The following is a 144,179-nucleotide window of genomic DNA, read 5'->3' as shown; positions in this document are numbered from 1 at the left end:
AGCACGCTGAATACTTTCTTTTTTTAGTTATACATTACATAACATTTTTACAATTTTCTAAAATATTTTCTTTATCATCAAGTTTTTACATCTCTGCTCGTATTTTGAAAAGATTTTTGTATGGTTTGCCTATATTCTAATACGTGATTTTTATATAAAAATGTTAAATGAGAGGTAATGATGACATCATGCATGAGATACTATTTATCCAAGCCTTAAAAGGAAAACTGTCACAGGGTTATAGTGTGGGTGACCAGGAGTGCAAAGAGGGGATACTTACCAAATTCCATCCAGTGGCTCCTGTGATATTGAACAACAAAAGTCCCATTCTCAATTTGGTTACCTGCGTGCAGGATGCGGGGCCCCGAATGCTGTCCGCCCCCTGCTTCTATCTGCCTCCTGAAACAATCTACCTCTATTAGTATATTCAAATTCTGCACTGCCCTCTGAGGCACTGAGTGCACGCGCAGTTAGTTTACAAACAGCTCTCATGTCCTAGTGATGCCAGTCACATGTCACGTGAGCGCTGCGCTCTGACACCTGAGTGCATGCACTCTGGCACCAGTAGCAGGGCGCTCTGGCAAAAAGAGCTCTCACGTCACTAGGACGTGAGAGTTGTTTGTAAACTAACTGCATATAGTGTAGAGCAAATAGAAACAATGGCAACTCACCAATACCGGCAAATTCAGTCTTTATTTATCCAAGTTTCATGTGCCAACATTAACACTGAGGCGGGTAGCTGTAGTGATGTTAGCAGGAGCAAGGAGTCAGTGCGACGGCTGTTTACTACATCATCACGTACTTCATCAGGCGTCTGACATCAGAGAATCCAGGTAAGGTTAAATCCCCTTTGCCTCTCATTAATTAGGCTACACCTGTCTCTGTACATTTCCCATTCACAATAAAGCATAGCACTCAAAAAAGAACACAAAAAAGCAAAATTGCAATTACAAAAATGAATAGAGATGAACGAACTTCCAGTAATTCGATTCGTCACGAACTTCTCAGCTCGGCAGCTGCTGACTTTAGCCCTGCATAAATGAGTTCAGCTTTCAGGTGCTCCGGTGGGCTGGAAAAGGTGCATGAGTCCTAGGAGAGAGTCTCCAGCCCATCGGAGCACCTGAAAGCTGAACTAATTTATGCAGGCTAAAGTCAGCAAACGCCGAGCCGAGAAGTTTGTGACAAATCAAATTACTGGAAGTTCGCTCATCTCTAAAAATGAACTCAGATCATTTCTGTCATTAGAACATATTCACACAAGAAACAAAACCTGGACTTTTGGACCATTGATTCAGACACTAGAATGTCAGACGAAACTACAGGAATCAGTCAATTGAAAGTTTCTAATCCTCAGCCGATCCCTTTAGGAAATCAACAAGAAGGGGGAGAAAAAAGAAGAGAGCAATGGAACAAAAAACGCAAGAATGTGTCTTGGAGGAATTACAAAAGAACAGTGTCAACAATTTAACTGAGGTCCCCTTGTCTGAGGACTGCATCTCTCTGCTATCTAAAGGACTTAATTTCGGACTAAACGAAAAGTTCGACTCAGTACAAATTGAAATGGACCAATATAAAGCACTAAGAAAAATAAATCTGCATACATTTTTCTTGGTAAAGGAAGTAATTTTCTTGGTAAAGGAGGTAAAAGCCTTAGTATACCCAAGTTTTAATAGTAACCGGTCAGAAGGCAAAAAAAAGGGCACTTAACCTTTTCAGGACGTAGGGCGTATGCATACGCCCTGCATCCCGAGTCCTTAAGGACCTAGGGCATATGCATACGCCCGTGGGAATTCCGGTCCCCGCCGCTAGCCGGTTGGGGACCGGACCGGGATGCCTGCCCCCCATGTCGGCGATCGCAGAAAATCGCATGTCAATTCAGACATGTGATTTTCTGCTATTCCGGGCTGATCCGGTCTCTGGTGATCCGATCGCCCGGTAAACAGGAATGATCAGAGCTGTCAGTGACACCCCCGATCATCCTGAGGGATAGGAGCGAGATTGCTGTGGTGCGATATCCTCCTATCTACTGCCATTAATCAGAAATGAATTCTGACCAATGGCAGCACACGACAGGGGGTTGCCATGGAAACCCCCGCTCTGCCCACCCCTGGATGTTGGGCAGAACGGGGGGAGAAGATGGCGGCAGGTACCTGAAGAGAAGATGCCGTGGGGACCGCCGATCATCGGTGGAGACTGCGGAGATCAGTGGTGCAGGTAGGGAGGCGATGGTGGGTGGGGGGGTGAAGGAAGGGGGCAGTAAAGCGATCTTTACTGCTCCCCTTCTAGTGGTTGCCAAACTGCAACTCCCAGCATGCCCAGACAGCCAAAGGCTGTCTGGGCATGCTGGGAGTTGTAGTTTTGCAACATCTGGAGGGTCACAGTTTGGAGACCACTATTACAGTGGTGCCCAAATGGTGGCCCTCCAGATGTTGCCAAACTACAACTCTCAGCATGCCTAGAATGTCCAGGCATGCTGGGAGTTGTAGTTCTGTAACATCTGTCCCTTCAGATTTTTGCAATTTTCATGAAAATTTAGAAAATTGCTGCTATACTTTGAAGCCCTCAAATTTTTTCTAAAAGTAAAAATATGTCCATTTTATGATGCCAACATAAAGTAGACATATTGTATTTGTGAATCAATCTAAAAAAAATATTTTTGAATATCCATTTTCCTTACAGACAGAGAGCTTCAAAGTTAGAAAAATGCTAAATTTTCTACATTTTTCACCAGGAAAGGATGCAAGTAACGACGAAAATTTACCACCAAAATAAAGTAGAATATATCACGAAAAAACTCTCAGAATCAGAATAATCGGTAAAAGCATCTTAGAGTTATTAATGCTTAAAGTGACGGTGATCAGATTTACAAAAAAAGGCTGCGTCCTTAAGGTGAAAATGAGCTGCGTCCTTAAGGGGCTAAATGGCTAAAAAAATAGGCCAGACCTAATAGTCAGTAGGGCCGATGTCACGGATCGGCAGGCTGGAGGTGGATCCTCTGTGTCAGAGAGGGTATGGCGAGGACCGTGTCGGTGGACCGGTTCTAAGTAGCTACTGGTTTTCACCAGAGCCCGCCGCAAAGCGGGATGGTCTTGCAGCGGCGGTAGCAACCAGGTCGTATCCACCGGCAACGGCTCAACCTCTCTGACTGCTGAGGTAGGCATGGTACAAGGGATAAGGCAAAAGCAAGGTCGGACGTAGCAGAAGGTCAGGGCAGGCAGCAAGGATCGTAGTCAGGGGCAACGGCAGGAGGTCTGGAACACGGGCTAGGAACACACAAGGGAACGCTTTCACTAGGCACAAGGGCAACAAGATCCGGCCAGGGAGTGCAGGGGAAGTGAGGTATAAGTAGGGAGTGCACAGGTGGAAACTAATCAAGGTAATTGGGAAGATTGGGCCAGGCACCATCATTGGTGCACTGGCCCTTTAAATCTAGAGAGCTGGCGCGCGCGCCCTAGAGAGCGGAGCCGCGCGTGCCAGAGCATGACAGCCGGGGACCGGGACAGGTAAGTGACTTGGGACGCGATTCGCAAGCGGGCGCGTCCCGCTGTGCGAATCGCATCCCCGACGGCCATGACAGTGCAGCGCTCCTGGTCAGCGGGACCGACCGGGGCGCTGCAGGGAGAGAGACGCCGTGAGCGCTCCGGGGAGGAGCGGGGACCCGGAGCGCTCGGCGTAACAGTACCCCCCCCCCCCTTGGGTCTCCCCCTCTTCTTGGAGCCTGAGAACCTGAGGATAAGACTTTTGTCCAGGATGATGTCCTCAGGTTCCCAAGATCTCTCCTCTGAGCACTCAACTCCAAAGGGTCCAAGATAACGTGGTCCGAGATTAAAACTGGGGACACGGAAGCGGATATACTTGGTGGAGAGCCACACAAAAACAGGAGGGGTTCTTCTTTTTCCTTCGGCAAGCTTCTTCACCCGGGATGAGGCTAGTATGAGGGATTTAAGAGTCTTTTCCCAGATGGTGGCGAAGCCCCGGAAAACCTCATCAACAGCGGGCACACAAGAAGGCGTGGGGGTGGGGAGGGAGGGAAGAGGGTCAAGCCCGGCACGGGGCAGAGTGTCAACAGGACGGGAGCCGTGAGGAGGAGACACAGCATAGTCCAGACAGGCCTTGGGGAGGCCAGGTAAAGGGGGAGACACAGAGGCTTGACTGACGGGACTGGGAGCAGACGTGAGGCACTTCCTGTGGCAAGAAGCACCCCAGCTCCCGATCTCCCCGGTGGTCCAGACAAGGGCAGAAGATGGGGGTTGGAGCCATGGCAGACCGAGGAGGACTTCAGAGGAGCATTTGGGCAAAACAAAAAGTTCCATGCTGAAGAGCAGGGGTTCTGTGCGGTAACGCACAGTGCAGTGTAGAAGTAAATCTTCTTTCTTCCTGCGGCGAGTCCTCTCTTCAGGGGTCAGGCGGGACCGATCCACTTGCATAGCCTCCTCGGCGGGAGGCACAGGGGTGGATTGCAAAGGATACTGTAAGAGAGGTGCTCCGGGCGGTGTGGCACATGGCAGGGCCTTCCCAGGCAGGAGACCACGGCAGAGTCTAGAGTCCTCATCAAATTTGTCTGGCAGGGACAAGCAGGGGTTAGGAGCGGCCGGTTGCTGCGGAGGAGTTGCAGGAGCCGGCGGAGGAGATGGTTGTTGCAGCTGCTGTGTCTGTGACTGAAGTTGCTGTATCTGCGGCAACAGCTGCTGTATCTGTGACTGAAGTTGCTGTGTCACGGTGGTCAAGTATGCCAGCTGGTGATTTCGTTGGGTGATCTTTAGGGCTTGCTGGGCGATCACCGTGGAAATGTCGGCAAGACTTGACAGCGGCACCTCAGCGGAATCCATGGCCAGATCTACTGTCACGGATCGGCAGGCTGGAGGTGGATCCTCTGTGTCAGAGAGGGTATGGCGAGGACCGTGTCGGTGGACCGGTTCTGAGTAGCTACTGGTTTTCACCAGAGCCCGCCGCAAAGCGGGATGGTCTTGCAGCGGCGGTAGCAACCAGGTCGTATCCACCGGCAACGGCTCAACCTCTCTGACTGCTAAGGTAGGCATGGTACAAGGGATAAGGCAAAAGCAAGGTCGGACGTAGCAGAAGGTCAGGGCAGGCAGCAAGGATCGTAGTCAGGGGCAACGGCAGGAGGTCTGGAACACGGGCTAGGAACACACAAGGGAACGCTTTCACTAGGCACAAGGGCAACAAGATCCGGCCAGGGAGTGCAGGGGAAGTGAGGTATAAGTAGGGAGTGCACAGGTGGAAACTAATCAAGGTAATTGGGAAGATTGGGCCAGGCACCATCATTGGTGCACTGGCCCTTTAAATCTAGAGAGCTGGCGCGCGCGCGCCCTAGAGAGCGGAGCCGCGCGCGCCAGAGCATGACAGCCGGGGACCGGGACAGGTAAGTGACTTGGGACGCGATTCGCAAGCGGGCGCGTCCCGCTGTGCGAATCGCATCCCCGACGGCCATGACAGTGCAGCGCTCCTGGTCAGCGGGACCGACCGGGGCGCTGCAGGGAGAGAGACGCCGTGAGCGCTCCGGGGAGGAGCGGGGACCCGGAGCGCTCGGCGTAACAGCCGATAAAGCAGGTGGAACAGTACTAATGTCCGCTTAATATGTAACTTTTGAGAGTAATCGTCAACTTAATAATAAGGATTCATATGAAATCTTATATGCTAACCCCACTTCCCGCATGCTGAAAAACCTACACTCCTTATGGATACAGGAAGAGAAGGGATTAATCTCTCATAAAACAGCTGAACGTCTCGTACCAGTATTCCCAAGGTTCCCCAAGTGGTACTTCTTACCCAAGACACATAAGTCACAGAGCCAAACCTAGAAGATTATTTCAGAACACAGATAGAAGCAGGGGGCAGAAAGCCATCTTGGCCCCGCCTCCTGCACGCAGGTAACCGAACTGAGAACAGGACATCCGTTGGGCAATATCACAGGAGCCACGGGATGGAATTTGGTAAGTGACCCCTCTTAGCACTCCCTGTGTATTGGATCAGGGTGACAGTTTTCTTTTAATACAGGTTTGACCATGTTTAATCACTTTGCTACAAATACATCAGCTTGCTCTACAGCTTTATTGCTGGAATTTCTCGTTCGCATCATGAGAAACAAGAAATTTTTTTTTACATATTTTCCTTCTAAACCCCTTAGAGCCATAACTCTTTTATTTATTATTATTTTTTTTTATATCAACAGACCTTATGAGCGCTTGTTTTTTGTGGGAGCAATATTAATATTTAATAGCCCCTACATAAAATATAATGTGAAAGAAAGAAAAATAATGGCACCATTCTTGCTGCTCTAAAACCGATATGTTTACTTGTACTGATCAGCAGAATAAAGTTAAGTGATACCCAATTCATATACCGTATTTTTCACCCTATAGGACGCACCGGCGTATAAGACGCACCCAATTTATAGGTGCAAAATGTAAAAAAATAAAGATTTTGAACCCAATAGTGGTCTTCAACCTGCGGACCTCCAGATGTTGCAAAACTACGACTCCGAGCATGCCCGGACAGCCGATGGCTGTCCGGACATGCTGGGATTTGCAGTTTTGCAACATCTGGAGGTCCGCAGATTGAAGACCACTGCATAGGAGGTGATACTCACGTGTCCCCGCCGCTCCGGACCCGTCACCGCTGCCCTGGATGTCGCTCCATCGCTGTCGCCGTGTCCCCATCGCTCCGGACGTCTCTGCTGCCGGCCGGGTATCCTCGCTCTCCGTCGCCGCCATCACGTCGTTACGCACGCTGATGCACGTACGTGATGACGAGGAAAGAGAGCGCCGGCCATACAGGGGATCCCTGAACGGAGAAGACACCGAGGAGGCAGGTAAGGTCCCTCCCGGGGTCCTGTAGCACTAACCCGGCTATTCAGTCGGGCTGTTCGGGATCGCCGCGGTGAAATTTAACCCGCAGCGGTCCCGAACAGCCCGACTGAACAGTCGGGTTAGTGTCACTTTACCTTCAGATGCAGCTTTGATCGCCGTGTCTGAAGGGTTAATACAGGGCATCACCGCGATCGGTGATGTCCTGTATTAGCCATGGGTCCCAGCCGTTGAGTGCCACAGGGACCGCCGCGATAGGTGTGTATTCGCCATATAAGACGCACCGACTTTCCCCCCCCCCCCAGTTTTGGGGAAGAAAAAGTGCGTCTTATACGGCGAAAAATACGGTAGTTTTTGTAGGGGGTGATTTATCAGTGTATAAATTTATAATCATAACCACCTACCTGCACAATCATGAGAAAATAGTTTACTTGAAAAGTCACAAAAGAAGAAAACAAGAAAAGACAAGTTTAGAGAAAATTTGTCTTTTATAATCATTTATTTTCACCTTTATGTTTAGCTACTTCAAAAAAATTGAGAAAAATTTTTTTTTTTATAAAAAAATATTTTGACCATTTTTATTTATTTATGGTTACCTTTTTATTTTTCTGTCTCCAGAACTGTGTATATTTTTGGTGCAGTGGTCTGTAGTTTTGAAATGGTGGCATTTCTGAGTAGAACGTACAAACAATGTTGCCATAACATAGTTTGTACATTGGCCGCCACATGCTGGTATTGCAATATAGTACCGCCCCATCATCTCAGCCTGCTTCTTTCAAGTCAGGTAAGAATGTATTGACCTGAGCCAAGACTTAAAGGGGTATTCCAGGAAAAAACTTTTTTTTTTTATATATCAACTGGTTCCAGAAAGTTAAACAGATTTGTAAATTATATAAAAGAGTTGGAGAGGCTCTTGTCTGACTACCCACCAAATAAACCCGGGCTACCTAATTAGACACTTATACCCAAGGTGTCAGATTGTAGTTTGTCTGTAGAAATATATATATTAGGGCTCAATTTATTGATTGTATATAATGTGACAATTGAATATTAGATAAAATGTAAATAGCAGCAACTGCGTCTCACAGGGCCCTTGTGTAGGCGCAGCACCAACTATTAAGAACTATAGCATATGTATAGTACAGTATATAAAATATAAAAATATACTTGTAAAAAATTATAAAAGATATAAAAATAAGAATATAGAGACCACCATAAACATATATATAGAGAGGGATCTGGATGGGAGAGTCTTAGTCCATCCTCTATGGTAAATAATCTCCTCTCATAAAAAAGTCCTGCTCATATAGACCGATTCTGGTATTGTGGTAACCAATGGCAACCATAAGGTTAGTAACCCGTAGCAACCGTTCTGATGAGTCCGGCTATTTAAGCACTTCAATGTTTAAGTAGAAGATAAACTTGATATTTGTAGACAATATTCAACATGAACAGCTAGTGTGCAGTCACTGTTAATATGCATGCATATTTGTATGATACTTTGTATCTCACCGCTCCCGGACACTGATGCGCTGGACTTCACGGGGATGCTGCGATCTCCTCCTGATGAGCTGTGTAATCCTGCAGTGTATTAGCACTGAGTAGCTGTCTTGGTAAGCGGCAGCATCACCGGAGACTCGGCAGTCTCCCACAGTGGTGATGTTGGTAGATGGTGGGTTGCGGGTGGTGTTGTCGCAGCGGTTCTGCGGATGCGCACGTACATGTGCCGGAGGCGTCCTCGTGGCAGCGAGGCGCGGATGTCTCCTTCACCGGGTGTCGGGTGATTGACAGTTTATTGTCCGGTATCGGACTGCTATTGACTTAAGCAGGGCAAATATACTGGTGGTCTCAATAGGTATTGAGGGGACGCTGGACGCGTTTCAGAACTCTCTCAGTCCTTTCTTCAGCAGCAAAGAATAAGTGTAATGGGGGGTCACTGTGTCGTATTTTATACATATAACTCCTCCTCTATCAATTAGTGACATCAGATCCAGAGTAAACAAAGTCAACAAAACAAAATAGTGGTGTTAGATTTATGAATGAAAGTAGTAGAGCTCAGTACTAAATGAATAGGACTGTCTTGAATTACATATAGTCTGCTGTGTAATGCATTGAAAATAAAATAAAAAAGACCTGTATTAAATAATATACGTGAGTGAATTACAAAGTGATGTCTTTTTGTGTGAATGGAATGTTTGAGATATATAAAGTAAATTCATTGTGTGCCAATTGTTGACCATAAATATAAAATCATAGTATCTGTGTACAATTGTATAAAAGTATGAATACTATGTGAAAGTCTAAATATTGATGATAATGCAAATATTTAAAATATTGGTGTAGTGTGAAATGGGATATATATTTTGCTTGTGAGTATAATTGTGATGGTGAAACCTAATATGCAAATGTGGTGATTGTGGATTACTAGAGACCAGGTGTCTGAAGAAAAGTATCTATACTCTAAGTGTCCTACAGTCAGTATATCTGTTGCAGTATAGAAGAAGGGACTAGATAGTGTACATAAGACATACAAAAGTTATAGACAATGGAGATATAAAGGAGCCCTTGGGCCCTTGCCTTTATCCACTCAACTCGGGTATTTATATCTCCATTGTCTATAACTTTTGTATGTCTTATGTACACTATCTAGTCCCTTCTTCTATACTGCAACAGATATACTGACTGTAGGACACTTAGAGTATAGATACTTTTCTTCAGACACCTGGTCTCTAGTAATCCACAATCACCACATTTGCATATTAGGTTTCACCATCACAATTATACTCACAAGCAAAATATATATCCCATTTCACACTACACCAATATTTTAAATATTTGCATTATCATCAATATTTAGACTTTCACATAGTATTCATACTTTTATACAATTGTACACAGATACTATGATTTTATATTTATGGTCAACAATTGGCACACAATGAATTTACTTTATATATCTCAAACATTCCATTCACACAAAAAGACATCACTTTGTAATTCACTCACGTATATTATTTAATACAGGTCTTTTTTATTTTATTTTCAATGCATTACACAGCAGACTATATGTAATTCAAGACAGTCCTATTCATTTAGTACTGAGCTCTACTACTTTCATTCATAAATCTAACACCACTATTTTGTTTTGTTGACTTTGTTTACTCTGGATCTGATGTCACTAATTGATAGAGGAGGAGTTATATGTATAAAATACGACACAGTGACCCCCCATTACACTTATTCTTTGCTGCTGAAGAAAGGACTGAGAGAGTTCTGAAACACGTCCAGCGTCCCCTCAATACCTATTGAGACCACCAGTATATTTGCCCTGCTTAAGTCAATAGCAGTCCGATACCGGACAATAAACTGTCAATCACCCGACACCCGGTGAAGGAGACATCCGCGCCTCGCTGCCACGAGGACGCCTCCGGCACATGTACGTGCGCATCCGCAGAACCGCTGCGACAACACCACCCGCAACCCACCATCTACCAACATCACCACTGTGGGAGACTGCCGAGTCTCCGGTGATGCTGCCGCTTACCAAGACAGCTACTCAGTGCTAATACACTGCAGGATTACACAGCTCATCAGGAGGAGATCGCAGCATCCCCGTGAAGTCCAGCGCATCAGTGTCCGGGAGCGGTGAGATACAAAGTATCATACAAATATGCATGCATATTAACAGTGACTGCACACTAGCTGTTCATGTTGAATATTGTCTACAAATATCAAGTTTATCTTCTACTTAAACATTGAAGTGCTTAAATAGCCGGACTCATCAGAACGGTTGCTACGGATTACTAACCTTATGGTTGCCATTGGTTACCACAATACCAGAATCGGTCTATATGAGCAGGACTTTTTTATGAGAGGAGATTATTTACCATAGAGGATGGACTAAGACTCTCCCATCCAGATCCCTCTCTATATATATGTTTATGGTGGTCTCTATATTCTTATTTTTATATCTTTTATAATTTTTTACAAGTATATTTTTATATTTTATATACTGTACTATACATATGCTATAGTTCTTAATAGTTGGTGCTGCGCCTACACAAGGGCCCTGTGAGACGCAGTTGCTGCTATTTACATTTTATCTAATATTCAATTGTCACATTATATACAATCAATAAATTGAAATATTACTTTAAACACAACCTGTCCAGTTGTCTCAAACCCTGAGCCCTAATATATATATTTCTACAGACAAACTACAATCTGACACCTTGGGTATAAGTGTCTAATTAGGTAGCCCGGGTTTATTTGGTGGGTAGTCAGCCAAGAGCCTCTCCAACTCTTTTATATTATTACCTTGAATATACCCAGTAGGTTAGAGCTCTGCCTTCCTACTACCATGGACATCTGGACACATTTAGCTAAAAAACAATCTAATGTTGAAACTTTCCAATTCTCCGACTCTACAGACAATGTACAAAATTCTAGTGATGCTACACAACCACAGAAAATAGTATCAGACACATTCAGGGAACTAGAATATTATCTAATTAAAAATTTAAAACAAAAATGGGAAATAAAAACATTAACCCATATGATTAATACAGAAAATATTCCCAAAGGCCTAACAGTTTTTAAAACACCAGCGGGAGACCTACATAGTGACACATTTGATGTCAAATGGAATACATTTTTCAAACAGGTCTCCATAGAGACAACTAAATTAGTGGTGGAAAGACGGGAACAAATTCTCTCAGATATTGACACTAAAATTGCCACATTACGTACAACAATTGACTCATTTGAACAAACAACTGAATTCTTGAAATATCAAGAATGCTTAATTAAAAAATTAGATGCAATTGAAAACGAAATTATCACTAAAAAAACTAAAAAAAGATTATGGAATGCCAATAAACAAATATCAGATCAAACTAAATTATCAAATAATCCACAAACACAAACTTAAAGTGTACCCACATCCAACAAATATACAGCATTAGCTACAGATAATGCTTTTTTAGGGGTAACTCCCCAACAGCCAAATGCACCATTTTCCCCATATGCCACGAGACACAAACCAAAATATGGACACACAGCACATCAAACATATCACCGTCCCAATTCCCAGACATATCCTCAGAGCCCTCGGTCTCCGTATTTCCCACACCCCAATTGGAGACAACCCAGACCATATGCTTCACACAAACCACGTCACCCAAAATTCAATTACACACATCACTACCCAACACCCCAACACACCCCCTCACACCAATACCCAGCTCCCCAACAGTATTCCAACAGACAACTTCCAGAACTGATGTCAGTCCCAAACCCCGCACAAGTCCCGGAACCACGCAGGATTATCAAAACAGTGGAAACAGTAGCTCAAATTCACCCGACACCATCAAACAGCATGGGAGTACCAACCCCCAACAGAAAAAGAGAATACGCAGAGGACACCATAGAAGAAACCGAAATACCAAAATCCAAAATGAGCAAACCATAAGTGACACAGATAGTGCTATTTTTAATCTTAGTTCCAAATCTCTCAATCCAGATCAACTCAAATTACTTAATAAAGGTCTAAAATATGCGCCAAGCCAACCGTTTTTACAAATTTGGTACATACATTGGTCTAGAAAAATATATTCGCAAGTTATGTTTAAAAAAATATTTTATAAAAAACCCCATTCCGACTCCCACAAACACATCCATTTATAGCCATTCTATTTTAAAAAAGAAATCTTGTTTCTTCCCCTACCAAGAAGTTAGCACAGATATGTTATCATTCAAAAAAGCTATAGAGAATGAATTGAGAAAAATCAAAAAACCTAATAAAACATGGAACAATTTATCTCAGGGTGAAATAAAAGCCATCAAACTATTCCAAGAAGAGTTGTCCATCACTGTTAGGCCGGCCGACAAAGGAGGCGGTATAGTAGTGATGGACACTCCCACATACATGGCTGAATGTATATCACAATTGAATGACACAAACACCTATAGTAAACTCAAAGGGGACCCCACTATAGAATATTTTGAGGAATTGAATACTTTGTGCACTACAGCTAAAGAACAGGGAATCCTCACCAAACAAGAATATGAGTTTATTACTAACACTCCAAAAAGACTTCCAGTTTTTTACACAATCCCCAAGATCCATAAGAATCCCACCAAGCCCCCGGGCCGCCCGATAGTATCGGGTATAGGATCTATCACAGCAATTCTTTCTCAGTACATAGACCAATTCTTGCAACCCTATGTAAAAGAAACAAAATCCTATATACGGGATACCACACAAGTAGTACAAATAGTCGAGGCGATAAGGTGGGATCCAACACTAGACGTCAGTTCCCTATACACAGTAATTAATCACCAACAAGGAATTGCTGCCATCCAATCCACCCTCACAAAGAAATCCGACTTACATCCAGACCAAATACAGTTCATTATTGATGGTATTCAATTTATACTATCACATAACTATTTCTCATTTGCATCTGACTATTATTTACAGACCAACGGTACGGCCATGGGCACCAGATTCGCCCCCAGCTATGCCAATCTGTTCATGGCAGATTGGGAAGACACCACCATCTATCCACAGCTGGGGACGGATCTGGTGGCCTGGCACCGTTATATAGACGACATTTTTTTCATTTGGCGCGGCTCTACCACAAACTTAGACCTATTCATTAATTCACTCAACAACAATAATTTAAATCTTAAATTCACCCCCAATACCAGCTCTGTTTCAGTAGAATTCTTGGACCTATTAATCACCACTAGCACTGACAGACTCATCTGTAGCACTTTCCACAAACCAGTAGCCAAAAACGGATTTATTCTTCACACCAGTTGCCACTTACCACAGTGGTTGACCAATGTACCAACAAGTCAGTACCGTAGACTAAAACGCAACTGCACACAGAATGAACAATTCGAACTGGAAGCCGCAACTCTCACACAACAATTCCTAGACAAATTATATCCATCAGAAAATCTGACACAATCATTAGAAAAGGTTAGAAACCTAGACCGAACAACCTTCTTTCTCCAAAAAAGCCCAGAAGCTCAAAATACCACCAATATAGACAACTCCAAACTAATCATCCCATATAATACTCAACACCGCAAAATAGCAAACATTATTAAAAAATATTGGCCATTACTCCAACAAGATAAAACAATTGGGAGCCTCATCCCCGAGAAACCTCCCATTATATACACAAAGGCCCCCAATCTCGGCATCAAGATAGCCCCCACTATACGTCCCAATCAAAAACGTACCAAACCAGACTCTACTCTGGTTGACTTAAAAGGTTTTTTTAGATGTGGACAATGTCCGAATTGTAAATCCACGAGATTCGACAAGAGAACCGTGACGGTAAAATCTACAGTAAATGATTACACCTTTACTATTAAAGAATTTTTAAACTGTGCCAGTAAGGGGGTTATTTATCTAATTGAATGTCCATGTCACAAACAATACATAGGACACACGTCACGTGCACTTAAAACACGCATTCTAGAGCATCGATACAACATCAAAAAACAAAATGATAAACACCCCTTATCGGCACATTTTAAATCTGTCCACCAAGGTAACCCTAACCTTTTAAGATATACGGCACTACAACTGATACACAAAGATTGGAGGGGAGGGAATTTTATTGGGAAAATGTCTAGGGCAGAATCTCGCAAGATATTCGAATTTGGGTCACTAGCCCCCAAGGGCTTGAATAAAGACCTGGAACTGTTCGGCTTTTTGGAATAAAGATGGGTGAGGTCCCTTTGGACGGCCCGTCGGGGTCTGGCTGTACTATCAGCACCCTGACGGACCCTTTATTGGGCCCTTGCCTTTATCCACACAACTCGGGTATTTATATCTCCATTGTCTATAACTTTTGTATGTCTTATGTACACTATCTAGTCCCTTCTTCTATACTGCAACAGATATACTGACTGTAGGACACTTAGAGTATAGATACTTTTCTTCAGACACCTGGTCTCTAGTAATCCACAATCACCACATTTGCATATTAGGTTTCACCATCACAATTATACTCACAAGCAAAATATATATCCCATTTCACACTACACCAATATTTTAAATATTTGCATTATCATCAATATTTAGACTTTCACATAGTATTCATACTTTTATACAATTGTACACAGATACTATGATTTTATATTTATGGTCAACAATTGGCACACAATGTATTTACTTTATATATCTCAAACATTCCATTCACACAAAAAGACATCACTTTGTAATTCACTCACGTATATTATTTAATACAGGTCTTTTTTATTTTATTTTCAATGCATTACACAGCAGACTATATGTAATTCAAGACAGTCCTATTCATTTAGTACTGAGCTCTACTACTTTCATTCATAAATCTAACACCACTATTTTGTTTTGTTGACTTTGTTTACTCTGGATCTGATGTCACTAATTGATAGAGGAGGAGTTATATGTATAAAATACGACACAGTGACCCCCCATTACACTTATTCTTTGCTGCTGAAGAAAGGACTGAGAGAGTTCTGAAACGCGTCCAGCGTCCCCTCAATACCTATTGAGACCACCAGTATATTTGCCCTGCTTAAGTCAATAGCAGTCCGATACCGGACAATAAACTGTCAATCACCCGACACCCGGTGAAGGAGACATCCGCGCCTCGCTGCCACGAGGACGCCTCCGGCACATGTACGTGCGCATCCGCAGAACCGCTGCGACAACACCACCCGCAACCCACCATCTACCAACATCACCACTGTGGGAGACTGCCGAGTCTCCGGTGATGCTGCCGCTTACCAAGACAGCTACTCAGTGCTAATACACTGCAGGATTACACAGCTCATCAGGAGGAGATCGCAGCATCCCCGTGAAGTCCAGCGCATCAGTGTCCGGGAGCGGTGAGATACAAAGTATCATACAAATATGCATGCATATTAACAGTGACTGCACACTAGCTGTTCATGTTGAATATTGTCTACAAATATCAAGTTTATCTTCTACTTAAACATTGAAGTGCTTAAATAGCCGGACTCATCAGAACGGTTGCTACGGGTTACTAACCTTATGGTTGCCATTGGTTACCACAATACTAGAATCGGTCTATATGAGCAGGACTTTTTTATGAGAGGAGATTATTTACCATAGAGGATGGACTAAGACTCTCCCATCCAGATCCCTCTCTATATATATGTTTATGGTGGTCTCTATATTCTTATTTTTATATCTTTTATAATTTTTTACAAGTATATTTTTATATTTTATATACTGTACTATACATATGCTATAGTTCTTAATAGTTGGTGCTGCGCCTACACAAGGGCCCTGTGAGACGCAGTTGCTGCTATTTACATTTTATCTAATATTCAATTGTCACATTATATACAATCAATAAATTGAAATATTACTTTAAACACAACCTGTCCAGTTGTCTCAAACCCTGAGCCCTAATATATATATTTCTACAGATTTGTAAATTACTTCTATTAAAAAATCTTAATCCTTTCAGTACTTATGAGCTTCTGAAGTTAAGGTTGTTCTTTTCTGTCTAAGCAATCTCTGATGACACGTGTCTCGGGAAACGCCCAGTTTAGAAGCAAATTTCCATAGCAAACCTCTTCTAAACTGGGCGGTTACCGAGACACGTGTCATCAGAGACTACTTAGACAGAAAAGAACAACCTAAACTTCAGAAGCTCATAAGTACTGAAAGGATTAAGATTTTTTAATAGAAGTAATTTACAAATCTGTTTAACTTTCTGGAGCCAGCTGATATATATAAAAAAAAGTTTTTTCCTGGATAACCCCTTTAACCCACAGTGAACCACCAGGAAGCTCCCCGTATCGCCATTTTAGCTTTAAGACAATTTCATCTTCACCATTAGAAGTTGAAGAATACAGCATAAGTTCAAAAAACTGTGACAAAGAACTGGAATAAAATCCTGATTTGACTTGCTTTTCCTTTCCTGTAACTGCATTATTATTTTATATCCATCATATTGCCTAATTTAGAATTTCTCAGCCCTTTACGCCTCTACAACATATGTTGGATTTGTAGCAAGTCACACACAAAAATTTTTTTTCTGTTTTCTTTTCATCTTTTTATTAGAACAACATATGTTTATATAGTTTAACTTTGTATTGTATAATAGGTGAGAAAAAAAAAACAGAAACTTCAAGTTTGGAAATGTTGGAAAAAATACAATGGTATAAAAAGTTCCTTATTATTACAAAAATATAAAAAGGAATAGTTCTAAAGCTTTAACCTCTTTATAAGGGAAACTCCAGACTAAACTTCTGTAGGTTTTTGATAAATGCTGATCCTTTAGCAGCTGTTGTTGGCTGAGGGGCTACCTGGCATTTTCTTTGATTAACACCCCTAAAAAACAAGCCTTCTTAACCCCTTAAGGACCACTTTTTTTTTTTTTGCACTTTTGTATTTTCCACCTCGCCTTCTAAAAATCAGAACACTTTCAATTTTGCACCTAAAGACTCATATGAGGGCTAGTGTTTGCACCACCAATTGTACTTTGTAATGACTTCAATAATTTCACCCAAAAAATTATGGTGAAACCTGAAAAAAATTATTTGTGGGGCAAAATTGGGAAGAAAAAAACGCTATTATGTAATTTTGGGGGGCTTCTGATTCTACGCAGTGCACTCTTCGGTAACAAGGACACCATATATTTATTCTGTAGTTCCATAAGGTTACAAGGATACCCAATTTTCTATAGTTTTTTTGTTTTACTACTTTAAAAAATTATAACTAAATGCACCAAATTAAGTATGTTTAAAATTGTCATCTTCTGACCCTTATAGCTTTTTTTTATTTTTCTATATACGGAGTGGTATGAGGGCTTTTTATCGGTCCCATGATTGCTTTGATGGGACTTTTTGATCGCTTTGAACACATTTTTTGGGGTATACAAAGTGACCCAATATACGCAATTATGGACTTTGGAACTTTTTTACGTGCACACCATTGACCGTGTGGTTTAATTAACATAATATTTTTTATAATTTGGACATTTACCCACGCGGCAATACCACATATGTTTATTTACATATATTTATATATTTGTTTTTTAATGAGGAAAGGGGGGTGATTCCAACTTTTATTCAGGAAGGGGTTAAATTACATTTATTCTCTTTTTTATTATTTTTACACTTTTTTTTACCCCCCACAGGGGACTATTACATACAATATGAAGATTGCATACACTGTTCTAGGCTATAGCATAACATTGATCAGTGTTAGTGGTGGTGACGCTTCCTGGAGCATCAGAGCAGCGATCTAACGGCAAAAAGGCAGATAAAGGCCCTCCCGCCTGCTGATTGGGACTTCATATTTTCACTGCGGTGGTCCCAATTATTTCCGCTGAGCTTCCGGGATTCATATATTTTTTATTTTAGACGCCATGATCAACTTTGATCGCGGTGTCTAAGGGCTTATTGCCGTGGCCGGCTCCCATTATGTGAAGCGCGCTCAGGAGCTGAGCGCGCTTTATACCTGCTGGGTCTCGGTTCACTGATTGGGCTGATGTCCGGTATTAACCCTTTATTGCATTGCATACACTGAACAATGCTATGCCATAGCATATTATTGATCAGTGTAATCTGTTCTCGATTGCTCCAGCCTGGACAATCAGACAGTGAGGAGCAAGGTAAGGCACTTCCTGCTGTCCTCTCAGCTCCGCTGAGCTAACTGGCAGCGTTTTATCCCTGTTTAGTCACCGCTATCAACTTTGATCGCGGCTTTTAAAGGGGTACTACTTTTTTTTCATTTTAAATCAACTGGTGACAGAAAGTTAAGCAGATTTGTGAATTGCTTCTATTTAAAAAAAAAAATCTTAATCCTTCGTGTACTTATTAGCTGCTGAATACTACAGAGGAAATTATTTTATTTTTGGAACATCACGAGCACAGTGCTCTCTGCTGACATCTCTGTCCATTTTAAGAACTGTCCAGAGTAGGAGAAAATCCCCATATCAAACCTATGCTGCTCTAGACAGTTCCTAAAATGGACAGAGATGTCAGCACTGTGGTCATGATGTCAGCAGAGAGCACTGTGTTCCAAAAAGAAAAGAATTTCCTCTGTAGTATTCAGCAGCTAATAAGTACTGGAAGGATTAAGATTTTTTAATAGAAGTAATTAACAAATCTGTTTAACTTTCTGGCACCAGTTAATTTAAAAAAAAGTTTTCCACCAGAGTACCCCTTTAAAGGGTTACTACGGAACATCAGCCCAATCAGTGAATCAGGACCCAGCAGGTATGAAACGCGCTCAGCTCCTGAGCGCGCTTCACATAACGAGAGCCGGCCATGGCATTAAGCCCTTAGATGCCGCGATCAAAGTTGAATGTGGCGTCTAAAATAAAAATATATATCTCAGCAGCTTAGCGGAATTGATTGGGACCACTGCAGTGAAAATACGGTGTCCCAATCAGCTAAGGGGTTGGCGGGAGGGCCCTTACCTGCCTTCTTGCCATTCGATCGCTGCTCTGATGCTCCAGGAAGCCTCAGCAGCCTAGAGCAATCGAGCATCGATAACACTGATCAATGCTATGCTATAGCCTAGAACAGTGTATGCAATCTTCAGATTGTATGTAATAGCCCCTATGGGGATAAAAAAAAATAAAAAATAGTGTAAAAATTTGATTTAACCCCTTCCCTAATAAAAATTGAATCACCCCCCTTTTCCCATTTAAAAAAAAACCAAATATGTAAACAAAAATAAACAAACATATGTGATATTGCCGCGTGAACTATAAAATATAACGTTAATTAAACCGCACAGTCAATGGCGTATACGCAAGAAATTTTTTCAACATGCAAATTTTCGTACAAAAAGTTAAAAAATTTTAAAAGTGAAACAAAATAAAACCTATATAAGCTAGGTATCATTTTAAATTGTATAGACCTACAGAATAAAGATAAAGGTGTCCTTTTTACCGTAAAATTGGTAGCCCATATGTTGCAAAAGTTTTTAGGTTTTTTTTTCAATATTGCCCCACAAATATATATATATTTTTTTGTTTCGCCATCGAAATTATTGTAGTCATTACAAAGTAAAATTGTTGGTGCAAAAACAAGCCCTCATATAGGTCTGTAGGTGCACAATTGAAAGCATTATGATTTTTAGAAGGTGAGGTGGAAAAAACTAAAGTGCTCAAATGAAAAACCCTAAATCCTTAAGGGGTTAAAGCATTTATTTCTTGTTTCTAAGAGTAAGGGCAGAGTTGTAAACAAGAAATTGCAAGTGACATTAGGACGAAGGATCACAGCCTGATACTATCATGTATTCAGATAATTTATTGACTCAATTGAACTCAATTCTGATAAATATGTGTAGATACATATGTATTATGTATAAAATCTTCACATCATGAACTTATGATTATTGATATTAATTTATTTATTTCTTATGCTATTTTTTTGCATCATGCATAAGATTTTATAACGGCACCCATGAGTATAAAGTGCTGACAGACATCTTTATAGTCTGCCAGATGTCTACTTTGACAAAATATACGGGTATGTAAGCACAATGGGGGAGATTTATCAAAATCTGTGCAGAGGAAAACTTGCCCAGTTGCCCATAGCAACCAGTCAGATCGCTTCTTTCATTTTTAAGGCCTCTGCAAACTGAAAGAAGCGATCCGATTGGTTGCCATAGGCAACTGGGCATGTTTGCCTCTGCACAGGTTTTGATAAATCTCCCCCAATAGTATTTTATTATTTTGGTTTGTTAAAAGTGTGCACATTCTTCTGGCAACAAATTGGTAAGGGAACAGTGATTTTCTATTAAATCCACAGACAGACAGACAGCTATCAGATAGCTATCACGCCCCCTCCCGTCGGCTTGCATTGTGGGGCGGAGCGTGACGTCACACGGGGCGGAGGCGTGATGTCACACGCCGCCGGCCCTGCGGTCGCCAGTAATCAGTCCCGGAGCGAACACGCGCCGGGCACTGATTACAAACGGGGTGCCGCGTGCATGATCCCGGGGGTCCCCAGCTGCGGAACTCCCACAATTAGGCATCTTATCCCCTATCCTTTGGATAGAGGATAAGATGTTTAAGCACCGGAGTACCCCTTTAAGTTCGCCTAGCTGAACTTTAACATTATAATGTGCCCTCTGTGTCTCAGGGCAGTTGCCAGCTGGGGGTGAAGATCATAATCCCCATTGTAAAGGAGATGTGGGATCCAGTACATAAAGGCACTCTTGTCTCTTTCCAGGATGCAACCACAAAATAGTCACGCCCTTCTATAAAATACACAGGGGGAGATTCTCAAAAACGACTGTAATTGCGGCTTTGAAAATATGTGAAAATAAATTTTCGCTCTGCTTTTGTTATTTTTTTCGCGCCAAATTTTATTTGTTTGTTGTTGCAGCACAAAATATTCCATGATTACTAGTGCCCAGACGAGCGATAACTGTATAAATAAAAAATTTCTGAGCTTAAATGTGAGTGCAGGTGTAGTGACCAAGAGGGAAAAAAAATTATTTATAAACTTAATGGGGGGGGATTTATCAAAACCTGTCCAGAGGAAAGTTGCTGCGTTGCCCATAGCAACCAATCAGATCGCTTCTTTCATTTTGCAGAGGCCTTGTTAAAGATGAAAGAAGTGATCTGATTGGTTGCTATGGGCAAGTGTGTGTGTGTGTGTGTGTGTGTGTGTGTGTGTGTGTGTGTGTGTAAGTGTGTGTGTGTGTGTGTGTGTGTGTGTAAGTGTGTGTGTGTGTGTGTGTGTGTGTGTGTGTGTGTGTGTGTGTGTGTGTGTTCCAGCATCATGTCCAAACGGCTAAAGATATTAACATGAAACTTGGCACACATGTTACTTATATGTCAACAACAAAAATAAGATAGGTAATTTAACCCTTACTCATCCCCATTTGCAGGGGCTGGTTTTTGGTTTATAGTCCCATACAAGTCTATGGGAAATATATGTTACTGCATTACTTCCAAACAGCTGGAGATATTTCAATAATACCTGGCACACATATTCCTTATATATCAAATAAAAAGATATGATCGTTAAATTGACCATTACCTACACCCTTATATAAAAGATGGGTTTTTGTTTCAAGTCCCATGCAAGTTTATGGGACTTCCCATACCTTACTCCACAAACTCCGCTCTGCATCTCCTGGTGAATGTGCCAGTCCGGCTTGCAAGCCCCACCCCATCTCACAAAGACATGCCCACATTTTAAGCCCCACCCCTTTTATTATCTACCCTTTTTGTGTATCGGTCTGTCTTGCAAATCACGCCCAGTCCCACAAAGCCACGCCCGCTTCTATTTTCAGCTTACAATAGCTTCATCACAAATCATTCCCACCTGAGGACATGATATGAGGTCGGGATGTGAGGACGGGAAATGAGGTCGAAATAGGAGGATGGGATATGAAGTCGTGATAGGAGGTCAGGATGGAAGGACAGGATAGGAGGATGGGATAGGAGGTTGAGATATGAGGTCGGGATATGAGGTTAATATATGGGGTTGGGATATGACAACCATAGATGAGGACGGGATATGAAGTCAAAAGCCTCCTCCTTTGTTAATTTTCCTCCGCAACAAGGATGAGGAAGGAAAAACTGGGCACTCGGCTTGTGTGTGTGTGTGTGTGTGTGTGTGTGTGTATATGTGTGTGTGTGTATATATATATATATATATATATATATATATATATATTTATAAAATTTTTCAATAATTATTAATTTTTTTTAATAATTACTTACATAACACCATTTCCAAATAAAAAAAACTAAAGAAAAAAACAAAAACAATAAAACTACAACCATTTCTGTGATTTCTACACTATCAAAAAGCTGGTGTGAAATGTTTGACGTAAACTGGACTCTCACCCCTTTGAAAATATCATGTAAAGCAGAAAATAATATACGTGGACACGCCCACTTTTAGAAAACTGCCCTAAACAGTGTAAACCGCGGCACAAAGCTCTGTGAAAATATGGTCGATACTTTTTGCGCCAAAATTTTGGCACAAAATTTATTTTTTGGGGTGCCAAATTCTTTGAGAATCTCCCCCACAGTGTTTGCTTCTCCTGTATATCTTTTTCCATGGTTACTTTTACATATACATTCATATATTCATACTTTTGCTGCCAATGTATCAGGAAATTGGATTCGTGGAAAATATGAATACATGTAAACTAGTCACATAACTTGTATATAAAAAGTATAATTTGGTAAAGTAAACAAAATTAAGGCTAATAACTAGGGATGAGATAACATACCAGATTTTCAAAGAGTTTTCTTTTTGTAGTTGTGTACATTACTTGACGTTCTTTGTACCATAACCACCAAGCATGAAGTGTCCATCTCTCACACCTGTGTATACATATCATTTTATGAAGTGGCCACACATACTGTAAATCCCTATGATGTTGTGAGTTTGGGTCAACTGAATTGAAAGGCGCAAGCAGCTTAAGTAAAGAAAAAAAATTCGAACTTTTGGCTGATTTTCTAACATGTGGACAATATTACATCTTCTATGAATATTCTCTTTAAAAAAAGGAAATAATCAAAATATAGCTAAAGTACCAATGCCAATGTAGATGTAGCCCCACTGATGTCTGGTGGGACTTTATTGCATGCTCAATTAATTTTTGGAAAAAGACATGTTTTTTATTCCATGAAACTTGATATTTTGAATGTGTCACAATGTGTACACTTTGTAGTATGGATTATAATAAATGCTATAAGCTGTTCACTCATATACATATGTTTCTTCTGCTTCTCATTTACGGCGGATGCCGGACTTACAAAGGCGTTTTTAAGAATGCACTCATCCATAGTGGACATCTGCACTTCACAGATGTCTGTATACTGTATAAACCAGTTGACAATGTAGATACAAGTAATGCAAATATATACTTTGTAACGCAAGGCAAAACATTTGTGTTCACTGACTGGTTATCTTTTACAAACTACAGTATATATAAGTATAAATAAAGTATAATACTGCATATAAATACAAGCATTGAGCATGATCAATTTTCCTGCAGTCTTAACTGCACATACAATGCATTTGGTAAAGAGTGATAACCAAGACCCCAATGGCTGAGCTCCAAGTATCCATATGAGAAACTTCCAGGTCAACCATCATTGTAGCACTCCACACATCTGGAGCTTTAAGCCTTTGATCTGTAAAAGACACATTAAAGCCCGACTGGAGTTTGTGAAAATGCACCTAAAGGGCTTTTAGACTATGAATAACAGGTATCTCTGGGCCAATAAAACCAAGATTCAACTTTTTGGAGAAAACAGGCACTGCTACCCTCCTGCCCAATACTATCCCTTCAGTGAACCACTGTGGTGGTGGCATCATGTTGTGAAGGTGTTTTTTGATCAACTGGTCATGGGTTGATCTAAAGCAGGATTTTCTAACAGGTTGGGGTTTAGAAACAAAATAGTACCTCCACATCAATAAAACCTTACTACTGCAATAACTAATACCATCATACTGTTATTAACCCCTTAAGGACATATAGCGTACAGGTACGCCCTGACGTCCTGGTAGTTATGGACACAGAGCTTACCTGTACGCCCCTAGGAATTCCAGTCCCCTCCGCGTGGTGACAGGACTGGAATGCCTGCTGAAATCATTAAGCAGGCACCCCATGCAAACCCCTGGAGGGGTCATGACACCCCCATGTCGGCAATTGCCGCAAATTGCCGATCAATTCTGATCGTCGATTTGCGGCAATTCCCAGTCATCCGAGACGGCACCTATCACTCTTTAGAAGCAGGAGTGAGGGTGATTATCGGCCAACGAATCAGGACTCCTGCTGTGGGGGTGTCCTTAACGGCACCGGTTTCGGCCCTATTCCGGGGGCGAGAGCCGTTAGTCCTCACCTGATGCAAGGGCCCCCGATCCCCGGCGGGTTTGGGGCCCCCGAAGCGGCAGCAGGCGGATCTCCAGAGTGCAGCAGCAGGAGATAAGGCTGGCCTCCTGCTGTTGCTTAGCAACAACTCCCAGCATGCACAAAAGGATATGCTGGGAGGAGTTGTTATGCAACATCAGAAGGCACAACTACAACTCCCAGCATGCCCTTTGGTAGTTTGTGCATGCTGGGGGTTGTAGTTATGCAACACCTGGAGTCACATTTTTTCTATGAAAAAGTGTGCCTCCAGCAATTGCATAACTACAACCCCCAGCATGCACAAACTACCAAAGGGCATGCTGGGAGTTGTAGTTTTACCTTCTGCTGTTGCATAACAACAACTCCCAGCATGCCCTTCAACTGTAAGTGCATGCTGAGGGTTGTAGTTTTGCAACAGCTTAAGGCACACTGGTTGCAAAACACAGAGTTTGTTACCTAACTCAGTGTTTTGCAACCACTGTGCCTCCAGCTGTTGCAAATCAACTCCCAACATGTACTGATACACCGTACATGCTGGGAGTTGTAGTTTTGCAACAGCTGGAGGCACACTGGTTGCAAAACACTGAGTTAAGTAACAAACTCCGTGTTTTGCAACCAGTGTACCTCCAGCTGTTCCATAACTACAACCCCCAGCATGAATGGGCAGCCAAAGGGCATGCTGGGAGTGTTAGTAGTATGCCTCCAGCTGTAGTATAACTACAAGTCCAAGCATGCCCTTCAGCTGTCTCTTCATGATAAGAGTTGTAGCTTTTGCAACAGCTGAAGGCACACCTAACTGTTTTGCAACCAGTGTGCCTCCAGCTGTTGCAAAGTACAACTCCCAGCATGCACTGAAAGACCGTACATGCTGGGAGTTGTAGATTTGAAACATCTGGGCGAGGGCTCACAGTGAGTTTCTCGCTGCAAGTTTGAGATGTAGGAAATTTTCTGCTTCAGCTCAAACTCACAGTGGGAAACTCGCTGTAAACCCCTGCCTGTGTGAATGTACCTTAAAGGGGTACTCCGGTGAAAACCTTTTTTCTTTTAAATCAACTGGTGGTAGAAAGTTAAACATATTTGTAAATTACTTCTATAAAAAATCTTCATTCTTCCAGTACTTATTAGCTTCTGAATGCTACAGAGGAAATTCCTTTCTTTTTGGAACACTGATGACATCACGAACACAGTGCTCTCTGCTGACATCTCTGTCCATTTTAGCAACCATTCATTGCAGATGCATAGCAGATGTATGCTAAGGGCAGCATGATGGCTCAGTGGTTAGCACTGCTGCCTTGCAGTGTTGGGGACTTGGGTTCAAATCCCACTAAGGACAACAATAAATAAAGCGTTATTATTATTACAATAACGTCAGCAGAGAGAACTGTGCTCGTGATGTCATCAGAGAGCATTCCAAAAAGAAAAGAATTTCCTCTGTAGTATTCAGCAGTTAATAAGTACAGGAAGGATTAAGATTTTTTTAATAGAAGTAATTTACAAATATGTTTGTACGGCACAGTTACAACCCCCCCCCCCCCCCCCCCCAATAAAAATGTTAAAAAGGTCTTGTACGGCATTGTTTCCAAAACGGAGCCTCCAGCTGGTTGCAAAACAACAACGCCCAGTATTGCCAGACGGCCATTGACTGTCCAGGCATGCTGGGAGTTTTGCAACAGCTGGAGGCATCCTGTTTGGGAAACACTGCCGTAAGGTAATTTTGGTATCGGAGGCAAGTGTAATTCTTACACGTCCCTATGTAAGTCCCTAATTTAGGCCTCAAATGCACGTGGCACTCCCTCACTTCGGAGCCAACAGTTTAGTGCTACATATGGGGTATTTTCGTACTCTGGAGAAGTTGCCTAACAAATTTTGGGGGGCTTTTTCTCCTTTTACCCCTTATGAAAAGGTAAAGTTGGGGTCTACTCCAGCATATTATTGTAAAAAATTTAAGTTTTTACACTAACATGCTGTTGTTGCTCCATACTTTTCATTTTCACAAGTGGTAAAAGGAAAAAAAGACCCCCAAAATTTGTAATGTCGCCTGAGTATGGAAATACCCAAACTACACCCCTCACATAATGTAATAAGGGGTGCAGTGAGCATTTACACCCCACAGGTGTCTGACAGATTTTTTGAACAGTGGTCCATGAAAATAAAAAATTGTATTTTTCATTTGCACAGCCCACTGTTCCAAAAGTCTGTCAAACACCTGTGAGGTGTTAAAAGAGAACTCCAGAATATAAAAATGTTCCCCCCATACTGCCGGCAGTAAAAAAATAAAGATGTACATACCTTCCTTGGCTCCCCCAGGGCCTCCGGTAACCAGCTCTGCTCTCCACCGCGATCCTCTTCCTGGTTGCTGGTGGTCGGCGAGTGTGACGTTTTTGGCCCCAGCTGCAGGTGGCGGTGTAGGGAAAAATTTTGTGTCTTGAAGCGTTCTCACACTGCCGCTCAACCTATTGCCGGCCGAATCGGGACTTCACTGCAGCCGGTGATTGGCTGAGCGCAGTATGACTCGCCGACCACCGGCAACCAGGAAGAGGATCGTGGCGGAGACCGGAGACGGTTAGCGGAGGCCCCGGGGGAGCGAAGGAAGGTATGTACATCTTTATTTTATTTTCTGCCGGCAGTATAGAGGACAATTTTTATATTCTGGAGTTCTCCTTTAAGGCTCACTGTACCCCTTGTTATGTGCCTTAAGGGGTGTGGTTTCAAAAATAGTATGCCAAGTGTTTTTTTTTTTTTTGCTGTTCTGGCACCATAGGGGCTTCTTAACTGTGACATGCCCCCCAAAAACCATTTCAGCAAAATTTGCTTTCAAAAAGCCAAATGTGACTACTCCTCTTCTGAGCATTGTAGTGCGCCAGCAGAGCACTTTACGTCCACACATGGGGTATTTCCCTGCTCAGAAGAAATGGGGTTACGCATTTTTGGGGGCATTTTCTCCTATTACCTCTTGTAAAAATGGTAAATTTGGTGGGAAAAAACTGCATTTTAGTGAAAAAAATAATAATTTACACATCAGACTTTAAAGAAAAGTCGTCAAACACCTGTGGGGTGTTAAGATTCACTTTACCCCTTGTTACGTGCCTTAAGGGGTGTTGTTTCCAAAATAGTATGCCATGTGTGTTTTTTTTTTTTTTTTTTTTTGCTGTTATGGAACCATAGGGGCTTCTTAAATGCAACATGCACCTCAAAACCTATTTGAGCAAAATTCACTCTCCAAAATCCCATTGTCGCTCCTTCGCTTCCCACAGTCGCTTCCCATTGTCGCTCCTTCGCTTTCACATATGAGGCATTTCCTTTCTCGAGAGAAATTGGGTTACACATTTTGGGGGGCATTTTCTCCTTTTACCCCTTGTAAAAAAGCAAAAACTGGGTCTACAAAAACATGTTAGTGTAAAAAATGTAGATTAAAAATTTTCTCCTTCATTTTGCTGCTATTCCTGTGAAACACCTAAAGAGTTAAACTTTTTGAATGTCATTTGAATACTTTGAGGGGTGCAGTTTTTATAATGGGGTCATTTATGGGGTATTTTTAATATGAATGCCCTTCAAATCCACTTCAAAACTTAACTGGTCCCTGAAAAATTCCGAATTTGAAAGCTTTATGAAAAATTGGAACTTTGCTGCTTTACTTTTAAGCCCTCTGATGTCTTCAAAAAGTAAAAACATGTCAACTTTATGATGCAAATATAAAGTAGACATATTGTATATGTGAATCAGTATATAATTTATTTGGGATGTCCATTTTTTCTTATATACAGAGAGTTTCAAAGTTACAAAAATGCTAAATGTTCAAATGTTTCATAAAATTTTGGAATTTTTCACTAAGAAATTGTGCAAGTATCAACAAAAATTTACCATTAACAAAGTAGAATATGTCACGAAAAAACAACATCAGAATCAGAAAGAAAAGTTAAAGCATCCCAGTGTTATTAATGCTTAAAGTGACAGTGGTCAGATTTTCAAAAAAAGCCTGCGTCCTTAAGGTGAAAATGGGCTTTATAGGAGGTAGTACTCACGTGTCCGCGCCGCTCCGGACCAGTCACCGCTGCCGTGGATGTCGCTCCATTGCTGTTGCCTCGTCCTCGGGGTGTTCCCGACGCTCCGGACGTCTTCTTCCCTGGGATCCACACTCTCCGTCGCAGTCATCACGTCGCTACGCATGCCGCTCCTATTGGATGACGGGACGGCGTGCGTGACGACGTGATGACGTCAAAGGAGAGCGCCGCCATGCAGGGGATCCTGGCACGGAGCAGACACCGAGGAGCAGGTAAGGTCCCTCCCGGTGTCCTGTAAGCTGTTTGGGACGCTGCGATTTCAACAAAGTATCAACAAAAATTTACCATTAACATAAAGTAGAATATGTCACGAAAAAACAACATCAGAATCAGAAAGAAATGTTAAAGCATCCCAGTGTTATTAATGCTTAAAGTGACAGTGGTCAGATTTTCAAAAAAAAGCCTGCGTCCTTAAGGTGAAAATGGGCTTGGTCCTTAAATAAAATAAATAAAATTCACTATACATAGACCAATAACACCACTATACGAATAATTATACCATGCCATGACCTCTACCATTACCACCATATAGCAATGAGTAATGCTACCATACTGATACTGAATAAAACTAGTATACATAAACTTATAATCACCAATAACATCACTATACAAGGGATAAATAATTGCACCCCATACATAGACTATATAGTGATGACCTAAGCTCTACACAGGCTCTGCAGACAGTATAACAGATTACAGTGCAGTTAGGTATTAGGTATAGTCCATCTTTTTTTTTTCTTTTCTTCTGTGTTGCTCAGACCGCAATGAAGACATCTTCCAACCATGACTTTTCACTGCAGAATCTGCCAGAAAAACATGTTAGGCTTTGCAAATTTCCAGCACATTTCCCACCTTTTTCCGTCCTCCAGTAGATAGAAAGGTAATAGCCCCCGTTAGGTAGGTAGGTAGACAGTGCAGGTAGATAATGCAGATAGGGAGATAGATAATGTCGGTAGGTAGATCATGCAGACAGGTAGATAGTGTAGGCATGTAAGTAGGGAGATAGCGAAATTAGGTATACAGTTAAGGAAAGTGTGTAGTCCGTGTGTAGGCAAGTAGGTAGGTAGGGGCGCAGGTAGGTAGATGGGTGTGCTGGCAGGCAGGCAGGTAGATTGGCTTTGTAGGCAGATAGGTGTGCAGGTAGGTAGCTAAGTAGGTAGACCGTGTAGGCAGTGTGAGAAAGTAGGTAGACATTGTAGGCAGGTAGGCATTTAGGTAATCCACCCATGGTAGCGCCAGTCCTGTTTGGACTACAACGTTGTTGTAGTGGCAGGGTGCACTTTTACAACTCCCGACAGCCATTTTAGCTTAAGCGAGCAGTCTGCCGAATTGCAGGGAGTCTTATAGACTTGCATGGGACTTCCGTCGATTCTATATACAGCATGCTTTAGCAGTTGGCTACAGAGATTCCGTGAGTTTTAAAGCGGCCTCCTGCCACAGCAAAAATTTGTAGTTCCACTTTAATTAAATAGCACCAAATTCTCTCTATGGAAATAGAAATTCCACATTAATTGAAGGTTACAATGGAAGAAAAATAGACAGTGTGTCAGCGTTCTGTTTTCTCAATGCAACCTACATAAAATCCATAGGCTTCTTACAAATCCTCCCACGCCTCCTTTTCTGAGCCATTTCATTTACCTGCTTGTTATTTTTAGACACTTCCCAATTATGCTAACAGCTGCTTCACTGAAGATTGTGGGTTTCAGTGCTTATTGACGTGGGAATGTTGGATGCCTATGAAAGTTACATGGGAGATGATTTTATTTTGATTTCTTTAAACCGCAGCAGAAAATAAAATAAAAAAAATTGTTTCATGACTTTCATAAAAAGCTCTATACTGACTCCTATACATACAAGTACACTAATCTGTATGTGGAAAGAAAATACACTAGTACCACAAATACCAAATCCCTTACATGGGCATTCATGAGACATGGAACTGTCAGCCTGGATTAGATTTGACCATACGCCTCCAAAAGAGCAGGGGCTCAAGCCCATATGTAGAAAAAATAATACAAAGACATAAATACCGTATTTTTTGCCCTATAGGACGCACCGGCATATAAGACGCACCCAATTTTAAGGGTACGTTCCCACACGGCGTATTTTGCTGCGTATTTGCTGCTGCGTATTTTCCTACCCATTGACTTCAACAGAGAAAATAAAATACGCAGCAGCAAATACGCAGCAAATACGCAGCAAATACGCCGTGTGGGAATGTACCCTAAAGGTGCAAAATCTAGAAAAAAAAAAAAGATTCTGAACCCAACAATGATCTTCAACCTGCGGACCTCCAGATGTTGCAAAACTACAATTCCCAGCATGCCCGGACAGCCATTGGCTGTCCGGGCATGCTGGGAGTTGTAGTTTTGCAACATCTGGAGGTCCGCAGGTTGAAGACCACTGGATAGGAGGTAGTACTCACGTGTCCTCGCCGCTCCGGACCCGTCACCGCTGCCCTGGATGTCGCTCCATTGCTGTCGCCGCGTCCCTGGGGTGTCCCCGACGCTCCGGACGTCTTCTTCCCCGGGATCCATGCTCTCCGTCGCAGTCATCAGGTCGCTACGCATGCCGCTCCTATTGGATGATGGGACGGCGTGCGTGACGACATGATGACGTCGAAGGAGAGTGCCGCCATGCAGGGGATCCCGGCACGGAGCAGACACAGAGGAGGCAGGTAAGGTCCCTCCCGGTGTCCTGTAAGCTGTTTGGGACGCCGCGATTTCACCGCGGTGGTCCCGAACAGCCCGACTGAGCCGGGTTAGTGTCACTCTCGCTTCACGGCGGTCAGCTTTGATTACGCGGCGGTCAGCTTTGATTGCCGCATCTGAAGGGTTAATACAGGGCATTACCGCGATCGGTGATGTCCTGTATTAGCCGCAGGTCCCGGCCGTTGATGGCCGCAGGGACCGCCGCGATAGGTGTGTATTTGCCGTGTAAGACGTATAAGTGCGTCTTATGCAGGAAAAATACGGTAAGTAGTTCTATGATGAACACCTGTACATCCCTGGATGTACAGGTGTTCATCATAGGAGAACTACTTATTTATGTCTTTGTATTATTATTTTTTCTACATATATTTCTATTGATAGTTATTGGGATTTTAAAGGAATTAATAAAGGATTAATTTTAGCTCTATGGATTAGTTATTTCTTGGTTAATAATTAGCTAAAGGATACTTGGGTGTCCGGTTGTCAGTGATAGTGTGCTCGAGCCCATATCCCAAGTCATGGTCCCTAACCACACGCTCAGTCACGCCCAATCACACACAGCCGCCTCCTTCAATTTATTCACCACTATCAGCAAGCAACTTTGCAGTGTGGTTTTTGCAATCACACTCCTATAACTTTCAGGCATGCTGAGGTGTGAGGGTGATAGGAATGTTGTTGCTCCAGCCACACTCCTATCACCTTGTACATACTGAGGTAGCCTGTACATGCTGAGATCTCACAAATAGAAAGTAAAAATTTTTATTTGAAACTGAGTAAAACAAAAAAGAACAGAAAATATCTGTAATGTTAGCATAGTACTCCTAAAAGTCATAGTGTTACAAAACAACAAGAGTATACAACGAGCAAATATCCCCAAACATACTGTGACTGACAAAATCCTGTACAATGACCAATTTTACCAAAAATGCCAGTATACAAGAAGGAATATTATCACCATACATATTACCATCATACTGTTACTGATCAAATCCTGTATACTGACCACTATCAATAATACCAGTATACAAGGAGGAATATTATCACGATTATACTATTACTGACCAAATTCTGTATACTGACAAATATTATCAATAATACCAGTATAAAAGGAGGAATTTTATCACCTTATATATTACCATGTTACTGTTACTGACCAAAAAAGAACAGAAAATATCTGTAATGTTAGCATAGTTCTCCTAAAAGTCATAGTGTTACAAAACAACAAGAGTATACAACGAGCAAATATCCTCAAACATACTGTGACTGACAAAATCCTGTACAATGACCAATTTTACCAAAAATGCCAGTATACAAGAAGGAATATTATCACCATACATATTACCATCATACTGTTACTGATCAAATCCTGTATACTGACCACTATCAATAATACCAGTATACAAGGAGGAATATTATCACGATTATACTATTACTGACCAAATTCTGTATACTGACAATTATTATCAATAATACCAGTATAAAAGGAGGAATTTTATCACCTTATATATTACCATGTTACTGTTACTGACCAAATCATGTATACTGTGACAAATATAACCAATAATACCAGTATACAAGGAGCAAATATCACCATTCATATTACCACCATACTGTTACAGATCAAATCCAGCATTCTGAGACCAATATTACTGGTATACAAGAAGCAATTATATCACCATACATATCACCATCATACTGTTACAGACCAAATCCAGCATACTGAGACCAATATTATCAATAATACCCGTATACAAGTAGGAATATTATCACTATACATATCACCATCATACTGTTATGATCAAATTCTGTATTCTGACCATTGTTACCAATAATACCAGTATACAAGGCGGAATATCACCATACATTACGAGCATACTGTTACTGTTCAAAGTATAGACTAATAATACTAATAATACCAGTACAAAAGCCAGATATGGCAACCATCTTCAAACATAATTAAATACCATATCTATCGGCGTATAACACTTTTAAAACTAAAATATAAGGCAAAAACTTACCTGCGCGTTAAAGGCTGACAAATGTGCTGGTCACGGATTTAAAGTTTAGAACAGTGCAGTGGACAGTGGCGGCAGCTGTGGGCCCGGATGCGAGTCCTAAACTGAGGACTCAGTTCAAGTGTCGCGTCTGAGCCCACAGCAGCCACTGCTGGTCACTGTTCTAAACTGCCCTATTCTGATCCTAATAACTTTCACATTTTTCTGTATACAGTACTGTATGAGGGCTCATTTGTTGCGCCATGATCTGTAGTTTTCATCAGGAATATATATATCTTTGTGATCAGCTTGTATTTTTTCTTGGATCTGATGTGACTAAAAGAAGCAATTTTACTTTTTTTTTTGTTTACATGGTTCACCGTATAGGACCATTAACATTTAACTTTAAGTTCAGACATTTACACTACCAAATATCTTTTTATTTTTATTTTTTAGTACTTTTTTGTAAAATGAGAAAAGAGGGAAATTTTTATTGGGGAAGGGCTTATTCACATTTTAAACATATACATATATCAAAATAGTGAACTGATCAGTATTATCTGCGATTTACTTCTTGGTCTGCTAAGAGCGCAGCAGTCGGCTGGAGCCACCTTAACACATTGGACCCCCCACAATTGCACTGTGGGTGGTGCTAAGTTATGGCCCATCCAAAGACTCCCAGCTGACTGAGCTCACCCAGTGCCGGCATCATGCTGTGTGCACTGCGCACATGCAGCCTCTGGCCCTCCTGTGTCCACTCTCCTTTATCTAGCACTAGTGTGTGGCACTGAGCAGGACAGGTGGTGTTATGTGGCATACAATGATCAATTACTGGACTTCCGTTCCTGCTTTGATCTTAGGACCCATCAGTCAACTCACCAGCAAGTACATAATTAAATATTATAGATTTATATATACACACACGGGGGCCAATCATAGCCCCGCCCCCTTGTGGCGTCACGCCCCCTCAATGCAAGTCTATGGGGTGGGGCTATGACATCACGAGCTCCCAGCACCAGCTCCAGCATTTGGAACAGTTTGTTCTAAACGCTGAGCAGCGGAGTACCCCTTTAAAGCTGTGTGTGACAGTTAGACCCTGTAATGAAGAGAGTCAAAAGTGGTTACAGGGTCTGACTTAACTCCTTAAGGACGTAGGGCATACCTGTACGCCCTACGCCCGGTGTTTAAAACGGGTCACGCCGTGACCCTGCATCACACCGGGTCGGTCCCGGCTGCTATTCATAGCCGGGACCCTGGGCTAACAGTGCGCGGCATCGATCGTTGTGCCGCGCGCTGTTAACCCTTCAGTAAGTGAAAGTAAATGCTTCCCAGCAGCTCAGTCAGGCTGATCGGGACATCGCGATAAAATCGCGATGTTCCGATCAGCTGGGGCGCAGGCGGAGGTCTCCTTACCTGTCTCCATGGCGTCCGTGGTGCCTGAGCTACAGGCTTGAGCAATCAAGCCCCTATCTCACTGATCCGTGCAAAGTTATGGCTTTGCAGGGATCAGCATAGGAGATCAGTGTGTGCAGTGTTATAGGTCCCTATAACACTGCAAAAAAAAAAGTTAACAAAAAGTCATTTGACCCCTTCCCTAATAAAAGTTCAAATCACTCCCCTTTTCCCATAAAAAAAAACCTGTAAATAAAAATAATAAACATGTGATATCGCTGCGTGCGGAAATGTCCGAACTATAAAAAAATATAATTAATAAAATCTCACGGTGAATGGCGTGCGCGCAAAAAAAATCCAAAGTCCAAAATAGTGTATTTTTGGTCCCTTTTTATATCATGAAAAAATGAATAAAAAGTGATCAAAAAGGCCAATCAATACAAAAATGGTACTGATAAAACACGGCGCAAAAAATGAGCCCTCATACCGGCCCGTACGCAGAAAAATAAAAAAAGTTATAGTGGTTAGAAGATCAGAATTTTTTACATATAAAATTTTCCTGCACGTAGTTAGGATTTTTTTCCGAAGTACGACAATATCCAACCTATATAAGTAGGATATCCTTTTATAAACATGGACCCACAGAATAAAGATAAGGTGTTATTTTTACCGAAAAATGTACTACGTAGAAACGGAAGCCCCTAAAATTTATAAAAATGACATTTTTTCTTCAATTTTGTCGCACAATGAATTTTTGTTCCGCTTCGCCGTGGATTTTTGGGCGAAATGACTAATGTCACTGCAAAGTAGAATTGGTGGCGCAAGAAATAAGCCATAATATGGAATTTTATGTGCAAAATTGAAAGAGTTATAATTTTTAGAAGGTGATGAGGAAAAAATTAAAATGCAAAAACGGAAAAAAAAACCTGCGTCCTCAAGGGGTTAATGTTAGTGGGAATGGGTCGGATTGGAAACACATGGAGCAGAAGCGAGCGGGAGTGGAACAAACAATGTGTAAGTGGAAGAAACAATGCAGGAACAGGAGGTAATGCTCAGTATTGTTTAAAAAAAAAAGTCCCACACAGGGCTCTAATCCAAACTTCTTTACATTTGATAGTCCATCACAGTGGGCCCCAACCCAGTCCTAAAGGCCCATCAACATTTCAGTTTTTTTCTGTTACTCCATTTGAATAGAAGAGCCAAAAATGTCTAATCCTGGACTATTTGTGGGCCTTGAGGACCCTTTTTTCTTCCAACCTCCATATAATGTCTGTGTAATAACTACCTTTCATTGGCCAGGTGTTTTTTCTCCAAACTGGAAAGCATCTCTCAGTCACCTTTTTACTGTTGGAGATGAGAATGGTATTTTACAGACACTATCAGACAAAGGGGGGAGCTTTATAAAAACCAATGCAGAGGAAGCGTTGACCAGTTGCCCATAGCAACCAATTAGATGGCTTTTATTTTTAAAATGGTTTCTGAAAAATGAAATAAGAGATCCGATTGGTTGCTATGGGCAACTTGTCAACTTTTCACCTGACAGATTTTGATAAATTTCCCCCAAAGTTGTTAGTTGAGGACATGTGAAGTGTCTCAAATGAGAGCGTCTACCTTCTATTTCTGGTTAGAGACTGTCTTCATTGTGTACACTGGTGAATTGTGACCAAGAAGCGTTTTCCTCTATAGATCACTAATGCTAAAGAATATAGATATAGATGAATAAATGGGAACTGTGGAAAATGGTCTTGTGGAATAGCGGAAAAAGTTTGAGAATGATTTTCAGCCTTAGCGATATTAGATCTTGATCAAAACCGTAGAAAATTTAGAGTGCTGGTTCATCATATTATTATGGCAACTGGGTTTAGTATTGCAGAACATTGATAGTATTTGAAATTCCATGCCCTCCAAGAAAATATTCAAAGTTGAAGAGACAATCCGTTTTTTTTTGTCTATATCATGCACGCACGCTCACCATCACTACTCATAAAGCACTATTTGTTTTATTCCAGCACCCTTGCATGCTTTTCATTACGATAACTTGGTCATGTGATCACCATTCTTAAGTCAGTCCTGAGTCAAATGATTTCCTTTAGAACTACAAAATAACATTGCATAGCAGGTAATATTCCTAGCAGCTTAGACTCCTTTCACACTGAGTATTCATCCGTCATTAAACATCCATTTTCTGTGTAATAACGGATTAAATAACAGGTGCTAACGGATGAATAATGTCCACCAAAATAACGAGCATATTCATCCGTTATAACATCCCTCATGTGCGGCCGTTTTAACACCTCTGCCTACAGGCTCCCACAACCTGGACTACTACTACTCCCATCATGGAACAGACTTGTTTCCATGATGGGAGTAGTAATTCCCTGGCTGTAGTACTCTGCCGGTGGCTGGGGAGGCTACATTAGTGTTTGTACTACTACCCCCATCATGAAACAGATTCTGTTCCATGATGGGGGTTATAGTACAGGGCCTGAGGGATTGATCGCATGGGGTCTCACTTCTGAGACCCAATGCAATCAGAAGTTATTAAGCAGGGGAGTGGGCGGCATGGTCCGCAACCTTGCCATGTATGGTGTGTTTTTACTTTCATTTTTAAATCCCCCGAGGGGAGCCCTGAATGGCCGGTACCGAGGAGCCATTCAGGGCTCTCTGCAGGGTTTTTAAAATGAACATTGTGAGTAGCAGGGTGGGCCCATATGTATATTAAAAGCGCTGTGGAGGGCAACATATATAGCCTATATATCTAGCCCCCCAGCGCATTTATAATGTGCCCCCCGCAGTACATTTGTCATATTATGCCACCGCAGCGCTATATGTGAAAAGTATTTCTATCAGCAGCCGGCCAGCCTGATGATGCTGATACAATACTTTTCATTCATAGCGTTGCGGTGGCATATGAATATAGAAGTGCTGTGGGGGGCAGATAACGCTAAAAGTCTGTAACACCCCCCCACCCCCGCGCTTCTATATACATATGCCCCAGTAGCGTTATGTATGAAAAGTATTGTATCAGCATCATCATGCCGGCCGGCTGCTCATACAAATACTTTTCACATATAGCGCTGCGGTCGGCATAATATGACAAATGCGCAGTGGGGGGCACATTATAAATGTGCCGGCGGGGGGTATATATTTATAAATTCGCCGGCGGGGGGTATATATTTATAAATGCGCTGGTGGGGGAGTCATATCTTTATTTATGTGGGGGGGGGTGCATATTATAAATGCGCTGGGGGGCTAGATATATAGGCTATATTTCTTGCCCCCACCCCACAGCGCTTTTAATATACATATTCACTCACAATCCCCACAAGGGATTTAAAAATTAAAGTAAAAACACAAGATACATCGCAGGGTTGCGGACCATGCCGCCCGCTCCCCTGCTTAATAACTTCTGATCGCATGGGGTCTCAGAAGAGACCCAGTGCGATCAATCCCTCAGCCCCTGTACTACAGAGTCTGTTCCATGATGGGGGTAGTAGTACAAACACTAATGTAGCCTCCCCAGCCACAGTCAGACTCCTGCAGCCAGGGAATTACTACTCCCATCATGGAAACAAGTCTTTTCCATGATGGGAGTAGTAGTAGTCCTTCAGCACTGCAGGAATCTGCTGATGTCACTTCTGAGCATTGATATTATACTGATATTATAAACCAGGTGCAAACGGATGACTTAAAGGCTCATCCGTTTGCCATAGACTTCAATGTTAAAAATAACAGCTATTAATTTACCCGTTTTTTCTTCCGTCACAAATAACGTCCGTTATTCATGATGGGCTATAACGGGTCATAACGGAATGGGATTTTGTAACGGACATTTAACATCTGTTTTTAAGGCTTTTCTAATGGATGTTTATAACGGATCTTTTAACGGAACAACTTTATAGTGTGAAAGGGCCCTTACAGACCCCCTGCCCTCCCAGATCTGTATACTCTTGCTACTCTCTCTATTGGATCAGAATATATAGTAGATATACACCTCTCCTAAGGCTGTGTTTACACATTCCATTTCTTGCTGCGGTTTTTGTGTTTTTGTCATGCTTTTTCAAAATTGCAGCAAAAAATTTGCTATTTTACTGCAATTGTACAAATCACAGTAAAAAGAAAAAATAAATAAAACATTTGGAAAAATCATAGGAGAAAGCCAAAATGCAGTAAAAAGTCAACTTGCGAACATAGCCTGATATATATATCTATATATGCACAAAGTTTATTAAAAAAAAATGTATTCACCTTCCGTTGCGCCGATATCGGTCTTCGGTCCCCCGGTCCCAGTCTCCTTCCTGCTTCCGTGTGCACAGAGGAGGCGGGGCCCAGGCTCCTTTACACTTGATAATCAACCTACACATACAGAGACCTAAAATGATTTACAATAATGTGTGTGGAAACTACCCGCAGGAGTGAACACACCTATAAAGTAGATTCAACAAATTGTAAACAACCACGATTTCTATAGTGCTATAAAAATATTTCTTTATTGAATCATATTAAAAACAACATGTGAACAAAAGTTAGTGACCCCAATTACTCCCATAAAAATACATATACACACACAAGACATTTAAAAACATTGTCCGGCACAAAGCCAGTATGAAGAGTGGATGCTTTATTGGATAAAAAACGGTGCAAGATAGCATGTAGGGGGCCGAAACGCACCACCCTGTGATATCTTGCACCGTTTTTTATCCAATAAAGCATCCACTCTTCAAACGGGCTTTGTGCCGGACAATCATCTTTTTCATATTTGGCGCCATTCCGTGAACTTCGGCATTCAGGTGGTGAGCTGGCTAACTGAGGTTATACAATTTAAAATTTATTATTTACATCCATTTAGGAGAGGGAACGAGTGACAGACAAAATGCTATCTATAGGGACACTCCTCAAAATCTTATCCCACAAATTGCACAAAAAGAAAGTCCGAATACATCAAAGTCCGAGTATATATCTAATGGGAAACTGCATTAGGTACTATAGATAAATTGCATTTATGCCCACATAAATATTGGGTAGTTAATATCATAAACATAACTATAGTATTGCACAGATACCATGCCATATTAGTAATAATTAGCACCATGGACAAAACTGTAGTATTGCACAGATCCCGTACAATGCATTGTGGACCTACATGAATAATAACAGAGCCTGGGATAGTCACTCGTGTTCCCCTGCCTAACCCGCCAATGCGTTTTGCTATCCTGCTTCCTCCAGGAGCGGTGAGGTGGGGGGGCAGGAGCGACTATTTATGCACAACATTCAATACAAGGTGACCAATCACACGCCATGACCCCCTGAAAACATCCACCAGAGGCGACCGCCAACGGAAGTGCGCCACCACCAAGCCAGGGGGGCCGCAGTAATGCAGCGTCACCAGACAGGCCGCGACACTCGCCCCCCCCCCCCCCCCCAGTATGTCATCCCCCCAGGAATCTATCTGAAAAAGCCACTTGACACTGCGCTCAGGGTATCACTGGTGGGACATCACTGCGGCCGGCGATACACTAATCATAGTGTGACGATCCATGCACACGGAAGCAGGAAGGAGACAGGGACCGGAGGACTGAAGACAGATATCAGCACAACAGCAACGGAAGGAGAGTTAAAGGGGCACTCCGCCCCTAGACATCTTATCCCCTATCCAAAGGATAGGGGATAAGATGTCAGATCGCTGGGGACTCTTCCGGAAGCGCTGGAGGCTCTCAGGCTAATTCCTCCCGACCACGGGGACGGAAGATCGTGACGTCACGACTCCGCCCCCGTGTGATGTCACGCCCCGCCCACTCAATGTAAGTCTATGGGAAGGGGCGTGAAAGCTCCCATAGACTTGCATTGAGGGGGCAGGGCGTAACATCACACGGGGCGAAGTCGTGACTTCACGATCTTCCGTCCCCGTGGTCGGGAGGAATTAGCCTGAGAGCCACCAGCACTTCTGGAAGCAGTTACAGGTGGGTGCTGCTTGCTATATTGCGGGGGTCCCGATAAGATGTCTAGGGACAGAGTACCCCTTTAAGGTTTGTTTTCTCACTTTTTGCAGCACGGGCACAATGAAATCATAATTCCTGCTACACTACCCCTTTAATGAACAATGTAAATGAAAATCTCTCAATCTAGTGCTTTGTTATGAAATAATGGACATTATGTTTTGTTTTGTTTTTTTACCTATTCTGTAGGATAGTGTGACCCTGCCATTTTTCTCTTTCCTTTTGTTGATTGCTGGTGATTTGTACTTTTCATCTAACCTGGAAAGCTTAACAAAAAAAATAATATGTATGGAAATTATTTTTTTTTAGGACTCCCCACCCTTTAGGGTAGGGTCACACAAAGCATATACATATCATGTTTAAAGGGGTACTCCACTGAAAAACTTTTTTTTTTAATCAACTGATCAAAGTTAAAAACAGATTTGTAAATGACTTATATTAAGAAATTGTAATCCTTCTAGTACTTCTGTATGCTCCACAGGAAGTTATTTTCTTTTTGAATTTCCCTTCTCTCAGACACCTCAGTCCATGTCAGGAACTGTCTGGAGCAGGATAGGTTTTCTGTGGGGATTTGCTCCTACTCTGGACAGTGTGCAAGAACTTCTCGTGGAGTATACAGAAGCTTATAAGTACTGGAAGGACTAAGATTTTTTTAATAGAAGTAATTTACAAATTTACCGTGCATGTTGACTGTCCTTCATCTTGTTCCTGTTGGTTTTAAGCTGCAATAATTCTGGAGTTTTAAAGTGTACCGGCCGTTCCATTTCCTCCTCCTAATTTACAAATTTGCCTTATACTCGCACATCGCGGGAGCTCTCTGCCTAGCTCAGAGCAGGGAGATTGGCAGTGATGTGCGAGTACGCTGCGCACATCGCTGCAATGTGTATTGCCGGCACATGTAAAGACAGCATAGAGCGGGGCCTTCACCAGCGGATCCGCAGCGTAAAATCCGCTTTAAATCCGCCTTTCAATGACTTTTCTACAGTAAGAATAAAGATCAATGCAGGCAGTGCCTCACGTAACCGCAAAACGAACACGTTAAGTGACCGTGAAGAAGCATGCTTTTCATGTGCTTCACTATATGGCACGCAACGCACAATTAGGAGCGGCAATACTTATACTTTCTATAGTGTTGTGTTCTGCTGTTACATGGGTAACCTAGCCTCTCACTGATAAGGGATTAAGGAAATATGTTTTTTTTGCAGGACTAGAGACACTTGTATAAGTGAAGGGAATGGAAGGTCAATAGTTCAAGACTGAAGCAGTAAACCATTGGAAAAAGGCTATAAAAAGTTGTAAACTCGATTGTTAGCTTAAAGGGGTACTCCGCCCCTAGACATCTTATCCCCTATCCAAAGGATAGGGGATGTCAGATCGCCGGGGTCCCGCTGCTGGGGACCCCCGGGATCGCCGCTGCGGCACCACGCTCTCATTACTGCACAGAGCGAGTTCGCCCTGTTCGTAATGATGGGCCATACAGGGGCCGGTGCATCGTTACGTCACAGCCCGCCCCCTCAATACAAGTCTATGGGATGGGGCGTGGCGGTCGTCACGCCCCCTGCCATAGACTTGCATTAAGGGGGCGGGCCGTGATCTCACGAGGGGCAGAGCCATGACGTCACACTGCTCCGTCCCCTTTATCGCCTGAACTCGCTCTGTGCAGTAATGATAGTGGCGTGCTGCAGTGGCGATCCTGGGGGTCCCCAACAGCGGGACCCCGGCGATCTGACAGCTTATGCCCCATCCTTTGGCTAGGGGATAAGATGTCTAGGGGCAGAGTACCCCTTTAAACAGGACTATGGGATTCTACTAGGGAAATCATGTCCTCCCACTGCCCTATCTTCAGCAGCAGATCAGCACACAAACTGTTCAATACAGTAGACTGTTGGCTTCCCAGCCAGTAGTCCTGTGGTAATGACATGTATGTTGCCTTTCTTTCCTTCAAGGAATGTATAAAATACATTTGCATATTAATACAGAGTAGTCAGAGTTACAAAAAACTCCACAGCCCTGATAGATATAAAATATTTTTCCATAATACTATCGCAACATACAAAATTGTATACTTTCTATAGGCCATTAGTTGATCTTGTCCTTTGTGGCCAGAGACTAGTAGTATTATTCCAGGATTTTTTTTCTTCAGCCTTTTAGTACATGATGCAAAGTTACAATACTGTTACCTCCGTCAGACTTTATTTTCGGGTTCACTCGGACCTTTCCCAGCATTCCATGTGGCTAGAGATAATAGGTCATACGTCACATGGTCTCTAGGGGAACATGGCTATGCTGCACTGAGTGGATGGACAGAGTGGAAGGTAGTTACTAAAGTAATGCTATCAGCCCAGTCAACTGCAGCATAGCCGTGCTCTCCTGGAAACAAGACAGAAGGCTAAAATATTCCACTTTATTTTTTTTTTATGCTGTGCAAAAATAGAATTAAAAGTTTTTTCCCCTACATCTTATCTTACGAGAATGGAAACTTCCAAACCCATTAAAAGTTCCAGATCTCAATTGTATTTAATTAAAAAAATTAAATGGACACAGATGACACTTCCCTTTTGCTCACATTGTCACACAGCTTTCAAACAGATGGGGGAAAAAGAAAAAAAAACACATGGGAGCCCCTACAATGAATTCCCAGAGTACTGCTGGTCTTACTTGCACATCTGGGTGCGCATATTTATTTTTCCGAAATGTATTTATTTCGGACTGACCCATTTTTATTTTTTTAAGCTTAGCTTATTCATCAGCAAGTGTGTCTGCTGCCCTCTCCTGAGCGATTGTTTAAGCTCAATTATGATCAGTCTATCAGCTTCCATTATACCAGATCTCAGATAATGGCTGAAAAGACTGAAGTGTCTGACAATCTTAACAGAATTCTGCAGTTTGCTACGTGCAGCAACACAAACTGCAGAAGTAAACTGTGGGGAAAAATAAATAAAAAATGCATGTATAATGTAGGGCTGGGCGGTATACTGGTTCATACCGAATAGCGAAATTTTTTTGCTGCACGATATGAATTTTAACCCTTACCGCAATACCGGTTTGGCCCCTCTCCCTCAGGAATGAATGAATCAGCCCAGCACTGCGCTGCGCTGTCCCCACATCAGGGAACTAATCCTATGTGACCTGCGAGCGCTGTTCTGCCCCCCCCCCCCCAAATTAATTATCAACCCAACGCTGTCCCCATTAGGGTACTACTCACGTCACCCGCATGCGCTGCCCTCCTTGTCCTGTTTGTTGCAGCCGCCGGCGCTGACACTCTATACCAGTGGTCTCAAACCTGCGGACCTCCAGATGTTGCAAAACTACAACTCCCAGCATGCCCGGACAGCCATTGGCTGTCCGGGCATGGTGGGAGTTGTAGTTATGCAACATCTGGAGGTCCGCAGGTTGGAGACCACTGCTCTATACTGTGCGGTATCCCTATGCCCAGGCTGCAAAAAAATTAACAAAATAAACTTTAATTCACCTCCCGTTGGTCCGGTACCGGCCTCACTTGTTTCCTGGGGACGGGAACGTCGGACAGCCGTCAGCCTGTCACCGGCCGCAGCGATGTTCTGCTTCGGCCGGTGATAGGCTGAGCCCACTGTCATGTAAAAAGCCGGCCAGAGCGCCTTACATGACAGTGGGCTCAGCCTATCACCAGCCGAGGAGGACCATCGCTGCAGCCTGTGATAGGGTGACCGCTCTCCAACGTTCCAGTCCCCAGCGTAAGGACTGACGTAGGTGCGTTAAAGTTTATTTTGTTTACCTTCTGCAGACCGGTAATAGGGATACAGCACAGTATATAGAGTGCCAGCACCGGTGGCCGCCAATAAACAGGACGAGGGCAGCGCTTCTCCGATGGGGTCGTGGGCTGATAATATGGGGGGGGGTTAGCAAATACCGTTATATACCGTGGAACCTCCAAAAAATACTGATACACACATTTGGTCATACCGATGGGGTCGTGGGTTGATAATATGGGGGGGGGGGGGGGTTAGCAAATACTGTTATATACCGTGGAACCTCCAAAAAATACTGATACACACATTTGGTCATACCGCCCAGCCCTAGTATAATGTATGTATTTTAGGGTAAAGGAAAAAACATTTCCTCAAATGAGTCTATAGCCTTCAAAGCCTAACACTACATTTTGATTCCTGTATGCTTGAGTCCCTAAGCCACGCCCCCAATTTCCCTTTTCTTAAAAGGCAAAGGGAACGCTGACATTTTCTGGAGCAGTAACTGCATCAACAGTAAGTACACTGTCCAGCTAATGTTTTCCCAGCGAGTAAGTAAAACCTTTTTGCTTACCAGAAAATCTGAAGAGGTTAAGACAATGTAAACAGTGTTTCCTGTACATGTTTCGCTTGCAGTTTTGTGAATTCTGGGATTACAGTTTGGAGTTCACTTAACTCTCCAGTTAGGAGGAGGAAATTGATGTTAATCAGTTGCAGCTCCAGCACAAGCCCTGGGCCATTAAAGGAAGAATCACATTAATAGCTAAAGCAGATGTTATTGCAAAAGATAGCCAGACGTTTATAGCCAAAAGGTTTAATAGGTGATAATGTCCTGAAGAAAAGAGGCGTTGGGGGCAGGGAGAGGCTTCCATATGTACTCTGAATGGGGGATGGGAAGCCTGTATGTACTTAAATGCATGTTACTAGGCTCTGCTCTACAGTCAAGTATTTAGGATTGTATTACCTACTGCCTAAAGTGGTCAATAGCATCATTTAGAATCAATGGAGAAGAGCATCGGAAACATGGGGGGAGGGGGGGGGGGGGGCAGAGCAATGTTCACATTACATCATCCACCACTACTGACCTTATGGAATTGCCGAACTTTCTTCGCTGTCCCTCAATGAATATCAGCACCTGTAAAGAAGGAATTGTAACCAAAAGCCTGCAATACCTAAATTAACCAATTATGGGCTAACAGACCAAAATAGGAGAAAGAAATTCTAGAATATTGGTACATTTCTAAAATAAACTTTACTTCTAAGGCTACATTTAAATCATAATTGTGCCATCTGCGGCACCTTTACGTAGGTAACTTCTCAAAATAAGTTTCACGTGGTGAGCCAGGCACAGGCCTGTTGACTTTAAAGGGGTATTCTGGGCAAAAATATTTTATCCCCTATCCAAAAGATAGGGGATAAGATGTCTGATCGCGGGGGGCCCGCTGCTGAGACCCCCCGCGATCTCCCTGCAGCACCCGCATTCAATGCGGGGACTGTGTCTGCAGTTTCGGAAACTGCTGTGTTTCCGTGACTGGGGATGTGACGTCACGTCACGCCCCCTCCATTCAGGTCTATGGGAGGGGGCGTGACGGCAGTGAATGGAGGGGGCATGGCATCTTGCCGATAATGCCCCGCCCCATTGCCTCCCCATCCCCGGTTTTATTATTACCTGTTCCCGGGGCCCACGCTACTTCTGGTTCCTGCTGCGCCCTGCGTTACGCTGTGCGCAATGACGAGTGACGTGACGTGCGCGACGTGACAGCTCAGGACGACGCCACCGGAGCCAGATGTGGAGTGGACCCCGGGAACAGATAATTATAAAACCGGGGATGGGGGAGGCAATGGAGCCAGGGCGGTGCGGTGGGGGGGTGCGACGTGGTAGGGGGAGCGGTGCGGGGGTGGCAGTGATAGGACTCAGGACCCCCGGACAGGCAGGGGGAGAGAAGCTGGTGGCGGCGGTCTATGGCACCGCAAAAGCCACTGGAGTGCATTGATTTAAAGCGCCCGCTTTAAATCAATGATCTGTCGCGGGGGAATTATCGGTATCGGCCCCAAAAAAACTATAGCGGTCGATCCCTAATCTTATCCCCTATCCATTGGATAGGGCATAAAATATTTTTGCCCGGAATACCCCTTTAATGGTCCAGACAGTCATCTAGGGGGAGCTTTAATCAAAACCTGTGCAAAGATAAAGATGTGCAGCTGCCCATAGCAACCAGATTGCTTGCTTTTTTCGCATGCCTCTTTAAAAATGAAAGAAGCAATCTGATTGGTTGCTATGGGCAACTACACCTCTTTCTGCACAGGTTTTAAGAAATCTTCCCCCTAGGGGCTAAATTCAGGTCATTTATGGAACGTATTTTTCAACACAATAGCATCATCTACTGTGCTTTTTAGTTTGAAGCTGAACACATACATTTTAGAAAATGACTCAAATGTGGTCACTAGCCATGCTTGAGCCATTGGGGCTCATGCCTATGCATGTATACATCAGCATTTCATTTTAACAGGTCACTGATGCCCATGTGCCAGAGCACAATCATAATGTGATCCCCACCTTTTAGTACTCTAAGGACCCAGGCGCACTTCAAAATATCCCCCTGGAGAAATTACTGACAAACATTCCACGTGCAGCAGGTGCTGACACTATGATCATGCGCCATCCCCAATGACCGCAATTCAGTTCCGTAAGGTACTCCACCAAAAGAACAACATATTCATTCTTTCAGTACAGTCCAGAAAACCAAATTTCGGTGACGGAAGTGTGCTCAGTGTGGCAGAATCCCATTGAAAAGAATAGAAGGCTGCTGCATGCGGCCTCCTGGTATGTTCATACCTAGTCATGCCTTGCATATTGCACAAAAGGTATAATAAAGTTAATGTATTAGTGAGTTTCTCAAATCAAATTTACCCTTTTTTTTATCATAATTAGAGATGAGCAAACTTTCAGTAAATTCGATTTATCACAAACTTCTCGGCTCTGCAGTTGATATCTTATCCTGTATAAATTAGTTCAGCTTTCAGGTGCTCCGGTGGGCTGGAAAAGGTGGATGTAGTCCTAGGAAAGATTCTCCTAGGACTGTATCCACCTTTTCCAGCCCACGGGAGCACCTGAAAGCTGAACTAATTTATGCAGGATAAGTCATCAACTGCCGAGCCGAGAAGTTCGCTCATCTCTAATCATAACCTGCCAGTTTAGTCTGCTATGTTGCTCGGGAGACTGTTCTTCAGAAAGATCTAATGGATGATTTATCAGCTACATTCTAGCCAACCAAAGCCTTTTATGTATGACCACCCAGTCCAGCTGCTTGAGCAGAGTTAGAACACATTTCATTGCACAGTATCATGTAGTAATGTCCGCCCCTTCTTTCTAGGCATTTCTAAGGGTGACTTATCAGACTTTGATGGTAAGTTCATAGGATGGTAAAGTCAGGCTCCTATTTTGGTTTCTGCTGCCTGCTTGGGGATTCCGTGTAACAATCGTTCCCTCTTCCATTTGCTAATCCTGTGCAAGTCGAGAATACACTCTTCAAACATGAAATGTACAAACTATTGTGTAAAGCCCAAGATGGGCAAGAATTTGTATTCGCTCTTTCATTGTGTGACCATAAAGGAAAAACAATGCGAGAAACCTTTAAATATAGTAAGATGCAAAAGCATTAATTTAAAACAAAGACACAATGACAGTCAAAAAAGAACATTTGTTGTATGGACCGGCTGTTTTTAAATATACATTTTATTTTGTATATATTTTATTATACATTTTTCATTTTTCTGCTAAGACCACAACAAAAAACACTTGAAACTGGAGTAAGAACTTGGGACACTGTGCCCTGTAAACAGATTTAGCACTAATACACTGGTAATTTTTGTAGTTTGGGTATACATCTTTCCAATAAAACACCCACACAGTGACAAGAATGAGACTTTAATTGGTTTTTAAGTGGAGTTTATAACACTAAGATAAAAGGGATGTTAACACACATACAATAACAAATGGACATGTGATTTGAATGAGGCATTATCCTGTACATGTAATTTGTTGTATATTCTCAGTGCATAGCATTACACACAGAGCCACTGCTGCACAGCACAATAGTATTTAAAGAGGCTGAACCGGAGAAAAGACTGAAGGGAAGGGGGTAAAAAAAAAAAAATGATCAAAGAATTCCTCAAATTTGGGAGCAGAAGCATAGGGCAGAATATGCCCTCCTCCAATTGAAGCCTCTTAATAGTGCACAGTTTCACCCATTCCATTTGCATGCATGACAAGTTTAACAGTATAAAAAAAAAGGGGGGGCAGGGGATAAGTAAAGTAAACGAGGCACTTTGTGGCAACCACAGGCATCGTTCGACATATTGCACAAATTTAGCTAGATTTCAACTTCTGCTTGTATACACACTGTATGCAAACTCCACAAATCTGTGGCCCATTCCACATAGGAGTTATGTACACAAACTAACTTTCTGCATCGAAAGTTTTCACTGCGAGCATAGATCTGCCTGCAGGCCCTTACTGTGGGGGCTTTATGTTGGTCCTATTCTCTTCGTGAAGGTCTTGATGGGACGATCTTTCAATTTGGACATAATACATATAAGCCAATTTTGACAAAATCCACTCTTTAAGCCCCTCACCTGTTCCACTTGTTGAAATATTACTGCACTGTCTTAACTACCTCTTATTTTTAATGGATAAGCATTAAGCATGTTGGTCACTGTGAAACCCTACATGGCTAAAGGCAAAAGCCAAAACCGATATGCAAATTTTCATGGTGTTGCTTGAGCTATACAAATACCCAACATGTTGCCTTCATGCATAGTTCCCAAGCATCAATGCCTACAAGTCATACTATCCCAGTACCGTGAGTGGCAAATAGCAAAAAAACGCAGTCGTTTTCGGGTGGGCCAACAAAATACTGCAATAAATAAACTGGGGAGTAGGACGTATCATACAGTCACAGATTTTCTTGTCAAATCTATAGGTTTGTAGATAAAGAAAAAGTGATAGAAGAGTACATTGTATATATTTTATATTTATACATATATAATGCCATGTTTTCCACTTCAGATGACTATACCATAAAATAGTGAGGTTTCAAGAATAGTAAAATCCTAAATCAATTTACTTAGGGGGCAGAGAAGGGATGGGGGGGGGGGGGGGACAGTGCAAAATCCCATTATTTAGGTTGTCAGTAATGATCTCCCCAAAAATAAAAGCATACATGACAGTTTTCAACAAAAAGCCATCAGGAATAGGGAGACTAAGCTTGGTAGAGTATCTACAAGTATCCCTGCTTTCATTTCCACAAAAAAAGGTCGCAACAGAATTGGGATTTTTTTTCTGAGGTTGCATCACTAAAGCACCAACTCTACAATTTTTATTTTTATTTTTTTTTTACGTTGTCACAACTATAACAAGATAGCAGCAGGTACAGTCATGGCCGTAAATGTTGGCACCCCGGAAATTTTTCAAGAAAATGAAGTATTTCTCACAGGAAAGGATTGCAGTAACATGTTTTGCTATATACTTTGGTCCCCTTTGTGTGTATTGGAACTAAACAAAAAAAAAAAATATATAAAAAAAAAAAGGGAGGAAAGAAAGCAATTGGATACTCACATCAAACTTCAAAAATGGGCTGGCAAAAATGGTCACCCTTTCAAAATTGTTGAAAAAAAATAAAAAATAAAAATAAGATTGTTTCAAGCATGTGATGCTCCTTTAAAAACTCACCTTGGGCAAGTAACAGGTATGGGCAATATAAAAAAAAAAAAATCACACCTGAAAGCAGATAAAAAGGAGAGAAGGTCACTTTAGTCTTTGCCACACTAAGCATGGACCTCAGAAAGAGGAGAAGAGAACTGTGAAGACTTGAACCAAAATAGTGGAAAAATATCAACAATCTAAAAGGTTACAAGTACCTCTCCAGAGATCTAGATTTGCCTTTGTCCACACTGTGCAACATTATCAAGAAGTCTGCAACCCATGGCGTTGTAGCTAATCTCCCTGGGCGTGGACGGAAGAGAACAATTGATGAATAGGTGTCAAAGCAGGATAGTTTGAATGGTTGATAAGCAGCCCCAAACAAGTTTCAAAGATATTCAAGCTGTCCTGCAGGATCAGAAAACATCAGTGCCAGTGCAAACTATCCGTCGATATTTAAATGAAACGCTATGACAGTTTGCCAAAATGAACTTGAGTAAGCCAAAATGCTTCTGGGAAAACTTCTTGTGGACAGATGAGACCAAGATAGAGCTTTTTGGTAAAGCACATTCTACTGTTAACCGAAAACGGAATGAGACCTATGAAAGAAAAGAACAGTACCTACAGTGAAATATGGAGATGGTTCAATGATGTTTTGGGTTGTTTTGCTGCCTCTGACACTGGATGCCTTGAATGTGTGCAAGGCATCATGAAATCTCAGGATAGCCAACTTATTTTGGGTCGCACTGTACACCCCCGTGTCAGAAAGCTGTGTTTGTGGCCAAGATCTTGGGTCTTCCAGCAGGACAATGACCCCAAACAAAAAAGCACCCAGAAATGGATGGCACCAAAGCGCTGGAGAGTTCTGAAGTGGCCACCAATGAGTCCAGATCTAAATCTCATTGAACACCTGTGGAGAGATCATTAAAATTGCTGTTGGGAAAAGGCACCCTTCCAATAAGAGAGACCTGGAGCAGTTTGCAAAGGAAGTGGTCCAACATTCCGGTTGAGAGGTGTAAGAAGCTTATTGATGGTTACAGGAAGCGACTGATTTCAGTTATTTTTTCCCAAAAGTTGCGCAACCAAATATTAAGTTAAGGGTGCATATAATTTTGTCCAGCCCATTTTTGGAGTTTGGTGTGACATTATGTCCAATTAGCTTTTTTTCCTCTTTTTTTTGGTTTAGTTCCAATACACACAAAAGGGAATAAACATGTGTTACTGCAATCCTTTTCTGTGAGAAATACTTCATTTTCTTGAAAAATTTCAGGGGTGCCAACATTTACAGCCATGACTGTATTACATAGAAAGGAGGAGGAATCCATGCCTGCATAATTGGTGACTCCCCATCTTAGTGCAATCTGTTTAGCCATGCCAAGTCTTCACCCCTGGCTATGTCAGTAAGGCAACAAATGAGCAACAATAAAATCAATCAATAATGGTGGATACAAAAAGATGCCCAGCTTTAAGCATTTGGTGCCATCTAAACGTGGGTGCTACAGGTTGTGGTAATGGCACATAACCAAAGTAGGATCAAGTCTAAGAATGCATACATTACAATGCTGCAAAAAGACAGGCCTAGCAATAAAGGTCTTTAGAGCTGTTTCCAAAGTGCATTTAATATACATAGGCAGCCAGGGTTGCAAACAATCCTTATGGCATAGAACATATAGATTGTATATACAGAGTGCCAAACAACATTTTCAAGACAGGCTTGCTTAGGCTGTGTGCGATCTTCTACAATTTTAGTAGCCTTCAGTGAAATGGACTAACCACACAGATCTGACCGGTCATTCCGCAGCTAAAAAGCTTTTCCTCTACATGTTACCCATGTGCTGCCCAAAGGCTGGAACGCTAAACAGGCTTCATGTACATAAAAATTTGTGCTATTCACATTAGTGTCATGGCTTCTACTTATAATGAAGCCATATCTGACAATTTATTTCTACTGCACTCAACATGTAAAGATTGATGCCACAGATTTTAATTGGGTCTGTCAAGTTTATGAAAGGCTTATTTTTGACAGCAATATCAAAATCCCTAACACGAATCTGTATAGAGCCTAATGTGTCAAGTGTTCTACATTTGGTTATACCAACGTTCCTGATCAATGTTGGGGTGATGCACTGAAAGTCAAAATAAAACAAAATATTTTAATACTGCAGATAAGCGAGTGCTGCTGCCAAGTTGTGGGACACAAACAAGTACAAATCTCTTTACAAAAAGTTGGCATTACTAGCCAATTTAAAAACTTAAGTTTATGAATATCCTACCAACTATCTAACCCTCCATAATGTGAGTGGAACAGGTGAGGGGTGTATTTAAAAAGTTATTCCACCAATAGGGGATAAGTGACTGAACGAGTGAAGTCTGGCCTCTGGGAACATCCACAATTACGAGAACAGGGGCCATACTGTCTGCAGGTGGGTGGGCAAGCACATCAAACCACTTGACTCATTTGTAACGAAGCCACCAAAGAAAGTAAAGAGCTCTTCTTTCTCCAGAGGCTCTAACAGAGAACGAATGGAGCAGCTGGATGCGCATGCTAGGTTGGACCCCTCATGATCAGTCACTTATCTCTTATGCTGTGGATTGGGAATACCTTTCTATCACTGGAATACCCTTTTAATCTCACGGGATTGCATTATCCATGGTTACAACACACCAACTTTAGTGATGTGAAAGTGTGCCTGCTGGCTTGGAAACTTTACCTGTGCTGATTGATATAGCTGACCTCTTGATCCTATTGGCCTTTTACTGAAATAAATGTCTCATCGTAATCTCAGTAAGAAGTTTGTTTTGCTCTTACTGTGCAGTATAAAAAAATAAAAACAGCTTCTTATTGAAATTACATAGGAAGACGTTTACTTAGATTAAGGTAACCACAATCTCTGGAGGGGCAAATATCGCAGCTGGTTCTAGTCATGAGCAGACAGACTTCCATACATAAGAATGGTATGTCTGAATCTTTAAAAAGGCAGTATTTGTTTTGGGCTAGTTTCAGATTAGCATAAAACAGCAGCATTTTTGCCTCTATGTTACAGATGCCAGTCCTAGCCAGGTCTAAGGACCTGAATGACAGCCTCATAAGTATTCATGGTCCTTTCTGGTTAAGCACTTAGTACTTTTAGCCATAATCCAAATGTTCAACTGCAGCCATATTATGGTCAGCTAAACCCAGCCTTCAACTGTTTGCACTCCGTAAATGCCCAATATGAAAAATAAAACAAACCATGTCAAGGTACAAAACCTACGTCTAAATGCCAATTTGGCCAGGAAATTACATCTACCACTGACATTCCAAGTACTTAAATCTGAGTGATGGCTTCCATTATTAACTAGGACAAAGTACATTTAATGAAACTGAATAAAAAAGGGATTTTACACTTCCGTAAAATTTACTTATTTTTGTAAAATATAAATATTTCATTTTGAATGGTTGATTTTAAAGCTTGAAAAAAAAAAAAAAAAAAAAAAAAAAAAAAAAAAAACCAGCAGCTGTGGCAAGCTTAAATATTCTGTAGCCTGGCATGCCAAAAAAATACAAAATTTGCCACATTATTTCATGGGAGTACCAGGCTAGATTTGCCATGTATAAATTCTTGAACACTGCTATTAAAAAGTAGATTCCTTAACTGTCAAACGACAAAGGATATTTGGGACAAGTTATACTTTATACATTTTTATATCTGTGCCGTGCTAAAAACTTTTAAAGCAACACTGACTTAACCATGTGAAGTAAATTTAACAAAAGTTATGTAATTACACTTACCAGTTTTGTTACCTCATTACCATGACAACACCATGGGGAGGGTGATAGAAAAACCCAGAGGACAAAAATATATAGTCACCTCCTTCCAACTCCGTGGATTACTGAGATCTAAATAAGAGCCTACTTGACAAAGATTGGTTACTTAACACCCAACACAACCAAGAGAGGAGACCAACAATTTTTAAAGCGTATGCAATATCCAGTGCAATGACACCTTGGGGAAACTAGAGGGTGCTGTCATGGGTCAAGGAAACAATTAACGGTAGTTGGAATTACAGATTTCCCCCTTACGATGACTGCACCATGGAGAGAAGTACCAGAGAAAAGAAATCAGGGAGGAACCAGGCTAAGAGTTAACAACGGGGGAAAAAAAAAAAAAAAAAGGGAACGGTTGTTTCACATTTTATCGGTAGTGCCAGAAAAGGTGTGGGGAGACAGCCAAGTAGCAGCTTTGCAGTTCAGACGCAAGGAAGTCTCTACACTCTGCCCAGGATATGGCTACAACTCTAGTGAAATGAGCTTTAAAGACCAGGAGGGACTGGAACCCCCAAAGTGGAGTAGGCTAAAAGATATGGCCTGCTTAATCCATCAGGCTACAGGCTAGCAAATTTCATTAGTCTTGTCTAGGTATTCTACCAGACTCCTTTTACATCAAGTGTATGAAACTTACTAGATGGATTATTGCACTTTGTGAAAAGAGGGTTCTACCTTGGGATGTTCAGTTAGAAAGGGCAGATATTTCCAATAGTCTCCTTGTCAAAGTAATGTCTATCAATAAGCTTAAGAGAATCAAGACAAGGGCTCAAAAGGAATAATTGTGAGGACCCCAAGGACAAATCTGAGGGGCACACACACTGCAAATTAGATGATTTTTGGTCAATAATAATTCTCACTAAGCAAGAAAACTGAACATTTAGAGTGGTTGGCTTTAACACTGTTGAGGCACTGCTGTAGAAAATACAATACTGGGATTATCTAAATCTATTTGGTCTACAAATAACTACAATTGAGAGTCATGTTGTCAACCTCTGCAGATGTGCACAGTGAATTGGCCTAAAAAAAGGTCCTCACTCTCCAGCAGAACCCATGTATCTTTCACTAACATGGTTCTTAACCAAAACCAAAAGGGAGCAACCAATATCACCCTTTGCTCTGTTTACCCTCAACTTTTACAGAACTTTAGGCAGCCATAAGCCAGGTCCTAGTGCCTGAGAAAGTGCAACCACTCACTGGATTCTCTGCTGGAAACAGTGGCAGAAAAAAAGTCTCTCTCCCCCTCCCCTTAAACTCTGGTAATCAGTTGGAAAATCTAAGGGTTTAAGGAGCATTCCCCTTCCTGAAGCCTGTGCCTGCTTAGAAAGTCTGCTCTGTAATTCAAGGAACCCTTTAGGTGTACTGATGAAGGGAAAATTTATCTCTGTAAAGACAGAGGCAGGCATCAAAAGACATACTTCTCATGATGCTCCATCTGTTTACATGAGAAACAACTGTGGAATTACCCGATGAAAATTTCATATCCCCCCCCCCCCCCCCAAATATCAACTGTGGACCTGCTGCTAGAAGAGCTTGAAGAATAGCCATTTGTTCCCTGAAGTTTAAAGGATCACTGATTCGCTGTCTGCCTCCAGATGCCTTGGAAGATTTAATTTTGGAAGTGGGCCCCATTCCCAGGGGCTGGCATCTGTAGTCAGGATTATGAGATGCTCAATCTTCCATTCAAGATCCTTCTTAAGATTTGACATCTCTACCAAGCCAAATAACTCAATACTTTCTAGTATAGCCTGAATTTCTTGTCCAACCCGCTTGATGAATTGTCCTATACTTTTAGAATATGGAGTTGGAGGGGACGATTGACTTGTGACTCATGACTTAAAGCCAGGGACGTATGGTAATGATGGATGTAAACAATAAAAAGACATGGCTGATGAAGAACTTCTGACAAAAGAAGATTATCTTGATCACCCTTTCTTCTGGAAGAAATCCTCTGGAGAGAAGAATCTAGAAGGATACTTACAAACACCTTTTGCTGTGCTGGTCTGATGGAAGACAATTTCCCCATTAACTAACCAGTCTAATCGGTGCAAAATCCCAAGGGTTCTTTTGAGTCAAATGAATTTACCAGAATAAAGTAATCTAAATGGGAAATAAAATTTCTGTCCCTTCCTTATACAAGCTCATATTTCTGCTACAGTTTTGGTTAATACTTTTGGCAAAAACGAATGGAAGGGCACAAAACTGTAGATGCAGATGCTGGGAGCGGACCTCAACTGCCACTCAATTTTGTCCTGATAGATTTGGGCATGCAAATAGGCATCCCTGAGGTCTGCCAATTTGCTACTTCACAACTTCTCTCGCAAATCTGCTTCCATGCTGGGGGGAAAAGGCATAATCTGTTGAGAGTCATTGAAAGCTGGACTTTCTGGAAGAATTAAGGGGTTGATTAAACCTGAATCCCTTAGACCTCTTCGCAATCTTCTACCCAGCAGAATCCTCCCTCCCCTTCTTACCCCTAAGATGTCTTGAGGAGGGAAAAAAGGGTCAACCCTGTATAGAGGGCAAAGGAAGTAGAAAATGCTCTTGACACAAGTCTAATCTAGCAGGTTGTGACAGAACCAAAGAAATAATCCCTATTGCAAGGGATACCAGAGCTTGAACTTTTGAACTGACATCTGCCCAGTTTTTCAGCCACATAACCCTGCAAGCAGGTAAAACAAGGTCCTCTCAGGCAACCTTTTTCTGCATTTTACTGAAGTACAAGCTTCCCAGTTTTTTGTAAAAAATTTTTTTAAAGGGAAAGAAGCCCTTTCTAGAAACCTTTATGATAGGAGCATCTAACCTAAGTGGTCTATTGCAGGTAGAAGCTACGGCAAAGGGATACTTTCTCTTAACCTCCCATGGGGGGGGGGGGGGGGGGGACATTTTTATCTCATTTCTTTCATTCCTCATCCATTAGGGAAACATTCTTTAGCACTGACAACACTATTGGCCCCTCTCTAGTCCATCAAACATGTCATGCGCAGAGTAAGGCTCTACTGATTCCTCCACATTCATAGTATATAATGGCCTGTTAAATGGCCTTTTACATCACACCCAGCCACAACAGGAACTCCGAAGATGGCCAGATGCCCCAATTCCGGTTCTCGGAGGCAGAGACTGGAAGTAACATCAAACATTTGTGGGAACACACAGCATCTGCATGCAAAGCTGCCAGCTGTCTCCCTGCAACCATCAAGCAACTATGGCTATCTACTAGAACACCTTCCATGACTGTTAGAGCCAGAAGGGAGCCTCAGAACACAGCTTGCCGCTTACATTTTACAGGCAAGAGGACAGGACTTGACTGCTCAGCAGTAGGATTAAAACTTTCTGGGGACATCCTCTCCTGTGATTCTCTAGCCCATCAGGAAGCCTCAACAATGCAACAAGTCCAAAAAAGAAAAATGCAGGACCAAATCTGTCTTGGTCTGGGCTCCCCTTGGGACAGGAAATCAATGAAGGGGAGTGTAATCTTTGGGTTTCCTGTTCCCTGGAATGGGATCTCTCTTCCCCATGATGCTGTTGTGGTGAGGAGGAAAAAAAAAAAAAAAAAACATGTGTGTGTGTGTGTTTGTTTAAAAAAAAAAAAAAAAAAAAAAAAAAAAAAAAAACTATGACATTGAAGCTACTAGACATTCTTCAAGTAAAATTCCCTAACAGTTAACGACATTAAAAGTGTGCAAAACTGCAAAACTCATTGTAATAGAATGTGTAAGGTCCAGAAGGTCTATCAGCTGACATTTAGGCAACATATAATTTATGGATCATTTTTCTTTTGCTTTTCAGAACAATTGTTAGAATCAAAACACTAACTTCTTGTACTGTTAAAATAGTTTATATCTGCCAAGGGCATAAGGGGATGGAAAACAGACTTCCAGTAAGCGCAAACTACTATACTGAGATTTTTCTGGCACCCAGATGCCAAATTAGCCTTGATAAGACACAAGTGATGGAAACCGTCAATGGGGCAGTCTGTCGTGAAGGACACTCTAGGAGTGGGATTTCTTGTCCTCAAATAATCAAAATACATTTCTCTATGGACGACTAGTCTGTATACCTGTACGGATTAAACGGATGACCCTGTTGGCTTTAGAACTCTGTGTGGGCCTGCATGTGAAGATTTGGATGGTTCAATCCTGTACCTCTTAAAGAACCGCTTCCTATAGCTGCCTTTTCTAGCACCATTATGCTTAAAGAAGAAGAAAGAAAAAAAAAAACAGCACAAACAATGAGCAGCCAGCGAAAGTGGACAATTCCTTATATGTTCAGGATTTACTGCGGCACGCTAAACAAAGGAGCATGTAATAGTTTTGAGATGGTATATGAATCAAGCTGGAAGTAGATTCAGGTTTAAATATTCACTATCCACCGCTTTTAATACATACGCACAACAAAATAACCCTCAAACATCTGTTAGCTGAATAAAATTTTTATCTGTTGCCACAATGGCTGTGAAGAGGCAGGAGGTGAACCTTGTATTTCACAAAGCACACAGTTAACTTCAGTTGGAGAGGGAAATAAAATAAAATTGGGAATAAAACTACGTATACACAGCTCCACTTAAAGAGGGGGAGGGGGTAACAAAGAAAAAAACAAAAAAAAGCTGGAATAAAATGGGAAAGTGCCATCTTTATTTATCCTAATTTTAAGATTTAAATGTCCTTTTGACACGAAAAGGATATTTACATAACAATGCTACGTAACCTTTTCTTAAATTTTACTGTTTTTTTTCCTCTTTTTATTTCACTGGACAGCAGTGCCAAAAACCCTGTGGGGCAAAACAATATTGGTCAAGGAAAGAAAATAATTGCTCCTATGGTAGGCTGACAATGCCATTTAAAAAGGTCCTTTCAGTTTATTCAAGTTTGTCTTTTCTGTGGTTTTAATTCCCTCGATTAAAAAAAAAAAAAAAAAAAAAAAAATGAAAAAAAAATTAAGGAAAATATTCAGACTTTTGTAATCTGTGTAATCTGATCTTCATCAAAAGGTTCATTCTCTGGGTCAGAGTCAGTGGTGTCAGAATATCGGTAATGATCAGGTTCATTGTCACTAACATCCGGTGTCACAGAAGTGGAGCTGCTAGCCTCTGAATTTGAAGATTCTTCTACTGTTTTTGTGAAAAATAGCTTCACCTGAAATAAAAATAAAAATATGTAAATGCTGTAAATACAACCTACCTATTAACCCCTAAACTATACAGGACGTAAATGTATGTCCTGGTGTGGTGGTATTTAACGCACAGTTACGTCCTGTACATTACAGTGAGCATTGGAGCGATGCTCTGATCATGCGTGGCAGTTCCCGGCTGCTGATAGCAACCAGGGACCCGTCGATAATGGCAGACATCAGCTATCGCGCGGATGTCTGCCATTAACCCCTCAGATGCAGTGACCAACACAGATCACAGCATGTGCGGTAGTGCTGTCAGAAAAATGCATGATCTGATCACCCACAGCGATCCGATCATCTGTAATGGCCAACGTAGTTCCCCTCACCTGCCTCCGTCAGTTTCCCCGGCGTTTTCTGCTCTGGTCTGAGATCGAGCAGACCAGAGCAGAAGATAGCCGATAATACTGATCAGTGCTATGCCCTACGCACAGCAATAAATAGTATTAGCAATCAAATGATTGCTATAAATAGTCCCCTATGGGGACTATTAAAGGAGGAGATCTGTAGTGCTCTGAACTTTATATCCTATCTGAAGGATAGGGGATAGTTTTAGATCACGGGGGGGTCCGAGCGCTGGGCCCCCCCGCGATCTCCTGTACGGGGCCGCATCAATGTACAGGAAAGGGGGCACGCCCCTCCATGTAGCTCTATGAGATTCATGGAGGGGCGTGCCGGCTGCCACGTCACGCAGGGATGGAACGGCACCTTTCCTATACATTGCCGCGGCCCCATACAGGAGATAACTTAAAGAATATCCACAGATTATCTGTATCGGCCCAAAATTTAATTTTTATTTTTTTTAAATAGTCGATCCCTACTGGGGACCCCACTACTCTTTGTATAGGGGATAAGATGTCTAGGGGCAGAGTACCCCTTTAATGACAGAGGGTCCCTAACTGCCTCTGTGCCATCTATTTGGAGCTCCAAGTGTGCAAGCAGCCTCGGCACCTGTACAAGTGGAGTGCCAATAACTATTCAAATGCTGTGTTTGCAATCGAAAGATTGTATGTAATTGTTCCCTATGGGGACTAAAAAAAATAATTTTTCAGTGTTAATATACATAAGCCCTCCCCTTAAATAAAAAAATAAATAAAAAAGTTCTAAATTTTTTTTCAAATAAAATAAAGGTAAAAGGATATTTGGTATCCTCGTGTGAAAAATTTCCAATCTTAAAATCGAATTAATGAAACCGTATGATGAATGGCACAGTTAAAAAAGGAAATCCAAAACTCTGGAATTGCCGATTTTTGCTCACTTCATATCATGTACCAGCCCCATATACCAAAAAAATAAAATAAATGAAAGCTTTATATGGGACAATTTTAAACATACTAATTTTCTTACAAAGTAACTTTTTTTAAAGTACATTATTATACTAGAGTATAAACCGACCCAAATATAAGTTTGAGGCCCCTAATGTCACCACAAAAACCTGAGAAAATGTATCCCCCCCACCACATCATCCAGACGACCCCCACCGTCATCATCCAAATCCACAACCCCATCATCCAAAGCCCCACCCCCATCCAAACCCCCCTTCATAATCCAAATCCCCCTTCATCATCCCCCCCCCAATTACCCTGATGAACCCCCCCCCCTTCAATCATCCAGACCCATCCCCCACGTCATCACCCCCAGTCAATATCCCCTGTCCTCATCCAGCCTGCCCCTTCCATCATCATACAGGCGCCCCTCGTTCTCTACTCACCTCCCCAGTTCTCCCAGTCCTGTTGCCTAGTAGCTGCAGGGACCGTCCACATTCCGGTAGGGAGGGTGAGCTGGCCTGGGCTATCCATCTTCACCAGGAGGCCCACTTTTCGGCAACGGGCTGGCCCCAGACTAGTGACGCTGCATTGACGCCACCACGCAGGGACACCCAACGTCACAGATATCTGCTGCGCACGGACGTCAATACAGAGTCACTAATCCGAGGCCAGCCCGGAGCGGAGAAGGGGGCCTCCCGGTGAAGATGGACAGCCCGATCAGACTGACCCTCCCCACCGGAACGCGGACGGTCCTTGCAGTGAAGATGAACTGGACGACCTGGCGCAAAAATCATGCTCAAAAACTCTGCTTATACTTGAGTATATACGTTAGTTTACAAAAAAAAAATAAATAAAAAATTATATATAATATAAATATATATATATATATATATACATACATACATAAATAGGGTATCCTTGTATTAATAATGACCTATAGAATAAAGATAACATGTCATTTTTACCAAAAGGCACACTGCGTTAAAACCCAAAGTTACAAAATAATTGGTTTTTCTATTTCTTTAATTTGGTCCCCCTTTTTTTTTTTTTTTTTTAACCTTGCCATAGATTTTGCGGTCCCACATAAAACCAAGCCCTCATATGGGTCTGTAGACAGAAAATTAACAGGCTGTTAAACATGTAGGAAAACAAATGGAAAACAGCAAAAATTCCTGCAGTTATACAGGTGCAAGGAGGACCCCGGTTCTTTTGATCCCAAACATACACTTCTCAGCTATCCTGTGGATAGGTGATACATTGATGTTGAGATATTATCCCAGGATTTAGTCTTCAAGATCCTTATTTACAGCACAACTTTCATTTCTTATAATACCTCATAAACCTCCCTCACAAGAAAAAATTATGAAGTGGGCTGTTCTTTAGATAACCCCTGACTTAGCAAGATTTTAAAAAATAAAAAAAAATTAAATGCCAACAAATGGAAAGCATGAAGAATTGAATGGCGACTTACTTTGAAGTTTGGAGAGAAGTATCTGTTGGCCTTGTCTTTGTTAGCTTTATCTAGGTCGTTTTTTGTTAATGTGAGGGTAAGATACTCCTTGTCATTGTCTGAACGTTCTGTACTGTATATACCATCAAGTTCTTGTTCTCCAACTAATGATCCATTCTCTACTTTTTCTGAATATTCATCAGGACCAGGTACGAAGAACGTGTTTACCCAAAAATGAAACATTTTCTCCTAATAAAAAAAAACAAAGGAATAGGGGAAAAAAAATGAATTACATAGCAGCAAATGCAAGCAAATAATGAGCAAATATGGTGGGATTCTAGCTACTGAGCTTGGAATGACACTAGCAGTATAAGGGTATGTTCACACAGCAAAATGTCCATGTGGAATTCCGTCAGAATTTTCTGCATGGATATTACGCTGCAGCAGAGTCCCATTGATTTCAAAGGGATTCTGCTGCCTTGTGCACACAGTGGCATTTCAACTGCAAATGTTTCTGACACAGAAATAACTATTCCGGCATCCACAGAAAGAATAGACATGTCTATTCTTTCTGTGGAATTTGCTCGGAATAGTATTGCCGCCTATGAGCCGGCGCATTTTTGAGTGGTCCTAGCGCCCACCGGAACCTGCAAATGTGCAGAATGTCCGCCTGAGTTTCAGGCCGGACATTCTGAATATTGGGGGAGATTTATCAAAACCTGTCCAGAGGAAAAATTGCTGAGTTTCCCATAGCAACCAATCAGATCGCTTCTTTCATTTTTTGAAGAGGCCTCTGAAAAATGATAGAAAATAAAAAATCTCCCCCAATTGTGTTTATGAGTAATAGGTAGCAGACACTCAGCAGATTAAAATGAAAGCATCACACAATATGAGCCACTGTGTCAGAAAATAAGCACTCACCAACTGGTTTACTTAGGACTTCTAACTATAGCCATTACTTAAAGCTATCGGGAACTCTTCCCCATGTAGAGACAAAACGTTGGGAAAGTTAGGGTATATTTATTAAAGGGGTACTCCGGTGGAAAACTTTTTTATATTAATTGGCTCCAGATTTCTAAATTACTTCTATAAAAAAAATAAAAAAAAATATCTAACTCCTTCCAGTACTTATCAGCTGCTGTATTCTCCAGAGGAAGTTGTGTAGTTCTTTTCAGTCTGACCACAGTGCTCTCTGCTGACACCTCTGCATAGAATAGGAGCAAATCCCCATAGAAAACCTATCCTGCTCCAGACAGTTCCTGGTATTTTAGGTTTACGCCATTGACCACATGAACATTTTAATAGTTTAGACATTTATACATGTGGTAATGCCCCATATGTTTATTTAAAAAATGGGAAAAAGGAGTAACTCAAGCTTTTAATAAGAAAGGGGCTTATTCACATTTATTAACTATATAATCCAACACATGATCACCTAAAACTTTCTTATAGCTAACAAAAATCTCTCTGCAGTCAATTTGTCCACATAAAACTATTTTGTTGGGAGGTAGTTATATGACCTAAAAAAGATTAAAAGGTCATCAGAAGAATTCAGTCGTGAGTCGGAGGTCACCTTTAGCTCAGACTTGGATCCATTTCATAGCATGTGCTTTTAAGCAGGTGGCATGTAAATATTTAATTCCTGACCAAAAATAACTGATAAACATAATGACACCCTCTATTTACAGGTGGCCGGATTCACATTAAACTAAACTTTACTTGTAGCATTCCTGTTAGGAACAGCTGCAAGCTACCAGAGCATGATGGGAGTTGTAGTTTTCCAAAACCTGGAAGTCACAGATTGCAGACCACTATTACTGACCAAAAAAATGGCCAATCAGGTGAAGGTTTACTTATTTCCAGTTCAGCCAAAAATGCAGCTGGAAGTGTTGCACCCCCCCAGTAAGGCAAACTACATACAGATTACACGTGTGGCAGATATAATGGGAACTTCAGTGACATATTGCATTACAGGGGATTTAGCAAAACTAAAGTAAATGAAAACACTAAGTCCATGCCATCCAACCGTTTCCATTGAATAATATTGGCAGTACCCTCATAGAAAAGCAAAACCTAGAATTAGAGAGAACTTGTGACCATGATCGCAAACGTTAGGGGCATGAATGTTTTGTAAGGACACCTTGAAAATAAAAACGTAAAATCAAATATAAGTAACATTTTTGCTCAAAAATGTAGTCAACGCACCATGATCAACTGGTATGTCATGATGGAGGTATGGGGAGGGCTTAAAGTTGTTTAAGACATGCGGTGCATTGAGCGAACTTAGCTCCGTGCCGAATGACTAGCGATGCGGAAGCTCGTGAAATCAAGGCCACACCCCCTCAATGCAAGTCTATGGGAGTGGCCGTTATGTCAGAAGAGGACAATTTTAAGCATACTATTTTTAGTACAAAAAAAATAAAGTTTTTTTTTTTTTTAAGTAGTTAAAATAAAACCTAGGTAACTTAGATATTGTTATAATCGTATGGATCGGAAGCCTCAAATTTAAAAATTATTTGTATTCTTATTTTTCCCCTCAAATATCTTTCTTTCTCTACATTTTGTGTAATGAGAAAAAGAGGATGAGAAGGAAAAAAATTTAAAGTGTAGAAATAATAAAAATTCCTGCACACTTAAGGGGTGAAGCATCTAGATGTCACTGTCAATGGTGACAGCATCATTTAGCTAGCAAATGACCAGCACTTCTAGAGTTCATCAGGTTTCCCACAACACGATTGCTACGGTTGCGATCTGTTACCAGGCTAACATAGGCCTTCTAAAGGCTTCCATAACTGCCATGGTAAGACATCTACATACATACCGTATTTTTCGCCATATAAGACGCACTTTTTCTTCCCCAAAACAGGGGGGGGTGGAGTTGGTGCGTCTTATACGGCAAATACCTGCGGCCATCAATGGCCAGGACCCGCCGCTAATACAGGACATCACCGATCACGGTGATGCCCTGTATTAACCCTTCAGGCGTGGCGATCAAAGCTGACCGCCGCGTCTTAAACTAAAACAACACTAACAGGCTGCTCAGTCAGGCTGTTCGGGACCGCCGCGGTGAAATCGCGGCTTCGAGAACAGCTTCCAGGACACCGGGAGGGACCTTAACTGCCTCCTCGGTGTCTTCTCCGTGCCGGGATCCCCTGCGCTCTCCTTCGAAGTCATCACGCACGCCTTCATCCAATAGGAGCGGCGTGCTTAGCGAAGTGATGACGGCGACTGAAAGCGTGGATGCCGGGGGAAGAACAAGTCCGGAGCGTTGGGGACACCACGGGGACAGCGATGGAGCGACATCCAGGGCAGCGGTAACGGGTCCAGAGCAGTGGGGACACGTGAGTATTACCTCCTATCCAGTGGTCTTCAACCTGCGGACCTCAAGATGTGGCAAAACTAAACTCCCAGCATGCCCGGACAGCCAACGGCTGTCCGGGCATGCTGGGAGTTGTAGTTTTGCAACATCTGGAGGTCGGCAGGTTGAAGACCACTGTTGGGTTCAGAATCTTTATGTTTTTAGATTTTGCACCTATAAATTGGGTGCGTCTTATACACTGGTGCCTCCTATAGGGCGAAAAATACGGTACTTAAATAGACTGAACATGGGATTAAAGATCACACAGTAAAGTCACCTGGAGGAATAAAAATTCTTAAAGGGGGGGGGGGATGTAAAAAAAAGTCTCCCTCAATGTTACCAGCTCGGGGCGTCTCCCTAGAATATCTGACGCTTACAGCTTTGATTGGATAGTCTCATCTGTGTAGGGACTCTCCCAAATGAGAACACTCAGTTGGATATTTAGTCATACATTTCTAGCACGTAGTATTTACTAAAAGGGGACCTTTCTTAACCTCTCGACATACTTAAGATTACACTGCAGAGTACACTACAACATAAATTTCCCAGTTTCCTGTGTATTAGACACTTTGCTTCCTCACTATGTGCTAATGACATGCTGTCGTAAAACAGTGCTTCTCAACCTTTTTCACAACTGTACTCCCAAAGGGTTAAAGTATGGCCACGGGTACCATTTGCGCGGAACTTACACATGAGGGGTACCCGTGGACAAAGTAATAAAAGTACCTAATTTCATAAAGATGTGTGCTTACTTTATAATGTGATACTTAATCCCCTTGTGCAATTCTCCATCCCTCTGATCCCTTTTGCCATTTTTTCTCCCCCCCCCCCCCAATCCGATCTCCCTGAGCCAATATGAGATACGTACAATAACATCCTCCCTCCCATACTGCAGTAATACACTTAGTATAACATGCTTACCAGGCCTGTGTCTATTCCATTCTGCAGGAGTCGCACTGACGGATGAGATCCTTCTGCGCTGTGCCGGCATCTCCGCGCAACGTCAGGAACGTCAAGACTAGCAGCAACTGCAGCTCACGTAAAGTGGCCACGGCACAATATAGTGAGCTGCCATGTCGTCCAATCCCCACTCTGCGCTGTCAAATACTGGCCAATGCAATTCCAGGATTGGCTGGCAAATTGCCGTACCCCCGCACAACCCATGGCGTACCCCTAGGGGTACGCGTACCACTGGTTGAGAACCCCTGTCGTAAAAGATCCTATCCCCCTTGCTGACACTCTTAAGCTCTTTGCAGTGTGCTGCTCTGTGATAGGTTCTCTTTAAAAGGAAAATGCATTTCAAGAGTACAGTGCAGACCAATTGCATTTTTTGTATTTCCCATCTTCCTGGTAACAGTTTATAAAAAGGGCTCAAAGAGTACGGAGAAAAAGTTAAAAAAGGGGGTAAGCCATGTGGGGGGGGGGGGGGGGGTGTTAGAAGAATTCCCATTCTACAGAAAAAATTTAAAAATTCTACTTACCTCCAGCACTCCCGTAGTACCTTAGGAGGTACTGGAGGTGTGAAGAGGTTTATTTTATTTTTTTTAATATAATGTAGAATGAGCATTGCTTCTAAGCCTCATACTCTTACACTGTGGAGCGTGCCAGAAAAAAAAACTAAAAAATGGTGTCTCAAGGAGCGCAACAGTAAACCAGTAGTTTTCCAAAAGGCAATTAGGTTTTATTGACCCAAAATAAAATTCTCTTTTTGGGGGGCGTGCTCATTTTTTAAGTTTTTTCTGGCACACTATAACGACCCCACTGTCAAACCGTTAGGCGTAATTGGAAGTGACTCGCTGCTGCATGGTATCCAGTATATCATTTCACTTCTCCCCGAAGAGGGATTGATGCGCTATTTATGGAGTTGTGGCTACACCGCAACCCACCTAGGTGAGCGGCTCTATTGCTAATTGGTATTTTTATCATCTTCGGTGACCTTATTACCGCCTGTGTGTCTTTTCTGTTGCCTATGCATTCCATACACTGTACATACTCACAGTGTAGGCATAGGTTGATGGGGAAAGTGGTTTTACAGTAGGCATTGTTGAACCAGATAAACAAAAGTAAAACAAATTCACAAACCTTCTTCATCATCTTGTTCTGTTTGTGGAAAAACTCAACCTTTATGTCCCCACAAACAGGAAGAGCCTGCGGGAAATCAAAATACATGTACTTCTCCTCACGTCTTGTAGGTCCTGTGGAGGATGTAAATATCTTAACCTTCAGTTGGTAGATGACAAATTGGGGATCTACGGAAGGAACAGTATAAATGTAAAAAAAGGAAAATTTAGGGAAATAATCACATCTTATGATTGCTATAAAAAGCAACAAAGCATCTTAAACCATTTACTTCATGAGCACAGCATTTAAAAGGGTTACTGTCCATCACATTGTCCAGACATGTCAAGAGTTTAGATCACACTGGGTCTTTAGTCCCATGACCCACTGTGATTCAAAGTTATAGCTCATGTACTCATTTATAGTCTATGGATTGAGACCCAGTGCGATCAAAACTTTGGACATGTTTGGATGACATTTCAAAAGTTTATGTAAATAATAATATCGCTTTAAACAGTGACACGTTTAACCAAAATTTGGGGTGCAAGTACTGACACTGCACCAATAGCTAAAGTGAAGTGGTAGAAATGCAAAGCAGAGCACTGTGCCCCTTTGTTTCAGCATCATATCAGCTACGCTCAGTCTTCTTGGAATATAAAGCAAGCAGTGCACAGGCTTATATAGAGTGTACAGACTCCAAACACAACTTCCTCCGCTCTACAAATCAGAACTGTGGGGGCATAGAACTGACCTGAATGTTGCTGGACCCTTGGTTTGGAGATTAAGGGTAGGGTCACACGTTTCGTATATTGCTTATGTGTATTTTTCTACCCTGTGAAGTCAATGGGTAGAAAAATCAGCTGCAGAAAATATGCAGCAAAATAAGACACCAAAAAGTGGAACTGTGCTTTAAAAAAAAAAAAAAAAAAAAAAAAAACATGCATGGTTTTGTTATGGCATGGTATTTAAGAGATTAAGGACACATCAATGTGATCGGTGATGTCGGTCATTTACTGAGTGGCGGCTGCTGATAGCAGTCGTCACTCACTGCCTATGCAGCAAAAGCAGCTCCTGCACTTGCTTTATAGACTCAAGGCCGTATGCAACATACATGTACATTCGTGTGCCAAGGATCCGGCAGCAATGTACATGTTCATCATATGTCCTTTAGGGATTAAACCCTTAGATCAGTGTTTGCCAACCAGGGTGCCCCCAGCTGTTGCAACACTACAACTCCCATCATGACCGGACAGACAAAGGCTGTCCGGACATGCTTGGAGTTGTAGTTTTGCAACAGCTGGAAGCACCCTTGTTAGGAAACAATGAGCTAGATAATATAATATATTGGTTTATGCTGGTAAAGATTACTGCGTTTGTAGTCTAACAAATCTGTCACAATATACCACTACCTAATATCACTACCTAATCTGCCACAATATATCACTATATACCACTACCTAATCTGCCACAATATACCACTACCTAATATCACTACCTAATCTGCCACAATATATCACTATATACCACTACCTAATCTGTCACAATATACCACTACCTAATATCACTACCTAATCTGCCACAATATGTCACTATATACCACAATATATCACTATATACCACTACCTAATCTGCCACAATATATATCACTATATACCACTACCTAATATCACTACCTAATCTGCCACAATATATCACTATATACCACTACCTAATCTGCCACAATATATATCCCTATATACCACTACCTAATATCACTACCTAATCTGCCACAATATATCACTATATACCACTACCTAATCAGCCACAATATATCACTATATACCTCTACCTAATATCACTACCTAATCTGCCACAATATATCACTATATACCTCTACCTAATATCACTACCTAATCTGCCACAATATATCACTATATACCACTACCTAATCTGCCACAATATATATCACTATATACCACTACCTAATATCACTACCTAATCTGCCACAATATATATCACTATATACCACTACCTAATATCACTACCTAATCTGCCACAATAGATCACTATATACCACTACCTAATCTGCCACAATATATCACTATATACAATATATAAAGAAAGAAGACATTCACCAGGCACTGCAGTACTGCCAACAACAGCATATACGGGAGGAGACCACACCTGTAATGAATGGACCGCTGCTATCAAGACTCTTGTAGCCGGGGGTGCTCACTATAAAATGCAAGCTAAGGGCAACCAATTGTAGAAGTAGCAGAAATAAGTGGCACTCACCCCAAGAATGACTTTTGAAATACAGGAACAGGATTTTATTCCAGGTAGCAGCGTACAGGGAACAGAGAGTCTTCAAGCGGGGAGGACAAAGACCGTAGCCACGGTCAGAAGCGGGGGCACACCACTGAGCAACAACTAGTTTCACGTCATGCCTCAGTGGTGTGCCCCCGCTTCTGACCGTGGCTACGGTCTTTGTCCTCCCCCCTTGAAGACTCTGTTACCTGTACGCTGCTACCTGGAATAAAATCCTGTTCCTGTATTTCAAAAGTCATCCTTGGGGTGAGTGCCACTTATTTCTGCTACTTCTACAATTGATATCACTATATACCACTACCTAATCTGCCACAATATATCACTATATACCACTACCTAATCTGCCACAATATATCACTATATACCACTACCTATAAGCGTTGCACAGGATTACAAAGGTTAACTTCTGCAACTTTCACAATAGAAAAACACTTTCTATGTGTGGGACGATGTGCATAAACCCAAGATAAACAGTTACCCTTAAGTGGGTAATAAACAGAGACAATATTCTGAGGGGGGTTATATGTGAACCATTATAGGTGAGTGAACATTTTAACGCCACCACCAAATAAGCTTTTTGCTTTTGTTTAGGGAAATTGGCACCATGACCATTAGGTCTAAACATGGCTTTACATAATACAGGCATGATGCCAACATAGCCTGAACATGGGACCGTGGGTGGATCGCAGGTAACAGTACAACAGAACCTATTGAATAATCCAATATTCCACCTATCACAAGTTTATATATAATAGCCCTCATTGCCTAATGTCAACTCGACTTTTTGTCGGGTTGTGCGACCAAATTGGTGTTGCATAGCCCATGCGACACAAATTTGGTCGCACAACCCGACAAAATATATCACTCCGAGTGTATGTTAAACCCGTTAAAATGGGCGTGGTTATCACAAAAAGGGGCGTGTTCCCGACAAAAAAAAAAAAAACCACTCGGAGTATGATGAAAAACTCACAGGAAAACCAGTGAATTTTTCTTCACCAAAACCCGACAGCTCTGAGCTGTCGGGAAATGACTCAAAACTGACTAAATCCTACCCCCATCATGGACCAGGGTCTGTTCCATGTTGGGGGTAGTAGTAAAGGGGTTGATCGCATCGGGTCTCGATCCAATCAAACGTTATTAAGGAGGGGAGCGGGCGGCATGGGGGGGGAATGTATAGGTCCCCACAGCTTCTATATTTCTTGCCCCCCGCAGCGCATGTTATATATGCCCCGCACAGCGCATGTTATATATGCCCCCCGCACAGCGCAATCATATGCCCCGCACAGCGCAATCAATAGCTCCCGGTAGCGCTATCATTGACAAGCATTTTATTAGCAGAGCATCTTTCCGGGAAGCCGCTGCACGATGCTCTGCTAACGCTCTGCTCGTCAGTGACAGCGCTGTCACTGTGCGCACTGACGGCGACATCACTCGTCATTGAGCATCGCAGTGCACAGCGCCGGAGCCAGAGGGATCGCGGACCCCGGGAACAGGTATTTTAACACCGGGGATGGGACAGCTGTGGTGTTGTACTCAGGAGGATTGTGTATAGAAGCGAAGTGGGGACCAGATAACACTATATCTGGTCCCCACTTCGCTTCTATACACATATGCCTCTGAAGCGCTATCATTCACAAGCGGAGCATTAGCAGAGCATCGGGCAGCGGCTTCCCGGAGAGATGCTCTGCTAATAAAATGCTTGTCATTGATAGCGCTACCGGGAGCTTATGATTGTGCTGTGCGGGGCATATGATAGCGCTGTGCGGGGGACATGTATACAATTTACCAGGCGACACATTAGTAAATCAGGGAGAAAAATACAGAGTAAATGAAGAAACACTCAGAGATAAACCAGACACTTAGTAAATGAGGGCCAATGTGTTATTTCTAATGTAGCAAGGTCTCCATTATATACTAAAAGATCAGAATGAAACTTGGGAACGGAGCTCAGGGCTCGGTTAGGTCACACTGTTCAGGTGCACAAAACCAAAATGCCTCAAATATTCAGAACAGGAAGGGTGGAGGTGGTGAACCCACAGTACAAAGACACAAAAACCATAATGATGTGCAAAAATGGGACACCAGTGCAAACAGGGTCTGTAGCCTTTAACTACACACAAAAAAAAAAAAAAATAAAAAAATAAAAGCCTGAAAGGGGCTTATTAATACTGTGATTCCTAGGAATCTACAGCTTTCACTTATTCCACAATTCAGAGCATTGCAATGCCAAGAAAGAAACATATAGGAGCTGCACATCCAATCTTACACATGCATTAAGGCAGAACCCCAGCCAAATGACATGACCTTTATACAGCTGCAATGTTAAAATGATAACTTTGCAATGTAATCTTTGCTAGACACCAAGTTTTTCTCAGCTTTTCCTCCAGGCAGGAAGTCCCATAGTTCTTAGCACACATGACTGTCTGGCACCAGTTTGCCGGGTTCTGACATTTCACTTGTTACCATCACACTCCCTTCTCAGCCAGCCAAGAGCACTTCAGTGTGTCCCTGATTGGCTGAGGCACACATGCCACCTTTATCTATATTCACTGCTTCTCTAACTATGTGACCTGCTCAGCCCGCTGAAGAAAGCTCATCCAATAGCTTAGAGGAAACTAGCACAGGGAGTGATGGTTTTTGTAATTTTCTGCACCTATCATTTAAGTTTTTATTTTTACCACTTTTGGACAGACATCTTTAACATTTTCTCAGAGTTTAACTTCCCAAACACTAAATAGTGCAAAAAAAAATAAAAATACGTGCAAAAGTGTGTGACAGCCATTCTAATATCACACCACAAAACCAATGTGAGGCGCAGGGTGGGGGGCTGTATGTGTTATATGTATGTGCATATATTGCTGCAGTTGTCATAAATAGAGTATGTTGTGGTTAAGGAGCTAAGGCCCCTTTCACACTACAAAATTCTCAGTTTTTAAACATCCGTATGAAGTCCCGTCTGAAAAACAGCTGAAAACGGCAGTAACAAAATCCTATACGTCCGTTAGAAAATCCCATTATAGTCTATGGGATTTTCTAACATCCGTTTTAATCCGTTATTGATAAGGGATGTTATTTTGTGACGGAAGATAGTAACGGAAGAAATAGTTCATGCACTATTTCTTTCGTCACAAAATAACGGCCGTTATCAATAACGGATTAAAACTGATATTAAAAAAATCCTATAGACTATAATGGGATTTTCTAACGGACGTATAGGATTTTGTTACTGCCATTTTTCAGCTGTTTTTCAGACGGAACTTCATACGGATGTTTAAAAACGGAGAATTTTGTAGTGTGAAAGGGGCCTAAAAGAAAGCAGTTTTATCAGATTCCACACAGTAGTATAAAGGCTCTGCATGCACCAGCTTGCACAAGGGTCCACAAATAAGTGCCACAGAAATGTCTCCACCACAGAATTTTTCAAATAAAGTCCTGCACTAAGGATTATAAACTAGATAATGGTTCTGACTGGGTAAATATAACCACACTTAAAAGTTTTGTCACTTGTAAAAACTTTTGGCAAGACATCCGATAAATAACAGGAAGTGTTCACAGGGACACCAGACGATATATGCAGCAAAGAGAAAAGAAAAAAAGGGACCAAGCACACTTGTCCCAGACTTTGCAAGATACAACCCTGATGAGAAAGCAATTCACTGACGACATGTCATACTTTGGAACATAACATTTTGAATCTTGCACAGGCGATAAATGCACAATGTGTCATCAGAGAAGTTATAAGGAACCTGCCATCATTTTTTACCATATATAACGTGTGGCAACTTGTTCTATATGGTAAAATCTTCGCTATCCCTGGGAGACGTTACTGCCCGCAGGCATGGTGGAGATATAAAGTTAGAAAGTCTCCCCTGCTGGCCCCGTAAGTATGCTCCTGGGCTGGGAGCAACACTCACCTGGTCCCATCTTTTTCCGCTGTGATCACACCATTGACAGCCTGTGCATGGCCTGAGTCATTACTCTGCTCCGTCTACTTGGGGAGCAGAGCGGTGATGAGGGCTGTCAACCACTGTGAGAGGGATGTGATTACAGTCGGAGATGACAGGACTAGGCGAGTATAGCTCTCCACCCAGAGGGCTACTTATGAGGCCGACAGGGGAGACATTCTAACATAATATTCTCACCATTGTTGCAGGCAGAAACGTCATGACCGGTTCCCTTTAAGGGTATGTTCACACTACTAAGTGCAAAATTGGAAAGGCTCGTCACACTAAACACCAAATAGACCTGAGATGCCCAGCTGACACCTATACCCACAGCATCTGAGAAAAATGCAGATTATGAAGAACCTGAGGCTCGAGGTCTCGGATATTCAGGAAAATAATTTTATTTCCGTAATAAAATTTAAACTGGTATGTACCATATAAAATAGTTTAAAACGTAACTGGTGGCACACAGCGCCCTTGTGTGCCACTAAAGTCAGAAAGAATTGTAAAATAAATCAGTACATACATTAAATAAATAAAAGTGCATATAAAATGTTCAGGATCACCATATATTGAATAAAATCACTCCCACAATGGAAACACGTAGTGTCTAAAAAGCTATTCCTTATGGTTAGCTACAGTTTCTAGTAACAAGGAAGATCGCTCTTTTAGTATTGAATCGCTGTATCAGCTGATATACTACGTTGGTAAGTAGTATGCTTTGCAGCAAGTTTGTGTCAGACATATTCTGAGTCACCAGTTTCAGTGTGCTGAGATAAGCAGTAACTGAATTATAACAGCAAAGGCATGCTGGGACTTCTAGTCATCGAGTGGTATTGTAACTGCTTACCTTACTGGTTCAAGGACGCACTGGTCTTTATACTCCCCACCGGCTCTCTATAGCAAGAGGTAAGCTGCGGGAGACTCGGCCGTCTCCAATTAGTCGCAGCGTGGAGAGATGGGCTCCAGTCGTGTGCCCCCAGTTATGTTTTAAACTATTTTATATGGTACATATCACTGTTTAAATTTTATTACCGAAATAAAACATTTTCCTGAATATCCGAGACCTTGAGCCCCAGATTCTTACTTCATGTTCACACTACGTAATTCCGACAGGATTCCATGAGTGGAATTACGTGTAGTGAACATTAGCATCAGCGTGATGGGTCTTCCGCAAGACCGGTTAACACTGAGGAATTTCAGCGGTGGACAATTCAGATGCTGAAATTGTTCTGCGCAAAGAAATAACATGTTCATTCTTTGCAGAAGCACTGCATAGCAGTCAATGGCGATAGCGAAGTGCCGCACAGTTCTACCACCGGAGGCCAGATTGAATCTCAGCTTGCGGAGATTCCGCAGTGTGAACTTACCCTAACTGTACCACACTGGTCACCAGACAGAGCACTTTTAATAATGTAAGCAACTGAACAGTTAGTGTAATACCTATATTGGAAGCAACAGATATTTTAGGTTCGGAAATCTTATGCCCTTCCAGCAATTGCTGACAAATGTCAAAGTCAAAATTGCTTTGCTCGTATATTACTATGGTGAATGAAATAAGCGTCCACTTCCTGCGAGGAACCACAGTCACATTGCAAGAAAAATATGACAAGAATGTTCACTATTTGACAATGGAAGTCTCATTGAAGCAACAGAGAAAAAAAAAAAAAAACAACAAGATAAACAGGTCATACTTACTGCAAGTTCCTCCACTGAACATTGGAATAGTTTCGAACATCATCTTGTGAAACAGAAGTGCCACTGGTCGGTAATCCAAATTATTTTTTAACAAGTAGCTGTAGTAATATACATAGCGCCTTTGGCTGGGAATTGTCACACCCTAAATATACAGAAGAACAATTTTACCACAATTTTAATCTGAGCAAAGCAATCGTTTTCATATGCAGTATGGGTAATGAAGTGATTATGCCATTAACCTCTTGACGACCCAGGACGTACCGGTGCGCCCCGAGAACTCTCATTTCTATAATGCAGGGCTACGGCGTAGTCCCGCGTCAAAGCGGGTCGCGTCCGACACCTAGCAATGGCCAGGAAAGGTGGCTAATAGCACGCGGCACTGATCGCGGTGCCGCATGCTATTAACCCTTTAGACGATGCATTTAAAGTTGATCGCCGCATCTAAAGTGAAAGTTAATCAGTGCCGGTTAGCTCAGTGGGCTGTTTGGGACAGCTGCAGCAAAATCGTGGCGTCCCAATTTGGGATATGGGATAACAAGGATCAAAGTAAAAGATCAGTGTGTGCAGGGTTATTGTCCTCTATGGGAGCTAACACATTGCAAAAAAAAAAGTGAAAAAAAAGGTCATTTAACCCTTTCCCATTTAACCAAAAACATGTATCGCAGCGTGCGGAAATGTCTGAATTATTAAAATATATTGTTAATTAAACTGCACGGTCAATGGCGTACATGCAAAAAAATTCCAAAGTCCAAAATAGCATATTTTTGGTCACTTTTTATATCATGAAAAAATTAATCAAGTCCAATCAATACAAAAATGGTACCGCTAAAAACTTCAGATCACAGCGCAAAAAATTATCCCTCATACCACTCCACACGCAGAAAAATAAAAAGTTAGGAGTCAGAATATGACCATTTTAAACGTATACATTTTCCTGCATGTAGTTATGATTTCTTCCAGAAGTACGACAAAATCAAACCTATATAAGTAGGGTATCATTTTAAACATATGGACTAGAGATGAGCTTACAATAGTTATCAGCTGCTGAAGTTGAGTTGTTCCTTTCTGTCTGACAACAGTGTTATCTGCCGACACCTGCTTGTCTCAGGAACTGTCCAGAGTTGGAGAAAATCCCCATGGCAAACCTCTAATGCTTCGGACAGTTCCTGAGACAAGCAGAGGTGTCAGCAGAGAGCACTGTTATCAGAAAGATAACAACTCAACTTCAGCAGCTGATAACTACTGGAAGGATTAAGATTTTTTTAATAGAAGTAATTTACAAATCTTTTTAACTTTCTGGAGCCAGTTGATAATTTTTTTTCCCGGAACACCGCTTTAAGTTCTTTCTAGCACATTACTTTAGTCAGTCAACTTTACACAGAATATAATGAATGCAATTTGTCATGAAAACAGGGCCACATGACCCCCTGAAACTTTCCCATCTTTATGAAGGCATTTAATAGATGTTCTAATATGAATCAGTGTCTTAGATCACTCACCTTTTTGTCTCGGGTCCGCACTTCTCCATAAAAATCTAATGCTTCTTGTGCCTTGAGAAACTTTCCTCGATGTAGCAAATAAGCACAGATCATTACTCCTGTACGTCCTTTGCCAGCTTTACAGTGGATTGCTGCTACATTGTCGTTTTCACTTAGCCATTGGTCAAGATCTTCACAAAAAGGTTTGATTAGTTCTAACTGTGGAGGATTGTGGTCTTCAAAAGGGTACTGTGCAACTGCAGAGAGAGCAGGCACATGAACATTTAGCTTCTGTGCAGAGATCCGCAACGTGATCAGATATAATCAGGTTCCTGCAACCCCACTTGAACACTACAGAAACTTCATGCATGCTTTTATCCGAAAAAGAAAAACTTCCATGAAGTAGCATGTCATTTATTGTAGACGGAAATGCTAACAAGTAGCCCTACATATCCGCAGCAGAAACTATAATGCCACCCTGCTGCGCAAATACATGTTAGTTTCATGTGTGGACATATCCATAAAATAAGACTATTCATACTCCCTCCTATTTAAAGGGGTACTCCACTGGAAACACTTTTTTAAATCAACTGGTGCCAGAAAGTTAAACAGAATTGTAATGTACTTCTATTAAAAAATAATCTTAATCCTTCCAGTACTTAGCTGCTGTATGAGCCACAGGAAGTTCTTTTCTTTTTGAGTTTCCTTTCTGTTCTGACCACAGTGCTCTTTGAGGACACCTCTGTCCATATCAGGAACTGTCTAGAGCAGGAGAAGTTTGCTATGGGGATTTACATCTACTCTGGACAGCTCCTAAAATGAACAGAGGTGTCAGCAGAGAGCACTGATCAGACAGAAAGGAAATAAAAAAAAAAATAAATAAATAAAAAAGAAATTCCTGTGGACCATTTAACTGCTGATAAGTACTGGAAGGATTAATATTTTTTAAATAGAAGTAATTTACAAATCTGTTTAACTTTCTGGCACCAGTTGATTTACAAAAAAAAAAAAATAAATGTTTTCCAGCGGAGTACCCCTTTAAAGAAAATGATTATCGGGACAGTTAATCCTCATTTTCTAGTGGCACCAATAGCCCTCTATTCTACCAGATCAGATATAGAAAACACCATTCATAAATCCCAAGGACTATTTGTATATCGTGACTTACCTCTGCAGCTAAATTTGTTGGTGTCATAATGTCTTTCAGCACATCTACAAGTTAAGCAGACATAGGTTAGACCCGGGACATTTCCATTTCAACATGTCAGTTACAATGACCATGCAGCGGACAGAACCATCTCGACCAATACCAACATACAGTCATCAAAATTAAATAAGGCTCCATTTCACCAAGGACTGTCAATCTGTAGATCAAACTAAATCTACTTAGAAAGAATTAGACCTCCTTTTGTTACTAATTCCCATCTGAGGCATGCTCTCGTCCAGCACATTATTCTGCATTATTTAAAGAGATATGCAATTAAGACCTCAGGCATTGATCTTGGACGGCTCTCAGTGTGCAAAAGCCCGGTGATGTCATTATTGGCTCGGCTCCTGAAGAGGACAAAACGCTCCAGACTGACGGCTTCGGAAAATGGACAATGAATGACACGTCTGCCAATTGGTAGATAATGTCTTATATTGGTGTCCGAACACCTCAAGATGAGGCATGGCTAAAGAGCAAAGCCTCATAGAATAGGGGGCATCTAAAACTATAAGTGCAAAACTAAGCCCATTGCGAAAAAGATTGAGGGTTGTTTTTTTATATACATTTTTGTTGGCTATTCACAAACAAAAACCATGAAAATACAGTTTAGAGTTTTCGTGCTGGCTGCCAGAGCACAGAATAGGCTGACAGTTTCGATTTTATTTTCTTGTAGTTTACTTGTTTGCTTTGATGTATAGCAATGTTTCCCAACCAGGGTGCCTCCAGCTGTTGCAAAACTATAGCTCCCAGCATGCACGGACAGCCGAAGGCTGTCCGGGCATGCTGTGAGTTGTAGTTTTACAACAGCTGGAGGCACACTAGTTGGGAAACACTGCTCTATAGACTGGGCCAAAATGAGTCATCCATCATCAGCGCAAGTTAAAGGGGTACTCCCGTGGAAATTTTTTTTTTCTCAAATCAACTGGTGCAGATTTGTAAAAGTTACAGATTTGTAAATCACTTCTTTTAAAAAAAAATCTTAATCCTTCCAGTACTTTTTAGGGGCTGTATACTAAAGAGAAATCCAAAAAAGAAATGCATTTCCTCTGATGTCATGACCACAGTGCTCTCTGCTGACCTCTGCTGTCCATTTTAGGAACTGTCCAGAGCAGCATATGTTTGCTATGGGGATTTTCTCCTACTCTGGACAGTTCCTAAAATGGACAGCAGAGGTCAGCAGAGAGCACTGTGGTCATGACATCAGAGGAAATGCATTTCTTTTTTGGATTTCTTTAGTATACAGCCCCTAAAAAGCACTGGAAGGATTAAAGATTTTAATAGAAGTGATTTATAAATTTGTTTAACTTTCTGGCACCAGTTGATTTAAAGAAAAAAAAAAAAAGTTTCCATGGGAGCACCCCTTTAAATGAGAAGTCGTATCTGCAGGATAGAGGATAAATTTTAAGTCACGAAGGGTCCGACCGCTGGGGCCCCCTGCTCTCCCGGAAGTGGTGTGTCAGGACCCTCGCCCAAACCAGGGGCCGCCACGCCCCCTCCAAATCTCTCTATAAGAGAGCCGAGGCTACTTACAAAAGATTGCAGGGGCCTGGGCAGATAGGGGATAGTTTTTTTTTATTTTGTAGGATGAGACTTATTTATCTTGCGCTCTAATGATGATGAGAGGACTCTGCTCATTTTGTTCCAGTCTATACAGCAAAGCAAACAAGTGAACTACAAAAGGAAAAAAAAATTAAAAATCTGCAGGATAGGGGATAGACATTTAATGAGAGCTCTATGGTAAACCTGAAGTTCAAAATAAGGCAGAATATCAGAAATATACACACATTTATGCCATAATTACACAAGTGCACAGATCCCTACTGTAGTATGGCCATAAATATAATTTCTCCAATAAAGTTTAAAAAAGGTTTGTTAATTGAAAACAACCAATCTCTTCTACAGACTAAACTATTAAATATAAGAGACATTCCTCTAAACCAGCGTGCCTACGGCCAAAGGCTGTCTGAGGGTTGTAGTTTAACTTAAAGGGGTAGTCCAGTGGTGAAAAACTTATCCCCTATCCTAAGGATAGGGGATAAGTTTGAGATCGCGGGGGTCCGACCGCTGGGGCCCCCTGCGATCTCTCTGTACGGGGCCCCGGCTCTCCGCCGAGATAGCGGGTGTCGACCCCCGCACGAGGCGGCGGCCGACACGCCCCCTCAATACATCTCAATGGCAGAGCCGGAGATTGCCGAAGGCAGCGCTTCGGCTCTGCCATAGAGTTGTATTGAGGGGGCGTGTCGGCCGCCGCTTCGTGCGGAGGTCGACACGCCCCCTTCCCGCGGGCTGTCGGGGCTCCGTACAGGAGATCGCGGGGGGCCCCAGCTGTCGGACCCCCCGCGATCTCAAACTTATCCCCTATCCTTAAGATAGGGGATAAGTTGTAAACCACTGAATCACCACTGGACTACTCCTTTAAGGTACCCTCCTGGTTGGAAAACACTGGTTTAAATGCTATCAAGCAGACCAGCTTTGACAGAAGGCATATACACCACAATGCAAGATCAAATTTGTGTGAAATGATTGTTCTACTAGACCAGTGTTTCCCAACCAGGATGCCTGCAGCTGTTGCAAAACTACAACTCCCAGCATGCCCAGACAGCCAACGGCTGTCTGGGCATGCTGGGAGTTGTAGTTTTGCAACAGCTGGAGGCACCCTGGTTGGGAAACACCGGTCTAGACAGCTAGAATCTGTATTTACCACCCTAAGATACAGGATATGCCAAATAGACACTATGCAGGAACTTCATTCCCAGCTAAAGCAGTGGTGGATCATCCGTATGACTAAGAATGCTTCCCGAGTCTGCAAGCTGAAAATGCACTGTCTATATATTTTATTCCCAATTCAACACGTGGTCACAGGCCATGGAATGGGCGAACATCCAAGTTATTTAAAAGTAGATCATGTAACATGAATGCCTGCCAAAATTCCATCTAACCTCATCACTCCACCACCGCCACACAACTCTCCATTAGGCCCCTCCAACTAATTGTTTCAGGCATGCAAGTCTGTAAAACAATACTCATCCACTCGGACTGCAGAAATGACAAGGCAGCCACTTTCTACCAGAACGCTATGAGAAAAAGGGAGGCTACGCCATTATATACTTACAGATTGTAGATCTTGTAATGGTTTTTATGCTTGGAGTCCAAAAACCTTTAAAAAAATTATAACATGATTGTAAGCAGCAGAAAATTCTATCAAATATCACTTCTTTAAACTGTGTCTCAGACTGAGACTATTTTAAAACATTTTTGTACACTCTTTTGCATTGCTACATGTGAACACTTTTTAGGTTATGATTTAGGCTCCGTTCACACGGCCGTCTAGACCCGTCCCGTTCTCCCGTCAAAAATAAAAAAGGGACAATAACGGATGCAAAGGGATGTTATCCATTTGGATCCGTTCTTGTACACACAAAATTTTTTTTTTTAGTTCCGAGCATGCTCAGGAGTAAAAACGGATCCAAAAAAAGGATTGAAAAAACAGTATGCAAACAGATTACATGAAAAGCTCATCCGTTTTCCATAAACGTCAATGTTAAATTTACTGCATCCGTTTTTTCTTCCGTTTTCTTGATGGGAGAAAAAAAATACTGTCTTTCCTCCCGTTAAAAAAAATATATTAAAAAATTAAATAAATGACTGCAGATGGGTGCAAATGGATGTGTAAGGACTGTAAAAAAAAAAAAAAAAAAAAATCATCCCATTGACATCAATAGGATTATTTTACAACTGTTCGTAATGTTGTAATCAGTTTCTAAGCAGCAACAACAGAACCTAAACGGGGAGGGGGGGGGGGGTAACGGGGACAGACGGCCGTGTGAACGCACCCTTACTTTAACCCTAGGCTCCTACAATTTAGTCAATACAAATGCACAACATCGAAATGCACTATAGTAGACAAAGCACTAGGCAGTATACAGATATAAAATTGACATATTTTGTTGTATCATACATGCATTCAAATAAAAACATACAAGATAAAAATGTTGGTGTTATACATAAGGACAGGTAATGTAGGAGGGTACTAGTGTGAACATTGGTAGCTAAATGCTTATGATTCTACTTGCTATTAATGCATTATGTGCATTTTTTCAGAGTTTCTATTTAACCTAGCTTAAAAGACAGTGCAAAAAAATAAAACGCATTTCAAACAAAGCCAAAATGGCTTCAACAGATCGCCAATATGTTCTCAAACGTGCAGCCTCTAAACTCGATGGGGGAGATTTATCAAAAACCGATTCCAGAGGGAAGGTGCATAGAAACCAGATTGCTTCTTTTATTTTTCAGAGGCCTTTTTCAAAAAGGAAAGAAGCCGATTGGCTGCTATGGGCAACTCAGCAACTTTTTCTCTGGACAGGTCTTGAGAAATCTCCCCCAATGAGTGGGTGCACAGCACTCGCTCCATGGAGTGTAAGGAGTTAAGTGGCGATGCACAGCATCACTACTTAAGTGTCCCAGCTCAGGAGATGCACCAATTCAGAGCAGGGTCTACTGTCATGAAAACAATGGGAGTACGCTTCTCGTACAGTAAACAGGGGTGTGCTATGCACAGTGCACAGGACATCAGAGGCAAGAGATAACCGTATGCACCTGTCCCATGGAGTGTAGAACCTGCACATTTGGTACAATTTTAGTTGTGTATTTGCTACCTATGGAAGTCAGTGGGTGGCAAATCTGCTGTAGAGTTCACACAACTAAACACACAGTTGTGTGAATGTACCCCTAAAGGGAACCAATCAGATTTTTCCCTATATACACTTGCCAAAGCGTTCTATAGGGTAAAATCTTTATCTTACGCTCCTGCCCCCAGGGATGGTGAGGATATGAACTTATCAACTAGTCCTTGTTGGCCCCGTAAGTAGTCCCCTGGGCAGGGAGCTCCTCTTACCTAGTCTGTTACTTCAACTGGCAGCAACATCCTCTTGGCTTGATTGATGTGGCCTGTCAATCAAGCCGAGGGGGCGTTGCTACCTGCCAAAGTAAAAGGAGGCAATTACTTACGGGGACTAGTTTATAAGTTTACATCCTCCCCATCCCTGGGGGCAGGAATGCACCTCAGAGATGGCGAGGATAAAGATTTTGCCCTATATAACATCTTTGCCAAGCGTTATATAGGGTAATATCTGATGATTGGCTCCCTTTAAAGTGAAAGATCATCATTCAAAGCAGATCTTTACAAAAAAAAAAAAAAATTTAAAAAAGGCCACACATTTCTTAATATATTTCCATGAAAACTCCCACTAGGGAGCATTTAGAAAAAAGAACCATATATTTCTTATACAGCTGAACCCACAAAGACAATGATCTAGATTTATCAATCTACTCCACAAAAATTAGTGATTTGTCCCTACCAACTAATCACAGCTCAGCTTTTACATCACGCTATGGTATATATTTAAAAAATAAAAATGGCAAAATCGCTCCAGTTTTTCTTCAGATTGATAAATCTGTGCTAATATACAGTAAACTCCCCCTAGTGTCTGCTGATTGAAGATAATCTTATTTAAAAAAGAGTACCTGTCATTATCTTGATAAATGTTATAATCCTCCCAAGTTCACTGCTCCCATCATGATAAACCACCACCTGCCTTTATTTATATTATTTTTTTAGTTTTCGACCTTTATATTGCTCTGTATTTTCTGCTCAGTCTCAAAGACCCGGGAAGGGGCGTTCCCCAGCAGGCGTGACATCATCTGAAGCCATACAGGGAAGAACTTCCTCCCTCACTCTGATACACAAAGCCCAGAGCAGTTCGGTGTGTGAGATGAGATATGATTGGCTAAGGCTGCACACACAGCCCTCAGCCTTTCCCAATTTTGGATTTCTGCCAGGCCAGGAGGAGTCCAAAGTCTTTGCAAGAGATAGGGGAAAATGTGCTCTGGTCAAGTAGGGAGACACCTAATGGCGAATTTTTTTAAACAGAAAATGTCATATTTTTTTTAATCAAAGTACATTAGAAGTTTTTTTTTTTTTTTAATTACCTTAAAGGAGAACTCCAGACCATAAAAATTGTCCCCCACAGTGCCAGCAGTAATAAAATAAAGATGTACATACCTTCCTCCGCTCCCCTGGGGCCTCCAGTAACAGTCTCCGGTCTCTGCCGCAATCCACTTCCTGGTTGCCGGTGGTCGGATGAATCAGCCAATCACCAGCCGCAGCGCATTCCGACTCGACCGGCGATAGGCTGAGCGGCAATGTGAAAACGCTTCAGGACACAAAATTCTTCACTACACTAGCACCAAACATCACACTGCCGCTCAGCCTAACGTCGGCCGAGTCAGACTGCGCTGCAGCTGGTGATTGGCTGATTCATCCGACCACCGGCAACCAGGAAGTGGATTGCGGCGGAGACCGGAGACGGTTACTGGAGGCCCTGGGGGAGCGGAGGAAGGTATGTACATCTTGATTTTTTTTTACTGCCGGCACTATGGGGGACAATTTTTATGGTCTGGAGTTCTCCTTTAAGGAGTGCAATAGCAAAAATTTGTTTTAAGGATAGTGCCAATTTAAAAGGAGCCTGTTAAATAAAAAAATTTTGCCTATTCAGCAGGCTTCTTGTTATTGAGCAGTAGGAACTGAGCACAGGGGGTAACTATAGGAAGTGCAGAGGTAGCACAGGGGCCCCCAGTACATCGGCCACTGCCATATGCCCGCGCCATGCCCCATTCACTTAAATGAGCCAGACAGAGTCAGCTAGTGACTCCAGTTGGCTCATTTTTGGACCGTATATGGTACAAAACTGATAAGGTTAAAATATGTGCTGACCAGAGTCCCTAGCTGATTCCATCCAGCTCATTGAAGTGAATGGGTCACAGGGAGAGTCCGGTAGAGATATGGAAGCAGCCATTTTAATTCTCCAGCTTCTGTAGCCAAAACATGGTGTAAATGCACTCATACTGAATTTTTCATCCTATAACTATACTAACATATTGCCAAATGAAAGCCTGTGGAAAAAAATATTTTCTGACACTGACCTCATGACGAGGTTAAAGGGAAACTGGTAGCTAGTTCACCCACACTAAACCGAATACACAGGGTTACAGTGCCGGTGGGGCTTACTAAAGGCAAATAACTAATGGGAAAGTGGAAGAAGGGGAAGAATGCACCTGAGACAGCTAAAGCCCCAAAAAGTATATACACGGGAATGGAATCCTAGCTTAACCTTTTACAGACCCTTGCCCTGACTGAAGGGTTCGAGCAGCGTCCCATCACAGCTGCTTACTAATGGGTTACACATACAACTAGTAGTGAAGATTTCCCACTAAATACACACCAAATACATTCATTGGGGGAGATTTATCAAAACCTGTGCAGAGGAAGAGTGGTGCAGTTGCCCATAGCAACCAATCAGATTGCTTCTTTCATTTTCCACAGGCCTCTAAAGAGGCCTGTGGAAAATGAAAGAAGCAATCTGATTGGTTGCTATGGGCAACTGCACCACTCTTCCTCTGCACAGGTTTTGATAAATCTCCCCCGTTGTACTTAAAATTTTAATGATCTCAAGAAATGGGTGAGGGGTCTTTGATCTCCAAATCAATATGCATTTTTCCACTCCAGCTCTCTTCACTGCATCTGTTTTTAACTTCCTGTTTGGCTCCATGACAGTGCAGTCTGCCGAAACAGGATTTTCTGGGCCCTCATTGCTTCACCAGGAAGCATATGCTACATCACAAGGGTCTGGAGACTAAGTTTCAGATTTTTTTTTACCAATAGTCCGTTCCCTTGCACAGCTCAATACCTAACTGGGTAGAAATCAAGACCACCCACCACACCAGATCAGGATTATTGGTATAAGATAAGGAAAGGCTGACCATGTGTGGTAAAAATCACATAAAAAAAAGTCTATGCTGAAACTTTTCTTTCCCCAGGAGAATGAAGTGACGTTTTAGCAGTATAACTTGTCCTTACACTTCCTCATACTTTCTATACAATGCACGAGGAGCTGTACGGGTGCTCCCTGTGTAACTGGTAACCAAATGCTGTTACACCTTTATTTGTCATTGCACGGCCTGGCTTGTGGCCAAAGCTAAATACCGTTAAGTCTGAAAGATGAGGAGACATAATTGTAGGCAGTGTAAGTATGAGGACACATAGCATGCAGGCTCTAGGGGTGGATCCCTGCTCTACTCCTCTGGGGCCCTACAGGGCAAAAGGAAAGGCACAAACGTTGAGAAAACAAACCCTCTGAAACAAAGGTCCCTCACGAGGTCAATGGAGTATTCCTTTTACCCAATGCCAAATACCACTTAGTCTTGGCTTTTGAATCAAGTGCAATCATTTTCCATGACAAGTAATGGGTTAATTTCACAAGACTTAAAAAAGGTCTTCACTTCCTCCCCATTAGACAGAGGGAAGGTATGCTGAAATATGTTGTGGCACTCCCCCGCTTCTGTCTAGACAATACTGTGCCCATCACCGCTACCGTTCCGTCTCATCACCTTGAAGGCTCCAGGACAAGCATTAACGCTTCATAAAAGGCAGCTCCTAGTTGAGGCTGGGTTCACACTACGTTTTTAGCAATATGGGACCGTATACGGCTGTAGGGAGCGAAAACCGGGCGCTCTACCACGATTTTGGGTCCGGTTAGAGAACTGTATATGGGGCAAAAATGAGCCGGCCGGAGTCAGCGCTTCAGTCCTATCGGCTCATTGAAATGCATTACATACGGGCCAGATACAGCTGAGATACGGGAGCGCCCAGTTTTCGCTTCCTCCCCCCACCCCCGCCGTATACGTTCCCATTTTCCTTAAAACGTAGCGTGAACCCAGCGCCTTACATACATTGAGAGCAAGAGAAGACAAACAGTAATGCAACTAGGGCAGCAACAAATGATTACATTTTATAACTGATTAGCTGGATGATTTATTTTTTTATTTTTTTTAATCGATTAGTTGGATAACAGTGGAGTAGACCATCATTTTAAGTAAAATCATGTAGCAAGTAAATGAGGGATCTGTACTGAAGGTCTATACCAGTGTTTCCCAACCAAGGTGCCTCCAGCTGTTGCAAAACTACAAATGCTGGGAGTTGTAGTTTTGCAACAGCTGGAGGCACCCTGGTTGGGAAACACTGGTTTATACATTCCTCCCTGTCTCTCACCCATGGTCAGCGAGGGGGACAATTCGTTCCCTGGTTGTCCAGTGGTATCCTATGTGCCCACCGCAGCCTGTTAAGTGAAGAGGGGGCCCAGCACACACACGATCCTGCATCTCCTGACAATGGGGGACTCATCATAGTCATCAAAATATCACGTACACCGGGGGCCCTCTTAACTACATCGGCTGCTCGGGACAGCAGTTACATATAATTATAACATCAATCAATAGTAAAAGATAGTTGACAACAAACCCTCCTGGCAACAACCAACTCTACATTGAATGACTATTGACCTTAGGTGATGGTAAAACTGGTAACAGAGGTGATCATGCAACCCGAAACCCCACACACACACGGCCTGAAGACAAAGCAGGCATCCCTTCAGGACACATCATGCAGGTCACAACCCAAAATGAATGCAGCTGCCTAGTGAACCCTTCTTAATAAACCAAAAGTAGGTACCTTTACCATGAAGCCTATCAATGGAACACTGGAATATGACTTGCTGCCAAGGTCATTGATAAGGCTACATCCTCTATGAAACTATTCTGAGGGCCAAATCATGGAGTCAGCATCTGCAAGGCATCTGTACCAACCGTCTTAGGGCTGCAGTCACACCACGCTTTTTGCAATACAGTTCCTGCATCAGGTTTTTGATTAAGGGGAGCAGGTGGGCAGAGCGAAAACCGGGTACTCCTGTATCCCAACAGCACCCGGCCCGTATGGAATGCTTTTCAATGAGCCGACCGGAGTCCAACGTTTACTCCGGTCGGCTCATTTTTGCCCCATATACAATTCTGCAACTGGACCGAAAACCGTGGTATACCACGGTTTTAGGTCCTGTCAGAAAACCATATACTGGGCAAAAATGAGCGGACCGGAGTCAGCATTGGACTCTGGTCAGCCCGTTGAAATGAATGGGGTTTGGGCCAGATCCGGATGGAATACGGGAGCACCCGGTTTTCGCTCCTCCCAACCGGATCCAGCACCCTAAAAACGTAGTGTGAACCAGCCCTTAAAAAAAAAAAAAAAATAACACTCAAAAGTTTTTTGCGCAGACCAAAAACTATGGTAGGCTACGGTTTTGGGTACCGGGCGTTTTCAGTGGAGAGTCCATGCATACGGTTTTCAAATTGAAAAAGTATACGGGAACTGTATAATGTATAACTGTAGAATGAATGGTCACCCTAGTAAACCTCCTGTCCTGCGTATCTTCTAACTTGTCACTAGGACACTGTTTATTTTTGTGCACCAACTCCAAAACATCTTTTTGAAGCCATTTCAGTCTCCAATGGAGACCAGGCATGCAAAGCTGAACTGTCTCCTTCTCTAAGGCTGTGCCTCCAGCATTTACAGAACTACAACTCCCAGCATGCCCAGACCGCAAACGGCCAGGCATGCTGGGAGATGTTTTGCAACAGCTGGAGGCACCCTGGTTGTGAAGCAATGCTCTAAGGAGTCTATTTTAGGTTGGAGGTACCAAGTTTTCCATCCCCATTTTGACAATCCTTTAAAGGAAATCTGTCATCAGAATCACCCGCACTAAACCTGTTACACAGGCTTGTAGTGCGGGTGATCCTGATTAAAACGCTCCTTACCTGGTTAAAAATGGTTCAGCTCTTCTTCAGATATCTATATTTTTAGTTTTCTGTTATTCCCTGGCTTGGGACTCAGTGGGAGGCGTTATCATCTGGGACTCGGCCACACGTCATTCTAGCTGGGCGGAGCTGCCGCCCGGCTCATGAATATTCATGAACTTATCCTCGTAGTCTAACTCCTTTTTCTAGGTCTGGTGGGGTGGGCCGCGAGGATAAGTTCATGAATATTCATGAGCCGGGGGCAGCTCCGCCCAGCTAGAATGACGTGTGGCCGAGTCCCAGATGATAACACCTCCCACTGAGTCCCAAGCCAGGAAATAACAGAAAACCAAAAATATAGATATCTGGAGAACCACTGAACCATTTTTAACCAGGTAAGGAGCGTTTTAATCAGGATCACCCGCACTACAAGCCTGTGTAACCGCTTTAGTGCGGGTGATTCTGATGACAGATTTCCTTTAAAAGGAGGTGAGAAAATCCACAAATCCCCCCCAAAAAAAAAAAAAAAAATTAACACAATCTGAAAAGCTTCCAGCTTTCAAACAGAGGGCTGAACAACCCGGATATATAAAGCTTTCATATAAAGCCGGCTGCTGTATACATGACCACAGATTTACAATAGTGACCTCCTGCCTTATACGAGACCTGATTTGATTTCGAGCAGAACAAAGGCGCACAGGAACCACCAGTCTAATGACGCGATTTACCATGGATGGCATTTTGGTGCCTTTGTGTAGCTACACATCCTGTTAGAAAATGAAGGAAGCCGTTTAGACAATGCAATCTGGGTCACATCTAGTTCACTCGCAGCCATTCGGATGGTCAGGAGAAAAATTGTACTCTCACACGGGGACTAAAAACAAAAAAAGGCATGTGAAACATGGCAAGATGTACCAGGGCAGCGTTACCGAACACCCTGTGGTTATCCAGCTGCTGCAAAACTACAACTCCCAGAATCCCATAAGATCCTTAGTCTGTCAGGGCACGCTGGGTGTTGTAGTTTTGCAACAGGTGAAAATGAGGGTGACAACACTGCTCTAGGCCAGAGACTAATGGCTAAGTCAGTGTTTCCCAACCAGTGTGCCTCCAGCTGTGGCAAAACTACAACTCCCAGCATGCCCGGACAGCCTTTGGCTGTCCGGGCATGCTGGGAGTTGTAGTTTTGCCACAGCTGGAGGCACACTGGTTGGGAAACACTGGGCTAAGTGGAGGCAGGGCAAAGGATCCATCAACCTTAAACAATCTAGAAATAAAAAGAAAAAAAACTTACACAGGACTACTACTTACCTTACAACATCATCTATATTGTTTCTGTATACACCTTCAAGTCTTTCTGCTGGAAAGCCCATGGCAATTATGTTAGGATAAATATCTGAGAATTCAATGTTAAGGAAACCAAAAAGGAGCATTGTATATTTAAAACACACATCCAATCAGAGGTAAATGTGAATGACCCTAAACCCCCTTCAGGTGCTATTCACCTCAAATCGCTTGCTTCACACCATCAGTCCAGAGATGAAGAAACGGCATAAGACTGGACCTGTCTTCACTTTATAAGCGGCCCAATAATTACAAGTCTTAGAGAAAATAGACCAATAAGTTAAAGGGGTTATCCAGGAAAAAACATTTTTTTATACATCCACACTGGCTCCAGAAAGTTAAAAAGATTTGTAAATTACTTCTATTAAAAAAAATCTTAATCCTTTCGGGACTTATGAGCTGCTGAAGTTGAGTTGTTCTTTTCTGTCTAAGTGCTCTCTGATGACACGTGTCTCTGGAACCGCCCAGAAGCAAATCCCCATATCAAACCTCTTCTACTGTGTGCAGTTCCCGAGACCAACAGAGATTTCAGCAGAGAGCACTATGGCCAGACAGAAAACAACAACAACTCAACTTCAGCAGCTGATAATTATTGAAAGAATTAAAAAAAAAAAAATTATATATTATCTCTGGGTCAATACGATTAAAATGATACCCATGATTATACACTTTTCTATTACTGTCGCGCTTACAAAAAAAAATAAAAATCGCAAACTTTTTAACCAAATTAGTATGTTTAAAATCCCCCTATTTTGAAGGCCTATAACTTTCTTTTTTCCATATAAGTGGTGGTATGAGGGCTCGTTTTTTGCGCCGTGATCTGTACTTTTTATTAATACCATATTTGCTTGCAGAAAACTTTTGACATTTTTTATAAAAATTTTTGGAATAAAATGTTATAAAAAAGCAGCTATTTTGGACTTTTTTTACGTTCACCGTACAAGATCATTTACATTTTATTTTAATAGATATTTTACGCATGCGGCAATACCAAATTTGTATATAAATTTTATTTATTTTTTACACTTTTTGGGGGTAAAATAGGGAAAATGGGACAAGTTTTTATTGGGGAGGGAGTTTTTCACATTTTTTAACTTTTATTTTTACACTTTAATAGTCCCCATAGGGGACTATTTAAAGCAATCACTCGATTGCTAATCCTGTTCAGTGCTATGTATAGGACATAGCACTGATCAGGGTTATCCGTGATCTTCTGTTCTGGTCTGCGAGAAGGCAGAGCGGAAGACAGCGAAGGCAGGTGAGGGAACCTCCGTCTGCCGTGCAGGATGATCGGATCGCCGCGGCAGCGCTGCGGGTGATCCGATCATCCTGTTAAGTGACCGTGATGCTGCAGATGCCGTGATCGGTATTGATCACAGCATCGGAGGGGTTAATGGCGGACATCCGTGGGAGTTCACCATTACCGGCGGGTCCCTGGCTGCGATCACCAGGATGTACATTTACGTCCTGCGTCGTTAAGGGGTTAAGGGGTTAAGGTGCCCCTACACATAGGGAAGCTAACAAACCGTTCTCTAAATACTTTCAGAAAGTAATATATTACATCAATAAACTAAAAATACAGATTGTGCTGCCTATTTGACACCGATATGGGGTGAAATCCATTACTAAGTTGTGGCAGGACAATTTACAGCATGTGGCCCAACCTTTAGGGCTTATTCACACTATGGAAATCGCGTCAGAAGGCGAGCCTACTATTGATTGCAATAGGATTTCACTGCATAGTTTTACACTGTAACTTCCACCATCCGGATTTCTCCAGAAGGATAAATCCACTTTCTTCTGGTAGAATTCTGCTGTAGAATCCCATTTGTTTAACAGGACTAATTTTCAAACATGACAGGTCTGTGCACCGAAAAAAAAATATATACAGATTTTTAAATTACTTCTATTTAAAAATCTTAACCCTTCCAGTACTTTGCTGCTGTATGCTCCGGAGGAAGGTGTGTAGTTATTTCCAGTCTGAGACCGTTCTCTCTGCTGCCACCTCTGTTAGCTCGGGCCGGCTCCTTACATGACAGTGCAGCAGAGGAACAGGACGCTGATACCTGAGCAACGGGGGAACAGAGGAAGGAGAGAATTTTTTTTTAAAGTTTTGCAGCCAGGGCACAGGGGGACAACAGCTTTCCACTGCATATCTCCTTTAATTCTAGGGTCACCAAAAGCAAACCTATCCTGTCCAGCACATTTTAGTCACTTGTAGCATTGCCATATGGAGACAATGGACTGCCCATGTAAGTCCACCAGTCCAGTCACTCTCCATATTGGCTTTTAGATGAGCGTCCAGTGTGGAGCACCGATTCAATGTACATAAAACTTGCCCACTACAACAGTCCTATTCCAGGCACGTAATGAAGGCCATAAATACACGTTTTCAAATAGACTTTGAACAAGTAGACAAAGAGAAAAGAAAAGGGCTTAAATATTCGTGTTGACCACTTATGGGAAACCCTTTCCGTTCTCATTTGCAGCCCCTTCTTACTAGGACATTCCACAACAATTATCCAGGCAGCAGTAGACATGAGAAGCGGGCCAGTCTAAAAATGTTAATTTACCTCCTGGTTCTTCAATCCTCCTTCCTCAAACTTTTCCTGCTTTTCCAAGATTATATCTTCAACTACAAGACAGAGCTTTCTGTGGAAGGGAGCACAATCTGCCTAGGAAAACGGAATCCTGTGCAAAGGCTTCACATCATTTTTTTCAGCAAGAATAGGCCCAAGATCAGGAAGTTGTTTGGGCTACTTAAAAGGTCAATTAAAAAAACAAAACACTCATGGAATCATAGAATACATGCTTCAGGCCATGACTACTAAGAGTCCATACACACACACACACACACACACACACACAGTATCCTGTGCAGAGTCGATTCTGTGTTCGGTCATTTAGTTTACACTGAAATCTGCAGCAAAAAAGCCTGTGCATCAAATCTGCGCAGAATACTGTATGTGTGAGTACACCATCAAAGGATAGGGGATAAGATTTATGATCGCAGGGGTCTCGCCGCTGGGGACCCCGCTATCTCTGTGCAGCCCCCGGCATTCTGTGCCAGGTGCTGCCTCCGAGACTGGGACGTGATGTCACGGCCACACCCCCTGGTGATGTCACACCACGCCCTCTCTATTCATGTCTATGGGAGGGGCGTGATGGCCATCATGCCCCCTCACTTAGACTTGAATGGAGGGGGCGTGGCATGATGTCACTAGCGGCATGGCCGTGACATCACATCCCAGTCTCTGAGGCAGCACCTGGCACAGAATGCCGGGGGCTGCACAGAGATAGCGGGGGTCCCCTGCGATCATACATCTTATCCCCTATCCTTTAGATAGGGGATAAGATGTATAAATCCGGAATACCCCTTTAATATGTCACACCCTTCACCTCAAAACATTGAAGGGCCATAGCTGATGTGCCCTTTGTCAACCAACCCGCGATGGAAGGAAAACATAAAGGTCACAAAGCAGATTCAGTCTCAGACCAATAGGTGTGCTTCGGATTTGTGGCATCTCTATTCAGATGAATAAATCGGGGACAGAAATACAGAGATTATACTCACTAGTAATCTGTTTTCCATTATCCCATGACCGCACCATAGAGAAAGTATCCACTCTGGACAGGAAACTTCCAGATCACCCTTAAAAGGGTTCCCTTCCCCATCATCCATGGAACAACGTGTGTAAACTTATAACTAATTCCTTCTTAAATAGTACGGTAATATATAGTGGTCCTGTCATGTGCTTATAGAAACCAGATAACTGCCGAGTAATCTCTATTCTTTTATATCCTATAGCTGTACCATAGACATTACACTAGATACCCATTATAGGGTTAAACCACCACCTGCAGAACTTTCCAGCCACATAAACGACCCTAAAGATCTAATCTATAGTAAGAAAAAAAAAAATGGTATGCAAAGCGCTCCCCTCCTCCGTGCAATCCGTCCTCCTTCACCAACTCAAAGATAGCAAATCCAAAATGGTCACAGCACTGGTAAAACATCCATTTATTTTAATCCATTAGAATCTACATAGTACAAAATAAGGTGCAATCCAACATGTTCGAGGTAAAGAGCCTCCCCCTCATGTGTTTTCCCCCCACCAGGCATTAATCAGATCTATTAATAAGGCCCGGTAGGGCGGAAATGTGTCAGGGGGAGGTCCTTTACCTCAAACATGTTGGATTGCACCTTATTTTTTACTGTGTGGATTCTAATGGATTAAAATAAATGGACGTTTTACCATTGCTGTGACCATTTTGGATTTTCTATCTAATCTATAGTGCCCAACTAGGGAATGAATTGGCCTCCCGGTAGCTGCCCTATAACCCGGTCTAAAGCATTGGCTCTTTCTGCCCAAGATATAAAAACTCCTATATTCTGTAGTGGCCGTGCTGGAAGCTGAGGCACCACTATAATACGTATAGGATAGATCATACATTTTGCCCTGAAACCCCCTTTTTAAACCCCTAAGAATTCTTATGATGCATAAAGCCCATGGATCGTCATAACTACAGGTTGAATCAGATTTTTAAATATTTGCACAACTTAGTAGCTCTCTTCCTACTCCATGTACTATTACATCAGAGGAAGAATACCACTCCAGTGAACTGACAAGTACATCAAGCTGAGAACACATGTACAATTGTCAGTGACAGCGGTATTATACATATGACCACCTGGGGGGGGGGGTGATAAATATAAAATATATATTATAAATATAAAAATATATACAATATATAATATATATTATATTGATTACATACATATACACACACACACACACACACGCACACACACGGAACTAAAACGGAACACAAGCTACTCATCCCTCATGAAAATGCACTTGTCCTGGTAGACAAAATAGTCTGTAGATAAGGTCTTTATTAGATTCTGCGCTTTCATTTTTCCTCCTCACCCTATAATAGCCATAACTCTTATTTGCCCCTTACAAATCAATATGAGGGCTTGTTTTTTGGGGGACCAACTAGAGTTGAGCGAACTTACAGTAAATTCGATTCGTCACAAACTTCTCGGCTCGGCAGTTGATGACTTCCTGCGGAAAGAGTCTCCTAGGACTGTATCCACCTTTTCCAGCCCGCAGGAGCACCTGAAAGCTTAACTCATTTATGCAGGAAGAGTCATCAACTGCCGAGCCAAAAAGTTCATGACGAATGGAATTTACTGTAAGTTCGCTCATCTCTAGGACCAACTGTACTTTGTAATGACACCTTTTATTTTTCCATAACTTATGCTCAATATAAAATTTGTGAGGTGAAATTGACAAAAAAAAAAAGTTTTTTTCTCTCTCTTCGCCATTCACCTTGTAGTCAAACTTGCATGTTATTTTGATACTTCAGGTGAGCCTGATCACACAAATATCAAAATAAGTTTAGTTTCGGCAAAAAAAAAAAAAAAAAATTAATAAAACTTTGACCCCTATAACATTTTTATTTTTCAATATACTGGGCTGCATAAGGGCTCATTTTTTGGGGCTGTAATCTGCTGTTTGTATTGGTACCATTTTGGTATTGATAGGACTTTTTTGAAAAAAAAAATTTACTTTTTCTCTCTGGGATATGATGTTCTAAGCATAAATAAAGCAATTCTGTGATTTGTTTTTTTATGTTAAGGCCATTGACCGTACAGTATATATGTTAGATTTTAATCGTTTGGACAATTATGCATGCGCCAAAACCAAATCTATTTTTATTATTAGGTTTACATATTGTTTATATGAAAAATGGGAAAAAGTGAGGCAATATGAACTTTTAATATGGAAGGAGTTAATGGGTATTTTTTATTTAAATTTTTTTTTAAATACACTATTAGGAGGAATCAATAGATTCCTCATACAGGTCAATGCAGTTCTACTGAACTCCATTGTTCTGTGCTCATTTGGTTGAGCATGCTCAACACAGGCTCAATCAAATGCAGATCCATGTGGCAGCCATGGATGAATAGGTCAGCCCTCCGGCTACCTCCACAGTGGATCCCCCACCCCAATAGACAACCAGGGATGTTTATAAGATCCCTTTAGAAGCCGCTGTCAACTTTGACAGCAGCAATCTAAAGTGTTAATAGTTGGCCACAGCCATCACCACATGCTGCCTATTAGAGGCAGGCTCCCAGTTACTCAAATCAGCCAGAGGCTATGGAGCAGGCACGAGTCAGGAGCCCGCACAATACACTCAGAGCGCCGGCATTATAAAAATAAAGGGGGAAGTCGGTCCGGCCCTGCTTGTCCGATACAGGGCTAAATGTACAATGTCCCAGGCATCGGGCGACCATAATATACATTCGACTCAATCTCATATTGATTAAGACATCTAAGGAGGTTAACAATGGCGGACTCCCTTACTAGCCACTGGCCCTGCTGACATAACTTTAGTGTGCTGTTGGGTTTCAATTGTATCAGTTTGCTATAGTTTACATCACTTTGTCTTAAAAAAAACTTTTATAGACAAACATTCTTTATAAAAAAAAAATAATAATTAAAAGATTGTATAATTTAATTTTTTTTAGTACACAAAACACACTAATGCAAACCGAAAAATACAAAGGCAAAATAAAAGTAAATGGAGTAGAAAAAATAAAATAATTCACTACATCTTAATTCCCCTATACTGGTAGGGTCCTTGAGGGGTTAAAGCCCTTTAAATTGCAGCAAATCTTACCCAGAAAGCATTTAGCATCTAATGGCAACAAGAAACAAAGCAACTATGTCTGGATGACATGAGGAGGCAGAACCTTCAATAAAATAAAGCGGATCTTAAAGTTCAGGAACATAACAGAAAATGACCAGAACATATTCAACTAGAAATCAGAATGGACTAAAGACTGGATACAGCCAAAAAAATCCACATCCACCGCTAGATCACAACATATCACAAGTCTGTCAACTGGAGCCAGTTTCAAGCAACATCCAATCTGTATAAAGCCAACCTACCAAACAAATGGAACATTTTTACACTTTGGAAACTATAGATAAAAACCAAAAGCCAAAAAGGGTATCTGGGAACTAATCCAGTAGTGAACTTTTCAGGTCTGCAGAGAAAGGAGTTAAAATCCCAGTACAAGGGAATAAAGCCATGTCTGTTCTCAGCTATGGTGCAGACTCTCGGCAGTATCTCCTCTTTCAACAGTGAACACTTTGTGCTCCGACTACCACAACCAGTCCAAGGAAAACGCCTTTGGTATTTTCAGCATAGGGGATACATTCATGGTGTCTGCCAAGTTCATTTCTGAAGTGACTGTACTTGAAAACAGCACTGTTATATTCTAAACTTCAAATCCTGGGGCAGGAAATAATCCTTTTTGGCTTCAATCTCTCCTAGAGATGTTCTTCGAAGAACGCCTGTTTCACTCTCCCAACATGAATAGCGGAGAGCACTTGTGGATCAAACATGTTCGAGGAAAAGGGATTAAGAATTTGACAGTACGCTGCATCACAAATGGACCAACTAAATCACAACTAAAACAAGCCCCGATGTCCCAGGCTCGGGATTATCTGATGAAATACACATGCTGTCTGAACGCTATTACACAGTGGATTGCAAATTAGAAGATGTAAAGACATTAACATGCAGCACATCACATTTCCGCAAGTTCCGTACATGTGAACTGGAATGTTTCTGATGCATGGACTTCCGCACCCTCATTCAGTCTTATCAATCTGTCCAACACAAAAAACATGAGTATTGCTCTGGTGGTAAAATGAAAGTGGAGCTGTGATTGGTTGCTATGGGCAAAACCAGACAATTTTTGTGTGAATGAAATCCGAGCCAGTGTGTGAACATACCCCATGGCTAGGGCTGGGCGGTATGACCAAATGTGTGTATCACAGTATTTTTTTAACTTTTGGTGGTTCCACAGTATACAACGGTATTTCCTAGCCCCATCGGGGTAAATACTCACATGTCACCCGCAAGTGCTGCCCTCCTCGTCCTGCTTGTTGCGGCTGCCGGCGCTGGCACTCTATACTGTGCGGTATCCCTATGCCCGGGCTGCAGAAGGTAAACAAAATAAACTAACGCACCTACGTCAGTCCTTACGCTGGGGACGGGAACGTCGTAGAGCAGTCAGCCTATCACCGGCCGCAGCAATGTTTTGCCTCGGCCGGTGATAGGCTGAGCCCACTGTCATGTAAGAAGCCGGCCAGAGCTCCTTACATGACAGTGGGCTCAGCCTATAACCGGCCGAGGCAGAACATCGCTGCTGACGTCTGTCCGACGTTCCCGTCCCCAGGAAACAAGTGAGGCCGGTACCGGACCAACGGGAGGCAAGTTAAAGTTTATTTTTTGCAGCCCGGGCATAGGGATACCACACAGTATAGAGCAGTGGTCTCCAACCTGCGGACCTCCAGAGGTTGCAATACTACAACTCCCAGAGGTCCGCAGGTTGGAGATCACTGGTATAGAGTGTCAGCGCCGGCGGCCGCAACAAACAGGACGAGGAGGGCAGCGCATGCGGGTGACATGTGAGTAGTACCCCGATGGGGACAGCGCTGGGCTGGGCTAATAATGAATTGGGGGGGGGGGCAGAACGGCGCTTGCAGGTAACATAGGATTAGTTCCCCGATGTGGGGACAGCGCAGCGCCGGGCCGATTCATTCATTCCCGAGGGGGAGGGGCCAAACCGGTATTGCAGTATGGGTTAAAATTCACATTGTGCAGTACAATAATTTCGGTATTCGGTATGAACCGGTATACCGCCCAGCCCTACCCATGACTATTAATCCATTCTGCTGTATGGAAAACATTCCAGCTCATCAACTTGTAGAACCAAATAAACTTCTACAGCATGCAGGAAAAAGTAAGGGAATATAGGTGAGCACTCCACTAGATGTTACATGGGCTGCAGGCAGTGTCAGTGTAATCCATTTACTGGAAGCATTCCATCATAGAAAAGGCTCTTCAGTAAAGGATAGCTCAAGTGTAATAAAATAAGGAGATTCACAGATGCAGAGAATGTAGCATTGGTTAGAAGGTATGCATCTGTACACTATGCTTTGGCTGACACGTATCAATGGTCCATGTATTCCAAGGCAGACAGCAGATGTGGTGCAAGGTCAGAAGGTATCAAATTGCATATCCGCAGCTACAAGTGTCCACAGCTGTCCCCTGCTAAACAAAAGCCATGCTGGTTATACAGAAAGGCAAAGCCATGTCATCCATGCTACAAGACATACAGCATTACAGTGCTTTCCCATGCCATGTAAACCAAAGATCACTCTTCCTACTTCACCCTAAACACGGACAAAACTCGAATAATGTGTGTTACATTTTAGACACATGAATGTTGACATTTACTGAACACATCCACACAGGCAAACGCCTTTGCCAGCCACAAAATAATAATACCGAGTGCAAAAGCACCATCTGAATGGCCAAAAACACTACAAGCCAAGAGGTCCCAGTCAGATCATCGGAATGGCTCTACAGAGGTCTTCCCACAATCTTTAGTAGGTTAAGGCCCACTTGCCAAAGCACTTTACTGCTTGCCCACCAAGCTTGTGACAAGCTACTTTCCAGTTTTGCAAGTGTTGAGCCAAATCCTTTTAGAAATAACAATTACCACAGCTGTATTAACCTTTAAGAGGGTAAGTGCACCTCACAACCAAAGTCCTTACTGTCCCTTATAACGTTGAACTAAGATATAAAAGTTCACACTGGTGTGGTGCAGTGCGGTGTCCGTTGCTGCAGTGGCGCCGTGTCTGCGGGGGGGGGGGGGGGGGGGGGTGCGTCCCATAGATTGATAGATTGGTTTGAGTGGCATTGGGGCCGCTCTGCCGGTGGGTCGTTCCCCCTGTGGGCATTGGTGTCGCGGCGGTGGTGGTCGCCGCCCGGTGCTGCGCCATTTTATGCTAGGGACGTTAGGGACCCACTCTGGATAGGTGGCCTTGACGTGGCGAGTGGGCTTGTACTTTTTGATCAAAAATGTATACTAACAACCTGTTAGTTTTTGATATTATGCTGAGAAGCAATCAGATCATTATACAAGATTGTAGATGTGCACCATGTCTGTTTTCTACCTGAATTCACAAGATATAAAAGTGCTTGCAGATTTGTGTCTGCTTGGTTACAGAATACAAGCATCCTGTGTAGTCCGGTCCTGCATTTATTGCATCTTAGGTCTCGTTTTTTAAACCTTTTGTGCGTACATTAGAGAAACGTAGGGGGACAGACAGGAGGGGTGTGATTGTAAAAATCAGGACTGTTACAAAGTTAGACTAATCCTCTGAAACTTACATGTAAAATGGGTAAGGAAATTAAACACACACTTATCTGCCCAACAATGATTTAGTGCAACATACACTGCTCAAAAAATAAAGGGAACACTAAGATAACACATCCTAGATCTGAATGAATGAACTAATCGTATGAAATACTTTCTTCTTTACATAGTTGAATGAGCTGACAGTCACACAAAAATTATCAATGGAAATCAAATGTATCAACCCATGGAGGTCTGGATATGGAGTCACACTCAAAATCAAAGTGGAAAACCACACTACAGGCTGATCCAACTTTGATGTAATGTTCTTAAAACAAATCATAATGAGGCTCAGTAGTGTGTGTGGCCTCCACGTGCCAGTATGACCTCCCTACAATGCCTGGGCATGCTCCTGATGAGGTGGCAGATGGTCTCCAGAGGGATATTCTCCCAGACCTGGACTAAAGCATCTGCCAACTCCTGGACAGTCTGTGGTGCAATGTGGCGTTGGTGGATGGAGCGAGACATGATGTCCCAGATGTGCTCAATCGGATTCAGGTCTGGGGAATGGGCGGGCCAGTCCATAGCATCAATGCCTTCCTCTTGCAGGAACTGCTGACACACTCCAGCCACATGAGGTCTAGCATTGTCTTGCATTAGGAGGAACCCAGGGACAACCGCACCAGCATATGGTTTCACAAGGGGTCTGAGGATCTCATCTCGGTACCTAATAGCAGTCAGGCTACCTTTGTCAATCTTGGTGTTCTCTGGCAAATGACAAATGTCTGCACGGTGTTGGGTCGTAAGCACAACCCCCACCTGTGGATGTCGGGCCCTCATAGCACCCTCATGGAGTCTGTTTCTGACCGTTTGAGTGCACACATGCACATTTGTGGCCTGCTGGATGTCATTTTGCAGGGCTCTGGCAGTGCTCCTCCTTGCACAAAGGCGGAGGTAGCGGACCTGCTGCTGGGTTGTTGTCCTCCTACGGGCTCCTCCATGTCTCCTGATGTACTGGCCTGTCTCCTGGTACTGCCCCCATGCTCTGGACACTACGCTGACAGACACAGCAAACCTTCTTGCCACAGCTCGCATTGATGTGCCATCCTGGATGCTACTACTAGAGTGAAAGCTCCGCCAGCATTCAAAAGTGACCAAAACATCAGCCAGGAAGCATAGGAACTGAGTCTGTGGTCACCACCTGCAGAACCACTCCTTTATTGGGGGTGTCTTGCTAATTGCCTATAATTTTCACCTGTTGTCTGTTCCATTTACACAACAGCATGTGAAATTGATTGTCAATCAGTGTTGCTTCCTGAGTGGACAGTGTGATTTCACAGAAGTGTGATTGACTTGGAGTTATATTGTGTTTAAGTGTTCCCTTTATTTTTCTTGAGCAGTGTACATTTCAGTTCAGTCTTGCAAAAAAAAAAGGTCCCTAAGGTTTAAGAAGGTACTCTGCCCCTAGACACCTTATCACCTATCCAAAATGTCAAGCCCCACTAGTGACGTCATGACCATGCCCCCTCAACGCAAGTCTATGGGAGGGGGTGTGACGGCATTAGCCTCCGGCGCTGCACCTGATGCTCTAAACGAATGCTGGGTGCAGCAGGGGAGATCAAGGGGGTCCCCAGTGGCAAGACCCTTGCGATCAGACATCTTATCCCCTTTCCTTTGGATAAGAGATAAAGGGGTACTCCGCCCCTAGACATCTTAAGGAAGGGGGGGGGGGTGGATGTTAAACCAGATCCTGGAACACAACTATATAGTAGTCACATTAAGCATGAAACTGAGTATGAAAAAAAAACCACTTTACTTTTGCAAATTCACAAGATTAAAGGGGTACTCCGGTGAAAACCTTTTTTCTTTTAAATCAACTGGTGTCAGAAAGTTAAACAAATTTGTAAATTACTTTATTAAAAAAATCTTAATCCTTCCTGTACTTATTAGCTGCCGAATACTACAGAGGAAATTCTTTTCTTTTTGGAATGCTCTCTGATGACATCACGAGCACAGTTCTCTCTGCTGACATTATAATAATAACGCTTTATTTATTGTTGAGCCACCATGCTGCCCTTAGCATACATCTGCTATGCATGGTTGCTAAAATGGACAGAGATGTCAGCAGAGAGCACTGTGCTCGTGATGTCATCAGTGTTCCAAAAAGAAAGGAATTTGCTCTGTAGCATTCAGCAGCTAATAAGTACTGGAAGGATTAAGATTTTTTAATAGAAGTAATTTACAAATATGTTTAACTTTCTGCCACCAGTTGATTTAAAAGAAAAAAGGTTTTCACCGGAGTACCCCTTTAAGAAAGTCTGAACGTTATAATAGATTGCAAAACACATCCAGTAGGCGACCAGACGATAAGTTTCCAGTGCCTGTGGTCTTTAGGAGCATGCCACCTCGCAACTTTTAGCTATTATGAATAGAGATGAGCGAACTTGCAGTAAATTTGATTCGTCACGAACTTCTCGGCTCGGCAGTTGATGACTTATCCTGCATAAATGAGTTTAGCTTTCAGGTGCTCCAGTGGGCTGGAAAAGGTGGATACATTCCTAGGAGACTCTTTCCTAGGAATGTATCCACCTTTTCCAGCCCATGGGAGCACCTGAAGGCTGAACTAATTTATGCAGGATAAGTCATCAACTGCCGAGCCGAGAAGTTCGTGACGAATCAAATTTACTGTAAGTTCGCTCATCTCTAATTATGAACCCATAAGGCATTCACGACACAGGATGGAGCACAAGGATTAAACTTCACTGCATCTATGGCTGCTCCCGATCAGTATGATGACACTTCGTATAATCACAAGGTATTTTACCCACAGAGCCGAGTGTTACACCAGTTCTGCACAGAAAACATTAAGATATGTACTGACTATATCACCTTGGAAAACCCTGGGTGTCAGGTAGCCAACATACCTAGAGACGTGCTGCAGGCACCCATCTTTATGAATTGTTTTCTATTAAACTCAATAAAGATTTTTTCCAGGCCAGAGAATTGTCACGATGCTTCCAAGTGGCGATAAAACAATACAGTATTCTTCATCTCTTACAGATGAGCTGCAGAAGTAATAAATCAATGTGTGTTAGGGCTGATGGTGCCCCCTACAGTAACGTGCTGTCATTTATGGCAACTCAAAATGACACTAACACCAAGGCTGCTGTAGAAAGGAGTATATTCTGCTGATATTTCCGGTGACATTATGGAGCTGCTATTCTTGCATTAGAAAGCCATTTTACTAAGATCAAAAAACAAATGACCATAGCTTGTAGAGATGAGCGAACTTACAGTAAATTTGATTCGTCACGAACTTCTCTGCTCGGCAGTTGATGACTTTTCCTGCGTAAATTAGTTCAGCTTTCAGGTGCACCGGTGGGCTGGAAAAGGTGGATACATTCCTAGGAAAGCATCTCCTAGGACTGTATCCTCCTTTTCCAGCCCATTGGAGCACCTGAAAGCTGAACTAATTTATGAAGGAAAAGTCATCAACTGCCGAGCGGAGAAGTTCGTGACGAATCGAATTTACTGTAAGTTCGCTAATAGCTTGCAGAAACCATAGTGATTTCAGATACGTCCCTAAGCTTCTAATCCTATATAAGTAGTGCATCATTTTCAAAACCAGTTTTTCCCCAACCAGGTTGCCTTCAGCTGTTGCAAAACTACAACTCCCAGCATGCCCGGACAGCCAACGGCTGTCCGGGCATGCTGGGAGTTTTAGTTTTGCAACGGCTGGAGGCACCCTGGTTGGGCGAAACACTGTTCTAGACACAGGCTGGTATGTGCAGTTTATTGCAGGTCTAGCCTATGTGATGACCTCTGGATTTCCACAGGTCAAATGTCAGAGGTCATGTTAGAGATTTTTTCGGAGTAACACTCCTCTCCACACAATTCTAAAGGAGTGTTTCATTTGCAATACTACCATTTATCATTCAATTCGCCAAAAACATATGACAAAACTGACAACCAAATCACTTCTATTTTTAAAAAGGCCTCAAAAATGAAAGCTGGAATCTGAAATGGTTACTATGGGCAACTGCTTCATTGTTCCTTTACACAAGGTTTGAGCCATCTCCTCAGTTAAAGGGGCACTCAGGTGGAAATTTTAAATGTATTTATTTATTTTTTGATCAACTGGTGCCAGAAAGTTAAAACAGATTTATGAATTACTTCCATAAAAAAAAAAAAAAAAAAAAAATGTAATCCTTCCAGTACTTATTAGCTGCTGAATACTACAGAGGAAATTCTTTTCTTTTTCGAACACAGAGCTCTCTGCTGACATCATGACCACATTGCTCTCTGCTGACATCTGTCCATTTTAAGAACTGTCCAGAGTAGGAGAAAATCCCCATAGCAAATATATGCTGCTCTGGACAGTTCCTAAAATGGACAGAGATGTCAGCAGAGAGCGCTGTGCTCATGATGTCAGCAGAGAGCTCTGTGTTCCAAAAAGAAAATAATTTCCTCTGTGGTATTCAGCAGCTAATAAGTACTGCAAGGATTAAGATTTTTTTAATAGAGGTAATTAACAAATCTGTTCAACTTTGTGGCACTAGTTGATTTAAAAAAATAAAAAATAAAGTTCCACCAGAGTACCTCTAAGATTTTGGTCTGGTAAGAGATGCTCCAGAACCTCAAGTAACGGCTACAGTGGAGCAAGTCGGCCATCGATTCATTTAGTCTTGTAGTAGTCGTTCCGCTTCCCAAATGTTCGGATTGCTGCCACATTCCAGAGTTCTCCAAGGAATCAGAACGACTTAAAAGACTAAAATAATCAATGATTCATTCATGAGAGTAAATCTTACTGTAGATTTGTTCTATTCTAATAATAGCTGAAGCTTTACAGTGATGTCTATAGAATGTTTTACCAATGACTAATCTGAAGTGTCCAGATAACATCTGTATGAAATATCAGGCTCTCACAATGAACACTCCATGAACGAGACCCTGCTAGTATAGGGATCACTGCACAACATGAAAACAACATTAATTGTATAGTAAAATAAAAAGTGTGCGTGTTACCCAGCCTCGCTGGACCAGTATATAATCACGGAGTAGCATGTGTAGCATTCCCTGTGTAAATCCACTGACTCAGATTTAGTCACCTGGAACACAACTAAGGCTGGGTTCACACTACGTTTTTCAACTACAGTTCCCGCATACGTTTTCTATCAAAAACCGTATGGGGAAAAAAAGAACGGATGGAACAGTATGGGGAAAAGTAAACCGTATGCGTTTTTAACAGTATACTGTTTTTAAAAGTGCATACAGTTCTGTCCGTTTTTATAGAAAAAAAAAACCATACATTTTTGAAAATGTTGTCCATTTTTAATGGGAGGGGTCTTGGGTGGGGACTTTAGGATGCAAATGTGCATGTGCAAAGTAAAAACGTATACATTTTTCCCGTATGGAACCGTATACATGTGCGTTTCCCAATGACGTCCATGTAAAAAAAAAAAAAAAACGTATGCGGTTGCAGTACGGTTTTTAAACCGGAGACAAAATCGTGGTCAACGATTTAAAAACGCATATGGTTTACTTTTCCCCATACTGTTCCATCAGTTTTTTTCCCATACGGTTTTTGATAGAAAACGTATGCGGGAACCGTAGTTGAAAAACTTAGTGTGAACCCAGCCTAATATGTCCTTTTGTCAAACCACTTTGAAAAAGTGTGTGGGGGGCTTAATAAAGGCGTTTCAGCACATCTGCATTTTTAAATTATGAACTTTTCACTGAGCTGCCAGAGCAGGACCCTTGGCAGATTCTAATGGCATCAAAAATGTGCCCGGTGTGCCAGCCCCCAAGTGACATCATTAGGAGTCATCCAGCTGATGGCTCCATTAGAGAGTATATAGCAGTACTTAATAAGAGGTTCTCAATCTCATACTTATTTTCCTTTCATATTAGGCCAAGAGGGCCACAAGTTTACATAAAGAACAATTAATTGGCTGAACCCACTGATTTTGTCACGATTGGCCCACCCTTTAATGTATGAATCAGGAGTATGGTGGCCTCCCGACTCACCAAATGTCAGGGGTGCACGGATCGGGATATTGGATTTCAACCTGCCAGATTCTTTTGTTCTTTGGGGGATAAGCTACCACCAGAGGAATCCGGCAGCAGCTAACTCCCCTCTGCCCGTTCAGAACGCATGCATGCTTCATCATACTGAGGGTGCATGTGTATTTGGGGATGCAAAGAGACAGATGTTCGACAGCTATCTGAACTGCAAGGGCAGAATTAGGCCATGTACAGAGTCCTGAAAGACTTTCTAGGAAGCTGGTGTAATCTCTACTAGGGCTGGGCGGTATACCGGTTCATACCGAAATTTTTGGGCTGCACGATATTAATTTTTCCTCATACCGCAATACCGGTTTGGCCCCTCCCCTTGGGAATGAATTAATCAGCCCAGCGCTGTCTCCACATCAGGGAACTAATATGTGACCCGCGAGCGCTGTTCTGCAGCCCCCCCCCCCCCCCCAATTAAATCAGCCCAGCATTCACATTACTCACATATCACCCACAAGCGCTGCCCTCCTCATCCTCCTGTTTGTTGCGGGTCGCCGGCATTGGCACTCTATACCAGTGGTCTTCAACCTGTGGACCCCTAGATGTTGCAAAACTACAACTCCCAGCATGCCCGGACAGCCAACGGCTGTCCGGGCATGCTGAGAGTTGTAGTTTTGCAACATCTGGAGGTCCACAGGTTAAAGACCACTGCTCTATACTGTACGCTGTATCCCTATGCCCGGGCTGCAAAAGGTAAACAAAATAAACTTTAACTCACCTTCCCCGTCAGTCCGCACCATCTTCCTGGAGACGGGAACATCGGACAGCCATAAGCCTTGCTGCGGCCGGTGATAGGCTGAGCCCACTGTCCTGTAAGAAGCCGGCTTCTTACATGACAGTGGGCTCAGCCTATAACCGGCTGAGGCGGAACATCGCTGACCCGGTGATAGGCTGACGGCTCTCCGACGTTCCCATCCCCAGGAAGAGTGTAAGGCCGACGAAGGAACGTGTGTTAAAGTTTATTTTGTTTACCTTTTGCAGCCCGGGCATAGGGATACAGCGTACAGTATAGAGTGTCAGCGCCGGCGGCCCGCAACAAACAGGACCACGAGGAGGGCAGCGATTGCGGGTGATATGCGAGTATTTACTAGGGGTGTGAATCGTCAAGAATTTGGCGATACATTTCAAATCGCGATACCAGTATGGCGATTTGATATATCGTGATACCGTCTAGGTAACGATACATCACGATATATCCCGATTCTGTCTAAAAAACAATGTCTTTTACACTTTTATTAACCCCTTAAGGACTCAGCCTATTTTGGCCTTAAGGACTCAGACAATTTAATTTTTACGGTTTCATTTTTTCCTCCTCGCCTTCTAAAAATCATAACTCTTTTATATTTTCATCCACAGACTAGTATGAGGGCTTGTTTTTTGTGCGACCAGTTGTCCTTTGTAATGACATCACTCATTATATCATAAAATGTATGGCGCAACCAAAAAACACTATTTTTGTGGGGAAATTAAAACGAAAAACGCAATTTTGCTAATTTTGGAAGGTTTTGTTTTCACGCCGTACAATTTCTGGTAAAAATGACGTGTGTTCTTTATTCTGAGGGTCAATACGATTAAAATGATACCCATTATTATATACTTTTATATTATTGTTGCGCTTAAAAAAAATCACAAACTTTTTAACCAAATTAGTACGTTTATAATCCCTTTATTTTGATGACCTATAACTTTTTTATTTTTCCGTATAAGCGGCAGTATGGGGGCTCATTTTTTGCGCCATGATCTGTACTTTTTTTTGATACCACATTTGTATATAAAAAACTTTTAATACATTTTTTATATTTTTTTTTTTTTATAAAATGTATTAAAAAAGTAGGAATTTTGGACTTTTTAAATTTTTTTTCGTTCACGCCGTTCACCGTACGGGATCATTAACATTTTATTTTAATAGTTCGGACATTTACGCACGCGGTGATACCAAATATGTCTATAAAAAATGTTTTTTACGCTTTTTGGGGGTAAAATAGGAAAAAACGGACGTTTTACTTTTTTATTGGGGGAGGAGATTTTTAACTTTTTTTTTACTTTTACTTTTACATTTTTTTTTTACACTTGAATAGTCCCCATAGGGGACTATTCATAGCAATACCATGATTGCTAATACTGATCTGTTCTATGTATAGGACATAGAACAGATCAGTATTATCGGTCATCTCCTGCTCTGGTCTGCTCGATCACAGACCAGAGCAGGATACGCCGGGAGCCGCACGGAGGAAGGAGAGGGGACCTCCGTGCGGCGTTATGAATGATCGGATCCCCGCAGCAGCGCTGCGGGCGATCCGATCATTCATTTTAATCGCGAACTGCCGCAGATGCCGGGATCTGTATTGATCCCGGCACCTGAGGGGTTAATGGCGGACGCCCGCGAGATCGCGGGCGTCGGCCATTGCCGGCGGGTCCCTGGCTGCGATCAGCAGCCGGGATCAGCCGCGCATGACACGGGCATCGCTCCGATGCCCGCGGTTATGCTCAGGACGTAAATGTACGTCCTGGTGCGTTAAGTACCACCTCACCAGGACGTACATTTACGTCCTGCGTCCTTAAGGGGTTAAAACTATTATATAAATTTTTTTTTTATACACTTTATTCGTTTTTTAGTAATCATTAGACTCCTCAGACAGATGAATAGAGTTCTATTGAACTCCATTGATCTGCGATCCATTGATAGAGCCTGGTCCAGCCAGGATCTATCAATGACAGAGCCATGGGACAGCAGGGAAGCAGAGGTAAGCCCTCCGGCTACCTCCACAGTGGATGGCCCCCTCGCGATCGCGCTGCCCACCAGCCCACCAGGGAGCATTCACAGATCCCTTTAGACGCCGCTGTCAGCCTTGACAGCGGTGATCTAAAGGGTTAATAGCCAGCCGCGGCGATCGCCGAATCCTGGCTATTAGCGGCAGCCCCCGGTTACTGAGAACAGCCGGGGGCTGCAGAGTAAGGAGCGGGCACGAGTCGGGAGCCCACTCCATACACCCAGAGCGATGCCGCGTCAGATCCGGCTGACAAAATGTGGAACTTTTAATCTCCTGATGCCTGGGACATGCTGTTCCTGGCATCAGGAGATACAAATTCCACATCACTAAAAGAATCGATTCAGTATCGGAAAGTGAAAAATCACGATAATCGCGCAAAACGATTTTTTTCTTGCATCCCTAGTATTTACCCTGATGAGGACAGTGCTGCGCTGATGATTGGGGGGGGGGGGGGGGGGGGGGGGGAAATACCATTATATACTGTGGAACCGCCATAAGTTACAAAAATACTGTGATACACATATTTGGTCATACCGCCCAGCCCTACCAAAAACCCTGTAAAACGAATGATAAAGTATCTTCCCATGAGTGCTAATGGAATGCGGCTGCAGCCAAAGGATACTTTACTCCAAAGAACTGCACCAGCATAAAAATAAAGCACAATACCACAGGAAACAAGGCATGTAAAACTTGTAAAAAAACGGCTTATAACATACTTCAATGAACACTTCTATGCTTTTTCAAAGTCAGAACGAAAAACCTAGCACGGTTATTCTGCAGAGTGTATCTTCTAATTTACAAACTTCCTACCAGAATGCATAGCAAAGATCCTCCATGATCTGATCTCCTGACATGAATCAATGGAAAAGTCTGAAATACACAGTAACAGCATGACTAGCAACATACCAGCTACACTGAGTAAGAGCAGCGCAGACATCCGAATGTACATGACAAGGAACTGGCTTTCTGCCACAACATTTTCTTTAAAGGCAGATGTGTTACCACTACTACATTTCTGAGAGTATGGGCAGAAGAACATAAAAAAGGTACAAGAGTTATTCCTATAAAGCCATGAAGATCACATAAGCAGAATGGATATGCTGGGCAGATGGTATAAGAAGAGCAAAGCATTTTATATGGATCGAGGTACGTTGTATGTTGAAGGCAGCATTAATATATGATGCTTCTGTGTGCCGGGGCCATCGCAAAAATGGCTATCCGGCAGCGCTGACTGCTTCAACTGTCGTGGGATAGCCGATTAATGTGCCCCGCTGAATGATACTTGCATGTCCCTGCCGCTCTGGCCCATCATTTCTCCACTCCTCTGCTGCCGCTGCCCTGAGTCATCACGACGCGGCTCACACTACCCAGTCGTCCAATAAGGGCGGCGTGATGAAGGTGACGGAGAGCGACGGCGCAGGGCAGCAACGACGTAGTGATGCGGCATCAAAGGAGCGGTGAACTGATGGGCCGGAGCGGCGTGGACATGTGAGTATGATTATACATCCATGGTACAAATCCCTCAACATAAGATGGTCCGCCTGGAACCAATTACCATCGTATGTTGAGGGACCACTGTATCCCTCTAAAAAGGAGAAACCGCATCTGAAGAGGGGTACTCCGCTGCTCAGCGTTTGGAACAAACTGTTCCGAACGCTAGAGCGAGCAGCTCTGGACTTCATAGCCCCGCCCCCTCAATGCAGGTCTATGGGAAGGGGCGTGATGCCCCTCCCCTAGACTTGCATTGAGGGGGTGTGACTTCATGAGGCGCAGGGCTATGACATTACGAGCTCCCGGCGCCGGCTCCAGCGTTTGGAAGAGTTTGTTCCAAACGCTGAGAAGCGGAGTACCCCTTTAAGTTAAGAATGTTATACTTTACTTCCAATAAGCAATCACACCTCATAACAAGTATAAGACTCCGTCATGCCAAATTCTATATGGGAAGTTCCACCAGTTAGGTAACACCGCAAATTAAAGCGCTGGAAAGACAGTATGTCGACCATCAAGGACACGTAAAGTCAACCATAATTCATACGTACAGCTTAAACTGGAAAGAACCTCTAAAAGACTACCCCGTCGTGAAGTCTGGAAGGGGCCCTGAGAATGAAGGAGGCGCAGAAATTATGCAAGGGGCAGCAAGTCTTTCCCCGCAAATAGGCACTTTGCCACCAACTGGGCAGTGAACTGCAGCAGCATAGCTCAGTGAATGGTGCCACAATGAAGTTCCCTGGGAATCCAGGTGGCCACCACTGTGCAGGGAGAGACAGAGGGAAATGTAGCATTATAGTGCATCCTAACAATACACTATCAATAAGTAATAGTATATGTGACGGCATATCCTAGACATGAATACACCTTTTAGTATATGCATGGCACAGTAACAATTACAACCAACCACTGATACCTGGGCTCTCACTCCTTACTACATCACTCCCTAGGAATCTGCATAATATATACTCCCCCTGCTGCATATCACCAGGAATGATACTTCTACAATACAAGAGGCCAGGTATGCGATTCCAGCAGTATAGAGAAAGTTTTACCAGTATATCTTTATTGGCAATGTACAGAGACAATGGGGAAAGATCAAAACCTGTGCAGAGAAAAGGTTGACTAGTTGCCCATAGCAATGGGGCTTGATAGTATTCCCCAACGTATTGGCCCAAATGGGTCTTTATCATGGGGGTTTAAAACAGGGCTGTGTTCTTAGTTTGTGTTAAACCTTTACTGTCAGTGAGTTGTTACGATCATGCTGCCGGTGACAGATCCTAAAGCAGAATGTTTAATTTCTGAAAACATTTTTTCTATAGACAAAATTAGAATAAAATCCAGCAACAGATTTCTACACGGAGCACCGGACATTAGATGTCTTGGCCACCTTGGCACTACACATCATTGGACATAGCAACTGCCCTATTCAACTGAAGGGCTCTCAGAAATCCTTTTACAGTACACAACAACCTCATTCAGATGTACGGAACCATTTTTATCAGATGGTTAACTATTTGGGTCAAGTCAAACAACAATTTTTTTTAAGAATTGTCTGCTTATGTCCAATTTATCTAAGTGTTTGCAGGAAAAACCAATTCAGATGTATGGAAATTATTTTCAGAATTTTTCTGTAACAAATCTGTTACTCTGCTGGTATGCCCCATCCAATACGGCCGTCAAACTTTTTTTTTGCAGTTTGCCAGCCGTAATTTTGACAGGTCATAAAGGGTCCCAATGGACACCATTATATAGTCCATGGGCTTCCGTCGGGCGCCATTATTTTTGGAGAGAATTGCCAGAGAAAAGGCCATTCTTGATCCTAAAATAACGGGCTTCACACTGCCTGAGGCAACCGGCAGTGTGAATGTAGCCTAAGACAGTGGTCTCAAACTGTGGCCCTCCAGATGTTGCAAAACTCCCAGCATGCACGGACAGCCTTTTGCTATCTGCGCATGCTGGGAGTTGAAGTTTGGCAACTTCTGGAGGGCCACAGTCGGAGACTACTGCCCTAAGGCTTTTTAAAAGAGGTGAAAAACCGAAATAAAATTTAACAAAAAAAGTCTACGGGAACCGGATGTTCAAAAAAAAAAAATCATCAGTTATTGTCAGGTTTTTTAACATCCGTTTTTGTACCGATCATGCGATGAACAATATCAGGTTTTTTAAGAAAAAAAACAAAAAAAAAACACATTAAAAATAACGGATGATGGTCATTAGTTTTTACCAGTTATCGCATCCGGTTTTTTTTTCAGCCATTCTTGTAAAATAACGGCAGTAAAAAAGCAGGATGATACCTGTAGTGTGAAAGGGGCCTTATGGACAGCTGGATCAGGTAGTATGGTTTCCCATACAGAAATAAAATAAAATCTGCATCCTGGCACCATGACAGCTGCGGCCTGATGTCACAATGTAGAAATGACAGCCCATGTCAAGAGTTTCACTTCTGTAAATCAATACCTACCACAGGAGTCAGTCAAGGGAAACTGTCCTTCAACAGAAACTGAAAACAGTATACAGGCTTAGTGTACAAAAGGAAGCCAAAAACGACATTTATGCCAGGCTGAAGAATACAGTAATAAGACCAAATCTGCACTGGAAAGTGTTTTCTATTGGGTGGTCTTCTCAAAGAAAATAGCAACTATACCAAGTCATGATGGGCGGAAAGTCTGGTCTGGATAAGTGGGTGGTCTTCTCTTTTGGAGAGATTTTACTGTATACTAATGCTCATAGGACACTAAGTATTTATTAGTCTAAATTCATGACTAGCAAATACAACGGAAAGCAAAAAAGCTAAATTCAGACCCTTATGTCCATACGTTTTAGGCATCCACCCTCCTATGTCGGAAAAGCAGCCTATCATTTATCTTGCAGCATTGCATTACATAGCATTGAAGCCTGGAAGGAATACTATGACGTCACCTCCCGAGATCTGCACCCGGCTCATTCACTGACAAGTAACACCAATGGAGAACAGGCTGAAATCCTATCAATCGCAACGCTGCTGAATGGCTGTGCCGATACATCCTCTACAGGTTGTGCAAAAATCCAACGGCAAAATGACAGCAATGGATTAGTCCCACAGCATCTAGCAATCCTTTACCAAGGGAACGAAAAATAAAATAAATGACTGCAAGGAGTCTGATGCAATCCTCCTACGTGCAACCTTAATTTTCATCTTAATCTGATCTGTGACTGAGCTCAGGCCTCCGCAACAATGAATGATCTGCAAGAAGCGACTGATGGCCTGAATGGAAGGTAAAACATCTCTACGAATACATCATGACCACAAAGTAACCCCAGTGATAAAAACGCAGCAAAGAACGCAGCTTGTTTAATTTAACAAAAAAAAACTTTTTCCCCTGCACTAGAGATGAGCGAACTTACAGTAAATCCGATTCGTCAAAAACTTCTCGGCTCGGCAGTTGCTGACTTTTCCTGCATAAATTAGTTCAGCTTTCAGGTGCTCCCGTGGGCTGGAAAAGGTGGATACAGTCCTAGGAAACTCTTTCCTAGGACTGTATCCACCTTTTCCAGCCCGCCGGAGCACCTGAAGGCTGAACTAATTTATGCAGGATAAGGCATCAACTGCCGAGCCGAGAAGTTCGTGACGAATCGAGTTTACTGTAAGTTCGCTCATCTCTACCCTGCACCATAAATGGCAGGTCATATTAAATCATAACATACCTTCATCTGTCCTACTGAGTCTCCTTATACCTCTGCACATCCCTGATGCCAAGACATGAAGCCCAGATGATTTGATAAAGGTTTGTAATGTAATCTTTATATAGTTCTCTGTCTTCTTGGTAAGGACACTCATTGATGGAACCATCAGCGATGAGCTATTAATCCTCCCTCTATTTGTTAAAAATGCATGAAATCTGTTCCCATTAACTTCTACTGCAGCTATGACTGTGGGGACTAGGAGCAAAATCCTCTCTGATGACCAGTCTGCCCAGTCTACCAATCATGCCCATCTGCAGCTTTAGGGTGCATTCACATCACGATTTTACCATCTTACTACTAAATTTGAAATCGTACATATCTGCACGCCACGTCGTATCCATTGACTTCCATTCATTAACGATAGACAACAAAAGCATCAGTCTTGATCTGCATCCGATTTTGCCCAATCTAAAATCGGAGGTAAAATCGTGGTTGACGATTTTTCGTCCAGATTCAAAATCTGATCGAAGTCCGATATTTTTTAAGATTAAGATTTCTATGTAAATCGCATGGAACCGTGTGACTCTGCAAATCAGATTAATCGCACACGATTTTTTGGTACGCATGCGCAGTAGACTTCAAAACACATACTTTAAATATATAAAAACTTTATTGCCATTGGCATACGTATTCAATTTAAAAACAGGATCAGGTTTTTATTGAAAATCGGATGGAATTTTTATCTGTACGATTTTTGGGTACGATTTTAAAATCGGATAGCAAAGAAATTTTTACATTCGATTTTTTGCAACCCGATAATCGGATGGTTAAATCGTGATGCGAACCTAGCCTTAGTTATAATCTTTGCAACCTAGTGATCATCTGATATAACTAATTGACAAGTTTGACCCACTTGCATTTATACTGCAGGGCTAGTGGGTAAAGTAGAGTCCCCCCTTCCCCAAAAGTAGAGGCACATAGCTAGTATATGCCAATAACTTTACGATTGTGATGAAGGGGGGGGGGGGGGTCCCATCCAATTCTGAGAATAAAGGAGCCATGGCATGGATTTGGCACTGGTAGCCCTTCACAGTGGCACCCAGAGCTGCAGTGCATCCTTACTCACTTGAGTCAGTGTTTCCCAACCAGGGTGCCTCCAGCTGTGGCAAAACTACAACTCTCAGCATGCCAGGACAGCCGAAGGCTGTCCTGGCATGCTGGGAGTTGTAGTTTTGCCACAGCTGGGGGCACCCTGGTTGGGAAACACTGACTTGAGTGAAGGCGTGCTGTAAATTTTCTTGCTGAAATTATTGGGGTGCCGGTGTGCAGGAAACAGGGCCATTCCTTTTATTCTCAAGATCAGCGGGGGTCCTAGAAGTCAGAATCCCACTGATCATACAGTGCTGTTATGTTAGCAATGCGTTCTTACTTCCTTTAGAGGGGTATTCCCATCACACAAAAAAACTTCAGAGATTTATACAATTTAGGTTACTGTAAAAACATAACGCCCAGACTGATCTGCCAAAGAACGCTCTGTAGGGAAGACAATTACAACAAAAATAGTAAAAAAAAAAAAATACTAACTGTAATAAATAAAAAATAAAAAAATTCTCATGCTAGGACATACAATGTATTGCTAAATGCCAAAACCATTACCCTTGCAACAACATTTCAAACAACTTTTTGGAATGAATCCTAGCAAGAATACAATCGTTCCTGTGGAACCCATCATCCGGACCGGTACCATATACATATCTGACACCCACAAAAAACCAACATGGATATAACTTGCCAGAGATTACATAAATGCACAATTGACGGCAGCAACAAGGCCTTAGAACAGGGTACAACTGAGACTGATCACCCGGGTCATAGTTTATTTTAAGGGGATCTATCTGCCCCTTGATCGCCTACCATTGGATACTGCAGCACTGCCCATTATTGTAACAAAACAAAAAAAATTAAAAATGAATAAAAAAAAACAAAAAACACAAAAAAACAACAACAACAACAACAACACACCCTGGCAAAACCAGTTCAACTCAACATAAGGAGCCACAATGGACCAATGCACAAGCCCAATGCTTATAGAAAGACTCAGAACTGTAGGAGTGCGGGGACACAAAGCAATGCCTGACCTCCTACAGAAAGTGACATTCTGCTAAGATAGTTATACTGTAGAAAAGGAAAAATATTGGAGAAAAACACTGATTCAATCAATGATGTAACCAAGCACTGGTCACTGCCATCATTGTACCACAAGTAAAGGATAACTGATGGTCCACCATTAATAGGGCCTTCATCTCTAATAGACATCATCTAACGTACTTGGGACAGGGCTGACTGTAGGGAACCAGTAATTGCTTTGTGTGACATCTCTAGTGCGGGTGTATATTTTAGTTATGGAAAGTCACTTCTCTATGCCGTGTACCCCAAGATAAGCAGTGCACGGTGTACCCCAGACTAAGTACTCCTGTAAGAGGTGCAGTATACCCAAGGATGTGCTCCTATAAGTGATGCAGTACGCAGAATAGCCCAGGACAAGTACTCCTCTAGGGGACAGAGTTTGCAGTGTATCCCAGGAGAAGTGTTCCCTTTAGATGTAATGTACCTCAGGATAAGCACCAATATAAGGGATGAGTGGTACCCAAAGTACCCCAGGATAAGCGCCTCTTAGGGGTGCGTAGTATACAGTGTACCCCATAAGGTATGCATTATGCAGCGTACCCCTGGATAAGAGTTACTATAAGATGCAGTGAGCAGTGTATCCCAGGATAAGTGTTTCTATAAGACCATGTTTTCCAACTAGGGTGCCTCCAGCTGTTGCAAAACTACAACTCCCAGCATGCCTGGACAGCCAAAGGCTGTCCGGGCATGCTGGGAGTTGTAGTTTTGGAACACCTGGCAGCTCCAAGGTTGGGAAACACTGCTATAAGATGTAGTACCCTGTGTACCCCAGGATGCGCTCCTATAAGGGGAGCAGCGCACCCCCGGGATGCGCTCCTATAAGGGGAGCAGCGCACCCCCGGGATGCGCTCCTATAAGGGGAGCAGCGCACCCCCGGGATGCGCTCCTATAAGGGGAGCAGCGCACCCCCGGGATGCGCTCCTATAAGGGGAGCAGCGCACCCCCGGGATGCGCTCCTATAAGGGGAGCAGCGCACCCCCGGGATGCGCTCCTATAAGGGGAGCAGCGCACCCCCGGGATGCGCTCCTATAAGGGGAGCAGCGTAGCCCCGGGATGCGCTCCTATAAGGGGAGCAGCGTAGCCCCGGGATGCGCTCCTATAAGGGGAGCAGCGTAGCCCCGGGATGCGCTCCTATAAGGGGAGCAGCGTAGCCCCGGGATGCGCTCCTATAAGGGGAGCAGTGTAGCCCCGGGATGCGCTCCTATAAGGGGAGCAGTGTACCCCCGGGATGCGTTCCTATAAGGGGAGCAGTGTACCCCCAGGATGCGTTCCTATAAGGGGAGCAGTGTACCCCCGGGATGCATTCCTATAAGGGGAGCAGTGTACCCCAGAATGCGTTCCTATAAGGGGAGCAGTGTACTCGGGATGCGTTCCTATAAGGGGAGCAGTGTACCCCAGGATGTGTTCCTATAAGGGGAGCAGTGTACCCCCAGGATGTGTTCCTATAAGGGGAGCAGTGTACCCCCAGGATGTGTTCCTATAAGGGGAGCAGTGTACCCCCAGATGGGTTCCTATAAGGGGAGCAGTGTACACCGGGATGGGTTCCTCTAAGGGGAGCAGTGTACCCCAGGATTTGGGTTCCAGTACAGTGTACCCCAGGATTTGAGTTGCAGTACAGTGTACCCCAGGATTTGGGTTGCAGTAAAGTGTACCCCAGGATTTGAGTTGCAGTACAGTGTACCCCAGGATTTGAGTTGCAGTAAAGTGGACCCCAGAACAATACACAAAGGCCTCCAACCCTACAAAGGGGTCACTCTCCCACCAAACCTGCAGCACCAGCTCTCCCTCCAGTACACTGGGATCCACAAAGCATCAATCCTGCACCGATCCCCCCATCATCCCTGGCAGATCCTATTCCTGCACATGATGGGGGTCGTCGTGCGCATTAGACAAATGGATACAGGTCAAGTCCAAGTCGAATCCATCCTCCTGGTATCGTCTTTTGTTCCTGCTGACGAACTCCTTGATGATGGCAGTCATGTCGGGGAGCCGGGGGGTGGGGAAGAAGGAGGAGAGGGGGGCTGAGAGGTGCTGCTGGTGGGGGGCAGCAGCGGCCCCGGCTCCGTGTTCTGCCTCCTCTCCCCGGCCGTGCAGGTCCCCTCTCCGCCCCCTTCTCCTCCTCCTACTGCTGCTGCTCCGGGGGCTGCCGGGGGAGGCCAGAGTATGGCCGGAGGGACCACACGACAAGCGGGGGTCTGCGGCCTACTACCTCCTGGCGGCTCCCACAATAATGCTCCGGTGTATCCTAAGAGTCTTTCCGCCCGGAGTGCACAAGTCCTTCCCGGGTCTCCCCTCCACCCTAGCCGGGCTCGCAGTCGTGATCCAGGGGGGAAATCAGTATATCCGGGGCGCTGCGCCCTGCTCCTAGTCCTCGGTCGCTTCCTGTGCCGGATCTCCAGATCTCTAGGCAGCCGGAGCAAGGTGGCCCGGTGTGCTCGGTGCAGGAGCCTGCCTGCCGCGTCTCATGTCTCCGCCACGGCCGCCGCACGCTCAAGCTCCCATCATGGCTTCTCAGCAAGAGTCAGCGAACAAGCGACGCCGCGTATCCCTCCGCGGCCACCGCTCAAAATCCCTCCGCCTGTCTTACGCTATATAGTCCGCCGCGCCACATCATCCCTCCGCGGATTTTAAGGCGTTCTCTCAAACCTTTCTCACAAAGGTCGGTGTTCTACACCGCAACTCAATCGTGAAACCGTGAAATGGGACTGCGGAGATTCACTAGGGAAGTGGAAGGATTCCACGTTTGCGGCGGAAGGATATTTTCGTAGTTTTAATATCTGGACTATTTTTTGTTCCTTGAGGAGGGGGAGTCACGTGGTACAGAAGTGGGGAACTTTTGCAAAATGTCATTTTTTTCTGCACTTCATTTCCCTCTCTTCCTCTTGCATGTAGAAAAAAGTGAGAGGCCTTTTCTGTTACACTGAGGCTTTGGGGGAGGGAGGCTGCAAAGATTTCTCCTGGAAAGAAGAAAATGACGTTTCCTTCTCCAAGATTTCAATCTTTTATTTTATAAAACGAGAATCCGCTTTATTTAGTGAAGTTCTGTAAATAGAAAAAAAATCATAGGATGGACATCATTAATATGACTAGACTGATGAAAATGGCTGGGATTCCCTCATTCTCAAGTATATGGGGCTCCTGTAATGATCTTCATTATTCTGTTCATAGGGAATTCTGCTAAACTTTATATAGGAATATTCTGATTTATAACCTTTGTGAATTATTATGGTTTAGTAATTCATCTTAAAAAAAAATATTAGCTGTCCATGAGCTTATGTATTTATGTACTGAGCCCATGCTGCACACACATCTCATGCACTGGACCCATGCTGCACACACATCTCATGCACTGAACCCATGCTGCACACACATCTCATGCACTGGACCCATGCTGCACACACATCTCATGCACTGGGCCCATGCTGCACACACATCTCATGCACTGGGCCCATGCTGCACACACATCTCATGCACTGGGCCCATGCTGCACACACATCTCATGCACTGAGCCCATGCTGCACACACATCTCATGCACTGGACCCATGCTGCACACACATCTCATGCACTGAACCCATGCTGCACACACATCTCATGCACTGGGCCCATGCTGCACATACATCTCATGCACTGGACCCATGCTGCGCACACATCTCATGCACTGGGCCCATGCTGCACACACATCTCATGCACTGGACCCATGCTGCACACACATCTCATGCACTGGACCCATGCTGCGCGCGCGCACACACATCTCATGCACTGGACCCATGCTGCGCACACATCTCATGCACTGGGCCCATGCTGCACATACATCTCATGCACTGGGCCCATGCTGCACATACATCTCATGCACTGGACCCATGCTGCGCACGCATCTCATGCACTGGGCCCATGCTACGCACACATCTCCTGCACTGGGCCCATGCTGCACATACATCTCATGCACTGGGCCCATGCTGCACACACATCTAATGCACTGGGCCCATGCTTCACATACATCTCATGCACTGGGCCCATGCTGCACACACGTCTCATGCACTGGGCCCATGCTGCACACACATCTCATGCACTGGGCCCATGCTGCACACACATCTCATGCACTGGGCCCATGCTTCACATACATCTCATGCACTGGGCCCATGCTGCACACACATCTCATGCACTGGGCCCATGCTGCACACACATCTCATGCACTGGGCTCATGCTGCACACACATCTCATGCACCTGGGCCCATGCTGCACACACATCTCATGCACTGGGCCCATGCTGCATATACATCTCATGCACTGGGCCCATGCTGCACACACATCTCATGCACTGAGCCCATGGTGCACAAACATCTCATGCACTGAGCCCATGGTGCACAAACATCTCATGCACTGGGCCCATGCTGCACACACATCTCATTCACTGGGCCCATGCTGCACACACATCTCATGCACTGGGCCCATGCTGCACACACATCTCATGCAGTGGACCCATGCACACACATCTCATGCACTGAGCCCATGCTGCACACATCTCATGCACTGGACCCATGCTGCGCACACACATCTCATGCACTGGACCCATGCTGCACACACATCTCATGCACTGAGCCCATGCTGCACACACATCTCATGCACTGGGCCCATGCTGCACATACATCTCATGCACTGGGCCCATGCTGCACACACATCTCATGCACTGAGCCCATGCTGCGCACACATCTCATGCACCTGGTTCCATGCTGCACACACATCTCATGCACTGGGCCCATGCTGCACACACATCTCATGCACTGAGCCCATGGTGCACACACATCTCATGCACTGGGCCCATGCTGCACACACATCTCATGCACTGGGCCAATGCTGCACATACATCTCATGCACTGAACCCATGCTGTACACACATCTCATGCACTGGGCCCATGGTGCACACACATCTCATGCACTGGGGCCCATGGTGCACATGCATCTCAAGCACTGGGCCCATGCTGCACATACATCTCTTACACTGGGCCCATGCTGCACACACTACTCTTGCATTGGACCATTTCTGAAAACATCACCTATGCACTGGACCTATGCTATACACACTACTCATGCCCTGGACCCATGCTCTACACACTACTCATGCACTTGACCCATGCTCTACACACTACTCATGCACTAGTTTCCATGCTGGCAATGCCACTTATGCACTGAAACCATGTTGGAGACACCATTAATGCACTGGACCTATGAGGCACACACTAATCATGCACTGGACCTATGCTTTCCACACCACATAAGTACTGGACCCATTCTGCACACACTGCTCACATACCGGACCCATATTGTACATATCACTATGTACTGGGCCCATGCTGTACACACCTTTCATGCAATGGACCCATGCTGTGCACACAGCTCATGCGCTTGCCCCATGATACACACACTACTCATGCACTGGACCCATGCTGTACATACTACTAATGCACTGGACCCATGCTGTGCATACTACTCATGCACTGGACCCATGCTGTACACACCACTTTAGTACTGGACCCATTCTGCACACCCTGCTCATATACTGGACCCATATTGTACATACCACTGATGTACTGGGCCCATGCAGGGGCGGATCCAGAGTCTAGTCTCGGGAGGGGCAGAGTATCGTGCGGTTGTCGACACTCCCCCTCCCATAGTCTTACATTGAGGGGGTGTTGTGTAACGTCACAAGGGGCGTGGCTGTGACGTCACAACCCCCGCAGCCGGCACCCAGAGTTCGGAACAAAATGTTCCGAACGCTGGTGCAGTGGAGTACCCCTTTAAGTATGCAGCATAGTTCTCCCACACTAGGTAGGCAGCATATTTTCCCCACACTAGGTAGGCAGCATTGTTCCCCCACACTAGGTAGGCAGCATAGTTTCCCCACACTAGGTAGGCAGCATAGTTTCCCCACACTAGGTAGGCAGCATAGTTCCCCCACACTAAGTTGTCAGCATAGTTCCCCCACACTAGACAGGCAGCATAGTTTCCCCACACTAGACAGGCAGCATAGTTTCCCCACACTAGGCAGGCAACAGTTCCCCCACATTAGGTTTGCAGTATAGTTCCCCCCACATTAGGTTTGCAGTATAGTTCCCCCCCACATTAGGTTTGCAGTATAGTTCCCCCCCACATTAGGTTGTCAGCATAGTTCCTCCCACATTAGGTTGTCAGCATAGTTCCCCCCATATTAGGTTGTCAGCATAGTTCCCCACATTAGGTTGTCAGCATAGTTCCCCCACATTAGGTTGGCAATATAGTTCCCCCTACATTAGATTGGCAGTATAGTTCCCCCCACATTAGGTTGGCAGTATAGTTCCCCCACATTAGGTTGGCAGTGTAGTTCCCCCACATTAGGTTGGTAGTATAGTTCCCCCACATTAGGAAGGCAATATAGTTCCCCCCACATTAGTTTGGCAGTATAGTTCCCCCCCACATTAGGTTGGCAGTATAGTTCCCCCCACATTAGTTTGTAGTTCCCCCACATTAGGTTGGCAGTATAATTCCCCCACATTAGGTTGGCAGTATAGTTTCCACCACATCAGGTTGTAGTTCCCCCACATTAGGTTGGCAGTATAGTTCCCCCACATTAGGTTGGCAGTATAGTTCCCCCACATTAGGCTGGCAGTATAGTTCCCCCACATTAGGCTATCAGCATAGTTCCCCCCCACATTAGGGTGTCAGCATAGTTTCCCCCACATTAGGTTGTCAGCATAGTTCCCCCCACATTAGGTTGTCAGCAAAGTTCCCCCCACATTAGGTTTTCAGCATAATTCCTCCCACATTAGGTTGTCAGCATAGTTCCCCCACATTAGGTTGGCAGTATAGTTCCCCCCACATTATGTTGTCAGCATAGTTCCCCCCACACTAGGTTGTCAGCATAGTTCCCCCCACACTAGGTTGTCAGCATAGTTCCCCCCACATTAGGTTGTCAGCAAAGTTCCCCCCACATTAGTTTGGCAGTATAGTTTCCCCCACATTAGGTTGTCAGCATAGTTCCCCCCACATTAGGTTGTCAGCAAAGTTCCCCCCACATTAGGTTGTCAGCATAGTTCCCCACATTAGGTTGTCAGCATAGTTCCCCCACATTAGGTTGGCAATATAGTTCCCCCTACATTAGATTGGCAGTATAGTTCCCCCCACATTAGGTTGGCAGTATAGTTCCCCCACATTAGGTTGGCAGTGTAGTTCCCCCACATTTGGTTGGTAGTATAGTTCCCCCACATTAGGAAGGCAATATAGTTCCCCCCACATTAGTTTGGCAGTATAGTTCCCCCCCACATTAGGTTGGCAGTATAGTTCACCCCACATTAGTTTGTAGTTCCCCCACATTAGGTTGGCAGTATAATTCCCCCACATTAGGTTGGCAGTATAGTTTCCACCACATCAGGTTGTAGTTCCCCCACATTAGGTTGGCAGTATAGTTCCCCCCACATTAGGTTGGCAGTATAGTTCCCCCCACATTAGGTTGGCAGTATAGTTCCCCCCACATTAGTTTGGCAGTATAGTTTCCCCCACATTAGGTTGTCAGCATAGTTCCCCCCACATTAGGTTGTCTGCATAGTTCCCCCCACATTAGGTTGTCAGCAAAGTTCCCCCCACATTAGGTTTTCAGCATAATTCCTCCCACATTAGGTTGTCAGCATAGTTCCCCCCACACTAGGTTGTCAGCATAGTTCCCCCCACATTAGGTTGTCAGCAAAGTTCCCCCCACATTAGGTTTTCAGCATAATTCCTCCCACATTAGGTTGTCAGCATAGTTCCCCCACATTAGGTTGGCAGTATAGTTCCCCCCACATTAGTTTGGCAGTATAGTTCCCCCCACATTAGGTTGGCAGTATAGTTCCCCCCACATTAGGTTGGCAGTATAGTTCCCCCCACATTGGGTTGGCAGTATAGTTCCCCCCACATTAGGTTGGCAGTATAGTTCCCCCACATTAGATGGGCAGTGGCCCCCACAGACATACAGCCTCCTGCCATATACAGTGTATTGCTGGAGGCTGTATGTCTGTGTACTGCCCCACTTCAGTGCTCTGACCACCGCTCCTCTGGTCAGGGGTCATGATCTATTGCTATGGCCTGTAGGCCATAGCAGTAGGTCCCGGGACCGGAGGAGTGGTGGTCAGAGCACCAAAGATGACATGCCGCTGGTAACTTACCATGCACGCGTCCTCGCTGCTCCTCTCTGTTCCTATGGGCGCATGCACGAGATGTCAGTGAAGTCCCTGTGTGCACTACCTCCCGGTGGCCCCTGCATTTTTAAAGTTAACGCCGGGCCGCAGAAAGGTAACCTGGACATCCTTGTGTCCCGAAAAGATCTTTCGGGACACAGGGATATCCTGAATGTAATGTGGGAAATTAATCAGGGGGGGGGGGGGATTTCCCTGTTGTCCCCCCCCCCCCCCTCTGGATCCACCACTGGGCCCATGCTGTTCACACCATCTCCATCCCATCCCATGCTTTGCACACAGCTCATGCACTGGCCCCATGCTGTTCACACTACTCATGCACTGGACCCATGCTGTACACACTACTCATGCACTGGACCCATGCTGCTCACACTACTCATGCACTGGACCCATGATGTACACATGCTGCTCACACTACTCATGCACTGGACCCATGCTGTACACACTACTCATGCACTGGACCCATGCTGCTCACACTACTCATGCACTGGATCCATGCTGCTCACACTACTCATGCAGTGGACCCATGCTGCTCACACTACTCATGCACTGGACCCATGATGTACACATGCTGCTCACACTACTCATGCACTGGACCCATGCTGTACACACTACTCATGCACTGGACCCATGCTGCTCACACTACTCATGCACTGGACCCATGCTGCTCACACTACTCATGCACTGGACCCATGCTGTACACACTACTCATGCACTGGACCCATGCTGCTCACACTACTCATGCACTGGACCCATGCTGCTCACACTACTCATGCACTGGACCCATGATGTACACATGCTGCTCACACTACTCATGCACTGGACCCATGCTGTACACACTACTCATGCACTGGACCCATGCTGTATACACTACTCATGCACTAGTTTCCATGCTGGGGATGCCACTCATGCACTGGACCCATGCTGCTTATTCCACTCATGCACTGGATCCATGCTGCGCACACAGCTCATGCACTGGACCCATGCTGCATACACTGCTCATGTACTGTACTCATGTTGTACATACCACTGATGTACTAGGTGTATGCTGTGCACACAGCTCATGCACTGGTCTCATACTGGAGACACCGCTTATGCACTGGACCCACGCTGCACACATTACTCATGAACTGGACCCATGCTGCACATACTACTCTTGCACTGGACCCATGCTGCACATACTACTCATGCACTGGACCCATGTTGTACATACCACTGATGTACTGGGTCCATGCTGTGCACACAGCTCATGCACTGGTCCCATGCTGGAGACACAGCTAATCCACTGGACCAATGCTGCAAACACCCACTATGTACTGGACCTATGCAGCTATATACCACTCATTCACTGGACCCATGATCGCAGTGCTGCATGCCTGCAGTGTAATAAATGCAAGTGAACGCTGTCACACTGCATGACAGCTTGAAGATCCTAATACCAAAACATTTTTTGGTAACAATGCAGGCACATAACACTGCAATCTTTGGCTATGTGTATATGTCTGTGTGGAGGCTGAAGTCACATTGTAGTCTTAGTGTACAATACACACACACTGCGCACACGATGAAGAGCACCATTTACACACCACTTACCCACTTGACATCTGCTGCACACATGAAGCTCACACAATGGATACCACACACTTACATTTACCAAATCTTTTTTTTTCACTTTCTGACCCCTGGTAGAATATCTGGAGGCAGCAGATAGTCATATACTGTATAGCCAAAGACAAAGCCGTGCCCCATATGCACGTCATCATTAAAGAAGCCGATATCATGCACACTTACTATTGTTAGTCCGGCAATGCCATTTTTTATTCCAGCTCAGTTGCATTATGCATTTCATTACTGTAACTTGGTCATGTAATCACCAGTCCATATTTGCGGTGAATTGCTATTTAAAATGGCTATTTTTGGCCTACAGAGAGCCTCAATAGGGGTGTAGAACACTTTGCCTTGTCCTAACACACATGGGGAGTGTGCTGTGTTAGTGAAATAATACTGTTATTTAGTATGACATGCAGATTACAGGTATCGCTATCAGAATCACAGCAGCAGAGCATCTGGATGTGGCAGCAGGGAGACCATATGGCGTCAAAATTGAAGAGAATAAAGAGATTTTTTATGTAATTTTTATTTAATTTAATTTGAATTTATTTACATTTTTTGAGTACCCATTCTGGTGAGTATCGAGCTGGCGGTCCGCCACAAGGCCAGCTACTGCCTGTCCCAGCCCCTGCCTCTCAGCGCACCCCAATACTCTGAGTGTCCACTTGAAATGGGAGGAACTGCAGTACCAGCAACTTGGACAGGAGCGCATTCAGCTTCTGTGCCATTGGATAAGTGTGCTAGAAGTGGCTGCAGTGAAAAAGCTTGTACTTGTATCTTAAAATCAAGCTAGCAGTCCTCCACCTGACAAGATACCACCTGTTCCAGCCCCTGCCTCTCAGCACCCCCCCCCCCCCCCCTGACTGTGAAAGTGCGAATGTTTCATTTAATCAGTTATTGTTCATGGTTATTGCTCCAACCTGTTTCATTGGATTCTTGTGGTAATTCCACAGGTAATATATGACGCCGATGACCATAGGGCCTCAGTGTTGAAAAGATTATTGATTTTTTAAAATTTATATTAGATTTCCAAGTTTAATATCCCGCCATTTACTTTGAACTAATACTGTATGACCACAAAACCCAATCTAACAAGAAGTCACATGGTGGCACAATGACTGAGCCCAGAGGTGGCAGCAGCACGACGAGACCATAGGGCCTCACAATAGAAAAGATTAAAGATATTTTGTAAAATTTAAATTGAAGATTTTAGATACATGAAAATATTAAAAGTTTAATCTAAGGGGCCAACAGCATAAGGAGACCATATGGTGGCACAATGACACAGCCTGAAGGTGGAAGCAGATTGAGGAGTACATAATCTGACAGAATAACACAGCCTGGAATTGGCGGCAGCAAGAGGAGACCATATAGTGGCAGAACGAGCCAGCCTGGAGGTGGCAACAGCATGACAAGACCATATGGCCTCACAATTGAAAGGATTAAAGATATTTTGGAAAATTTTAATTGAAGATTTAAAATAGATTATGATTAAGTTTCATTGCATGAAGAGACCACATGGCCACGCTGTGTCTGGGTCCTCTGTCTCATCTTCCTCATCACCCTGTAGCTCCACAGCCTGCTCCTGCTCCTCCTCTCCATTCAGATGACTATAAAAACCACCCTGTGTTACACTGTCCCCCCCCTCCTCCTCCAGTTCAGCCCCCACAAGGCTCATGTGGCATCCAGATGTAGGCGCCACGTCTCTAGTGCCCTGACCAGCCATCGTTTCCAACACGTGTTGTAGAATATGAAGCAGTGGAATGACGTCATTCGTCCCGTAATCCTGGCGACTGACTAATAATGTGGCTTCCTCAAAGGGTCTGAGCAAACGCCAGGTGTCACGTATGAGTTGCCACAGGCTGACATTGAAGTTACACAGGGGAGTCCCCCTATCCGTTTGGATCATCAAGAAATCAGTGATGGTCCAACATATGGAGGGTGGAATTCCAAATCAGACTATGTTGGGGAATACTGGTCTGGCTGGTCTGACGGTGCAGCTCAAGGAGGGTGTGCTTTGCGGTGTACGAGTGGCTGAAGTGCATGCAAAGTTTTCTTCCCATTGTTAGGATGTCTTGCAGATGTGGAGAACACTTCAGGAATCGCTTGACAACCAGATTGAACACATGTGTCATGCAGGGCGCATGGCTCAAGCTTCCTTGAAGCAGCGCAGACAAGATGTTGTTCCCCTTGTCGGAAACCATGGTTCCCATTTCCAGTTGACGGAGTGACACCACCGTGCCCTGCACACATGGTATACTGAAGGGGCATTTTTATGAAAATTATTAATAAACATTTCTGAAAATGTTAATTAATTTATTAAAATTAATTAAAATTGTTAATTTTTTTACATTTTTACGTAATGGGCCAGCAGCACGAACAGACCACATGGCGGCACAATGACACAGCCTGGAGGTGGCAGGAGCATAAGGAGACTGTTTAGTGGCAGAATGACCAAGCCTGGAGGTGGCAGCAGAATGAGGAGACCATAGGACCTCACAATTCCGGTATTAAAAGATACATTTTCAAATTTAAATTGAAGATTTATGGTAGCTAGTGCTACCAAAATTTTTTTTAGGTAATGTCCCAGCAGCATGATGAGACCATAGGGCCTCACAATTCCTAAGATTAAATGATACATTTTCAAATTTTAATTAAAGTTTTATGGTAGCTAATGCTACCATAACATTTGTTAGGTAATGTCCCAGCAGTACACACCAGTGTGCACTTTCTCTCTCAAGCTCACTCCCTTCCCTATCAGTGCTTCTAGCCTGGATTTGGGCTTGAGGTAAATCACTGCTGTAAAAAAGCTTTTCTGTGCAACACAGTGCTCTCTGTCCCTCTATGTAATAAAACACTGTAGTGATTGGGAGGTGAATCGCTGCTGTAAGAATGCTTTTCTGTGCAACACACTCTGCTCTCTGTCTTTCTCTCTGTGCAACAGAATGCTGATGTGACTAGGAGGTGAATCACTGCTGGAAAAATGCTTTTCTGGCCAACACACAGCGCTGTCTGTCCCTATCCATCTCTCTGCAATGAAAGTCTGAAGTGACTGGCCGCAATTTGGCTGCAGATTATAGAGGGCTGTCACATCACATTGGTGACTGGTTGCTGATAGGCTGCCTGTTGCATGTGATTCAGGGTCATCCTGTTTACCCTTGTGCCCGCCTTCCCAGGATTCCTTGCCCCATGTCCTCACATGTGGATCCGACATTTTAGATGCCCTGGAGCCTGGACCACACTAAATGGAGTTTAATGAAGTTTAATTAAATTTGTTTCGGATTCGTCAGATTCGATTCACTCATCCCTAATTAGGTTTCTTTTTCAAAATCTCAGGAAACAATTTTACTGTGATTATAAATGCATTCTTTTTACAGCAATTTGAAACGTCACAGCAAAAACCTGGTAAAAATTTGTTAAATAAGCTAAAAAAAAATGCAGTATACTGTATAACAACTTTAAGGAAAGCAAAAATATATTTAAAACAACTGGTGCCAGAAATGTATACAGATTTGTAAATTTACCTCTATTTAAAGGGAACCTGTCACTGGTTTTAACTGCTTAAACCACAGGCAGCATAAAGCAGGTGTAGTGGATGTGATCCAGATGAACTATGATTTACTTGGAAACGTTCTGAGATTTTGGAGAGATCATAGTTTAAAAAAACAAACTGTCTCCCAATCTGTGTAGACGTGTCACTCAGTGCTAGCAGGGTGGAGAACAGCCACAGAACTCACCTCAACAACTAGTTACCCAGGTCCCGACAGCTTTTTTAAACTATGATTTCTCTAATACGCATAGGCATTTCAATGTAAATCATTGTGTGTCAGCATCATGCTCCCTGAATCTATTTTATGCTTCTCATGGTTTAGGCAGCATAAAACTGGTGACAGGTTCTATTTAAAAAAAAAAAAAAAAAAAAAAAAAACGCCTTTAAAGCATTTTTTTTAATCAACTGGTGCCAGAAAGTTACACAGATTTGTAAATTACTTCTATTTAAAAATCTTAACCCTTCCAGTACTTATCAGATGCTATATGTTCCAGAGGAAGTTCTTTTCTTTTTGTATTTCCTTTCTGTCTGACCACAGTGCTCTCTGCTGACACCTCTGTCTATTTTAGGAACTGTCCATTTGCTCCTACTCTGTACAGTTCCTAAAATGGACAGAAAATACATTCGAAAAGAACTTCCTGTAGAGCATACCACAGCTGATATGTACTGGAAGGATTAAGATTTTTAAATCAAAGTCATTTACAAATCTGTTTAACTTTCTGGAGCCAGTTGATTTAAAAAATAAATAAATAAAATGTTTTCCAGTGGAGTACCCCTTTAAGTTTTTCTCCCTGCTGCCCCTCAGGAACTGTCCAGATAAGACAAATGAAGAAGTTTGCACCCATTAGGGACAGTTCCTGACATAGACAGAGGGGGTAGAAGGGAGCACTGTGTTTGAATGAAAAGAACAAATGTACTTTCTTCAGGACATACACCAACTGATAAGTACTGGAAGACTGGAATTTTTACATAGGGGTAATTTTGGCACAGCCAAACATTTATGTTTCTTCTATGATGAGGGGTAAGCTGCAACCAGACAGCTCTTGTGTCAGCTTATCCCACCACAAACAATAGGCTCTGGAAGTGAAAATCCAACACACCGGCCCCTTTTCTCCACTTTCATCATCTGTTGGCCAATTGCTGGCCCTTTTACACTGACCACTTTTCTGAAAAGACCATTCCTGTGTAAAAGGGCTTTAAAGGGGTACTCCCGTGGAAAATGTTTTCTTTTTAATCAACTGGTGCCGGAAAGTTAAACAGATTTGTAAATTACTTACGGTATATTAAAAAATCTTAATCCTTCCAGCACTTTTTAGGGGTTGTATATGTTTGCTATGGGGATTTTCTCCTGCTCTGGACAGTTCCTAAAATGGACAGCAGAGGTCAGCAAAGAGCACTGTGGTCATGACATCAGAGAAATCTAAAAAGTAAAGCATTTCCTCTGTAGTACACAGCCCCTAAAAAGTACTGGAAGGATTAAGATTTTTTTAATAGAAGTCATTTACAAATCTGTTTAACTTTCTGGCACCAGTTGATTAAAAAAAAAAGTTTTCCAGGGGAGTACCCCTTTAACCCCTTGGGGACGAAGCCCATTATGACCCTAAGGACGGGAGCATTTTTTGTAAATCTGACCACTGTCACTTTAAGCATTAATAACTCTGGGATGCTTTTACTTATAAATTTGATTCCGAGATAGTTTTTTCGTGACATATTCTACTTTATGTTAGTGGTAAATTTTTGTCGATACTTGCATCATTTCTTGGTGAAAAATTCTAAAATGTTATGAAAAATTTGAAAATTTAGCATTTTTCTAACTTTGAAGCTCTCTGCTTGTAAGGAAAAAAGACATTCCAAATAAATTATATATTTATTCACAAATACAATATGTCTACTTTATGTTTGCATCATAAAGGAGACATGTTTTTACTTTTGGAAGACATCAGAGGGCTTCAAAGTTCAGCAGCAATTTTCCAATTTTTCACAAAATTTTCAAAATCGGAATTTTTCAAGGACCAGTTCAGTTTTGAAGTGGATTTGAAGGGCCTTCAAATTAGAAATACCCCACAAATGACCCCATTATAAAAACTGCACCCCTCAACGTATCCAAAATGACATTCAGTAAGTTTTTTTTAACCCTTTAGGTGTTTCACAGGAATAGCAGCAAAGTGAAGGAGAAAATTCAAAATCGTCATTTTTTTCACTCGTATGTTCTTGTAGACCCAGTTTTTTTAAATTTACAAGTGGTAATAGGAGAAAAAGCCCCCCAAAATTTGTAACCCAATTTCTCTCGATTAAGGAAATACCTCACATGTGTATGTAAAGTGTTCGGCAGGTGCAGTAGAGGGCTCAGAAGGGAAGGAGCAACAATGGGATTTTGGAGAGTAAATTTTGCAGAAATGGTTTTTGGGGGGCATGTCACCTTTAGAGAGCCCCTATGGTGCCAGAACAGCAGAAAAAACACCACATGGCATACCATTTTGGAAACTACACCCCTCAAGGCACGTAACAAGGGGTCCAGTGTGCCTTGACAACTTTTCGTTAAAATAGGATGTGTAAATAAAAAATAAAAAATTTTCAAGTGCAGTTTTTCCCCCAAATTTACCATTTTTACAAAAGGTAATGGGAGAAAATGCCCCCCAAAATTTGTAACCCCATCTCTTCTGAGTATGGAAATACTCCATGTTAGGACATAAAATGCTCTGCTGGCGCACTACAATGCTCAGAAGAGAAGGAGCGCCATTGGGCTTTTGGAAAGCAAATTCGTTTGGAATGGTAGTCAGGGGCCATGTGGGTTTACAAAACCCCCGTGGTGCCAGAACAGTGGACCCCCCCACATGTGACCCCATTTTGGAAACTACACCCCCCCACAGAATTGAATAAGGGGTGCAGTGAGTATTTACACCCCATTGGCGTTTGACAGATCTTTGGAACAGTGGGCTGTGCAAATGAAAAATTAAATTTTTCATTTTCACGTACCACTGTTCCAAAAATCTGTCAGACACCTGTGGGGCGTAAATGCTCACTGCACCCCTTAATACATTACATGAGGGGTGTAGTTTCCAAAATGGTGTCACATGTGGGTATTTATGTTTTTGCATTTATGTCAGAACCGCTGTAATATCAGCCACCCCTGTGCAAATCACCAATTTAGGCCTCAAATGTACATGGTGCGCTCTCACTCCTGAGCCTTGTTGTGCGCCCACAGAGCATTTTACGCCCACATATGGGGCATTTCCGTACTCAGGAGAAATTTTCCTTTTACTGCTTGTTTTGGAAACACTGTCGCACGATACCTTTTTCATTTTTATTGGGGGGGGGGGGGGGGACAGTGTAAGGGGGTGTATATGTAGTGTTTTACCCTTTATTTTGTGTAAGTGTAGTGTTTTTAGGGTACATTCGCACAGGCGGGTTACGGTGAGTTTCCCGCCAGGAGTTTGCGCTGCGGCGAAAAATTTACCGCAGCCCAAACTTGAAGCAGGAACTTACTGTAAACCTGCCCATGTGAATGTACCCTGTACGTTCACATGGGGGGGGGGGGGGGGGCAAACCTCCAGCTGTTTCAAAACTACAACTCCCAGCATATACTGACTGAGGAGTTGTACTTTTGCAACAGCTAGAGGCACACTGGTTGGAAAACCTTCAGTTAGGATCTGTTACCTAACTCAGTATTTTCCAACCAGTGTGCCTCCAGCTGTTGCAAAACTACAACTCCCAGCATGTACTGACAGACCGTGCATGCTGGGAGTTGTTCTTTTGCAACAGCTGGAGGCACACTGGTTGGAAAACCTTCAGTTAGGTTCTGTTACCTAACTCAGTATTTTCCAACCAGTGTGCCTCCAGCTGTTGCAAAACTACAACTCCCAGCACGTACTGATGGCCGAAGGGCATGCTGGAAGATGTAGTTATACAATAGCTGGTGGTACACAACTACAACTCCCAGCATGCCGATACAGCTGTTTGCTGTTTGGGCATGCTGGGATTTGCTGTTTTGCAACATCTGGAGGGCTACAGTTTATAGACCACTGCCCAGTGATCTCCAATCTGTGACCCTCCAGATGTTGCAAAACTACAAATCCCAGCATGCCCAGACAGCAAAGAGCTGTTTGGGCATGCTGGGAGTTGTAGTTTTGCAACATTTGGAGGGCTACAGGTTAGAGACCACCATATAATGGTCTCAGACTGAAGCCCCCCAGATGTTGCTAGGCAACTTACCGGCTTCCGTCGGATCCAGGTAACCGTCCTCTTCTGCCGCACGCCGATCACCGTCGCCCACAGCCTCCGGACAGGTAAGTGATCTTCGGCGCCCGGTCCTCTTAGTTTTCCCCTTTCTGCCCCGCCTATTGTGGGAGGGCAGGATGGGGAAAACCAAAGTAAACCCCCCCCGCCCACCGATCTGCTATTGGTGGTCGTGTCTAGACCACCAATAGCAGGGATAGTAGGGGTTGCACCCCTGCCACCTCACTCCTAACTCTTCAGAGTGTTTGTGGGTGTCTTAGACAACCGCGATCCCCCTTATATTTCGGGTCACCAGGTCACCATAGACCCGTAATGACCCGGAATCGGCGCAAATCGCAAGTGTGAATTCACTTGCGATTTGCGCCGATCGCCGACATGGGGGGTCTGATGACCCCCCCTGGGCATTTGCGCGGGGTGCCTGCTGATTGATATCAGCAGTCACACCGGTCCGGTCCCCGCCCGGCGGGGACCGAAATTCCCATGGGCTTATGGATACGCCCTTCGTCCTTAACCCCTTAAGGACATATGACGTACTGGAACGTCATGTGTCCGCTCCCGATCTATAACGCGTCATAGCGGGTCGGGCACGGCCTCTAACAACGGCCGGGACCCGTGGCTAATAGCGCGCGGCATTGATCACGGTGCCGCGCGCTATTAACCCTTTAGATGCGGCGTTCAAAGTTGAACGCCACGCCTAAAGTGAAAGTGAAACCATGCCTGTTAGCTCAGGGAGCTGTTCGGGATAGCCGCGGTGAAATTTCACCACGACATCCCGAATAGCTTACAGGACAGCTGGAGGGTCCCTACCTGCCTCCATGCTGTCCGATCGCCGAATGACTGCTCAGTGCCTGAGATCTAGGCATGAGCAGTCAAGCGGCAGAATCATCGATCACTGGTTTCTTATGAGAAACCAGTGATCAATGTGAAAGATCAGTGTGTGCAGTGTTATAGGTCCTATAGGACCTATAACACTGCAAAAAAAAAGTGAAAAAAAAAGTGAATAAAGATCATTTAACCCCTCCCCTATAAAAAGTTTAAATCACCCCCCTTTTCCCATAAAAAAAAAAAAAACACAGTGTAAATAAAAATTAACATATATGGTATCGTCGCGTGCGGAAATGTCCGAATTAGAAAAATATGTCGTTAATTAAACCGCACGGTCATACGCGCAAAAAAATTCCAAAGTCCAAAATAGTGCATTCTTGGTCACTTTTTATATCATGAAAAAATAAGTCATATCAATGCAACAATGGTACCGTTAAAAACTTCAGATCACGGCGCAAAAAATGAGCCCTCATACCGCCCCATACGCGGAAAAATAAAAAAGTTATAGGGGTCAGAATATGAGAATTTTAAACGTATACATTTTCCTGCATGTAGTTATGATTTTTTTCCAGACGTACGACAAAATCAAACCTATATAAGTAGGGTATCATGTTAATCGAATGAACCTACAGAATAAAGATAAGGTGTAATTTTTACCGAAAAATGTACTGTGTAGAAACGGAAGCCCCCAAAATTTACAAAACTTCGTTTACTTTTTCAATTTTGTCTCACAATGATTTTTTTTCCGTTTCATCGTATATTTTTGGGCAAAATGACTGACGTCATTACAAAGTAGAATTGGTGGCGCAAAAAATAAGCAATCATATGGATTTTTAGGTGCAAAATTTAGGTGCAAGAGTTATGATTTTTTTAAAGGCAAGGAGCAAAAAACGAAAATGCAACGTATGCATATGCCCTTCGTCCCCAACAGGTTAAGAGAATCGGCCAAACCCATTAAAGGCAGAGAGTTTAAAAACTTTAGTCCAAGGTGTATGGGCACCTTTAGGGGAAGACAACTATCACGACCTCCAGGTAGTACACAATGGCCCAGAGTCAATTCAATCTGAAATGAAAACTGTCTGGTTTTGCCCATAACAACCAATCACAGTTCAGCTTTTATATCTTATCGACCTCTGGTAAATTGAAAGCTTAGCTGTGATTGGTTTCTATGGGCAAAACCAGACAGTTTTGGTTTTATACACAATGAGAAATCTGGGCCAATGACTATTTAAAATAAATAAATAAAAAATAAGCCAGAGCTACACTTTGAGCACAGAGAAAAGAAATTCAGTCTTTAACTAGAAAAAGTTTACTTACTGTAAGAATCTTAAAGGGGTACTCCGGTGAAAAACTTTTTTTTTTTTTTTTTGTTTAAATCAACTGGTGCCAGAAAGTTAAACAGATTTGTAAATTACTTCTATTAAAAAAATCTTAATACTTCCTGTACTTATTAGCTGCTGAATACTACAGCGGAAATTATTTTCTTTTTGAAACACAGAGCTGTCTGCTGACATCATGACCACAGTGCTCTCTGCTGACATCTCTGTCTATTTTAGGAACTGTCCAGAACAGCATATGTTTGCTATGGGGATTTCCTTTTACTCTGGACAGTTCCTAAAATGGACAGAGATGTCAGCAGAGAGCACTGTGCTCATGATGTCAGCAGACAGCTCTGTGTTTCAAACGGAAAAGAATTTCCACTGTAGTATTCAGCAGCTTATAAGTACAGGAAGGATTAAGATTTTTTAATAGGAGTAATTTACAAATCTGTTTACCGTATATGCCGGCGTATAAGACGACTGGGCGTATAAGACGACCCCCAACTTTTACAGTTAAAATAGAGAGTTTGGGATATACTCACCATATAAGACTACCCCTCCTACCACGATGTACGGTACCTTATATTTCCCCCCACATTAGGTAGGCATCATGTTCCCCCACATTAGGTAGGCAGTATAGGTAGGCAGTATAGTTCCCCCCACATTAGGTAGGCAGTATAGTTCCCCCAGCATTAAGTTGGTAGTTCCCCCACATTAAGTTGGCAGTTCCCCCACATTAGGTTGGCAGTTCCCCCACATTAGGTTGCCCGCTCCCCCACATTAGGTTGCCAGCTCCCCCACATTAGGTTGCCCGCTCCCCCACATTAGGTCGGCAGTTCCCCCACATTAGGTCGGCAGCTCCCCCACATTAGGTCGGCAGCTCCCCCACATTAGGTCGGCAGTTCCCCCACAATAGTAGGCAGCTCCCCCACATTAGGTCGGGAGTTACCCCACATTAGGTCAGCAGTTACCCCACATTAGTAGGCAGCTCCCCCACATTAGTAGCAGTTCCCCCACATTAGTAGACAGCTCCCCCACATTAGTAGGCTATTCCCCCACATTAGGTCAGCATTTCCCCCACAATAGTAGGCAGCTCCCCCCACATTTGTAGGCAGCTCCCCCCACATTTGTAGGCAGCTCCCCCCCCATTTGTAGCCAGCTCCCCCCACATTAGGTCAGCAGTTCCCCCACAATAGTAGGTAGCTCCCCCCACATTTGTAGGCAGTTCCCCCACATTAGATTGGCAGCTCCCCCCAACAGACATACATCTTCCAGCCATATACAGTGTATGGCTGCAGGCTGTATGTCTGTACTGCCCCCACAGTGTTCCGATCACCGCACCTCCGGCCCGGGTCACCATCTACTGCTATGGCCTATGGACCATAGCAGTAGGTGCCGGGACCGGGGAGCGGTGACCAGATCACTTAAGATAGCACGGACGGTCACTCACCGGTCACGCGTCCTCCTGCGGTCCTCCTGGTCCTGCGCTCCTCTGCCTCTATGGTTGTACGCACAGGAGGTCACTGATGTCCCGTGCATACAACCATAGAGACGGAGGACCGGACCGCAGGAGGACCGAAGGAGGATCGCAGGAGGACGCCGGGGAATGGTAAGAGACGGGCGGACATCCTTATGTCCCAAAAAAAAATTTGGGACACAGAGATGTCCGGGATAGGAATACCTATGATTATCTACCCCGGCCGGCTCCCGTGTGTGGCTGCAGGCGGGGGTCGGCCAGAGCAAGTAAAAACTAATACTGTATACTAGAAATCAGCTGTTGTAAAACTACACCTCCCAGCATGCCCGGACAGCCTTTGCCGTGCTGGGAGTTGTAGCTGGAGGCCCCCTGGTTTTTAGTATACAGTATTAGTTTTAACTTGCTCTGGCCGGCCCCCGCCTGCAGCCACACACGGGAGCCAGCCCAGGCAGATAATCATAAGTATTCCTATCCCGGACCTCAACACCCAGCGTATAAGACGACCCCCGACTTTTCAGAAGAAAATTCGAGGTTAAAAAGTCATCTTATACGCCGGGATATACGGTAACTTTCTGGCACCAGTTGATTTTTAAAAAAAAGGTTTTCACCGGAGTACCCCAGGTTTCATATAATCTTTCAGAGGAACTAACATATTATGTAAGGTCCTTTGGTTTATAAGAATACCTAAATTAATTCTGAGTTGGTTTTTTTCTAGGGCTCAGAAAGGGCCTTTGTCTATATTAAAGGGGTACTCCAGTAAAAATATAAAAATGTTTTCAAATCAACTGGTGCCAGAAAGTTATACAGATTTGTAAATTACTTTTATTTAAAAATCTTCCAGTACTTATCTTCTGCTGTCTAATACAGGAGAAGTTGAGTTGTTCCTTTGTGTCTGACCACAGGAAGTGTCCGGAGCAGGATAGGTTTGCTATGGGCATTTGCTTTAACTCTGGACAGATCCTGAAATGGACAGAGGTGTCAGCAGAGAGCACTGTGGCCAGACTGAAAAGAACAACTCAACTTCCTCTGGAACATACATCAGCTGACAAGTACTGGAAGGCTAAATATTATTATTATTATTTTTTTTTAAACGCCCCCTCCCATAGACTTGCATTGAGGGGACGTCACAGACTTCCGTTCCTGTGGTCGCGACCCAGACCCTCCAGCGCTTCCGGACATAAACAGGTGGGTGCCGCATGCTATATTGCGGGGATCCCCAGCGGCGGGACCCCCGCGATCAGGTATCTTATCCCCTATCCTTTGGATAGGGGATAAGATGTCTAGGGGTGGAGTACCCCTTTAAGGGACTTAGACCAGACCGTTTCATAATTTTTAACCTCTGTCAACCAGGGTTAAAGGGAGCCTGTCAACCCATTTGTGTCGCCTTTCCTGATGCAGAAATAAGTAGTGACAGCCATGCTGATAACAGCTTGTTGTCTTCGTGCAAATATGTTTTAGTTCTATAGAACCTACAGTATACACAAGCTATGGTCTTCCCTCACCCACCATGGCTGATTGATGGCTTTCTCAGAGCATACAGAAGAAGCTGTAATTTAGTGGCAGGTGACGGCATTTTACTATCACTGGGGGCATTGTAGCCCGTACTAATGGCACGGTACATGTCCCTCCTTTGGAAGAGATGGTGAGATGCTGAAAGGAAACTTTTAAGATGGTCCTTACTTGAACAGGCAAGATTAAAGGGGTTATCCAGGAAAAAACTTTTTTATATATATCAACTGGCTCCAGAAAGTTAAACAGATTTGTAAATAACCTCTATTAAAAAATCTTAATCCTTTCAGTACTTATCAGCTTCTGAAGTTAAGGTTGTTCTTTTCTGTCTAAGTCCTCTCTGATGACACCTGTCTTGGGAAACGCCCAGTTTAGAAGAGGTTTGCTATGGGGATTGGCTTCTAAACTGGGCGTTTCCCGAGACAGGTGTCATCAGAGAGGACAGAAAAGAACAACCTTAACTTCAGAAGCTCATAAGTACTGAAAGGATTAAGATTTTTTAATAGAAGTAATCTACAAATCTGTTTAACTTTCTGGAGCCAGTTGATATATATATATAAAGTTTTTTCCTGGAATACCCCTTTAAAACCTGCAGCAGGCAAATAGAATTACATGGGACTTAAAGGATTAAAGATTTAGGGAGGGGAGGCACAGGTATGGTTTTATTTCTTGTCTCAGTCGAGGTTGTGGGTGGTGTGGCAAGTGATGTTCTGGCATGTTTCTAGTATGTTAGTGGCATGCATTCAGAGTGTTTGTAATGTGCACTGCATGTGTTCTGTGCCTCTCATATAATGTTGGCTCGGAGTGACGATCGCACATGCGCCACAAAGATGGCCACAGCAATTGTCACTACAGGCCAACAATATATGATCTCTCTCCTCAGCTTGCTAGAGAGATCTGATAGGCGGTGGAACATGAAGAGGGTGTTAACCTGGAGGATGCGGGCCAGACAACATGGTGCACTCTGGGCTAGGGGTACTCAGCCCCTAGATATCTTACCCCCTATTCAAAAGATAAGATGTCTGATCACTGGGGGGGTCCGGCCATTGGGACCCCCCTGCGATCTCTGGCCGGCACCTCAGCGTTTATAACATTTATTGTTAAAGGGGTATTCCAGAAAAAAAAAAAAATTATTTCAACTGGCTCCAGAAAGTTAAACAGATTTTTATATTATATTATATTTTAGATTTTATATTATATTAAAAAATCCTAATCCTTCCTGTAGTTATCAGCTGCTGAAGTTGAGTTGTTCTCTTCTGTCTGACTACAGTGCTTTCTGCTGAAACCGTTGCTTGTCTTAAGAACTGTCCAAAGTTGTAGCAAATCCCCATAGCAAACCTTGAATGCTTTGCACAGTTCCTGAGACAAGCAGAGGTGTCAGCAGAGAGCACTGTTGTCAGAAAGAAAAGAACAACTCAACTTCAGCAGTTGTTTTGCATTATGGGGACATACACAATACTAGACAATAATATTATGGATGGTTAGTGTATACAGTAATTACTTATATTCTTCTGGTATCAGAATTACAAGAATCCTTGTATTTTGTTAATTAGAAGTTACCTGGAGATAGGTCGATGTCCGACATGTCTGTTCTTTATGTACTTGATAATCTTCTCTTACAAATGTACTCCATGCCCTGAAATACTGAAGCGCAGTAATATTGGTTCCATTTGATGATTACGCCCCTTGTAGGGCACTTGTACCTGCGCCAATTGACCCACCTCTTTTTCGTGTTCTACTGTTCATGGCAAAATATGATCAATGATTTTATGTATATTTCCTACATGTATGTGTTGAAAAACTTTATATAAAGAATTGATAAAAAAAAAAAGAATTACAAGAATCAGTGGTGATAAAATTATGGAATAGGAAAGCTACAGATAAAGAGAAAAAACTTACTGTGAATTCCCTAAGGCTAAGTTTCCACCTTTTTTTCTGGCAGATTTTGGAATACTGCCATTGCAGTTTTTGAGCCAAAGTTAGAAGTGGATCCATAAGGGAGGAGAAGTGTAAGTCCTTCCTTGATATGTCCTATTCCTTTTGAAAACACTTCTGGCTTTGGATCATTAAAGGGGTACTCCCGTGGAAAACTTTTTTTTTTTAAATCAACTGGTGCCAGAAAGTTAAACAGATTTGTAAATCAGAAAAATGTGTGCAGCTCACAACCAGGTATTTAAGGTTATTGTGGTTAAAGGATTGATCCCCACCAATCCAAATGGGTAAAAACTAAAACAAAGATTAAAACAAAGATGTTAAATTTTGTTTTAGATTTGTAAATCACTTCTATTAAAAAAATCTTAATCCTTCCAGTACTTTTTAGGGGCTGTATACGAAAGAGAAATCCAAAAAAGAAATGCATTTACTCTGATGTCATGACCACAGTGCTCTCTGCTGACCTCTGCTATCCTTTTTAGGAACTGTCCAGAGCAGCATATGTTTGCTATGGGGATTTTCTCCAGCTCTGGACAGTTCCTAAAATGGACAGCAGAGGTCAGCAGAGAGCACTGTGGTCATGACATCAGAGGAAATGCATTTCTTTTTTGGATTTCTCTTTAGTATACAGCCCCTAAAAAGTACTGGAAGGATTAAGATTTTTTTTTAATAAAAGTGATTTACAAATCTGTTTAACTTTCTGGCACCAGTTGATTTAAAAAATAAATAAATAAAAGGTTTCCATGGGAGTACCCCATTAACTGCTGTTGCAGTATTCCAAAAACTGCCAGAAAAAAAACAAGTGGAAACTAAGCTTAAAGGCTGTTCTACTATTCACTTAACTTTAAATAATTACATTTTACTACATCCTTATTCTATCGAACTAAACAAATCATTTGCGTTGGAATTAGCTTTTAACTACTGTTTTACACAGAACAGGAACAGATACTGAAAACTGCATTAACTTTAAGGATCAGCTGTTATCGGGACTTTTAATGTAAGCAAGGTAAAAATCAGTTTTAGGTCTAAACCACAATTGTGGGCAATTTGAGACAGTTATGTATGACTAGCAAACTCTATATATTGTATACTGTAATATAGGCCAACAGGTATAAACGCCTGGATACTTTTTAATTTGCTGTAAAGTATAACAGGTTTCTGTGCTTTTCAATACCAAAACAAAAATGATATATCACAGTACATAAGAAGCACTTTACATATGAAGTCAACGCAAATAACAAGACATATAAAAGTATGTGTACATGGATAAATATCTGGATAGCCATAAGCGATGGCCTTGGTTGAAACTGAACAACTAAAATGAGTGAACAGCTGATCTTTCCATAGATAGAACAATCACATTTTTGTAAAGAACTATAATATTTTTGAAATAGTCAAGTTTATGGTTAACACAGCCTTGACTCCAGTTTCCAGAGCTATAGTTTGCTCTAATTCAAAGCTATTCCCTTGAAATCTCTGATACAACATTCTAAACAAAGAGCGACCTAAATCAATTGTCCTCACGCTTACTGTGTTGTGCCAGAGATTTCATGTAACCAGAATCCAGAAATCACACACACTAAGGCTAAGAACAGATGCAACTTTTTGGACAAAAAAAAAAAAAAAGAAATAACTACCCCTCATTTTTTACCCTCAAGATGCCGTTTGTGTGAAATCTTTCCTAAAAAATAGTATAGGTGGTTTTTTTTCTTTGGCATTTTAATCCTTCCTCATTTGATTTTTTCGTCATGTGAATCAAGAATTTCTATTTAAGAATTGAGAGAGAAAATGCCAATATCCACACACAGTGTTTTTTCCTCCCCTAGCAGTCTGTGTTGTATGGCATTTCCTATTTCCATATTGACTCCCTGCTAACATCTGGCTCCAATGTTTTTGGACCAGTCTGCAATAGGTATATAGAAGATATTTTGTAGGTATGGTCACACACAGGGAGGGATTTATGATGATTGACTGATTTATGTTCGCTCTGCTGTATAGTACTGCACTACAAAAAGCAGGTGGTAAGAGTGCATCTATGTATGGAGGTAATGTTACATAGGACTGTTTATTGGTTGGCATCCCTCGTTATGCTGAAAAGGGGCATTTAAGTCTGCTGGTGCGCACTATTTATTTAAAGGGGTACTTCAGGAACGTTAAGAAAAATAAAAATGCCCCAAAGCCACCACAATACCTGTTCTGTGTCCCCTGTAGTTATTCATGTGGTTTTGGCAGCTCTTTTGGCCCCTGATGTCTCCTAAATACTTTTTCTTTGTTTGCAGCCGAGACTACAACTCATAGAAGTCAGTGCAGCTCTGTGTAATGGCTGCCAGCCAACTGGTTTCACTATCTGTGTGCATGCTTACACTGCAGCTTACACACACTGTATTTGTCTTTTCTTTCAGACTATCCTTCCTCCAGCAATAAATCATGCGGTGCTCTGCATAGCAGAAGTCAGTGATTAGATTTTCAGCAGAAAAACAGTAGCTATGTGCTCAGTTGTGACTATGAATCTTCAATGCTTTTCTCTCACACAGGGACGGGAGGGGGAGGTGTGGCTGTACAGCCAGGACTCTAGACCAAACAGAAACCAGGCAGAAATCAGGTGGTGTAATCCTGAAGGGTGGAAGCAAGTCTCAGCGAGGGGCTTACACCAAGACAAGGTGGATTTGAGAACTACATTTTTCTCTTATTTCCTGCCTGTAAGTGACAGTTGAAAGAGGTAAACTGCTGTATTTAGCTAATGAATGATATTTAGACAAATACATAGGTTGGTGAGAGGGAAAGGATGGGCTATGGGTTAAGTTCCCTGCAGTACCCCTTTAAGTACACTTACAATAATTGGCAAAGGGAGGAGTGCAATAAATATAGTTAGGGTTTGCAGATTTGCAGATTTTCCTTCGGACCCATTAAAGTCAATGATGGAAAAATCAGCTGCGGATATTCCGCAGCAAATATGCTGCAGAAGTTCCACAGGTAATCCGCCAGTATAGACGTACCTTTAGGCTGGTTTCACACGAGGAGTACATATACCTTCTTACATTTACGGGAAAGG

At 43.0% G+C, this 144,179-nt stretch overlaps 1 protein-coding gene across 3 annotated transcripts; it reads right to left on the bottom strand.

Annotated features, from left to right (window-relative positions):
* Nucleotides 1–57,731: 57,731 nt before the first annotated feature.
* Nucleotides 57,732–119,671, bottom strand: PTEN (phosphatase and tensin homolog). 3 transcript variants are annotated; one of them, XM_056530062.1, is made up of 9 exons: nucleotides 118,365–119,671; nucleotides 90,019–90,103; nucleotides 81,143–81,187; nucleotides 77,992–78,035; nucleotides 76,845–77,080; nucleotides 75,346–75,487; nucleotides 67,421–67,587; nucleotides 62,002–62,229; nucleotides 57,734–59,228 (listed from the first exon to the last, which is right to left on the bottom strand). In XM_056530062.1, the coding sequence occupies exons 1-9, from the start codon at nucleotides 118,441–118,443 to the stop codon at nucleotides 59,043–59,045; spliced, it is 1,212 nt and encodes a 403-aa protein (XP_056386037.1). In that variant the 5' UTR covers nucleotides 118,444–119,671; the 3' UTR covers nucleotides 57,734–59,042. The 3 variants fall into 3 exon arrangements, with proteins under 3 accessions (XP_056386040.1, XP_056386038.1, XP_056386037.1); XM_056530065.1 differs by lacking the exons at nucleotides 90,019–90,103; nucleotides 118,365–119,671 and adding an exon at nucleotides 85,946–85,967 and having other exon boundaries at nucleotides 57,732–59,228; XM_056530063.1 differs by lacking the exons at nucleotides 90,019–90,103; nucleotides 118,365–119,671 and adding an exon at nucleotides 84,092–84,252 and having other exon boundaries at nucleotides 57,732–59,228.
* Between the last annotated feature and the right edge of the window lie 24,508 nt (nucleotides 119,672–144,179).

Source organism: Hyla sarda, chromosome 7 (genome assembly GCF_029499605.1).
Source record: "Hyla sarda isolate aHylSar1 chromosome 7, aHylSar1.hap1, whole genome shotgun sequence".
Classification (NCBI taxonomy): domain Eukaryota; kingdom Metazoa; phylum Chordata; class Amphibia; order Anura; family Hylidae; genus Hyla; species Hyla sarda.
The sequence above is the reverse complement of the archived record's forward strand: the minus strand, read 5'-3'. Positions and strand labels throughout refer to the sequence as shown.

Bases quoted from the DNA above. Each gene is read 5' to 3' on its own strand.
- PTEN (XM_056530062.1), bottom strand. From the start codon at position 118,443: ATGACTGCCATCATCAAGGAGTTCGTCAGCAGGAACAAAAGACGATAC. The intron at 78,036-81,142 runs GTAAGTATATAA...CTTAACTTGTAG, and splicing joins CATTACAAGATCTACAATCT to ATGTGCTGAAAGACATTATG. The intron at 67,588-75,345 runs GTAAGTATGACC...TTCCTTCCGTAG, and splicing joins GTTCAGTGGAGGAACTTGCA to ATCCCCAATTTGTCATCTAC.